At 47.6% G+C, this 144179-nt stretch overlaps 1 protein-coding gene and 1 long non-coding RNA gene across 5 annotated transcripts; both read right to left on the bottom strand.

The window, feature by feature from the left end:
• Nucleotides 1-82523: 82523 nt before the first annotated feature.
• On the bottom strand, nt 82524-94586 carry LOC309653460. The gene is made up of 3 exons (XR_014259194.1): nt 94078-94586; nt 87119-87267; nt 82524-84677 (listed from the first exon to the last, which is right to left on the bottom strand). It is a non-coding gene; the product is annotated as an uncharacterized lncRNA (long non-coding RNA).
• A 1569-nt stretch (nt 94587-96155) lies between these two features.
• On the bottom strand, nt 96156-141790 carry LOC309653439 (acetylserotonin O-methyltransferase-like). 4 transcript variants are annotated; one of them, XM_082448132.1, is made up of 7 exons: nt 141714-141790; nt 137151-137373; nt 132267-132441; nt 129611-129740; nt 123881-123999; nt 121806-121946; nt 96156-96659 (listed from the first exon to the last, which is right to left on the bottom strand). In XM_082448132.1, the coding sequence occupies exons 2-7, from the start codon at nt 137160-137162 to the stop codon at nt 96283-96285; spliced, it is 954 nt and encodes a 317-aa protein (XP_082304258.1). In that variant the 5' UTR covers nt 137163-137373; nt 141714-141790; the 3' UTR covers nt 96156-96282. The 4 variants fall into 4 exon arrangements, with proteins under 4 accessions (XP_082304258.1, XP_082304259.1, XP_082304260.1 ...); XM_082448133.1 differs by lacking the exons at nt 96156-96659; nt 141714-141790 and adding exons at nt 110565-112086; nt 112905-113027 and having other exon boundaries at nt 137151-137495; XM_082448134.1 differs by lacking the exons at nt 96156-96659; nt 141714-141790 and adding an exon at nt 110565-112086 and having other exon boundaries at nt 137151-137495.
• Between the last annotated feature and the right edge of the window lie 2389 nt (nt 141791-144179).

The raw sequence follows: 144179 nt of genomic DNA, 5'->3' as shown, positions 1-144179 counted from the left end.
AAAGAGAACAGATATTCCAAGCGTCAGTTGTTCATGGCGGGGTACCTGGTAAGGTGGAGCGTTAAAATATTTTAGCGAAAGAAGATGCCTTAAAATGTTTCCATCTTGCAAATATCTGACAGGTTGCTATAACTGAAGAAACACTGACGGAAATGACAAAATACGTTTCATTTATCAGATCGCCAAAGGTCTAACCATTTGGTGGTGTGCGGGTCTGGGGGCGATGTGGGAAAAGGGGCCATTTTAGTAGCTCTTTACGACAGTGGTCACTGGTGCCACGGGCACCGCAAAGGCGAGGCGGCAGCCACTAGCAAAACAACTCATGCATATTTGAGAAGATGCCACAGAGACACTCATTTTAAAGCCGAGATGAAATGCCCATGCTTATTGGTATGAGAGGAGGAAAGATGATACCAATTAACAATAAGATTGGCACCATATGAGATCAGCAAAAAGCCGTGACACCATCTGTTGGTCAGGACGTGGATGAATTCGAGCTGCATATACTTCCGGCGGGGGTGTAAACTTGGACCAAATCCTGAGAATCCCATGTGCAAAACTGACATTCACACACCCTGGAAACGAGTTTCAGGTCTGCACCCCAGAAACAGTCTTGCACACACATTCCAAGACACAACTATCCACGTCCACATGACTTGCGCTGGAAAAACCCAGAACCAAGCCAAAACTCTGGCATCCACTGCCCATATCACGTCCAGGGATAACTTCAGTGTATTTCACATGAAACACATACACCCGGACAATTTCTGCAAAGACAACCCAAAACCTGTGAACAAATGTCTTTCACGGGTGGGGTAGTGGGCTCACAGGTGTGTCCCGGGACCAAATTTTAATTTTCATGTTAGTAGCCTTGGGCTCTGAGTTGTTTTTTTTTTACTCCAATGTATTAATGATTTATAAATAGTTTTAAAAGAGTAAACAGAAATTTAATTTAGAAGCCTCTTAATTATTCCTGACCAAGACGTTCTGTAAATGTTAACACACCAAACAAGAAAGCCAAAGAGACGCAATGCAGTTCATTTTTGTAAGCTAATCAACTGACCTTTAAAACCAGTTGAAACAACTCTCGCATAGATTTAAATTTGCTCGACACACAAACCTACACGCACACGCACACACACTTTTCCTGAATGCAAACGATCTCAATAGCCTATCCCCAAACTAATGGACTAACGCCTGAGGAACGGACCGTTGCATGACCACACGTGAAACCTCTCACACACCCTGCAGTTCCCGGTTGCTGATGTCTGGTATGTCGCCCGTCCTAATGCACTCCACTGATCCCGTCTTCAGCTGCTTCACTTTCTCCAAGGAGGGGACCCGCCAACACACTTGTCATAGATTCCTCAGGAGAACAGACACGATAGAAAATCTGTCTCGTGTCCTGCGCTGTCAGATTTTGGCCAAACCCACAGGCAGTAGGAGCGATTGCTGCATCTCTGCTACAGGTGATGACGGTCCCGCCTTGGACCACAGAGACTGCGGCGGATGGGGTCTCCCGACGGTCCCGTGGATCTGCCGCGTGTCCCTCAGCACACAGAGCTGGCATCGCTGGGAGCCTGAGTGGGGCTGCTTTGGGCCCCAGTGCCACCCGTGGGTCAAGGGCGCTGCTCCTTACGCTTTCTGTGTGCTGCTCTCTCTCTCTTTTTGCTCTTTCAGTGCGTTTCTTTCTCCTCTTTGATGTTCTTAACTCACCGACAGCTCTTAGCTGGGCAGCTCTACAGCAGAAGCGGCAAAGGGACGGTCAGCTCACGCGTGACCCAAACCAACCCCCCTCGTCTTCCTGGGCTAACGTGCAGGAAGGGAGGCCGCTGTCCCAGCCAATGACACATACAGCAACGTGATGGGTGCCCTTCTAGACCCTGGCAGTGTCCACACGTGCCCCTACCTACACTTTTCCCATTTTGCCTGCTTTTCCCCACCCCTGGCAGCTTTGCTGTCATGACACTGGAATCTATGTGTTGCAGCTATTCGACTCTGATTGACACACATTCCTACCCCTTACGGAAAACACATTTGTCAATGAAATACTAAAACACTCCTAAAGGGATTCCGGGATTTAGGAAGACAACGCCACACACCCCTAGGGCATCCAGCCGGGGTCGAACTAGGAACAGGACATGGGGGCTCATTAAGGCGCTGACACAGGCTCGAAGCCCGCCTGCCCTCTGGCTCCTGAAGGCCCGTCTTCCCCTGATGCCGAGGCCACCTCCCGGGGTGCAGACGCCAGCCCACCAGCTTACGGGGTGCGTTTCTCTGCGGTTCCCAGCTGCCCCCGTGCTTGTGCCCCATGGGGGCTGCATTTATCCTTCTCCCCTGCATTTGCCATCTGGCCTCTGGAGAGGAAATGATAGCGTCTGAACAAGGAGGGCGGATCACCCAGGATGCTATCCGCCAGGTGAGTTCTCAAAGACTTCCGTGAAAAATACAGCCATCGGACAAACTGCTGTTTATATAAAATAAACAAGGTCCTACTGTAGCGCACAGGGAACTATACGCAATATCCTGTGATAAACCATCATGGAAAAGAATACGAAAAAGATTAGAGGGGCTTCCCTGGTGGCGCAGTGGTTGAGAATCTGCCTGCCAATGCAGGGGACACGGGTTCAAGCCCTGGTCTGGGAAGATCCCACATGCCGCGGAGCAACTGGGCCCGTGAGCCACAACTACTGAGCCTGCGCGTCTGGAGCCTGTGCTCCGCAACAAGAGAGGCCGCGATAGTGAGAGGCCCGCGCACCGCGATGAAGAGTGGCCCCCGCTCGCTGCAACTAGAGAAAGCCCTCACACAGAAACGAAGACCCAACACAGCCAAAAAATAAAAAAATATAAAAATAAATAAATTTAAATAGCATATATTGACATTTAAAAAAAAGATTAGATATATATATGTATAACTGAATCCCATTGCTGTACACCTGAAACACATTTGTAAGTCAACTATACTTCAACTAAAAAAAACAAAAGTACAGCCGTCGGAACAACGTGTTCTCTCTCCATCTCCAAATATTTAATTTGGTGCTTTCTCTTCTGTTCGGTCGCTTTCTCAAGAGAACCAAATGTTGAAAACGAATGGGCCAAGAGACACGGACCAGAAGGTCTTCATTCCATGTTAACTTTTCCCAGGGCTGTTTCCATCACTGAGCAAAACGTACTTGGACACAATGCATTCGGAGTTTAGTCATATCCCATTATTTTGTTTGAAAATGCATCAGTGCCCATGTGGGAAGTAAACAGAGCTGCCTTTCCCTAGTTTGTCACTGTTTAAAATAATTTTGGATAATTTAAATGACTTTATTTCAGCAACATCAACAGCTCTAGCACCAGGTGCAGTGTTGGAAAAAAATCAAACAAATGGAATAGAAATGTCATTTCTATTATTTTATGCCCACATATCGAAAGACGATTAGTCTCCAGTCTCTACCTGCCTCAAAAACTGATTCTTCATCAGTAACATGACAGGTTCGGAAGAAACTCACTAGATGCTCAATGTTTGTGGAAAAACCACATAATATGTATATACTGTTGGTGGGAATGGAAAGTGGTGCAGCCACTGTGGAGAACAGTATGGAGGTGCCTCAGAAAATTAACAAACTACAAAATAGAGTTGCCATATGGTCCAGCAATCCCACTCCTGGGCATATATCTGGGAGAAAATTCTAATTAGAAAAGATACATGCACCCCAATGTTCACAGCAGCACTATTTACAATAGCCAGGCCATGGAAGCAACCTAAATATCCATCGACAGATGAATAGATAAAGAAGATGTGGTACATATACACAATGGAATATTACTCAGCCATAAAAAAGAATGAAATAATGCCATTTGCAGCAACATGGATGGACCTAGAGATGATCATACTAAGTGCAGTAAGTCAGACAGACAGACAAATATCATATCACTTATATGTGGAATCTAAAAAAATACAAGAAACTAGTGAATATAACAAAGCAGAAGCAGGCTCACAGATACAGAGAACTAGTGGTCCCCAGTGGGGAGAGGGAGTGGGGAGGGGCAAGATGGGGGCAGTTAAGAGATACAAACTATTACATATAAAATAAGCTACTAGGATATACTGTACAGCACAGGGAGTACAGCTAATATTTTGTAATAACTATAAATGGACTATCACATTTAACAATTGTGAATCACTATATTATATAATACTGTATGCCAACTATACTTCAATAAAAAAATTTTTTAAAAGATGAAAAATGACATAATGTGAAATCTACCTCTTACCACACACATATATTACATGATGTACAAATATATATAAAACACAACTTGTATATATAGTTATTTATATATAATTACATGCACATATAGTTTGCACACACATTACGTGTGCACAATTTTCAATATAGCATTTCCTACTAGATCAAGAAGCTGGATGGGGACTTCCCTGGTGGCGCAGCGGTTAAGAATCCGCCTGCCAATGCAGGGCACACGGGTTCGAGCCCTGGTCCGGAAAGATCCCACATGCTGCGGAGTAACTAAGCCCGTGTGCCACAACTACTGAGCCTGCGCTCGAGAGCCCGTGAGCCACAGCTACTGAGCCTGCGTGCCACAACTACTGAAACCCGCGCGCCTAGAGCCCGTGCTCCGCAACAAGAGAATGCACCACAATGAGAAGCCCGCGCACCGCAACGATGAGTAGCCCCTGCTCGCCGCAACGAGAAAGCCCGCACACAGCAACGAAGACCTAACGCAGCCAAACATAAATAAATAGAATTTATAAAAAAAAAAAAAAGCTGGATGGAAACAGGGAAAGGGAGCTTTATGACATATTACATTTTTCCCAAGGTGAATATATTCAGAAATGACTACCATACATAAAAGAATACTAAGGAGGATTAAAAGCATAAACAATCCACCGACGATTAGTTCTGAATCACGAGATGCAAGGATTTCACAAAAAACGATGACCGCAATAAAGGATGAAACGAGGTGAGTTTGGCTTTGCCTGTCCGGGAACATGGACTAATCTGATCTTCCTCTGTGATGTTCCTCTTTCCCCATAATCCATGCATAACCCATGAATGACCAAATCAGGGGAAGACAGAAGCATACACCCATGAAAAGCAAATCAAGTCAGATGAACAGAATGGCCTGTAATAGAAACGCCCAATTAGTAGGAAAAACTAAGGTATCAGGAGTCATTTCATTGGGATTTTGGTAATGCCTTCGATGCCGGCTATAAAATTGAGGTGCATAATAAATTCAGGTTCACTGGTGAAAGCACATGAGGACCAGTGCACGCCCAAAGGAAAAGTGGACATAGTAACAGTGAGAAGAGGGGTCTACATACATACGCAGGGGTATGGTTGTATCTGGTTGTGTTAAATTGTCCCTTTATGTGCTATAGGCTGAATTCTGTCCCCTCCAAATTCACGTGTTGAAGTCCTAGCCCCCAGGACCTCAGAATGTGACAGTATTTGGAGATGAGGTCTTCAAAGAGGGGATGAAGGTACAATGAGGTCACCAGGGTGGGTCCTGATCCCAAAGGACAGGTGTCCTTATAAGAAGAGGAGATCAAGACACAGACACACACAGAGAGAAGACCACGTGAGGACACAGGGAGGAGAGGGCCGTCTACACGCCCAGGAGAGAGGCCTCGGGAGGGACCAGCCCTGCTGACCCTCAGATCTCAGACTCCAGCCTCCAGGACTGGGAGAGATAGATGCCTGATGTTTATAGGCGCCCCCAGTCTGGGCTATTTTATGGGAGCCCGAGCAAACACATGCATCACGATCTTACAAACGCTTTTAAAAAGTATAGCAATCGGCACACCTGCAGGTCCCATATAGCAATTTGTGGAACACACCAGCAAACTTCATTTTAGGGTCAATACAAAACAAAGTGCGATTTAAGTGTGAAAAACTGAGTTATGGGATAAAGTTTTAAAGCACCGTTAAGACATGATAGAACACATTTGGACAAGTACATGCCCTGCAAGCAATCGCACGCTAAGGTCACATTTTTGTGCTCTGTATTTGAATCGCAAAGCATTCGTATCTTTGGGCCCCAAAATGTCCATACGAATACTCACAGCTTGCAGCACGGCTAAGCGAACACCACATGGCAAACTCGGTGGGAAAGGACGAGGCAAAACCAGCTGGGACCTATAACCAAGAGGTGAGAATAAGCACAGTGGCATCCAGAACCGGCTGTATACAATCGCCACACTGCCATCCAGAACCGGCTGTATACAACACCCATGATGCCGCTTCCTGAAACTGTGGGAATTGCAGTTGAGACGGGCTGGGACCTGGGACCCGTTGCGGCAGGGCTTGCACCTGGACACACCTCTCCTCCAGCAGCAAAATACAAAGAAACTAAGGGACTAAAAATAACCGCACACAGCTGTGGGAAATTATAAATAATAAGATACGAAAAGACCAAAACCCAACTGCCATTTCTGAGGTGGTGTCAGCAAAAGCAGGGTCCTGCGCGTGATTCCCGCGCACGGCACCACCAAGGGGTGGGCAGACCCCCTAAGCCATCCCTCCACCCCAACCCACCCAATCACCCCCACCCTCAGCCCGTTAAGGAACCAGCTTGCCCTCAGGGAACGAGCAAGGCACCTGTAACTTGTTTTCACTCCCCCCCCCCCCCGCAGGACAAGCCCCAGTACAGCCTCGCCTGAATTCCTCATCTGGCTTCTAATCAATTTCTATTGATTAGCGAGACCAAGGACCCAGGCGGGGAACACAGTGACCTGCTTGCCTGAGGGCACAGCCGAAGGTCAGGACCGCTGCCAGCTACCTCTGCAGCCGAGTTCCCATAAAATAAAGAATCACCATCTTGCGTGAAAACTCTCGGAAGATGCTCATTTGGTTTGTGTACTATATGTGAATAACAGATGATGCGTAAACAGCCGTTTACTCCTATGCGGAAACCACCTATGCCTGGAGAATTGGCATTATATTTACTCGCAAGAAACAAACTTTCGCACACAATTTCAGATGACTCACGAGACTTGGGAGTCCCTGTCATAAGCCCATGATGGCAGAATGAAATCATCTTGTATTTTTTTAAACCTATTTCTTTTCTCTTTTTTTTTTTTTGGCCGTGGCTTGCAGGATCTTAGTTCCCCGACCAGGGATCAAACCCGTGCCCCCTGCAGTGGAAGCGTGGAGCCCTAACCACTGGACCGCCGGGGAAGTCCCCCCTTAAACCTATTTCTTGAACAAGGGGCTCTCCAGGTGGAGAGTGGAGAACTGACTTTTGGCCAAGAGAAACCCACAACCCTTTGGGGACATTTTATACCCAGGGAAGAATAAAGAGTATCCTTATCGTGGGCATGAAGAACTCTGAGGAAAGCTTCCTATCGACCTGTCAGCATCCTTGCTAACTCTGAGCGATGCTCCGGGCCCAGAAACGAAGTGGCCTTGTGTCCACAGAGGGAGCCCAACCCTGAAGAAGGTTCGTTACGCGGGGTCTACAAGCCCTGCCTGGTGGGTTTTGATGAGTTTTTTCCTTCCTAGTTCCTTCTGGTCAGTTATATTTCTTATCAAACAAAACATAAATGTGTTCCAACAAACTCTTTTGCATCATATTTTAGCTCACCTAGCCTATTACCACATTAACTGTGTAACTTATTCCCGTCTTGATTTTAAAATCTCGCTAAATAAAACTATCGCTTTTGTTGTCGTACCAGGCAAAAAAGGAGTGATGTTTTGGTTAATAATTGGGCAAGTAGGGAGAGGATTCAGCTGGCCGCTCTGGGGAGCATTATAACGTTGATTAACGCTGTTTCTGTAGCGGGGAAATGTTGAACTCATGAGGCGCTTTTAAGCCAAATGCCACTTCGCCTCTGCTGACAAAGAGTACTGAACACAGGACTGGCATTTACCCGAACGGAAATGGGGGGCAGCTAACCCACACCTCGATGTTTCCACCCATGTAACACAAAAACAGAAGTCGGGGAAATCGGAGACGCAGCCATGGCAGGAGGAAGACCCTGATCTGAGGCGGGGGATACACCTGCAAGAGGAAACGAATCAAGGATGAAAGGGACGGACTCCAGGGTACAGATAAAACAATAAATAAAAGATGGGGGGTGGTGGGAGCTGAGGGAAAGGAACAAAGGCCAGTCTCTACGAAGAAGAAACGGGAAAAAAATTAAACTCTACTAATAAAAAAAAAAAAAAAAAAAAAGTCTCCTTTTTCTTCATGGGATAAAAGATACCTTCCCTCTGGAAGCATTGGGTGGGGAAGCAGCTGGTGTTTCCCTAGCATGAGGACATGAATATACAACTTATGGATGTTGTGACAGACCAGGGATGGACCCCCCCCCCATGTCCCCTGCCTCTTGTTTCTAAGGAAAGCTTTAGCCTCCTAGGCCTTCCCGGATCTCCGGAGAGCAAATTTAATCAGAGAAGTGAGAAAATATAGAAACAAAGGAACACAGTCAAGCAAGACAAAAATACTAATAGTTTAGCCACTAAACAAAGTCAAGGACTTTCAGTTCCTCCCTAAGGGCTACAGGTCATATTCTGAGCCACGTCCTTTGCGTTGCTTTGCAGAGACTGAAAGCCCCACCAGGTGGGAGCAGTTACCTGCGTGCCGCCCACCAGCACGGAGACCCCAGGTGGTTGGAATCAGAAGGTTGACGATGTGGACTTCTGGTCCCCGCCAACCAAGCTGAAGACCGTCCACGAGCTGATCTCGCACCCGAAACCCTCTCCCTCGCCCTGCTTTAAATACCTTTCCCTGAATGCCTTCGGGGAGTTCGGGTCTCTTGGGCACGAGCTGCCCTTCTCTACACTTGGCCGCACGTGGGGCGTCTTGCAGACAAACGCTGCTCTTTCCTTCACCACAGCCCGGGGTCAGGAGTCGGGCTTTGCTGAGCACGGGACTCAAGTCTGGTTTGGTAACCATTATCTGCAAGCGCTGCCCTCAACGCGGCTGGCGAACAGGCCTGGGTAGGTGGGCATCCTCTGAATTTCCCCGTGTACCCCAGTGGGGCACAGACCCTGCCCTCACGGGGCTTACACGGGAGAAGTCACGTGGACATAAAAACATGAAACGCGGTACAGTCTTCTCCGTGTGAAATGCACCTGCAGAGAAGGTCTGGGGTGACTAGATATGGTCTCGGGGAAACTGAGTAATGGAGAATCGTCTATTATTTGCTGGGTAACACAGCCGGTGGGCTGAGGGTCTGATGGGGAATTTGAAGCATGGAAGAGAAGGGCAGTGCCTTGCTTCAAAGCCAGATTTTCACCAGATAATCAACCAGAATGGTGTTTCGACAGGGGGAGGGGCAGCAAGGGCAGATGGGACCAATAGTTTGGGAAATGTTTAACACACGCAGCCAAAGGCCCCGTATAAGATTATGAAACAGGCACCAGGAAAGTGTTAATTCTAGCTACTCTGCTGGGAATATACACTCACTGTCTTGGGAAAGTTTCAGGGTTTAATCAGTTGCCTCTTGATTTGGCCTTGAATTAGGTTTTTAAAACCTACAGGGTTTTCTAATTGAACTGTAGTTGCTGTATAGTCTATTAGTTTCAGGTGTACTCGATTCAGTATTTTTATAGATTTCCAAAAACAGCACAAATTGCAAAGTGAGCTAAAAAATCACAATTTCCACTCAAACTGATACATCGAAAGACATACATTCCAGTAATTAGAAAAATGCATCTACATTTCCAGATGGTATTTAGCCTGGATTCCCCACCTTGCTTTGACAGTGGTCCAACTTATTAAGAATTCAGCCCATTTCTCTCCCACGGCCGTCAGACCAAGTCCACGAGTGACCACAGCCTGGGCCGGATGGAAAAGATGGGGCACAAAACAAAGGTGGGCAGGGTGGGCGCAGGGGTCTTTCGGGGTGTCATATTGCATCCAGCTCCCCCATATGCAGGTCTGGCAACAACCCGTGGAGACTGCTGTTGGAGTCTTAATTGGTCTTTCTTTCCCCCCCGGGTGACCCTGTTTGCACCGGGGAGAGTGTAAGCCTCCTCTCCCTCCGTGCGGCTGAACGGGACTGCACGTGCCTCTGCAGGAAGCACGTGGGAACCCAGCCCAGGCCGCACACCTAACGGCACCCGCACTCTCACCTCTGCAGCCCATCCACGGCACAGGATCCTGCCCAACAGCACCATGACGCACGGCGCCTGCGGCTCCTCATCCCTCCTGCACACGCGTCTCAGCCCTCTCTCCCGGCCGCTGGGGCTTGGGGGGGCACACTGACCGAGACGCAGTATCTTTAGGTGACTCAGCGTGCGACAAGCGCCCCCAAGACTTGTCACGGGCAAAGGCTCACCGCCCGACGTGCACAGAAGCCAGTGCTACGGCACCAGCTTTCCCAGAAGACGAAGAGCTTCACTGCCAGGTCAACCAGCAAGAGGCCGAGCTCGCAAACCCACGATTCGGCGTCTGGAGTGAACTTTAAGGGGTTAGGGAGTTCCAAGCCTGGAAGCTGATTGGCTCGTCTCGAATCAGGCCATATAAGCTACTCCTGCAGCTGGAAGCCAGACTTTCCTTATTGAAGGCGTTCTCGCTGCGTAAAGGGCTCCAGTGGCAACATTTCTAGTCCTTAAGTTCTGTAGACTGAAGATTCTTGGTTCCGGGGTCACCCTAGAAACATGGGCTCCCGTCTTGAGCATGTGCAGTGCTGTCTCTGTAAAATAACTCGAAGATTGATGAATCAACGACCTATTAAATGAGGCGAAACCAGGTTCAGCTGGTGCTGTTTCAGCTTGATTAATCAACAACCTATTTAAGGAGGCAAAACCAGTTTAAGTTGGTCCATGATTTCCGTGCTGTTGCAAACTGATTCCTGAAACCACGTCTGATGTGCCACGGGACATGCAAATAAAGTCATCTTACTTTTTGCAACATTGTGCTTGAATATCGGGCATAGTGCACGTGCAAAGAAAACGGTTCTTGAATTCTTTCCTTCTTCCAGAAATGAGACCAAGGCTCTTGTTAACCCAGAGAGATGATGACGAAATTGCAAACAATCTCAGTGTTTTCCCTGAGTGCCTCTCTGTGGGGCCAGCGATAGAATCATTGGAGGAACTTCTTAAAAATACTGTCGACCTGATATCTACCCAGGCCATTCTCAGAGGACGGGGCCCAGGAATGTGTGTTTTTATGGGGTGTCTGCACTGAACTGGGTGCACAGCCAGGTTGAGGATGCACTTGCTGATTAGGGAGGGCAGAAGATCTGGGTATAAAAGCCCACTCCCTTATTCCTCATCTTAGGGGCCCCAGAGTTCCCACGTTTGATAAAGGGGGATATTAATAGGGCCTTTCTCTCAACATCTGCAGAGAATTAAGTGAGAACACAGATCTGAAAGCCCCTGATACACTGCATCCTGCTAACAAACCACAGCCTGCTCTGTAGATGGAAGGTCATCGGAGGATGATGGAGGGTAAGCATTTCGGACCAGTGAGTCTAAATAGCCCACATCACACATCATACACGGTGTGCCTGGGAGAGCAATGCAGTGGATTCCCCCGGAGAACACAGAGAAACGGCGACCACTCACTGGATGTCGTTCATTTAACATCACTGCCCTGAACACCGACGCGGCCAGGCCATGCAGTTTGATGAACCACCTGAGTGCATACACCTGTATTAGTTTCCCCGGGGCCGCCATCACACCGGACCAAACACCAGGCAGCTGAAACCAACAAAAAAGTATCCTCTCTCAGTTCTGGAGATCAGATGTCTCAGATCAAGGTGCGGGCAGGGCTGGTTCCTTCCGGAGGCTCCAGGGGAGAATCTGTTGTAGGTTTCTCTCCAGATTCTGGGGGCTGCCAGCCATCTTTGCTGGTCCTTGGCTTGTAGACACATCTCACCAATCTCTGCTCCATCGTCACACGGCTTCTCCTCTCAGTGTCTCTCTCTGTGTCTTCTCTTCTTATAATGACACCGGTTATACTGGATTAAAGACCCACCCTCAGAAGCAACCTCATTGTCCATCAACAGAGGAATGGATGAAGAAGATGTGGTACATTTATAAAATAGAACACTACTCAGCCCTTAAAAAAGAATGAAATAATGCCATTTGCAGCCACGTGGATGGACCTTGAGGGTATTATGCTAAGTGAAATAAGTCAGAGAGAGAAAGACAAATGCTGTATGATCTCACTTATATGTGGAATCTAAAAAATACAACAAAGTAGTGAATACTGTATAACAAAACAGAAGCAGGCTCACAGATACAGAGAACAAACTAGTGGTTACCAGTGGGGAGGGGAGGGGCAAGATAAGGGTAGGTGATTAAGAGGTACAGACTACTATGTAGAAATAAGCTACAGGGACATATTGCCCCAAATGGCACTATTTCATTCTTTTTCATGGCTGAGTCGTATTCTATTGTATATATGTACCACATCTTCTTTATCCATTCCTCTGCTGATGGACACTTAGGTTGCTTCCATGTCTTGGCTATTGTAAATAGTGCTGCAATGAACTTTGGGGTGCATGAATCTTTTCTTTTGTCTGAATATATGCCCAGGAGTGGGATTGCTGGATCATACGGTAGCTCTATTTTTAGTTTTTTAAGGAACCTCCATACTGTTCTCCATAGTGGCTGCACCAACTTACATTCCCACCAACAGTGTAGGAGGGTTCCCTTTTCTCCACACGCTCTCCAGCATTTGTTATTTGTGTTCTTTTTAATGATGGCCTTCTGACCGGTGTGAGGTGATACCTCATTGTGGTTTTGATTTGCATTTCCCTGATGATTAGCAACGCTGAACATCTTTTCGTGTACCTGTTGGCTGGCTTGGAAAAACAATTTTAAAGCTTTTTCCTAGGGCCGGTTTAGCAATAAGCCAGGATACTCTGCTCCACGTGGCATCTTCCAACCAAGAAGCCAAAAATGGTGTTCCACGAAAAGAGCAGCTAGTTCAGCTCACAACTTAGTATCTGCACAAGCACTTTTCTTCACAATAACTATCATGTTTTGTTAATGTAGCAGAAGTGCTTTATTTAAAAAAATTATTTAATTCTAGAGCTTTTTAAAAATTAATTATTTAATCCATTGGCTTTTAAAAATTGTTTTAATTTTTAAATTTAGTTTATTTTTTTCTATCCTTTCTGGTTTTCTTTATTGAGATATAATTCACATATGGTAAAATTCACCCTTCTAAGCGTACAATTCAGTAGTTTTGGGTGTATTTATGAGGTTGGCTTTAGCGTATTCACAGAGTTGAGCAACCACCACCAGAGTAAGTTTTTTTTTTTAACGTTTTTCCATCGCCACAAAAAGAAACATCTCACCCCTTAGCTGTCACTCTCCAACCCCGTACCCCAGCCCCCGGCATCCACGAATCTCCCTTCTGTCTCTGTGGATTTGCCTGTTCTGTATATTTTCTGTAAATGGAATCACACACTGTGTGTCCTTCTGTGCCTGCTTCTCTCACTGAGCATCCTGTGTTCAAGGTCCATCCACGTGGTGGCCTGTGTCAGAGCTTCACTCCTTTTCATGGCTGCATAATATTCCACTGTGTGGATGGACCCCACGCTGTTTCTCCAGCCATCCATCCATCCATCCATCCAACCATCCACAGATACCTGGGTTGTTTCTACTTTTTGGCTGTTGTGATTAGTGCTGCTATGCACATCCATGTACAAACTTTTTCATGGAGATATACATTATATATATATGTCTTTGTTTCTCCTGGGTATATTCACCAATATATACACCCAGGAGTGGAGTGGCTAGGTTATACAGAAGTTCTACTTTTAACATGTTGTGGAGCTGCCAGACTGTTTTCCAAAGTGTCTGTGCCCTTTTCCATCCCCACCAGCCATGTAGGAGAGTTCTGATTTCCATCCACATCCTTGTCAACACTTGTTATTACCTGACTTTGATTTTGGCCATCTGACTGGGTGTGAAGTGATATTTCACTGTCATTTTGGTTTGTATTTCTCTAATGACTAATGTCATTGAGCATTTTTCTTAAGTGCTTATTGGCCTTTGTGTATCTTCTTTGGAGCAATATCTCTTCTGATCTTCTGCCCATTTTAAAACGGGTTATTTAATTTTGTATTATTGAGTTATAAGAGTCCTTTATGTATTCTAGATACATGTCCTTTATCAAATATATGATTTCCAAAATATTACTTTATTTTTAAGCAATTTTACCAAATTGAACGGGGAGCTTTTTAATTTAAAATATAAAAACAAAAAGTTTTTACTTTGTTTTGTTTCGTTTTACCTTCTAGGAAGGTAAGAAGATAAATAAAACTATTTTGAAGGGACTTGTTCTGAATAGAAAGCAGTGGGAAATTAAGATAATTCATCACAAGATCTTAAAGCTCCTGCGGCTGTTTCTTCCATTCACAAATTTTCGTGGGTTTGTATTTTTCTGTGCCCGCTCCCTGTAATCTGATTTTTACTGCAGTAAACAGGAAGTGATGTATATTGCAACGCTGGCCATCTTTGCTAAGACATTATGGATAGACTTAATAAACCTATTACTCTTCCTTTTAAGTGGTTTCCTGAGGCATTAAATCTGCTCTCCAAGCCTTTTAAAAGTCCTAATGAATCTGCCAAACGCTCTGATGACTTTATGCCGTACTCATAAAGTTTATTAATTGCATTCCCGGGCAATACATAAAGTAACGGGAAGACTCCTGCACTGGATCCATATTTTGCAGTCATAATATATGAAGGTGCTCGGTCGGCTACGAGAACCACAGTGTCCTGTACTTGGCAGAAAACACTCTGGTCAAACTGAACCCATACCCGACAAGGCCAAGCACCATCATCTTCAGATCGTTTGCCTGGGGCCGGGACCGTGCCTGGCACGATGATTCCTCTGTTAAAAACTGAGGGGCAGGGGCTTCCCAGGTGGCGCAGTCGTTGAGAGTCTGCCTGCCAATGCAGGGGACATGGGCTCGAGCCCTGGTCTGGGAAGATCCCACATGCCGCGGAGCCGCTGGGCCCTTGAGCCACAACTACTGAGCCTGCGCGTCTGGAGCCTGTGCTCCGCAACAAGAGAGGCCGAGATAGTGAGAGGCCCGCGCACCGCGATGAAGAGTGGCCCCCACTTGCCGCAACTGGAGAAAGCCCTCGCACAGAAACGAAGACCCAACACAGCCATAAATAAATAAATAAATAAATAAATAAATTTTTTTTAAAAATTGAGGGGCAGTCGTTTTCCTCCTGCGTTTTGCATCTGACCTTTCCAGTCTCATTGTTATGTCTTCCAATGATGGGATGGATTTTCAGATATCCTTGGGTCATCAAGTTTCGTTCCACAAACATTTCCTGTGCCCTCATCCACTAAGACGTTTCTAAGGAACATGCAACTTGCCTTCCTCATTGGGAGATCCATCAAGCAGCCAACCTTTAGTCTTGAGCAGTATCCAATGACCTCATGACCAGTGGAAACTAATCAGGACACAGAGGGATGAGTGAGCGACATGCCAGTAACAGGCGTGAGCTACTGGACAACAGATTATATCAAGGACTTTTTACCTTTTTTTTTTTAATTAAAGTATAGTTGATTTACAATATTGTATTAGTTGCAGGCGTACAGCAAAGTGATTCTGTTACATATATATTATATATTCAGCTATACATATATATATATCCTTTTCCAGATTCTCTTCCCTTATAGGTTATTATCGAGGACCTTTGAAACCCCTAGTATCCCCCTTGTAGATTCTGTCTCTATTTTGCCTGGCAATGACAGCTGCTGTGTTTCCAGGATCTGCCCACAGTGATGCTGTAAAGATCCGCGTTGCTCTTGGCAGAATGCAGAGAAGTCTGGGCGTTTTACCAGTAATTTGTTCCCTCTTGGAAGGAAACCACTTTTAGTCGGTTAAGAACGCGACTGATCTTTTGGAATCTTGTCTAAAGTAGGCCCCGTCCCTCCTCTGCAAAGGTCCCTCCCCCACTTCTGAGACCACCGCCCTCTGGAAAGGCAGGATGTGAACTGCCAACCCTCAAAGGGCTTCCATTCCTTATTAAGATGAGGGCTGTCGCATTGGGGAGATGCCACGTTGCTGTGGATTTTCAAGGCAGTTTATTCTTCTGAATTACTGCACCCATAGCCTCTTTTCACCAGTGGTACTGCGACATCAAACTGAATTTTTGGAGTAATATCTGAAGTTGTCTTTCTTTTTTTTTTTTTTTGACTGGCATTTAAGACCCCACATAGAAAAGTCTCTCCTCGCCGTCAAGATTCAGCTTGTGTTTAGAAGCATTCTTAGTTTGGGGCTGACATGTCCACACTGCTACATATAACACAGAGAACCAACAAGGACCTACTGTAGAGCACAGGGAACTCTGCTCAGTATTCTGTCATAATCGATATGGGAAAAGAATCTGAAACAGAGTAGATACGTGTATATGGATAACTGAATCAGTTTGCTGTACACCTGCAGCTAATGCAACATTGTTAATCACCTATACTCCAGTTTAAAATAATAATTTTTTAACAAGAAGCATTCTTAACAGTTAACGGAAAACCTAACAGAGCAGTTAGGTCCCAATTTAGTTCCTATTTACGAGGTAAAAAGAAAGGAGAAAATAAAGGAAATGGGGCCAGGAACAGAGCTTGGGATGGATGTCCGACGGCTGCCCGTCTTAATCCTAATTTTAAAGTCGGATATTAGGGCCCCTTTCCCACACTTAGCTGCTGACTCTCGGTCTGTAGATCTATGATTTCAAGACATAGAATCACAGAAGGGCGAATTCTTGTAGATCATCTCAGGCAGGACTCGCTGTGGAGGGGAAGAGCCTGACGCTCTTAGAGAGAGACCGGGACTTGGTCCAGGTGAGGGAGGGTGGGTGCCACTCTCCCGACCCCATACACATAGACACAGTGTTTTTCTGGTACCCCACCTTGCTTTTCTGACAGCCCCCCCTGCTTCACAGTCATCCATGGCATTTTCTTCCTGGCCGTGCCATGCGGCAAGCGGGATCCTAGTTCCCCGACCAGGGATCGAACCGGAGCCCCCTGCAGTGGAAGCGCGGAGACCTAACCACTGGACCTCCAGGGAAGTCGGTCCATGGCATTTTTATCTCTTCCCTTTCAATCTGTCTGCCTTTTGTTCATCCCTCTAATCACTGAACATTGGCTAGGATCTCCCGTACGATGTGGGGAAACTGTAGCGGTGAGAGTGGGCATCTTTTTCCCCAGGATGAAGCAACCCCCTTCTAATCCTAGGTGGCAGAGGGTCACGGATGGATCTTGAATTTTGTAAAGGCCTTTTCTGCATTTATCAAGATGAGCAAATGGGTTTTTCTTCTCTCGCCTGTTCAGATGGAGAAGTACATTGATTGATGTTCAAATAATGAAGGAACTGGAAATGCCCACTATAAACCCCACTTGGTCAGGATCTGTCATCCTTCTAAAATACTTCTAGATTTGGATTTGCTCATATTTTGTTAAGGATTTTTGTAGCTATGTCCACAAAGCATATCCATCTGTAGTTCACTGTCGTTGTAAGGTCTTGGTGGGGTTTTTTTGTATCCAAGTAATCCTGGCATCTAAATGAACCGTAAAGTGTTTCATACCCTTCCATGTATGTTTTGTAGAATTGATACTGTTTCTCCCTTAAATGTCTGAGAGAATTCACCATTAAAGCCATCCACGCCTTCAGTTTTCTTGTTTGGATGTTTTTAACAAAGAATTCAATTTGTTTAATAAATAAAGAATAAAAAAATAAATATAGAGCAATTCAAGTCATCTATTTCTTCTTGGGTGAGTTTTGGTAATATGTGAAGAACTGCTCCATTTCATGGAAACTGTTGAATATATGAGTCAAGTTTTTTTGTTATTTCCTTATTATCATTTTAATGTCTCTCAGGTCTGTAATGATGTCCTTTCTTTTATTCCCGATGTTTTTATTGTATTATTTCTGTCTCTCTGTCTCTCTATGTGCATCTCTCTGTGTCTCTCTCTCTCTTTTATCTATCAATTATCTATCTATATTATATATAGAGAGACTATATCTATATCTGTATCTATATCCGTATCTTGTTTTCCTTGGTCAGCCTGGGTAAAAGTTTCTCAATTGTACTGATGTTTGCAAAGAACTAGCTTTTGCCTTTATTTATTTTCTCTGTTGTCTTTCCTTTTTTTTTTTTTTAATGGAGGAAGGGCAGGTTTTTGGTTTTTTGTTTTGTTTTTATAAATTTATTTATTTTTGGCTGCGTTGGGTCTTCATTGCTGCACGTGGGCTTCCTCTAGTTGCGGCGAGTGGGGGCTACTCTTTGTTGCGGTGCGTGGGCTTCTCATAGCAGTGGCTTCTCTTGTTGCGGAGCACAGGCTCTAGGCGCACGGGCTTCAGCAGTTGTGGCATGCGGGCTCAGTAGTTGTGGCTCACGGGCTCTAGAGCACAGGCTCAGTAGTTGTGGCACATGGGCTTAGTTGCTCTGTGGCATGTGGGATCTTCCCGGACCAGGGCTCAAACCTGTGTCCCCTGCATTGGCAGGTGGATTCTTAACCACTGTGCCACCAGGGAAGTCCCCCTCTGTTGTCCTTCCCTGTTCGATTTCAATGACTTCTTCTCTCACCTCATTATTTCCTTCTTTCTGATTGTTTTGGGTTTCATTTGATCACCTCTTTCTAATTTCTTAAGGGAGAACCTTAGATGAATGATTTGAGAAGTTTCTTTTTTCTTCTACTATAAACATTTAATGCCCCAAATTTCAAAGTACTGCTTTAGCTGCATTCCAGAAATGTTTATTATTTTTTTCCTTGAGTTCAAAACATTTTCTAGTTTTCCTTGAGAATTTATCTTTGAGCCATGGTTATTTAGCAGTGTATTATTTAATTCCCAAACATTTGGTCATTTTCTAGCTGTCTTTCAGTGACCTATTTCAAGGTCAACTCCATTTTGGTTAGACAACATGTCCTGTGAGATTTAAATTCTATAACATTATTTAAGGTATGGCTTCTGGTCCAGCAGAGGGTCTGTATTCCATGTGACCCTGAAAAAACATGTCCTCTGCCGTTATTCTGTGAAGTGCTCTGTAAATGTCAACTGGGTCCTCTATATTCTCTCCAATTTCCTGTTTACTTATTCTATTGACTACTGAGAAAGGAGTGTGGAAGTCTCCAGTGATTACTGCAAATTTGTTTGCTTTTCCTTTTTGTTCTATCACTGCTTGCTTTGCATACTTTGGATCCCTACTTTCAGGTGCAGACACAAATAGCATTTTTACGACTCTTGGCAAATTGTTCAGCATTGTGTAATTTTCCTCTATCATGGGTATGCCTCCTTTTTCCAAAGATTCCTCTGTCTGATTCTTAATCTACCCACTCCAGCTTTCTTTTGATTACTGCTTGCATGGTTTATCTTTTTCCATCCTGATACATTATATCTGTTTGTATCTTTCTATTTAAAGTGGGTTTGGGGGACCTTCCCTGCTGGTGCAGTGGTTAAGAATCTCTGTGCCAATGCAGGACACGGGTTCAAGCCCTGGTCTGGGAAGATCCCACATGCCGCAGAGCAACTAAGCCCGTACGCCACAACTACTGAGCCTGTGCTCTAGAGCCTGCGAGCCACAACTACTGAGCCTGCAAGCCACAACTACTGAAGCCTGTGCACCTAGAGCCCGTGCTCCACAACAAGAGAAGCCACCGCAATGAGAAGCCTGCGCACCGCAACAAAGAGTAGCCCCCGCTCGCCGCAACTAGAGAAAGCCCACGCGCAGCAACAAAGACCCAACACAGCCAAAAGTAAATAAATAAAAATAAATTTCAAAGAAAAATAATAAAGTGGGTTCGGGACTTCCCTGGTGGTCCAGTGGTTAAGACTCCACACTTCCACTTCAGGGGACGTGGGTTTGATCCCTGGTCGGGAAACCAAGATCCCACATGCCGCACAGTGTGGCCAAAAATAAAATAAAAATTAAAAATAAAGTGGGTTCCTTTTAGGTGATGGGTCACTGGGTCTTGATTTTTACCCAATGACAATCTTTGTCCTTTCCTTGGTATGTTGACAACATTCACTTCGAATAGCAGCGTGAAGTGGCTTCAAGAAGAGAAGAGGAAAAATACTGGGGCCCCTATATTTTTCACTCCATGAAAAACCCCCCTTTTCTGGCTTTTGTACCCAGAGTTGGGGATCTACTTGGTGTTTGGGGTGCCCTTGACACTGTCACCTTGGTCGTGTAATTTCACAACCGGAGCCGGCCTTGGGGCTGAGCCAGAAGAGGAAAAACAGATTAAAAAACAGAATCTTCGCATCTGTTCTGACTCAGACTCCCTTCTCACAGCTGTCTGTTCAGCTGGGTGGGCTTATCTCTTGGAGTTTTTGCTGCCCATGCCTGCTGCCCACTTTCCACCTATTCACAGGTGAAACCCAGAATAGAAAGGAGACTAGAAATTCCAAGAAATTCAACCCCACATTATTGACCGTTGTATTAGCTTGCTAGGGTGGCCATAACAAATGCCCACAAACTGTGCAGCTTAACTGATGGAAATTGATTCTCTCTCCGTTCTGGAGACCAGAAGTCTGACATCAAGGTGTCTACAGGGGTGTTTCCTTCTGGAGGCTCCAGGGGGGATCTGAGCCTAGCCCCTCTCCCAGTTTGCCGTGTTTGCTGGGGATCCTTGGTGTCCCTCGGCCGGTGGATGCACCACTCCAACCTCTGTCATCCCAGGACTCTCTCCTCGTCTGTCTCCGTGTCCAGATTTTCCCTTTCTTAAAAAGCTTAAGCACCAACCCTACTTCAGTAGGACCTCGTCTTAACTAATAACATCTACAAAGACCCTATTTCCAAATAAGGTTAGATTCCAGCTGTACACGGATATTAAGGAGAAACACTCTTCAACCCGGTGGTGTCATTCCTTAAGTCCTGACTTTCCACCCAATCCAGGGTCCTCAAGGTCACTGCATTCTGTGTCTTCTCCGATGTTTCCTGGTGTAATCCGTCGAAGAAACAGGCTACTGTGGGCTCTCTTCACTGAGGCCAGTGCTAGGAGTCTCTTCATTCTGCTTTAAAATGGTTTTGAGATTTTATAATAACTTTAAATGGAGTATAATCTATACAAATATTGAATCACTATGTTGTACAACCTGAAAATGATATAATATTGTAAATCACATATGACCCAGCAATCCCACTCCTGGGCATATATCCAGACAAAACTCTAATTCAAAAAGATGTATGCACCCCTATGTTCATTGCAGCACTATTCACAATAGCCAAGACATGGAAGCAACCTAAGTGTCCATCAAGAGAGGAATGGATAAAGAAGATGTGGGGCTTCCCTGGTGGCGCGGTGGTTGAGAATCTGCCTGCCAATGCAGGAGACGTGGGTTCGAGCCCTGGTCTGGGAAGATCCCACATGCCGCGGAGCAACTGGGCCCGTGAGCCACAATTACTGAGCCTGCGCGTCTGGAGCCTGTGCTCGGCAACGAGAGGCCGCGATAGTGAGAGGCCCGCGCGCCGCGATGAAGAGTAGCCCCTGCTTGCCACAACTAGAGAAAGCCCTCGCACAGAAACGAAGACCCAACACAGCCATACATACATACATACATAAATAAAAAGAATGTAAGCAGACAAGAATATCATTAAAAAAAAAACAAAAAATTAAAAAAAAAAAAAGATGTGGTACATATATACAATGGAATGTTACTCAGCCATAAAAAAGAACAAAATAATGCCATTTGCAGCAACATGGATGGACCTAGAGATTATCATACTACATGAAATAAGTCAGAGAAAGACAAATATCATATGATATCACTTATATGTGGAACCTATTAAAAAATGATACAAATATTTACAAAACAGAAGCAGACTCATAGACATAGAAAACAAACTTATGGTTACCAAAGGGGAAAGCGGGGGAGGAATAAATTAGGAGTTCGGGATTAACATATACACACTGGTATGTATAAAACAGATAATCAACAAGGACCTACTGTATAGCACAGGGAACTATATTCAATATCTTGTAATAACCTATAAGGGAAAAGAATCTGAAAAAAATATATATGTATAACTGAACCACTTTGCTGTACACCTGAAACTAACACAATATTGTAAATCAACTATACCTCAGTAAAAAGTCATTTTGATTTTTCTGGTTGTTAGGCTTCTATTGCCTCAAAAACAACATTTTTATCAGGAGAAAGATAACAGAAGATGTACCATATTTGTACGTTGAATTATAGCAATAAAAGCATAGCAGTGGCATCTCTGCAAGCCAACATAAACGATCCACCAACTCTGCAGACATTCTCAGTGACTTGACCACTATGTGCTGATGAAGAGGCCCTGGCATTCAACAGATGCATCTTTCCACACCCCCACCTCCCCTCCAGCCGGGACAGGTGACCCCAGCAGGTAGAACGTACACAGGGCCGTCTGGATGAGGTTGAATTAACCCTCAGGGCACAGCCTGGGCGTTCTTGTCCTGAACTTTCCGCAGGCAGCACACACACAGTCACCGGGCCACGAAGGGACCTCAGGGCACGGCCCCAGGTGACCACATACAGTGGCATGTATCTCAGTGTAAACCCGGGTGGCAGAGGTCAGAAAGACACAGGAGCCATTTCAGCTTGCCCCCTGCTGCTCCCCGACCCTGGTCAACGGGGCACCCATGGCTGCCTCAACCTGCTGTGGTCCCGCCCCTCCCCCCCATGTTCAAGCCTATCTCCAGCCTTCCACAAAGATGAGTCACAGCTCCCTCCTGGCCGGGCCCTGACTCGTCCAAGGCTCACTGTCCCCAAAGGGTCCAGGGCTCAGCAGTGGGCCACAGGCACGGCAGCACCCCTAAGCCCAGGAGGGAGAGCGAGACACCCAGGGCCACAGGGAGCATGCGGGCAGCCTGCACGAATCACCCTTCCATTTGGTACCACAGCGGTAAAGGCAGGTGAGCGTGTTGTACGAGCATCACTGCCAGAGCCAGAGGCTATGATTCCTCCTAATGGGGCAGCCTTGTACCTGAGTCTACTAAGCCCACCCCCCATCCTGCACTCACAGGTGCACACACCCTGCACCCAGCTCTCACACACTCACACACACACACTCACGTTATCACACTGCCCACCCCCCAACTCCATAATTACAGCTTTCCTTCCTGTCACCCCAGGCTCGGAACAACTGGATTCTCTGCTCCTGGAGAGGCTTCTCATTAACGATACTACCCATTAGTTATGCTAATACACATTATTGATACAATAAGATTTATTTTACTTCTTCTCAATATTACTTTTTTAATAAATTTATTTATTTATTTGGCTGCATCTGGTTTTTCCTTTTTTTTAATGGAGGAAGGGCAGGTTTTTGTTTGTTTGTTTTGTTTTTATACATTTATTTATTATTTATTTATTTTTGGCTGCAACGGGTCTTCGTTGCTGCACGTGGGCTTTCTCTAGTTGCAGCAAGCGGGGGCTACTCTTCATTGCGGTGCGTGAGCTTCTCACTGCTGTGGCTTCTCTTGCTGCAGAGCATGGGCTCTAGGCGCGCGGGCTTCAGTAGTTGTGGCACGCGGGCTCAGTCGTTGTGGCACACGGACTTAGTTGCTCCATGGCATGTGGGATCTTCCCGAACCAGGACTCAAACCCCTGTTCCATGTATTGGCAGGTGGATTCCTAACCACTGCACCACCAGAGAAGTTCCATCGATGAATATTATTTTTAACAGAAATAAATCATTTATGTTTACTATGTGAATAATAAATAATATGTAATATGATAATATAAAATTATATGTAAAAGTTAAATAATAGATATTATTATCATTCTGGTAGCAGTGTTATTATTTTCTAAATTTTTATTGTAACTGTCACGGTAGCAGTATATTATTATTATCATCATCGTCATGGTTGCACTATTGTTATTGTCATTATTATCATGGTAGCAGTATTATTACTCCTCCTCCTCTCATGGTGGCAGTATTACTATTATAATATCATGGTAGCACGATTTCCATTATAATATCATGGTGGCGGCATAATTATCACAATATGGTGGCCATATTATTATTATTACTATCATGGCAGCTGGGTTAATATTATAATGGTGTTAGGATTACGATTATAACATCATGATGGCTGTATTACTATTATACTATTGTGGTGGTCATATTTTTATTATTACTATCATGGTAGCTGTATTACTATTATACTATCATGGGGGCCATATTATTACTACCACTATCATGGTAGCAGTATTACTATTATAATATCATGGTGGCCATATCATTATTATTACCATCACGGTAGCTGTGTTAATATTATAATATCATGGTGTCAGGATTACGATTATAACATCATGATGGCTGTATAACTATTATACTATTGTGATGACCATATTACTATTATTACTAGCATGGTAGCTGTATTACTATTATACTATCATGGTGGCCATATTATTACTACTACTATCATGGTAGCAGTATTACTATTATAATATCATGGTGGCCATATCATTACTATTACCATCATGGTAGCTGTGTTAATATTATAATATCATGGTGTCAGGATTACGATTGTAACATCATGATGGCTGTATAACTATTATACTATTGTGATGACCATATTACTATTATTACTAGCATGGTAGCTGTATTACTATTACATATTGTGGTGGCCGTATCATTATCATCACCATCATGGTAGCTGTGTTACCATTATGTATCATGGTGCGTGTATCATTATTATTACCATCACGGTAGCTGTATTACCACTGCATATCGTGATGGCCGTATCATTATCACCATCATGGTAGCTGTATTACCATTATGTATCGTGGTGGCCGTACCACTATTATTACCATCACGGTAGCTGTATTACTCTCCTCCCATGGTAGCAGGATCACTCCCCCTCCTCCCCCTCTCATGGCAGTGGTATTGTCAGCCTCACGGTAGCAGAATGACCATGACTCTCACCGCAGCACCAGCTAATGTTGGCCGAGCTCTTGCCACACAGCCTAGACACCGCTGTACATGTTGTATCTGTGATAACTCACTTCACGCTCAGAATCCCAGAGAGGCATTTCTTATCCTCATCCTCCTTTACATATTGAGACGCTGGGGCACAGAGAGGTTAAGGAACTTCCCCAAGGTCCCCCAGCGAGGAGGCGGTGCAGCCGGATCACACCCTGGCATGTTCTTTTCAGAGCTGGCACTAACCCCCCCCCACCCCGCAGCTTGGATTAACCCAAATAGAGAATCCCGTCCCCAAAACAATCTGGCACCTGCTTTCTTTTCCATCCATCTCCCTATCTTTCTTTTCTTCCACCTGTCCACACAGCCTCGCCTCCCACTTACTCCTTAATTTATTCCTTTTCTGAAGGGGTAGGTAGATCTTCATCTTCCCAGAACTTCACTCCCTGGAGTCACACCTGTGAATGTAAGTTACTTACCTCTGCAAAGGAGCCTTTGCAGATGTAATGAAGGTCACTACTCTGCTGGCCTCAGGGAGATTGTCCTGGATGACCCAGGTCACCCCCACGCGATCACGTGAGCTCTTGGGATCAGAGCTTTCTACCTACTGAGGGCAGAAGAGGAATTCAATGGTTCAAAGCATGAGAAGGTCTTGACTGCTGTTGCTGGCTTTGAGGATGGAAGGGGCCACGCGGAAAACGTGGGAAGGAACTGAATTCTTCCAACAACCAGTGAACTTAGAGGAGGGTCCTGAAACCCTCATGAAATTACAGTCCCAACCTGTGACTTGATTTCAGCCCCATGAGGCTCTGACCAGAGAACACACATCCTTCCAGACTTCCGATCTACGGAAACTACGAGATAATGAATGGGTTTTTTTAAAGCCGATAAACTTGTAGTTGTTTGTTACACAGCACAGCAAACTGATACAGCCTCTCTGTCCACTAAGCCTGCTCTCGCTTTGCCTCAGACGAACTTAGGCTGCCTTTCCTTCCCTCCTCTGATGTGAATCTCAGCAGAATCGGGGACCACCTTCTTCTGAGATGCTCCCTGTCCTAATTTCCCATCTGTCTCTTCCACAACTCCTTATTCATCCTTCTGGAAGACCCAGTTTCCTCTCTCTGACTTTTAATTTTCTTCATTATTTTTTTAAGATTTATTAATTAATTATTTATTTTCTGCTGCATGGGGTCTTAGTTACGGCACGCGGGATCTTTCACTGCAGCACGCAGGCTTCTCTCTAGTTGTGGCGTGCGGGTTTTCTCTTCTCTAGTTGTGGTGCGTGGGTACCAGAGCGGGTGGGCTCTGTAGTTTGCGGCACACAGCCTCTAGTTGAGGTACACGAGCTCAATAGTTGTGGTGCGGGGGCTTAGTTGCCCCGCGACATGTGGGATCTTAGTTCCTCGACCAGGGATCGAACCCACGTCCCCTGCATTGCAAGGCGGATTCTTTACCATTGGACCACCAGGGAAGTCCCAATTTTCTTCATTACTTCAGAATGAAGTTCTTACATTTTCCATTCTCCAGCCCTACATCCTCCTCCCTGTCTCTTTACTAGACAATCCCGTCTTTTCTCACTAACCACTCTCCAATGGGCATCTCTACTCAGATGTCTCTCATCTCTACCTCCATATAAACCCAGCATCTTCTCAACAGCTCAGGAAGATGGGTTGGGTCTCCTCAGTGGGTCTCTAAACAACCCCCTGATCCCTTCCTGAACCTGACCTGTCCTGTAATACCTCTTTCAGAAAGTCCCACTGGGTAAACCAGAACCTAGGAGGCAAGACTTCTAGATGCCATCACATTGAGAGGAAAAAGAAGACGATCTTGCTTTCTGGTCTTCTCTTAGGAGGGAGAACACATATCCCAGAAGCCAAACCCATGGGAGAAATCTTCTCCCATAGGATTGCACAGTTGGGTTGCATGCCCCTTCTTCAAACAATCCCTATCAAGGGACCAGTCCTGGAGGGCAGGTGGAAGCGGTTGTCCTGGGGTATGGGCTCGGGGGAGGGGAGCAGAGGAAGGCTGAACAAATCAGACATCTCTGAAGAAGGAGTTGGGGCGGGGATTGGGGGGGGATTCCAAAGGCAACCAGCAACCTTCTGCCCAGACATACAGCTTCATCCGCTACAGAGGGATACTGCTGAAATTAAGTTTCTTTTCTCTAGCAGATGTATCACCAAAACAGAGATTTCTGCATTTACAAAATGAATGTTTCCAAATGCATAACTAATTGGACCTTTTTAAGGCATTTAAGGTTTAACTCTGATTTCCACAAGTCTTTCTTCAGACCTTAATTATAAATGTACGCAGCAGGATTTATTTTCAAAACGTCTCATTTTTTTTCTTCATCCAAATATCCAGAAAGTCAAAAACAAACAGAGCTGTGTGCACAGCTTGGATGGTGTCAGCCTCTAAATCAAGTCACTTGTTTGGTTTTAATTAGTGGAAGTCTGGCTTTAGCAGGAAAAACATCGTTTTGGAAAACAACTTCGTTCTGGAGTTGGAAAATTGTCATCCGTTAAGGAGACATAAACGCCTCAAATTTCCCGCATGGAAAAGCATGTTGTGGTAAATTTAGTCTATTTTTATTTCAGCTGATAAAAATGCTATTTATCAAATAGGCATTTGGAAAGTGTGCGAATCATAGCGACAGTTTCAGGAACGGCAAAAATATTTTGAATTATTATTTGTGATATCTAGTCAGTATATAAAAGAACAGATTGCCATATTTCTGGGTTCTTTGTGCAATAAATTTGATTATATTTGTAGAGATATGTACATATATGAAGAGAAAGCCAGTAAATGCACAGATGTGAAGGATGAATTCTAACTTCACAGTAGTAATGACCCCTAAAGAGAGGAGGGGCAAGGGAGGATTGGGGGCTTTAAATATCTTACACACACACACATTCCTAGCTCATCCATCCAACTATTACTGGCAACAGAACATTAAAATTTAACCATCCACTAGGCACCAAAATAGATTTGAAACTTCAAGGGGAGATACACATTGTCCTATGCTTGATTACAAAGAAAAGTATAGGAACTACTTCCCTAACTCTTGATCCCATCTCCCTTTGACAATATGAAAGGATCTAGACAATTTGCTGGAGATTTTCTTAAAATAGAGGTAGTGCTGAGAAACTTTTCCCACCCTAGAAGATGCTTGTTTTCTGTATCAGTCAGCTCTGACTTAAGCTGTGCTGCATAACAAACAGTCCTAGATCACAAAGCCCTACCACAATAAAGAGTTCCTTTTCAGACCTATGAGTCTGTGAGTCAGTGACTGTTGGGTTGATCTAGACTGGGCTCCCCCACACACACACCATGCTGAGCAGAACCCAATGTATCGACTTAGATTCATGTCTGCTCTACATGGTTTCATTATTTTGGAACTAGTGGTTATCCTGGGCATATTTCTGTAATGTTGGAATGTAGGTGGGCAACATCGTACAGAGGGCAACTCGAACCACTTGGGTTTGCAGCATTTTCTGCTGACATCCCATAAGATAAAGCAAAATGGATGAGCCAGGCCAAAGGCAGGAAGGAAGAAAGAACTTGTGGGCAACTCATGCCATCAACCACACCTTCTAACCTGAAGCCTGGTAAGAGGGGACTTACTTCCCACTTCCCTCTTCGGATCCAAACTCCATCCTTTCCTTCCCAACTCTGCACCCTGAGACGCCGATGGACATGGTGTGCATTGCCCAGGGTGTCTGGTCCTCTGGATCCCAGGTGAGCTCAGACAGTGGGAGGCGCTGGCAGGAGATGGGAGGGAGGGACACAAGAGTCTAGGATCGTTTTCCTTGGAAACTTCCCTGTTTGGTTGCTGCCCGTTTTGCTGTGATCTCCATCAGCTCCATCTGTTGCAGGGCAGCCTCTCTGCCACAGCTCTTGAGCTGAACTCCAGCAGCATCTTGACCTTACTCTCTCTTGACCCACAGGCTCAGGGTGGTAACGGTTTCTCTTCTATGTTGATAGGGTCTGGGAGCCTCTGCATCCTTTAGGACTTTCCTTAACCCTTCCCATTCATCTCTGCAGACTCTTAAAAACCCTAAGTGGACGCACTTTCCATTTTCTGCTAGAACCCTGATTGAGACAATGCACATGCCCTCCACTTGGAAGACATTGTAGACTTGCACCTGGCAACAAGATGTTGACGGTGAGAAGCCAGCCAAGGATCAAACTCGGTGGTGGAGCCAGGACAGAAAACAGGGCACATTTGCGGAGTTTCTGAAAATCAGTCCATTCTATTTAACTTTTAGACCCTTACACCCTCCTACCCTATTCTGGAGGGACTGCTGTCCAGACTTCTTTTTCTGGGAATTTCTTTCACCGTCATCTTTGGAATCCCTGTGTGTGTCCCTCAGAGCTGACTGTAGGCAACAGCAAAGCTTTCCCTAGCAGGTTTCCCGGGGAAGCTGTCCCCACCCCCTGCACCAGACTTGGTGCCAGGCCAGTGCAGTCCAGGGGGCGGGGGAAGTTGCAGTCAAGGACTCGGTCCCGCAAGCTGGCCACACTTTTATGTGTCTCTGCATTTCCAGCCCAGGCACCTCTTCCAGATGGCTCTCTACTGGGGGCCCTTAGACCACGCATGTCCTGGCATCTCTGTCCAGACCACCTTCTCGGGGGAAAGAGGGGAGACCCTGAACACAGTTTTCTCCCCTCTGACTCAATACTCAGCACTCTTCCATCTGGCCCAAGGTGTAATATTATAACTATTATAGATAATAAAATATACAGCAGAATATAAGCATAACTATATGGAAAGTGGGAAAATCCTATGTGACCAAATTGCACTGTTACATATTGTTATATAATACAATATATACCGTACGTTATTTACATAATATAATTTATTATGTATAATATTACATATATTATTAGAACAATATTATAGCTATTGTATACAATTTAATAATATAGCATAGACTATACTGTATCTATATTGCAAGGTGGGAAAAATCCTATGTTTCATACAAATTGCACTATGATGTTTGCAAGCACATATCATATCATACATTATATATATAACATGTGGCATGTATAATGCTATATATGCCACATGTTTTAGATAATATATAATACAACACATGCACATCTATAAGCAAGGTAAGAAAATAGCTCTACTGTCTACACCGTATATAATATGTATTATACAATGTATACCATATGATATAAAGTATTCTGATATATGTATATTACAGAACAGCAGACTGCAGAATGCTCTTGCTGGAATGACCTTCAGAAATCACCGTGCTGTTCAGACACACAAAAGAGTGAAGTGATGCCATTTGCAGCAACATGGATGGACCTGGAGATGATCATACTAAGTGAAGTCAGTCAGACAGAGAAAGACAAATACCGTACGATGTCACTTATATGTGGAATCTAAAATACGACACAAATGAACTTATTTCCAAAACAGAAACAGACTCACAGACACAGAAAACAGACTTATGGTTAACAAACGGGAAAAGGGGGGAGGAATAAATTAGGAGTTTGGGATTAACATATACACATGACTATATATAAAATATATAAACAAGGACCTACTGTATAGCACAGGGAAGTCTATTCAGTATTTGATAATAACCTATAAGGGAAAAAAATCTGAAAAAAATATACATAACTGAATCACTTTGCTGTACACCTGAAACTATCACAACATTGCAAATCAAATATACTTTAATTTTAGAAAAGGGAAAAAGAAGAAATCACCTTCTTGCCCTCCTTGCCCCGTCTCCTTGCTGAGTCTCTGTCGGTGGGGGTCCCCTGAGACAGACTCATCTTGGGGCCTCACTGTCGAAGCCAGGGTGACCAGGGCTCGGGCAACAAAGCCTCGTATTCCTGTGGGCTCCTGGGGGTAGCCCCCAAGCTACCAGGAGAGACTGTGAGGTGAGGGATGCCCACCTAGCTCAGGGGTTCCTCTTTGCACTTCGCCACCCCCTGGGGAGAATTTAGGATTCCTCTGCCCAGCTCCCACCTCAGATCAAATAAATCTGAGTGTCTGGGGCTGAGCCCTGGCATCAGTCATTTTTAAAGCTCCCAGGGGTCTGGGTGTTGAGATTCAGCCAGAGTTGAGAGTCACTGCCCCGGAGTGACAGGCCAGGGCCACACTCGGCCAGTTCACAGCAGTGGTTAAGCACACATTCCAAAGAAAGCAGAACCAAAGAACGCCAGCCCAGGGACATTCTTGCCTCTTCCATGCAAAGAAACCCAAGACTCAGAACCCGAAATGGGTAAATGCAAAGCGGAAGAAGCTTTGTCTGTAAAACTGGGTAGTTGCAGAAGACAGGGCAAAAGGTATTTATATACCTAAGCCCTAGGCAATCTGTGGAACGTGAGTGGCCAGCTCCTGGAGGGACACTGGAAACGCTGAGATCAAAGCAAGGGCCGGAATTCCTGGGAAGGACCTGGATCCACTGTGGGAAGAGCAATCACTCGTCCACGTAGTGTGAACCTGGACCATTTCTTCCGAGATTTGCTCAGAAGGTCAAGAAATGGTGACTCTCTCATGAGACTCACCCCCGGCGTCAGGCGGTACCCAGCCCCAGGCGCCGCCCACCTCCCTTCCCTAACCAGCCAAGGGCAGCAGCATTGGAATTTCCAGATGCAGCCAGCCGGTCCAGGTGAACAAACGTGTGTCTGACGGATGTGAAGGCAGCTCAGCATCTAACTATCATCAGGTCCCCCAGCGCCAGGGCCAGTGCCTTGCGTCCTCTTACGGATAGGTTTATCCAGGCTTGAAATACGTCATAGGCAGAGAGGATGATGCCAGAGCAGCCTCAGGGCCTGCTGAGTCAGGGAGTGGAGACTTCTTTGCAACTTTTTATTTTATGTTGGAACATAGCGGATGTACAATGTTGTGTTAGTTTCAGGTGTACAGCAAAGCGATTCGGTTATACAGATATCCGTATCTCTTTGTTTTCAAGTTCTTTTCCCCTTTAGGTTGTTGTATAATATCGAGCAGAGTTCCCTGTGCTCTACAGTAGGTCCTTGTTGGTTATCCATTTTAAATATAGCGGTGTGTGCATGTCACTCCCAGTTTTATTAGGGAGTGGAGACTTTATAAAAAGCTCAAAGCACATGGCCGGGGTGTGTGATGTTCCAAGAAAGAATGGAACCCGAATGGGAGGAGAGAGAGCATGCCCCATGGTAAGGGCTCCCTGGACAGAGGTGGAGTAGGGCCGCGACAGAGCTCCACACACGGGGTGGCTTAAACCACACTTATTGTCTCTAGTCCTGGAGGCTGGAGTCTGAGACCCAGGTGTGGGCAGGGCTGGTTCCTCCCGAGGCCTCTCTCCTGGGCGTGTAGACGGCCCTCTCCTCCCTGTGTCCTCACGGGGTCGTCCCTCTATGTCTGTGTTCTGATCTCCTCCTCTTATAAGGACACCACTCCTACGGGATCAGGGCCCACCCTAGTGACCTCATTTTACCTTCATCCCCTCTTTAATGACCCCATCTCCAAATACAGTCATATCCAGAGGTCCTCGGGGTCAGGGCGTCAACATATACGTTTGGGGGACACACAATTCAGTCCATAACAGGAGGTAACCAGAGAATCAGTTTATACAAACAGCATCCCACGGCTGCGAAAACCAAGCCACGTCAATGGCCCCGAGCAGTTCTCCCTGCTGAGTCGTCACAATTCCCACCCCCTCATCTCCCTCCCCAGGACGGGGCACAGGTCCATTCCTCAACCAAGCAGTAGCAGCAAATGGAGTCACCATTATCACAGGACAAAACGAAGTCCAGCCCTTCCCAGGGGCTGGGGAGGCGGCCAGCCTCCCCACTAGAACTACCAGGGTTCCAGGGGCAAAGAAAAAGACACGCAGGTTATTGGCTGGACCCTACCTGTGCCAGCCCCAGAGTAATTTTTACTAAAAGGAGATGAAATGAGGGCCCTTCCCATCTATCCCAGAGAATGCAAGGAAAAAAAAAAAAAGAGCCATCCCCCTCGTAGAGATTTTAGAGGCTGACAGTCATTTCAAGTTTCTAAATCTAAATTTCAGAGCAGAACTACATTGCAGAAAAGTCAGCCTGTCACCGATGGTCCTTCCTGCTCTATGCTAATCTTTCTTCAGTCCCCAGGGACCCCTTTACAGACCCCACAGCGGCCTCTCAAACTGTCCCCACCTTCACCCCAGCACCCCCCGAGACCTCTCCACTGTCCCTTCTTGGAGAACAGGTGTTCGTCCAAACAAAACACACATTTCAATCGAGCACTTAGTAGGTGGCGTGTCTTTTCCAGAAAGGCACACTGTCTGCATCCACGTGGCTTCTGTTCCGGCTGAAGGGTTAACAAGGGATCATACTCGCCACAACCATAATAATACATTTATTTATTATTTTTTATTGATGCATAGTTGATTTACACTCTATGACTTTCAGGCGTACAACATAGTGATTCAATCTTTTTACAGATTATACGCTGTTTAAAGTTATTACCCCTGTGCTGTGCAATTTATCTTTGTAGCTTATTTATTTTATACCTAGTAGTTTGTACCTTACTCCCCTCCCCCTATCTTGCCCCTCCCCCTTCCCTCTCCCCACTGCGAACCACTAGTTTGTTCTCTGTATCTGTGAGTCTGCTTCTGTTTTGTTATATTCACTAGTCTGTTTTATTTTTTAGATTCCTTTTTTTAAATTAGTTTTTATTGGAGTATGGTTGCTTTACAATATTGTGTTAGTTTCTGCTGTACAGCAAAGTGAATCAGTTATACACATATATCTATATCCCCTCTTTTTTGGATTTCCTTCCCACTTAGGTCACCACAGAGCACTGAGTAGAGTTCCCTGTGCTATGCAGTAGGTTCTCATTAGTTATCTATTTTATACATAGTAGTGTATAGATGTCAATCCCAATCGCCCAATTCATCCCACCCCCCTTCCCCCCTTGGTATCCATACGTTTGTTCTCTGCGTATGTGTCTCTATTTCTGCCCTGCAAAGAAGTTCATCTGTATCATTTTTTTAGATTCCACATATAAGTGATATCACATGGTATTTGTCTTTCTCTGACTTACTTCACTTAGTATGATCATCTCTAGGTCCACCCATGTTGCTGCAAATGGCTTTATTTCCTTCTTTTTATGGCTGAGTAATATTCCATTGTATACATGTACCACATCTTCTTTATCCTTTCCTCTCCTGATGGACACTTAGGTGGCTTCCATGTCTTGGCTACTGTAAATAGTGCTGCTATGAACGTTGGGGGTGCGTGTATCTTTTCAGATTAGGGTTTTCACTTTCTCTGAATAGATGCCCACGAGTGGAACTGCTGGATCATGTGGCAGTTCTACTGCAAATCGTAGTGATAAATAGTTAGCACTGAATGAGATCTACCAAGTATCTCACAAGGATTTACTCATTTCATCCTCTTGACAACGCTACACGGTAGGTGTGGTGAACACTCCCACCTTCTAGGGGGAAACCGAGGCACAGAGAGGTTAAGTGACTTCCCCAAGGGCACTCAGCTCGGAGTGGCCCAACTTCCCCGGCACCTGAGGTTCACAATTCTGGAAGCATGACTGATTGCCCTTCCTAGAGTTCTTCCTGCATCCCCAGAGTTGAGAGGACGGACTGAAGACTGTCCGATCTCCTCATCCTAAAACTATCCAAACTACCCGTCAGCACAGAGGGAAAAAGAAACGTGCCTCCAGGAAAACGAAAGGGCGTGTGTCCCAGCTGTGCCCTGATCCCCACAGTCCTCCTGGGAAGGGCGGCCGCGTCTCATTCATTTGTCTGCACCTCCCACTGCAGGTGACTGACCTGCAGGTGGGCACCTGAGCCGAACGACGACAATCCACATCTCACGGTGGCCCCCGGCGTCTCCCCCTGTGGCACGCAGAGCAGGACGGATTCTCTCCCTTGCAAATGCTCGACTGTCTCAGTCTGCGTGAGCTGCTGTAACAAAATACCATGAACTGGGGGCTTATCAACAGCGCGCATGTATTTCCCACAGCTCTGGAGGCTGGAGATCCCGGCGAGGGCTGACTGAGTGTCCGGTGAGCCTGCTTCCTGGCTCCTAGAAGGATGTCTTCTCGCTGTGTCCTCACCTGGCAGAAGGGGCGAGGGAGCTCTCTGGGGTATAAGGTATGTATAAGGACACTAATCCCATCATGGGGGCTCCACCCTCATGACCTCATCACCTCCCAAAGACCCCACCTCCTAACACCCTCGCCTTGTGGAGTTAGGGCTTCAACATCTGAATTTGTGGGGATATACACATGCAGTCCACAGCAAGATCTCTTGAGAGAATCAGAGCATTCAGTGAGGCCAGATGCTCAAAGATCATGAGGTAGAGAAACGCACTTGAGGGAATGATGGCCACATACAAGACCCCCCTGCTACAGCCCTCCAGACCACGCTGCCCCTGAAGCCCGTCACCCACTTCTGCTTCCGCCCTGCACACGTGAACACAACCCGTAAACCCCACAAATCTAGGTGCCTCAGGGACCCTCTGCTTCTTCTTTGCAAACGTGCCTGATTAAAAATACGTGGAATGACCAGGTGCCCCTCGCAAGATGTCCCAAAATAGCACAGATCTGAGGCTGCCACCACCCCGCCCCCCGCCCTGGGGTGAGGCTATTTGGAGAGTTTTGTTTTTCCTAACCGGTGCATTTAATAAGGACACATTATCAAACCAACTCAACAAGGAGCAATTTCATTGCAGGGGTGGATAATGGAGGTTTGTTGTTATTTTAAGGGCTCTGCATAAGACCCTAAGAGTCTCAGTTTTCAAACATATTTTCAGTGGCTTATTAAAGGGTCAACATCAAAGTATCTGTGAAGGAGGCAGAAGAATAGATGCTGATGATGAAGGGGGGGAGGGGGAGAGGAAGGGAGGGGAAGGAAAGAGAGAGAAAGACATGCATGTGTGTGTGTTTGTGTGTCTGTGTGGGTGTGTATCTCTAAGTTACTATCTGGGAGGACAGAAGATGCAAAATCTGAGAACTTAACAAATGTTTACAGAAAGTCATTTAAATTTCACTAATATGAGTTATATATCTATATATATAGATATATATTTATAAAACTGAATCACTTTGCTGTACACCTGAAATTAACACAACATTGTAAATCAACCATACTCCAATATAAAATAAAAAGTAAAAAAAAAATAAATAAAGAATATCAATGGCATCAAAAATAAATAAATTTCACTAATACGGAAGCTAAGAAGACAACAGTATTTAGATTGTATTTTGTGCCACGGAGGGTGTTATAAGGCTGTTGACTTGACTTGCCCCCAGGTTTGGTCTAACATGTACTATTTCAATCCAGCTAGAGAAATCTTTCTGGATCACCAAAACCTAATCATGCATTTTAACAGCAATGCTTTTCACCATAAACATTCTTTTTTTTTTTTTTTTTAAAGGTTTTCTACTATTTTCTTTTCTTTTTTTTTTTTTTTTGGCCACGATGCATGGCTTGAGGAATCTTAGTTCCCCAACCAGGGAGTGAACCCGGCCCCTCGGCAATGAAAACGCAGAGTCCTAACCACTGGACCACCAGGGAATTCCCACAAACCTTCCTTTTTAAAAAAAATTCTCTGTATATTTATTGTTGAGTAACTTATCTTTACAGAATACAGAACAATTAAAGCTGACCAAGTACAACAAACAAGCCTGACGATTATACACAGAGCTTTAACGCCAACCATATAATGCAGCCAGCTGTCAACATTCCAAAAACAAAGCATCCGAACTTCCAAGAGTTCTCAAATATCTAACGCCTTTTGCTTACTGTAAATTCAGATGATTCAAGGTTACCATCACTAATGATGCTCTAGAAAAGCAGGATAACTACAGCAATGATTGCCCCTATTATAAATAGTTCCGGATGGCAGACACACATCTCACTTTCACACGTTTCATGGGTGTAAAGATGTTGGGAGAAGGCAGAGCCATTTTCCCTTCATCCCGACAACAGGGAGGATGGTCCAGCCCCACCCATTCCTGGTTGGATGGAGTCGTAGCACGAGTTTTGAAGAGCAAGTTGTGAGTGGACTTCACATGTTTCCCGTTTGAGCTAACCATTCAATGCTAAAGCAAGACCCTCCCGGACACTCTTTTTTCTTTCCTCTCATTCAGACTCACAGCTGCTTCGCCAGCCTGAGTGTTGGACGGTCCCGATGACGTGGAGCAGAGCCCCCAGCTGACACCCCATCAATGGACGTGCAGTGTGAACAGGAAGTAACCCCCCATTTGGGACTTCCCTGGCGGTCCAGTGGTTAGGACTCCGTGCTTCCACCACAGGGGGTACGGGTTCGATCCCGGGTCGGGGAACCAAGATCCCACATGCCATGCAGTGCGGCCAACAAAACATAATAATAATAATAAGCCGTTGCTTTAAACCACGCCGACACTGGTGCTACTTCTTACTGCAGCAAGCGTCTTCCACCCTGACTGATACTGAGCACGTGAGTAGGAGCAGGAAGACCCCCTGCAGGGAGACTGCTACCTGAGCGCACGCAGCACAGAGACAAGAAACACTGTGACAAGTGTTCAGATCACGTGTAACACGTAGGTGAATGACCGGTTGACCAGCGGGTTTGGGGACGTTTGGCCGGAGCAGGTCGCAGAACAGATGTGGTATTATCCACCACGCCCCTGAGGAGGATTTCCTGAATCCCAACCCTTCATCCTTTGCCCGCACACAAGATTTCACCTCCTCCCCACAAACTTCATACATGGCCCACCTGGAACCCTCCTACACTCTCAGAATGGCCATCATCAAAAAGTCTACAAATATCAAATGCTGGAGAAGGTGCGGAGAAAAGGGAACCCTCTTGCACTGTTGGTGGGAATGTAAATTGGTGCAGCCACTATGGAGAACAGTATGGAGGTTCCTTAAAAAACTAAAAATAGAACTACCATATGACCCAGCAATCCCACGCTGGGACATATATCTGGAGAAAACCATAATTCGAAAAGACACATGCACCTCAATGTTCATCGCAGTACTATTTACAATAGCCAGGTCATGGAAACAACCTAAATGTCCATCAACAGAGGAAGGGATAAAGAAGATGTGGTACATATATACAATGGAATATTACTCAGCCATAAAAAAGAATGAAATAATGCCATTTGCAGCAACATGGATGGACCCAGAGGTTATCATACTAAGTGGAGTCAGAGAAAGACAAATAGCATATGATATCACATGTGGCATCTAAAAAAATGATACAAATGAAGTTATTTACAAAACAGAAACAGACTCACAGACACAGAAAACAAACTTAGGGCTACCAAAGGAGAAAGGGAGGGATAAATTAGGAGCTTGGGATTAACATATACACACGACTATATATCAAATAGATAAACAAGGACCTACCGTATAGCACAGGGAACTCTACTCAATATTCTGTAATAACCTATATGGGAAAAGAATCTGAAAAAGAGTGTGTGTGTGTGTGTGTGTGTGTGTGTGTGTGTGTGTGTGTGTGTGTGTGTGTGTATGGCTGAATCACTGTGCAGTACACCTGAAACTAACACAACATTGTAAGTCAGCTCTACTTCAGTATAAAATAAAATTAAAAAAAAACATGCCGCGTCTGTTTTCATCATTACACACCCCTCTCAGCTGACTGGAGTGAACCCGTTCCCCGCAAAGCCCATTTCTCCTCTCTCGGTTCCCCAAGAGCATCCAGCTACTGGTGTCACGCCCACATCCTTCTGCCCACCTCTCTCCGCTGCCCCTCGTCCCGGGGCTTTCCCTGACCACAGTGCCCGCCGGGTCCCCCCACTCCTGCCACCAGCACAGGGAACTGGGCGAGCATCCACTCACCTCGCTTCCAGAGACAAGCTCCGGAGGGGATGGTGTTAGAGCATCACATTTAACTTCTTGGTTTTCCAATTCAATCCATCGATTAAGAACCTGTGCATCATATATGGAATCTAAAAAAAAAGGTTCTGATGAACCTAGGGGCAGGGCAGGAATAAAGACGCAGACGTAGAGAATGGACTTGAGGACATGGGGAGGGGGCAGGGTAAGCTGGGACGAAGTGAGAGAGTGGCATGGACATATATACACTACCAAATGTAAAACAGCTAGCTAGTGGGAAGCAGCCGCATAGCACAGGGAGATCAGCTCGGTGCTTTGTGACCACCTAGAGGGGTGGGATAGGGAGGGTGGGAGGGAGACGCAAGAGGGAGGGGATATGGGGATATATGTGTATGTATAGCTGATTCACTTTGTTATACAGCAGAAACTAACACACCATTGTAAAGCAATTATACTCCAATAAAGATATTTTTAAAAAAAGAAAAGAACCTGTGCATATCCCAGCTTAGCCGCCTACCAGCTGTGTGACCTGGGATGGGTACCGTCACCTCTCTGTGCTTCGGTCCCTTCATCTCCAAGTGGGAATCACCACGGTGGCTTCCACAAGGCAAGGAAGAAAGAAGTAACAAAAGTGTTCGTAGCTAGGATGTGCCTTAGATTCATACCTGGAACTCATAACGGCTTAAGAAAGGTGGGTACCATTTTTAATGCCAACCCCAGCTGTTCCTTTTTGACTTTCCCCCCTTTCCATCCTCTTTATCACAGCATTTTTGAGAGAATAATTGATACTCATGGCATCACTTCGTTACACAGCATCGACCCCTTCCTGTCTATGCACAGCTTTAATCCCCTCCTCTTTGCCAAAAAAATCATCATTAAGAAAGTCACCTTCTAGTGTGGAGAAAAGGGAACCCTCCTACACTGTTGGTGGGAATGTAAGTTGGTGCAACCTCTATGAAGAACAGTACGGAGGTTCCTCAAAAATCTAAAATAGAGCTACCATATGATCCAGCAATCCCACTCCTGGGCATATATCCAGAGAAAACTCTAATTCAAAAAGATCCATGCACCCCAATATTCACAGCAGCAGTATTTACAATAGCCAAGACATGGAAGCAACCTAAATGTCCATCAATGGAGAAATGCATAAAGAAGATGTGGTACATATGTACAATGGAATACTACTCAGCCATAAAAAAGAATGAAATAATGTTATTTGCAGCAACATGGATGGACCTAGAGATGATCATACTAAGTGAAGTAAGTCAGACAGAGACAAATATCATATGATGTCACCACATGTGGCATCTTAAAAAAATGATACAAATAAAGTTATTTACAAAACAGAAACAGACTCACAGACACAGAGAACAGACTTGTGGTTGACAAGGGGAAGGGATGGAGGAGGGATGGATTGGGAGTTTGGGGTTAGCAGATACAAACTATTATATATAGGATGGATACACAACAAGGTCCTACTGTAGAGCCCAGGGAACTCTAGTCAATATCCTGTGATAAACCATCATGGAAACGAATATAAAAAAGAATGTCTGTATATGTATAACTGGGCCACTTTGCTGTACAGCAGAGATTGGCACAATACTGTAAATCAATTCTACTTCAATAAAAAAAAATGGGCAAAGAACTTGAATAGACATTTCTCCAAATAAAATACACAAATGGCCCATAAACACAGGAGAGGATGCTAAAAAAAAAAGCCACCTTCTCATTACGGAGCCGGGGTTGCGTCTTTAGTTCTGTCCATGTGTCACCACCCCCAGCATCTGACGATTCTGACCCCCACCCATCTGCTGAAGCTCGTTCCTCTTTTTACTTCCGCGAAGCTCTGCGTCCTGAACGGCCTTCTGATGTTCTCACCACTTCTGTTTCTCGTGTTCCTCACCCTTGCTTTACCCGCCCATTAATTTCAGTTTTCATCTGATGGAGTTTAGTTTTCATCTGATGGATTGCACGTTTCCGCGAACATGTGTTCCGTGATCTACGTGCTGCTCTTGGGAGACTCTCATTTGAGGCTCTTACGCAATCCTCCATTTACCAACTGCGTTTAAATCCAATCTTCCAAGGGAGGGAGACGCAAGACGGAAGAGATATGGGGATGTATGTATATGTATAGCTGATTCACTTTGTTATAAAGTGGAAACTAACACACCATTGTAAAGCAATTATACTCCAGTAAAGATGTTAAAAAAAAAAAATCCAATCTGCTCAGGGGCTGCCCGGCAGAGCTCTCCGTCTGGATGTTCTTAAACATCTTAAATCCAACCAATTTAAAGCCGAAACCTCCCCTGCACACTTCCCAACCCGTGATCTTTCCCGCGTTCTCTCTGTCACCACAAATGTTGTCAGGCATCCCATCTCCCAAGCTCTGAGCTTTCCGAGTGAGCACAATAAACTCTTCCCACATGTTTAGGAGAAGAGGAAATCCTCTGTCGCCGTGGCAACAAGTCACCACCAGAACCAGGTTTCGACGCTGCGCAATTCATCCGTGTACGTGCTTTGGCAGCTCCCCGACCAGGTGTGCCCTCGCATCGGAACACCAGCCCATCAAGAACACACTTAATGTAATATGCCCACCTCTGCGGGCCAACCCACGAGCCACAGTCTCACCAAACAACTGGCTTCTACAGATGCTGTCCACGCCGTCTTCACTCTGAGAATCCACACTGTTAACAGATCCCTGCTCTGCATCGGGAGCTGGTAGCCGAGAAGCCCAACTCCCAGCTCCTGTAGCAGGCGATGCACCTTTCCATCTCACACGGTGAGTGTGGGACCCATCCCGGTGGACACACACCTTCCACTCCTCTGGCAGCCACGGCTCACCAAGTCCGGTGTGTCTCCTGTTCCATCCATCCCTGAAGTAGCACCCGCCCCCCCTACCCCGGTTCATACCACTGTCTCCCTGCCTCACATCCTGCCCATCCGAGATGGACACAGCGGGAAGACTGGGGTGGGAGACACAAAAGTGATGGCCCCATATGATGTGCTTCCTTGAGACGTGCTAAAATCGGGAGGTCTCTGTGGCCCCAAACCGCAAGGTCTCCCTACGCTGCCCCTGAAATTAAGGTCCCCGAGCCAAATAATCCCAGAGACCAGGCACAGGGCCTGCTTGGTGCTGCCAGAGCTTGGAAGGGTCAGGCCTGCTTGGTGCTGCCAGAGCTTGGAAGGGTCACGCAAACAGGCCAATCACATCCTCCCAGGGGAACATTCATACTGTCGTGCATCCACCCCCAGGTCTCACTGTCCCAAACTGAGACTCTGCCCCTATTAAACACTCTCTCCCCATCCCCCTCCCCTAGCCCCTGGCCCCCACCACCTTACTCTTAGCCTCTATGAATTTGATAACTCCAGGGACCTCCTATAAATGGAATCACAGAGTATTTGTCTTTTTGTGACTTTCTTTTATCACTGAGCATCACGACCTCAAGGTCCATCCACGCTGTAGCCTGTGTCAGAATGTCCTTCCCTCTCATGGCTGCCATATTCCACTGAGTGGATGGGCCATATTCTGTTTATCCAGCCATCCATCCATCCATCCATCCACCCATGGACACTTGGGTTGCTGCTACGTCTTGGCTGTTGTGAATAGCTCTGCGGTGAACACGGGTGCGCAAGTATCTCTTGGAGACCCTGCTTCTAATTCTTTCCATCTCACTCTTTTGACCTGTTTTCATCAACATAGGACTATCCACTCAGGGCTGTTTAATAAAATCCAAAGTAACGGCAAACTCTCCTACATTTAATTTTCCTGCAATGCCACCGGCTAGGCAGACAGAGTATTTCAACCAAGCAAGTGACAGACAAGTGACATGGTGCTTCCCTGCCACCAAAGCTTGATGAGAAATGTAGTAATTGCACAGTTCATCCGAATATTAGGATCCCTGCCGGGCCCGGCCCTGCCTGTGTCTAGGTTTGCTAATTACTGAAATCCCTCCGGGTTCCCCTGATGGGTTTCCCCATAACTGAAAACATACAGGTGATCCTGACCACCAGTACCAGGTCCAGGAATTCACCCATTTTTCTCGGAAAGGCGGCCTTCATGTCTGTGTAGCCAAGAGGGGCTCCCCGGGCAGCCCCGTGCTGATGCCAGCCGCCATCCCGCTGCCACACCCGCGGCTGGCTGGAAATGGGAACCTGTCCGGAGGTGGCAGAGCCGGCCAGCAGGACACAGGGGCCGTGGCCAGCCCGGCTCACAAGCTCTTTTTGCCTGAGTGGTGGTGACGGAAGCCACATGGGTACAGTACTGAGCGTTATTCGTGGAGAAGCTTGGGTGCACTGATGTTCCTGGGGTCCTGGGGTCCTGGGGTCTGGGGTGCAGGTTCCTTTGCTGTAGAGCTGAATGTGAAAGGATGGATTTCAGAAGCCCGAGAGCAAGGGCGCAGGGTCTGAGGGCCGTCCCGCTGCAGCTGGCAAGGTTGTGCTGCCCCTAAAACGTTCCCCCGACTATTTAAAGGTGCTGAGCATGGGGCCTCATAGTCTGAGGCATCAGACTCGGAAAGGGGTGGGGGCTGAAATGCTTCCTGGCTCTCCGCCTGGACGTGCCCAGGAAAACACCCCCCATCAGTCTAACGCTTCTCCTCCCGCAGATGCCAGAGTCACTCACACTTTGCATGTCTGGTATGTTTTGTTCCAGACCAGGAATCTTAAATGAGTGGCCAGCACGGTCCACGGGTGAAGGCTGCCTGCATCACACAGTGGAGAGGAATCTGGAGTGACCCCTGGGCTGGGTGGGAAGGGAGTTCTGCAATGGATTAGTAACGTCTGCACAGGATGGGAAAAGGGGTGGGCAGCCTGTGTGCCGAATGCTGGTTTGGCTGGACGCTGGCACTCACATGTCCTCTATTAGACTGGCATTTTCTCTGCCCTATATCACCGAGTGGAGAAGAGTCTGGAGTGACTCTTGGGCTGGGCATGAAGTTCTGCAATGGATTAGTCACGTCTGCACAGGATGGAGAAAGGGGTGGGCAGCCTGTGTGCCGAATGCTGGTTTGGCTGGACGCTGGCACTCACGTGTCCTCTATTAGATTAGCATTTTCTCTGCTCTGTTTTATCTACCTAGTGGCAAACCACAGATATCAGTGCAATAGGAGAGCTTGGACTCAGGGCTCCTCCCATGAAAAGACCCCAAACTGCAAACTCAAGGGGATTTCTTGGCCAAAAGGTCCACCCTCCGGACGTGGTCCTCCCTTGCCACAAAGACACGGGTCTTGAACCTGGCAGAGCCTGGAGTGACAACCCCTCCAGCACGAGCACCAGGACCGGCCCCTAAGATCCTGCTGCCACGGTCTGGCTCCTCAGACAGGAACAATTCTGGCCTCAGGTAAACACACCCAAAGATGCACAGAGCCACCGGATAAAATAAGCCTTTGAATTCATCCAAGGCCCTACATCAGATCTGCTGGGGTGGGGCTGGGAGTTCCTAATGTAGGGCAGGAAACATGTGACATCCGTCCACGGGCCAACTTGTGCAAACCAACCAGGGTGTCCTGATCCTGCGGTTCCCAAACACTGTGCCAAGGCACCCCCAGCTACCACAGGGAACTCACAGAGGTGCTGGGCTTGTTTTAAATTTTCAAGGGAAACCCAGCAGAATCTGTCCAAGCATTATTATGCCATTTGGGGCCCAGATAATTGGTCGATAGAAATACTGGGTATTTCTCTTGGCCCCATGGAGCCGTGAAAAAAAGGCCAAGGCACCAAGGGTACCATGAACAGAGGAAGGGTGGGAATCTCCGTGTTAATCTGCACCTACGACGTCCTGGGTTAGACAATTGATGACCTTTGCATCAGGCTACCTCCAGAGCAGTGCTTTTCAAGTTGCTTCTGGGAGACACTGGCGCCCCCGAAAGGTGCCTTGGACTCACGGCGGGAAGGGGAGAAAAGAAGGCGCCACGCTTGTCTTCCGACACCGTCAGATCCATGCCACGCGAATGTGACGCCCCAGGGGGATCCATGGTCCTGAGAATCCACTGGCAGCCCCGTGAGGACAGATTCCTGTCCTTACAGATGGGAAAACCCACAAGAGGTGCTGGGGAAACACCACCTACTGATCCAATAGTTAGAGCAGACACGGATGCCAACCTGTGGTCCCCAATGCCAGGACACCCATCATAACGCAGCGCAGAAACTTCTGCAGAAGAAACAAAGAAATGCCCGTCCGGGAGCTGACCGCAAATTCTGGTCCCGCAGGTGGCTCCGGGGACAGTGTTAATCCGGGAACATCTTAATATTGAAGCTTCTCAACTGTAAGAGAATTAAGGCCCTGAAATGATTGGTTCCGATGAAAGAAACGTCACCTACACTAAGGGTTATTTTAATGGCCTGGCTCTGCCCTGGAGCTCTGCCCGATTCCTCAATTAAAAAGGGTTTTTGCATTTTTCCCTGAGCCACCCCCTCTGCTTTGTCCAGAAAATATTGCACGAATACTGCACCACGCCCCCTGGTTGGAGCAAAGTGTCTGGTCTTTGCTATCGACTGGCAGTTCTCAAATGGGGCGATTTTATTCCCCAAGGGACATATGACAATGTCTGGGGACACTTTTTGTTGTCACACTGCGGGGAGGGGGAGCTCCTGGCACCTGGTGGGTGGAGACCAGGGAAGCTGCTCCACAGCCCGCAGTGCCCAGCACGCCCCACGTCAGAGTGTCGTCCAGCCCCAGGGGTCAGTCGTGCTGAGGTGGAGAAAACCTCCTACATAAAATGTTAACCTGCGAAACGATGAACAGCAAGCTCCGGAGGAAAGCGCCCAGAGCCTGACCCTTCTCTGACCTAAACCCCAAAATTAGCTTTGAAATTCTTGTCTTTAGATTCTGAGCAGACCCTGGAACCATCCATCCCAGATCTCCACTCTCTAGGGTCAATAAAACATCTGCCAAGGTCCTGATATCAGGCACGACCCTGAAAAGTCAAAACTGTGGTCAAAGTGCAAGGGGGGGGGACTTCCCTGGCGGTCCAGTGGTTAAGACTCCACCCTTCCACTGCAGGAGGCGCGGGTTCCATCCCTGGTTGGGGAAGTTCTGCATGCCGTGAGGTACAGCCAAAAAAAAAAAAAAGTGCAAGTGGGTGACTGGAAATGACAGAGTCATAAACCCGCAGAAAAGACCACACAGAGAGTGTGGCCTGATGGACAAGAAAGTCTTCCTCGAGGTTCAGAAACAGAAAGTCCAATGGAAATATTTATCCTCCCCTGTGGCGGTTTGGATGAGGGAAGGTGATGGCCTCGGGAGATGATGCTTGGCTGGGGGCAGGGGACCACGGGGAAAGGTCCTACCCTGAAATTCACCCTCGCTGCCAGTCGGAGGAGGAGTAGGGACTTATATGAGTTTCCTGGAGCTGCCACAGCCGTAACCCCAAACCAGATGGCTTAGAGCAACAGGCATCCACCCTCCCCCATCCTGGGGACCAGACGCCTGAGGTCAAGATGTCCCAGGGCTGCCCTCCCTCCAGAGGCTCCAGGGGAGGGTCCTGCCTGCCTCTTCCAGCTTCTGGGGGCTCCAGGCGTCCCTGGACTTGTGGCCGCCTCCCTCCTGTCTCTGCTCCCCTAAAGCCGCCGACACTTGGAAATCAGACTTCTGGTCTGCAGAGCTGAGAGAGCATAATTCTCTGTTGTTTTAAGGTCCCCGGTTTGTGGACATTCGTTGTGTCAGGACATGAATACACTGGGAGAAGGTTTGTGATGCTGCCTGATTCTCACTGTTCTGAGCCTGGAAACAAAACGCATCCTCAGCTTGCCTTTTTCGGTCTCTTCCGGGCTCTGCGTCCCCGCGTGAGTTACTCCCGGGGTCTCTAGCAGCCGGGACGCCGTGCCTCACAGCCTGCCCTGCACCCTTGGTGACCACCCCCGAGGCCCACTGCCCGCCTGAGTGTGGGCTTGAAGACGCAGGGGAAAGAACCCAATGAAAGAAGTTCCAGCAAAGGCAGCGGTGTGTTGGCACCTCCCGCAAATAGGGGAGGACAGACAGTGAAGTGCCGTCGGCGTGACTGCCCGCAGGGTCTCTCCCCTTCCCCGTCGCTGCTTCTTCCTGTAAGTCGGCTTCATTCCCCGCAGTAACTGCACCCCGTCCATCAGGGGACACAGAGGCCCTCTACCCACCGCCAGGGAGAAAGGACTGCTGGTCCTTCTGTGTCCACTTCTCTGGACTCTAGTCCCCAGTTGTTTAATCAAACACGAGCCTAGATGTCACCGTTGGACGTACTGTGTAGACGTGATTGATATCTACAAGCAGCCGGCTTCATGTAAAGGACGGCACCCTTCATGGGGCGGCTGGCCCTCGTCCAATCAGTCGAAGGCATTCAGAGCAAAGACGGAGGTTCCCCAGAGGAAAAAGGAATTCTATCCCCAGACCACAGCCTCTACCTGAGTGTCCAGCCTGCCCAGCCGCCCTGCAGGTTTTCAGACCTGCCAGCCCCCATCACTAAGTTAGCCAATTCCTTGAGATAAATATCTTAATAAATCTCTTACTGCAGCCAGGAGGCGAATCAGTCGTGGAGATCTAATGCACAGTATAGTGAATGCAGACAGCAATGTATTAGAAACACCACACTTGCTAAGGGACCTGATCTTAATCATTCCCACCACAAAAAGGAAATGGTAATTATGGGACGTCGTAGAGGGACTGACTGTTGCTACAATGGTAATTATGTTACGATAAATAAATGAAACCAATCAACATGTATGCCTTAAATTTACACAATGTTATATGTTCATGTAGGTAAATTCAAAAATAAATAAATCTCTATATAGTGCTATATAAAATATATTAATGTATTGTGTATTACATATTATATATGTGTATATATATATGTATTACAGGTTGTAAATACAGATACTATCGTCGTTTGATATATAGTACATATCTGTATGCACTATGTATATAACCAGTGTATTTATATGTATGTACGTGTGTATGTACATATATAATGAGACCGGCGTTCTGTTTCGCTGGCAAAACACTGACTAATACAAACCTCACTCAGGAAAATTGCCAAAAATCTCCGGTCCAGCCTGAGTAATCAGCCCATTGTTTCTCCCAGAATTTCTCAGCCTCAGCAGAACTGACACTTGGGGCTGGAGGACTCTCTGATGTGAGGCGTCCTGTGCCCTGCGGGGTGCGGAGCAGCTCCCTGGTCTCCACCCACCAGGTGCCAGGGGCTCCCCTCCCCCATAGCTGTCACAGCCAGAATGTCTCCAGACATTGCTATTTGTCCCCTGGGGGCCAAGTCATCTCTTGTTATTTGTCCCCTGGGGGCAAAGTCATCTCTGGTTTGGAACCACTGCCACAGACAGACAGATAGAGAATTGATAGCCTGCCTGATAAATGGGCAGATGCATGATCGATAGATGAGAGATGAATGATGGCGAGATGATGGATAGACAGATATACAGATAGACAGATAGACGATAAAGTCTCTGACGCTAAGTCAGGGCTCTAAGGCTCGGCCCTACTGACATCTGAGGCTGGGTGACTCTGTGATGAGGGGCGTCCTGGGCCCTGTGGGGTGCGGAGCAGCTCCCCTGGTCTCCACCCGCCACGTGCCAGGAGCTCCCTCCCCCCGAGTTGTGACAAACAGGCCCCCAGACATCGCCAAGTGTCCCCTGGGGGGCAGAATCGCCCCAGATTGGGAACGAGCGGTTTAAGCTCATCTGTTTGTGCAGGGATTTCGTTGGTCCTGCTGGGAGAATCTCCTCCTCCTTTAGGGATAAGCTGGGATGGGATGCTGGAGGGAAATCTAAATACACACCTAACCCGTTGCTTCTGTGGCAAGCCCATCACCCAGTACGACCTAACTGATATTTATAACACTTGGCACCAACAAGCGCAGAATAATTTTCAAGTGCCCACAAAGCATTCACCAGAATCAACCGATTCTGAGCCACAAAGCAAAAGCCAACATATTTTAAAGAACTGAAATTCTGCAGTATATGTTCTCTGACCACAATGGAACTAAACTGGTAATCAGTAACAGAAAGTTACGTAAAATCTGCCAGTATTGGTAAGTTAAACAGCACATTTCAAAATAACCCACAGACCAAAGGGGAGTGGGAGGGGAAACTGGAAAATATTTTGAATTGGATAAAAATGCAAACACAGCACAAGAAAATTTGTGGGGTGCAGCTTAGACAGTGTTTAAAGGAGTGTTTGCAGTCCTCATTGCTTGTAGGAGGAAAGAAGAGGGGTTTTGAATCAATATTTTATGCTCTTACCTTAAGAAAGTGAAGAAAACCATAGTAAACACAAAGCAAGTATCAACAGAAGCAAGGAAACAGTAAAGAGTGTAAATCAGTGAAATTGAAAGCAGAAAATCAATAGAGATCATCAACTGAATCATACACTGGTTCTCTGAGCGGTCAGTAAAATTGACAAACCTCTAGCTAAGTAGATCCAGGAAATAAAAGAGAGAAAAATAACATACCAGGTATGAAGGATGGACATCCCTCAGACCTGATGGATTATATTAAAAGATTAATAAGAAAACATTATAAACAAATTCATGCTCACCAACTTCACTACTTAGATAAATATATCCAAATTCCTCAAAATACACGAATGGCCAAAGTTCGCTCAAGAAGAAATGAATAACTCTCATATATCTACTAAAGGGATTAGATTTATGGTTAAATGTTTCAGACAAAAAACTCTCCAAACACAGATGGCTTCACAGGCAAATTCTACCAAATATTTAAGGAGGTTAAAAAAAAAAAAAAAAATCTCTATTCGGTACAAACACTCCCAGAAAACAGAAGTACAGGAAATACTTCTCAATTCATTATGTTAAGAGTTTTGGCATATTTGCCGTTGACGAACTTTTGCCAAGAGTTTTAATTGCTCGTAATGTCTTAGTCTGTTTTTCAAAATTTTAATCAGAGTAATGCTGGCCTCATCAGATGTTTAAAAAGCAAAATCATCAGTATGAAGAGAATAATTTCCATGAGCAAGGGTAGAAGGAAGCAGGACTCTCTCCCAGAAATGGGATATTGGTTCAACATTTGAGATAAATCAAGGTAGTTCACCATGACAACAGAAGAAAAAATTAAAAGTCTATGATCTCAGTGATGCAAGAAAAGACATTTGGCAAATGTCAACATTCATTTCTGTTTAAAAAATAAAAAAAAAAAAAACTCTTCTCAAATTAGGAATAGAGAAAACGTCTGAAACCTATAAAGAGCATCTACCAGAACTGACAGCTATAATCCTTCATGGTGAAGGATTCCCTCATCCAAATGAACATCCTACAGTGAAACTAGGGAAGACAAAGAAAGAGAATGCAGACTGCAAGGAAGAAAGCAAACTTTATTTAAAAAAATGACTGTCTACATGGAAAACCTCAAAGTGCCTAGAAAAAGCCTACTGAAAGATGTAATGTGAGCTTGGCAAGAATGTGTCACAAAACAAGATCAATTTACAAAAGTCAATGGTATTTTTTATAGACTATCAGTGAACGATTAAAGTTTTTAAAAATACTATTTAGGGTAAAAAAGATGTGAGATATATACATGTATGTATCATATACGTCATATATATATATTTACACACACACACACACACACACACACACACACACACACACACACACAGAGTGGAATACTACTCAGCCATAAAAAAGAATGAAATAATGCCATTTGCAGCAACATGGATGGACCTAGAGATTATCATACTAAGTGAAGTCAGAGAAAGACAAATAATACCATATGACATCAGGTATATGTGGAATCTAAAATATGATACAAATGAACTGATTTACAAAACAGAAATAGAGTCACAGACAAAGAAAATAAACTTATGGTTACCAAAGGGGAAGCAGGGGAGAGATAAATTAGGAGTTTGTGATTGACAGATACACACTACTCTATATAAAATAAACAACCAGGGCCTACTGTAGAGCACAGGGAAGTAATCTATAAATTCAATTCAAACTCAATCAAAGTCCTAGCAGGTATTTTTGTAGAAATAGATACACTGACCTGACTGTAGAATTAATATGGAAACTCAAAGGATTCAGAATAGCCCAAACAATCATATAAAAGAAGAAGCAAGTTGGAGGAATTACACTTGCTGATGTGAAGACTGACGATAAAGCTACAGGAATCAAAACAGTGTGGGACTAACATCAGGGTGGACATGAATTAACAGAAGAGAAGAGACTGTCTGAAAACACACCATGCTTGTAGGGTAAATTGCAGGGCAAAGACGCCAAGGTAATTCAAAGGAGGAAGGATCATCTTTTTAACAAATGGTGCTAGAACCCTGGGACTATCCGTCTGCAGAAACAGGAACATGCATCTATACCTCACCTCAGCAGAAGATTAACTCAAAACGGCTTATAGACCTATGGGTAAATCCTAAATGTGTAAAACCTGTACAGGAAAAACAGGAAAAGATTTTTGTGACCCTGGGTTAAGCAAAGACTTATTAGGCAGGACACCAAAATACCAAAATACCAAAATACACGGTCCATAGAAGAAAAAACTGGTGATTATTTGGACTTCATCAAAATTAAAAATCTTCTACGCTTTGAGAAGCAGACTCACAGATACAGATACCAAACTAGTGGTTACTGGTCGGGGGAGGGGCAAGACGGGGGAGGGGATTAAGAGGTACAAACTACTATGTATAAAATAAAAAAGCTAAGAGATATATTGTATAACCCAGGGAATAGAGCCAATATTTTTACAATAACTATAAATGGAGTATAACCTTTAAAAATGGTGAATGATTATACTGCACATCTGTAACTTATAATTGTATAGCAAGTGTACTGCAATTAAAAAATGAAAAGAAGGGCTTCCCTGGTGGGGCAGTGGTTGAGAATCTGCCTGCCCATGCAGGGGACATGGGTTCAAGCCCTGGTCTGGGAAGATCCCACATGCCGCGGAGCAACTAGGCCCGTGAGCCACAACTACTGAGCCTGCGCGTCTGGAGCCTGTGCTCCGCAACAAGAGAGGCCGCGATAGTGAGAGGCCCACGCACCGCGATGAAGAGTGGCCCCCGCTCGCTGCAACTAGAGAAAGCCCTCGCACAGAAACGAAGACCCAACACAGCCAAAAATAAATAAATAAAATTTTTTTAAAAATGAAAAGAAAAAAATTAAAATCTTCTATGCTTTGAAAAACACAATTAAGAAAATGAAAAGACATGCCCTAGACTGAAAAATAAAAATTTAAACACACAGCTGATTTTATGCATATATGAATCCATCTTATAATCTATACAAAGAGAAATATATACATATATATACATCTTATCATCTATTCATCTGAATATAGGTTTACATAGGATAAGAGACAATATAAAAGTCTATAAATGATAACAGACTAGGATATACACCAACTCTCCCCAGTTCAGTGATAAAACAAAACATTGCTTTTAAAGATTTCCCCGTATACATCACCACTTCATCAAAGAAGAGACACACAAAGATGACAAATGAGCTCATGAAAAGATGCCTGAAGATGGAAGGGTAGGAAAAGTAACTTTCCCTCTACCCTTCTAGGTTCTTGGTTGAGACCCTCCTGCCCCATAATAAAAAAGACAGATCAACAGGAGAAAAGCGAATGTAATTACATACAGGAGCCCCGCTAAGCCATGACCCCGGCACTAGAGGAGGGAGCTTTTATATTTTTATATAGTTTTAAGAAACGATACATTTGTGAAGAATTAAGACAAAAAGGTTAGGAGTATATAATGATGCCAAAGTAACAAACTTTGTGCCCAAAGCACTCTCAGCCCTAAATTCCCTGCGTCTGGCGATGAAAATTGGTGGGACTGATCAACCACGAGGACAGGAGAGCATTTGGGGGTGATGGATGGATTCTGTAGGTTGGTCATGGTGCGTGTTATACCACTGTATACATGTGTGGTCGAAATGCACAGAACTAGGCATCTAAGAACTGGAGAATTTTACCATCTTTCAATAAACCCAATTTACGAAAAAGTAAAAGCTCAGAGATCTCACAGAACATTTTAGACAAGCAAACATTCTTTGGATTTTAACCCCTCCCTGGCTGAAGGGATAAGGTGCGTCCAAGACAAGCAACGCTCCTGAATTCTGAATTTCGAGCGATGGCTTCACAGTGGGATTCCAGTAGAAAGCAATTCCCTTATACAGACAGGGACCTCCAGACACGTTTAAAAATACAAGAACAGGTGATGGGATGGCTCCTGGCAAAACTATGATTTAAAAGATTAAAATGTATCTATCACTCTTGCAAACACCTTTGAAAGTATGAAGAAGGAAGGAACGAAGTGTCTATGTATCAATTATCAGCGGATGAAAAGATTTTGGAAACCAGGTTTGCATCATAATAGGAAAGAAATGCAGTTGCTCCAAGCAAGGACCTTCATCAATGAAAAATACCTTGAATTACGCTCCCATAGGAATAAAACAGATGTGTCAGAGCTTGAAAAGGTTTACAGGAAACAGTTACTTATGTTTTCACATCCAAGTAAACATGAAAACTGCACCATTTGGGGCACTGTTGTTGTGTGTGTGTGTGTGTGTGTGTGTCACCCCAAAGCAGCACTCCGCACTCCGCGTGTACAATACCCTCACGCTCCCCTCGCCCCAGAAGGAAGAAGCAAGGCTGACATCCAGGCTGGCTCAGGCTTGGCTGGGGACCAGAGGCTCGGAAAGGGAGCTGAGGATCTCAGGGGACCCCAGCCAGGTCCCCAGGATGCAGGATCCCTCATGGGAGGCACAACCCCAGGTGGTACGTGACTTGATACGAGTGCCCCCATCGTCCCGTTCCTTTAATTCCCACACTTGGGCAGCTGAGCTCTCTGGGAGGACCTCTGTGGGCACACAGAGACCTCTTATAATGGATGTGTGTTTGTACATCCGAGTCACGCACCACATGTAGAGAGCTGTGCTCTATGGAAATGACAGCTGTGTCAACACCGCTGCCTTAGGATCAGGTCCCAGCCTCCGCGTTGTGAAATACCAAACTTCTCCAAGTTCCTGACTGGCTTATTTATTTTATAACTGGACGGGGATCTCCTATACAGCTTTAGGAATGTGGTCAATAAGACTGTAATCATTTTGTACGGGAACCGCTGGTGACTAGACCCATCGTGGGGATCATTTCGTAACATAGGCAAATGTCCAGTCACTGTGTAGTATGTCTGAAGCTAACATAACATGATACGTCAACTCTATTCAAATTTTAAAAACTTCTTGATCACACTTGATTTGCTTTGGTACATTTTAACTGTCAAACATCCCACCCCATAATGTTGCAGACGCTGAAAGACCCTGAGGCTGGGGAATGCAAGGGTGAACGCCACGGGTGCAAAGCCCGCCGACCAAGGAACAGATGCCCACAGGTGTCTGGGTGGAAACCAATAACGTGGTAAGACCATTATATTGTATTTCTTCTGCAGGAACACAAGCTTTTCAAACCATCCTTCTTTCTCCATGCTGTGTCGGTTAACTTCTTCAGAAAAAGTTTACACACACTCTAACCGGAAGAGTTATAAGCGGAAAGTCAGACACTGAGAAGAAACCTTTTTTTTTCCCTCAAATGTCACGTTTAGACCTATGTCTTCTATAACTGAGGGAACACCGGTAAGGGGCAAATGGTGCCCCACTGGGACCCTCTCACTCTTTTTTCAAACTGTATTTTTTTGAGTAGAGTTGATTTATAATGTTGTGTTAATTTCTGCTGTATAGGAAAGTGATTCAATTATACATACATATATAAGTATAAACACGTATATACATATACATTCTTTTTCATATTCTTTTCCATTATGGTTTATCACAGGATATTGAATATGGTTCCCTGTGCTGTACAGTAGGACCTTGTTGTTGATCCATCCTATATATACTAGTTTGCATCTGCTAATCCCAAACTCCTAACCCTTCCCTCCTCCACCCCCTCCCCCTTTGGCAACCAAAAGTCTGTTCTCTTTGTCTGTGAGTCTGTTTCTGTTTTGTATAAGTTCATCTGTGTCATGTTTTAGATTCCACATATAAGTGACATATGGTATTTGTCTTTCTCTACCTGACTTACGTCACTTAGTACAATAACCTCCAGGTCCATCCATGTTGCTGCAAATGGCATTACTTCATTCCTTTTTTATGGCTGACTAGTATCCCATTGTGTATATGTACCACGTCTTCTTTATCCATTCCTCTGTCGCTGGACACTGAGGTTGCTTCCATGTCTTGGCTACTGTGAATAGTGCTGCTGTAAATACTGGGACGTGTGGAGCCCTCTTACTCTTTAGATGACGAGATTCGCCTCTCAAATTTGGGGGCTACAGTTAAGAAAAACCTTCTTGCCCCAAATGGGTTTCGACCATCATCTTCCAGAATCTGTTTCTGCAAATATATTGTGTGCACGTGTGTGTCTGGTTTAATGGACATCACTGGCAATTAACTCTCAAAGGTGGAAAGACCCCAAAATGGATATATTTGGAAACACTTAATGTACTTAAATGTGCTGTAAGAATTAACCATTCAAGTCCTTCCCCCATGAAAGAAATATTCCATTTTATATGCTGTCTGCCACTTGGTTCTAAATTCCCACGCATTTCTGACACGAGTAGCATAACCTCTTTTTATTCCTTGGGATAACAGGTTTATCTGAGTGCATCTCTCTCTCAGCTCTGTGCCTTTCAGCAAAAGCTTTCCGAACCTGAAAGGCGTACTTGTGTTTGAAAATAGCATTTTTTAAAGACTCGGTCATTAAAGGAAAGAGCCTTTCTACCTGACAACCCAGAGGTGTGTTGCGATCATCCTAATAGCCAATCTGGGGAAGAGTTTCTACGCCTGTGCCACCAGGTGATGTTAGCAGCTGGGTTCAGAGGCTTCTGTTATATCCACTGTAACCAGCTAATGCCCCAGACTGGGCAGTTTCGTGTCTATCCCCAAAGAAGCCGATGCCACGTCTGACTGTCTCCCTTATGTTTTCTTTGGAAACAAGCTGATTTTGAAATCCAACAATTAACCGTCACTTACAAAGGAAAACGAGGAAGGGGGTGTGTTTGCAAGGGTCCGTATACAAGTGTGTCCCTTGGCTAAGTAGATGGTGAAGTTACAGTAGGTTCAGAGGGGGAGGAGGCAAGTGGGGGTCCCACTCAACATCATTCTCAGGAACCCCCATTCCATGGGGACCTCTGCAGAGCTTCTCCACCCTGGCTATAGAAGAGACATCTCCCAGGAAGTTATTAACAGTACCAGGGGTACCATCCTCCGAGATCTGGATTGAACAGGTCCCACCAGGTGGTTCCCAAGTGAATCGTATGTGTCTACTTGATGGCCACGGGAGTCTCAGACAGCTGGTGAAACGTGATTCTGGGTGTGTCTGGGAGGGTGTTTCTGGATGAGATGAGCATTTGAATTGGTGGGCTGAACAAAGCAGATTGCTCTCCCCAGGGTGGGTGGGCCTCGTCTAATCAGGTGAAGGTCTGCCTAGAAGGGAAACACAGACCTTCCTCAAGTGAGAGAGAATGCCTCCTGCCTGACTGCTTAGCTGGGACATCAGTCTCCTCCCACCTGCGGACCTGAATGGGAACGCTGGCTCTTCCTGGGTCTCCAGCTTGCTGCCTCACCTGCAGATCTTGGGATTTTTCAGCCTCCAGGGCCCCATGAGCCAATTTCTTATAATAAATATCTATCAATCATCTATCTATCTATCTACCTACCTACCTATCCATCCACCCACCCACTCACCCGTCTAAATCTTATCAATCTAGGTATCTACCTATTTACCTGTCTACCTATTTATCTACCTGTTTGTCCATCTATCTATCCATCCACCCATCTAACTATCTTATCTATCAATCTAGGTATCTACCCATCTACCTATCCTATCTATCATCTATCTGTCCATCTATTATCTATCATCTATCATCCATCCAACTATCATTCTATCTATTATCTATCATCTATTCCTCTATCCATTCTTCTATTTATCTACCTATCCATCTATTATCCATCCATCCATCAACAGTCTCTCGATATGTCTTTTATCTATCCATCCATCCATTCATCCATCTATCATCTATCTACCTACCTACCAATCTTCTATCAGCTATCTACATATCTAATCTATGTATCTATCTATATCATCTATGTATCTAATCTATGTATCTACCACTTATCATTATTATCTGTCATCATGTATCCTCAATCTATCTAATCTAATTTATATATATCTATGCATCTACTTTCTCTGTGTATATACATACACACATACACACACTCACACTCACAAACGCACACACCATCCCTCAACAAATTCTCATGTTAATTTTAGAACACACATGAGAAGAAAATCCTTATTTGCTCTTGAAACCAGAAGTCCCTGTGCGACGGTGTTTCACAAACACAAACTTCAGATCCCCGATCACATCACACCAGCAGCATCTGCCCAGGCAGCGTGAACTCCGCAAGAGAGAGTCCCAGCCTCAGGCCAGGTCCTGGAGGTGCAATCCACCCAGAAAAGAGCATCGGCCGGGGGGCGGGCTCCACACTTGTGCCCACCAATACAATTAAGCAGCCAGGGCTGCCCAGGTCAGCAAGAAGCAGATCACTGCCTGGCCCTGGGGGGGGTCCCATCAGGACCACCCTTTGATTGGATTCATTCCCCTGGGGCGTCTGTGCACGGGCTTGGAATTAAAGTGTATTTAGCTACCAGAGTTCTGCAAACGCCAAATGCAGGGAAGCCCCAGCCCGAGCAGTCCCCTGCACTGGGGGGACGTTTCTGGTTCGTGCAGAAATACTCCAGTCCCCCGCCGGGCTGAGTGCACTTTGTAGCCCCTGGGTGCACTGAGGGCTCTGTGCTCCCCTCCCACGCTCAGCCGTGAGCCAACGGTCCTTCCCCCGCCCCGACACTGGGCTCAGCCTTATTCATCCCTGTGGGGCACCCAGAGTCCCAGCTGTGCTCAAGCAAACAGAACCCAAGCATCCGTCCAGACACTGAGTCCCCTTCAGGGGATCCCGGCCAGGACCGCGGATCTGCCCTCACACGTAGGTGAACGCAGGGGACGCCTCTCTGAGGAGATCTTGGGAGTCCCCCTAAACCCTCTGGACCAGGCAGTTCCCCCCCACACAATTTGACCACGACAGAGTGAATGTTTCAGGAAGGCACCGTGGTCTCACAGAATCAGGTTCTTAAATACACGTCCTCCTGGGAGAGGTCACCCCTGACGCTGTCATAAGGGCTTGAGACTTTTAACGAAAGCAGGTGTCATCATAGCAATTTCTCCTGCCGGGCGACCAGAAACCAGAACATTTGATGGACCATCCCGGTGAGGGATACGTGTGTCCTGTGTGGACTCCCGAGTGGGTCCCCCGAGGGCAGGCCATGGAGAACGTCACCGTGAATTCAACAGCTGATGAGGGTCCCAGATATATGGGAAGGAGAGGGGTGTGTGGAGTCACCTCCAGGGACTGCCCAGCCGTGCCCAGAATCTGACCAATGAGAAGAACCCTCATCCCCCCACATCCCAAAAGATGGGTTAGAAACTCATGAAACTGGTCCACGATGGCCTCGCCATGTCAGATCGCTAACCCCCTCACCCACTAGGATGGGTAATCCAAAAAATGGAAACTAGCAAGCTGACCAGGATCTGGAGAGATGGGGACTCTTGTACAACCACTGGTGCGAATGTAAAGGGTGGTGCCAATGTGGAAACAGTTTGGCACTTCGACTCGATTTTGAAACCCAGCAATTCTACTCCCAGATATAGACCCAAAAGAAAGGAAAATTAGGGTTCAAACAAAAATACATGCCTGAATGCTCACAGCAGCACTAGTTACAATTGCCAAAAGGTGGAAGCAGCCCAAGTGTCCATCAAGGGATGATGGATAAACAGAAGGTCCATCCACACAGTGGAATATCACTCAGCCATGAAAAGGAGTGAAGCTGTGACACAGGCTACAATGTGAACGGACCTTGAATACACGATGCTCAGTGAGAGAAGCCAGACACAGAAGGACACACAGTGTGTGATTCCATTGACAGGAAACATCCAGAATAGGCAAATCCAGAGAGACAGAAAGCGGGTTCATTGTGGCCAAGGGGAGGGGGGTGGAGGGAATTGCAAATGATTGTTAAATGGGCACATGGTTTCCATCTGCGGGGATGAAAATATTCTGGAACTCAACGATGGGGATGGTGGTACCACATTGAGAATATTCTCAATATCACTAATGGTAAATGCTATGTGATGTGTATTTTACCATAATTTAAAACTAAATTTAAAAATAAAACCCTAACCCCCAGGCTCAATGTCGCTAAGGTTAGGTAAGCAGGAGGGCAGGGTCATCATAACCAGTGCATTTCTATGTGTTGTTTTAAACACAATTTTAGCATCAAACACTGTGTATCCCATTTAATGATAATGCTTGAGGATTTCTAGCAGTTTCCGTGAAGTTTCCATTTAGAAAATCGTGGTCAATTCTTGGCCCTACACCTGTCCTTCTCTGCAGGTCAACCCAAAAGGAATCCAGGCACATGGCACCTCCTGATGGCGGGAGAGCCTAACTGCAGGCACATTTCCACGTTCAGATCGATAGCTCACCCAAGACTCTCCTACAATGAGGTCTCAAACGTTTGCAACAGGGGTGCAATAGGAAGGGGATTTTTAAGAGCAGGGCACTTCTTGGGCACCCTGAAAACAAAGCTTAAAAACAGGATTGCTGGGTGCACCCAGCAACAGACATACCTCGTTTTCTTGTGCTTCACAGATATTGCATTTTTTTTTTTTTTACAGATTGAAGGTTTGTGGCAACCCTGCATCCAGCAAGTCTATCGGCGCCATTTTTCCAACAGCCTTTGCTCACTTCGTGTCTGTGTCACGTTCTCGTAATTCTCTCAGTATTTCAAACTTTTTCATCACGATTATATTTGTTATGGTATCTGTTTATCAGTGATCTTTGATTTTACACCTATGACGTGCTGAAGGCGCAGAGAATGGTGAGCATTTTTTAGCAATAAAGTATTTTTAAGTTAAGGCACGTACGTATCTTTTTATAGAGATAATGCTATTGCATGCTTAATAGCACACAGTCTAGTGTAAACATAACTTTTACATGCAGTGGGAAAACAAAACATTCATGTGATACTGCGATATACTGCTGTGGTCTGGAACTGAACCTGCAATAATCGCAGAGGTGTGACTGCATGTGAAGCATCCAGACCGACCGTTATTATCGAAGAGCTAAGGTCTGCTTCTACTGCAAGTGAAATAAAATAATGATATCAAGTCAGACTGACTTTCCTCCACTCCAACTAATAACATGCCCTCATTACGCACACAGGCTATGGATCTAGGCTCTTAATCCTGGCCTATACTTTGGGGAAAACAATGAGATAAACTTACTCTTTTTTTTTGTTTTCCAACCAAATACCAGGAAAGAATGAAGATCTCAGGAATTTCAATGAGAATGAGCTGCCTCGCTCTGTTTTCATTCATATGAGGATAATGATGACGATGATTATGCTTCCAGAGCGAGAACAGAGTTCTTATCTCATGAAAACAGGTGTTCTCAGGATTTTCCGTTTTACTTTCTTTTTATAACACCACCCCCCTCACTTTTCTTCTTTCACTGTCAGTAAACAAAGCACAGAAAACAGCAGCACCTTTGTTAACAAAGTCTGTGCAATGAGATGGGACATTTCTGAAAATCCACCTTTCGTGTCCCCTATTGCAAAGAAGTAATCGTGACGCATTTCAACAAAACGCATAGTTCATTTTCATTCCTGCCTATGACGTGGCGTGCGTGAAGGAAAAGTTCATACATCTGAACTTCTCACGGAGGTATGTCTTAGGTCAAAGGCACTTGAACCCTTTTGGAAGCGTTGACTCAGGTAATGAGTCCTATGATGGCATAACTCGCATGGGTAAAGCGTGTTCAAGTTGACAAAGCACTGGTGTAAGCTTTGCCTCGTTGGAACTGTTCAACGGGAATCATCATCCAATACTTGTACAGGGGAGAAACCAAAACTCGGAGAGGTCCAAGGCTTCCCGCGCCCCACCCCGACCCAAGGTCCTACAGCTTGTTCAACCCAGATGCTGTTCAGGAAAATCATACAGCTTTACAGTTTTTTTGTTTTTTTTTTAATTTTTATTTTATATTGGAGTATAGTTGATTAACAATGTTGGGTTAGTTTCAGGTGTACGGCAAAGTGAATCAGTTATACATACACATGCATTCATCCTTTTTCAGGTTCTTTTCCCTTATGGGTTATTACAGAGTATTGGGTGTAGTTCCCTGTGCTCTACGGTAGGTCCTATTAGTCATCTATTTTATATATAGTAGTGTGTATGTTAATCCCAATCTCCTAATTTATCTCTCCCCCTTTCCCCTTTGGTAACCATAATTTTTTTTTCGAAATCTATGAGTCTGTTTCCATTTCGTATATAGATTCACTTGTATCATGTTTTTAGAGTCCACATATAAGGGATATATGGTATTTGTCTTTCTCTGTCTTACTTCCCTTAGTATGATCATCTCCAGGTCCATTCATGTTGCTGCAAATGGACAGCCCTGCAGTTGATAGAATTATTGGTGCTGACACATTTCCTGTGTTCAATGAACCCTTAGGGCAGCAGCGCCTCCTGAATTCAGCCCAGCTACGAGTCATCCGAGTGCCACGCCGCCACAGGGAGTGTGGCCCCGCCGTCCACTCAGAACTCGCCATCGATGCCAGCCCGGGGAACGACGCTGGTCAACATTCACAGAGAAAACTCCCTGCTCAAAGGTTCATTCTGCCTCTGGCGGGTGGCTGACTTCAGAGTGTTGACGCAGTGACCTTTCTGACTGTTTAGTTTTTTACTTAATGGTTGGACTCTCCAGAGGTGGCGTTTTGAATGCCGGGCCTCAGGATGGGATGCTTACGTGTCCATTACACTCAATGCGTCAGCACTTTGTGACACATAAACTCCACCACCTGGAAGAACTCCAGAGCCCAGTTCAAGTTCCCAGTGCCTCTTTTTTTCCTCCTGATAGAGCCGGAAATGGTGTCTCTGGGTGGTCACAGAGAACACTCTATCCAGGGACAGTTCCATCACTTGTGTCTGTATGGACTCACTAATTAAGGGAGAGCTTCAGTATAAATGTGAATCAATACTAGATGCCTACGGGGTCTTCCCCTGAACCTGCTTAGACCCGTGTGAGGTTTTGACTCTGCCATATTTGATGGATAGGATGGAAGGTCCCTAAGGGAAGGGGGACCCTAGTCTCCAGCATTTGTTCCATTCTGGCTGCACGTATAGGACGGCTCACTGCCAGCAGGGTTACGGCGTCAGTAGCCCAGGATTTCTTGGTCTCACAGAACAGTAGTGGAGGACCATGGCTCATGCTGTGTGGGCAAATGTCTCCAATCTGCGCAATGTGGGCACCTCTGGCCCCCCGCTTTCAATGGTGGATATACAGGCCCATGTGAACAAACCACCTTGCACGAGCGTCCTAGGGTGGGTGTAGCAAAGCTCTGCAAACTGGGTGGCTTAGAGCAACAGGACATTTATGTCCCACAGTCCTGGAGCACTCAAGTCTGTAACGTGTCATCAGGGTCCGGGGGAAGGTCCTTTCTTCTCTTCCAGCTTCTGGCGGCCCCAGGCAATCCCTGGATTTCCTTAACATGTAGATACATCTCTCCCCTCTCTACCTCCCTTGTGACATGGCCATCTTCTCCCTGTCTGTGTCCAGATTTCCCTCTTTTATATGGACAAGGGTCCTAACTGGATTAGGGGCCAACCCTACTCTAGTAGGACCTCCTCTTAACAAACGACATCTGCAATGACTCTATTTCCAAATTTGGAGATACTGGGGGTTAGGACTTCAACGTATCTTTTTGGTGGGACAATTCAACCCAGAACACACTGCACTGCATTCAACCCATGCATCGTCTTGTAGTGGGGGTCTGCCGCGGTCACTCCCTCTCTCACATCAGGAGATGCCGGCTTGAATGATGTCATTTTGAGCGTTCTCTCCAGAATGGAGAATATTCTGCAGAATTAGGCTTAGAAGAGCTTCTGAAAGAGGGGTATGCAGTAAAGAATTGACTTTGCCCCTCCAAGACGTTTACCTTCTCCCCACCTCTTGGAAGGTCACCTCTGAGCCCTTGGGATGTCCTGCTTGATAAGAGTGTCATTGTTTACATGGGGGCCTTGGGTCACTGCAGAGAGTCTATTCTACAACGTGATATACAGCGGGGGCCCTGGTTGATGTGGTCTCAGCTTGACCTCTGGAGGGGCTGGAGGCTAAGGTCAGCTATGTGGGTGGACAACCATTTCTACATAACCAACCCCCCAGTAAAAAGGCTGGACGCCAAGGCTTCGGTAAGCTTCCCTGGTTAACAATGCTCCATGAATGTCGGCACGATTAATCGCTCCAAGGCCACCAAGCAGAGATGTGGTTAGTTAGCAACGTGGAACCGTTTTATGGCTTTTGGAGACAGGACTAATTAGCACCCTTGTAGGGCTAATGTCAGCAGGGAGATGATACAGCACTGGGGATCAAAAACAAGCTCAGGGTCCCATGACACAAGCTCCATCTGGAAGCAAAAAGTGTTCCTCCACTTTGATGAGCCCATGTGTAGATGGGGACATGTCCTATTCACTTCTGTGCTTCAAGGTCATTTATTAAGGTTTTACACTGATTGTAAGATGGGGGGAAATTGTATTATATCATTTAGAAAATATCGACCTCATTCTGTGAAGGCAAAATAAATTGCTTCATCAAAGAGAGACAGAAGAACAAAAAAATGAAAGAACCCTTAGCGAATCCAGCAGCCCCATCATCTGTGTAAATACAACCTTTGTCAGGCATCTACCATTTCGTCTGCTTTATGATCTTTTATGTTCTAGCTGAAGCCCTCCATGGCACCCTTTGGAATTGTTTCCATAAATCACGCAGGCACCGCTGGGGGTTAGAAATTGCATCGTAAACTATGGCACTCTTCATTATGCTAATCAACGCCCCGACCTCATAGTTTGGAAGCACTTCTGGTGATTCTCAAGGATTTCAAGCTGACACATGCCTGCAGAAAGGCTGATCAAAATGTCCTTGGGACAAAAACCTTGACAGGAGCTTTTATAACCAGTGTTAAGAGCGTTGGGTGAAATATATTAATGTACGGTGAAGGATTAACTTCACTGAGTTTCCAGCACAGCAAACGTTTTCAACTAAGACGGCTTTTTAAATGGTTCCCTAAGTAATTAAAGACCTGGCATCAACGGTGTCATTATCAACAATTGTTTCTGAGTGAACAAGGAATCGTTATGGAAAGCGGATGTGCAGGTGTATTGCCAACCCTATTCACTGAATGGCAACCTCTTTTTTCTTTAAAATTTTTATTGAAATAGGGTTGGGATAGTTGATTTACAGTGTTGTGTTAGCTTCAGGTGTATAGCAAAGTGATTCATTTATGTGTATACATACATATTCTTTTTCACATTCTTTTGCATTATAGGTTATTATAAGATATTGAATATAGTTCCCTGTGCTATACAGTAGGTCCTTGATGTTTATCTATTTTACACATAGTAGTCTGTATCTGTTAATCCCTAACTCCTAATTCATCCCTCTCCCCTCCTTTTCCCTGTGGTAACCACACATGTGTTCTCTGCCTGTGACTCTGTTTCTGTTCTGTAGGTAAGTTCATTTGTATCATATTTTAGATTCCATGTATAAATGATATCATTTGATATGTGTCTTTTTCTGTCTGACTTACTTCACTTAGTATGATAATCTCTAGGTCCATCCAGGTTGCTGCAAATGGCATTATTTCATTCTTTTTTATGGCTGAGTAGTATTCCATTGTATATATGTACCACAACTTCTTTATCCATTCATCTGTTGATGGACACTTAGGTTGCTTCCATGTCCTGGCTATTGTAACTAGTGCTGCTATGAACACCGGGGTGCATGTTATCTTTTTGAATTATAGTTTTGTTCAGATACATGCCCAGGAGTGGGATCGCTGGGTCATATGGCAGCTCTATCTTTAGTTTTTTAAGGAACTTCCATACTCTTCTCCATAGTGGCTGCACCAACTTACATTCCCACCAACACTGTGGGAGGTTCACTGTCAACCTCTCTTGACAAGACCTCTTCTATCCAAAAGCATTCACAGCACCATGGAGCTAGCAACGACATGAAGATGTGATCTGCTACAGCTCTTGGCCTTGGCAACTCTGAACACATTCATTAAAGGAAGTTGCTTCAGTGCAGTATTCAGAAAGATCCAACTATTACTGAAACCCCATATGTAGCTGAATTAAGGTAAACATTCCTGTGCTATTTTGAGTTTTCTCCTGGGCTGTCCTCTGTGGAGAGAACATTCTCTACACAAGGTGCGTCAAGCCCTCTTGTTCCTTTAAAACAAGCCTTGAAGACTCATCCAAGTCTCTCCACTGAACCCTACAAGTGGCCACAAATGTCCCTCCTTCACATCATGGCTTTAACAGTTCACCTTTGACTGGCACTTGTATTAGTCTCCTAGGCTGGCTGTAACAAATTATCATAAGTGAGGGGGCTCAAAATAAGAGATTCAGCTTCTACCGGTTCTGGAGATCAGAAGTCTGAAGTCGAGGGGTTGTCAGGGTTTCTTCCTCTTGGAGACTCCAGGGGACACTATTCCAGCCTCTCTCCCAGCTCATGGTGTCTGCTGGAGACCCTCGGTCCTCCTTGGCTTGTAGAAGCATCATCTCCATCCTCACAGGGCTTCTCCTGTGTGTATCTCTGTGTCTCTTCTCTTCTTCCAAGGACGCCCATCATTGGATTAAAACCCACCCTACTCCATTATGGCTTCATCTTTTGTTTGTTTAGTATACGTCACCTCTTGAGTTTATTCTGGTATTTCCAATTCAAATATAGTACTGTGTGATATTACCGAACTTTTTCTAGATTACATCTTTCTGCTTTTCTACCCCAAGAATCTTGATTCCCATAAGCACACAGCATGGCCTAATTGGAATATCCCATAATTTCTCATTTGCTGTATTCAATACTACACACATAATATAGATATAATAGTGTTATGACCTCATCTTAACTTGGCAAATTACAGCTGCAAAGATCCTATTTCCAAACAAGGTCCCATTCACAGCTCACCAAGGGTTAGGACTTGAACATAACATTTTGGGAAACACGTCCTAGATTGGGGTCCCTCAAAAACAGAAATGGAAACTCACTCGGACGCCAGTACGTTTTTTGGGATGTGATTGCAGGAAGCAGAAATGAGGGAGTAGGGAGAGCCATACAGGGAAACACAAGCTCCAACAGCAGGTGTGCTAGGGGTGCTGGCTCCTTTTATGAGCAATGGGTGTTCCATCTTGCTGGGGACCCACTGGGGGACCACAGCCCTTCTGAAGGATGGAGAGGCTGCGGACCTTTCTCCACCAACTCCTGTTCTCCCACTGAGCTGATGGAATTAACTCCCCAGCGCTGACCTACCCCCTGTGCCTCCAAGAGAAGCCCATTTGAATGTATCTACCTTCACCCAGGACTCCCAGACACTAAAAACCATGAGGATTTGGGACCTAGCACCAGAGGTAGAGCAGGGGCCATGTATCAAGTCAACCCCCCGGGCTCAAGAAAGGCTGAGATTTAACATCCAAGATCCAGAATCCCACCACCTGGATGGGTGGTGGGCACAGCCCCCCAGGAAGGCGTAACTAGGAAGGTGTAAGAATCTGGTCTCAGGCATCCACTGGACTTACAGCCCAAGCCTGCCTTGTTCTGGCTGTGTGGCCTTCCAGTACCTTTGTTTTCTTATTCATGGAACAGGCATAAATATTCCTTGGAGGAACAGTGATTTCAAACTAGCTTCCTTTCCTCAGAGCTTAAAGAGATCCAGCCCTGGCTCTTCTGCGGACACAGAAGGTCATGTCATTGATGTCCTCCTCCAAGCTCTCTAATCTGACTCAAACTCACATTTACCCTACTAGGTTGGGGGGTCCTCCAGACCACCCTCAGGCTCTATGATTCACTAGAGGGACGCACTGGACCCAAAGGTTGTTATACTCGTGGTTACGGTTTGTTACAGTAACAGGAGGCACAGCAAAGTCAACAAAGAGAAAGTGTGCAGGGGGTGAGGTCCAGTGGGACCCAGACGCAAGCGCTGAGGGTCTTCTCCCCATGCAGTCCTGCAGAACATCCTTAATTCCCCCAGCAATGATGTGACAACACACATGGGAGGTTATGGCAACCACAGGAAGCTCCCCTGAGCCTGGGTGTCTCGTGTGCAGTTACTTCAGGGCGGCGGGTGGTCTTTCACTAGGCAAAGAGTTATTTGCGGGGGGGGCGGGGTCTGTCACTCAGTGAACAGTACATATGTGACTGACCTCAATTACAGACACTCAAGACCCCCAGAAGAGGACTTCCCTGGTGGCACGGGGGTTAAGAATCCACCTGCCAGTGCAGGGGACATGGGTTTGAACCCTAGTCCAGGAAGATCCCACATGCCACGGAGCAACTAAGCCTGTGTGCCACAACTACTGAGCCTGCGCTCTAGAGCCCGCGAGCCACAACTACTGAGACCACGCGCCTAGAGCCTGCAAGCCACAACTACTGAAGCCCATGCACCTAGAGCCCGTGCTCCACAACAAGAGAAGCCACTGCAATGAGAAGCCCATGTACCACAATGAGACGCCCACTCTTGCCTCTACTAGAGAAAGCCTGCGCGCAGCAATGAAGACCCAACGCAGCCAAAAATAAAGAAAATTAATTCAAAAAAATGAGTCATCATTTAAAAAAAAAGAAATGACAGACTTCTGATTTATACGTAGGGAAGCCACCTTCTTTGAACAACTTGAGATTTATTTACAGAAGAACCGAGAGTAAATTCAGTTTAAACAGAAAAAAGGGGACAAAAGAAAAGTGATAAAGATGAACCAACAAAATTGCTCTGGCATTGAGAATCAATTGTAACTAAATTGTTCCTGTCTTACCAAAAGGAGGAACTAACTCACTTCTATGAAAGATCATTTTTAAAGCATACGTCGTTTCAAATAAAGACAAATACTGTTTGATATCACTTATATGTGGAATCTAAAAAATTAACAAACTAGTGAATATAACAAAAAAGAAGCAGACTCACAGATACAGAGAACAAACTAGTGGTTACCAGTGGGGAGAGGGAAGCGGGGACGGGCAACATAGGGGGAGGGGATTTTTAAAAAAGGGTTATTATGGGATTATATGAAAGCACGTGTATGAAACTTTTGAAAAACTGTAAAGCACTACAGAATTTAAAGAATCTTTCACTCAATAAAAATTTTTTTAAATAAAATGCATATGAAAAATAAAGTAGTGACAACATGGTAAATTATACTTCAATTTTTAAAAAATGAAAAAAAACAGGAAAAAATAAAGTAGACGTCACTCATAGGCCCTTGGGTTGTTTGATGAGGTAGCTGGTAAATGAAGAATGGGTCATGTAATTACACTGGGAAAAGGATTCTGTCCCTCGCTGATTCCACACACATTACGGACATCTGTGTAAAGAAGGTGAGACGTATGTAACCGCCACACAGGGCATGTGGAGAGCACACACGTTAACGAGAGGTGCCAGGTCAAAGCCGTCGTGGAGGAACATTTCTGACATCTTACAGTTCCTGTAGAACAGAAGACGGATGGAGACCTTCCCAACAGTGACAACAATCCTAAGACAGTGGCCACACACGGTCAATAAGGAATGATGATACTTGAAGGAACATTTCTTTTTTTTTTTTTTTTTTAATTTATTTATTTTTGGCTGCATTGGGTCTTCATTGCTCTGCGCGCACTTTCTCTAGGTGCAGCGAGCGGGGGCTACTCTTTGTTGCGGTGCGCGGGCTTCTCATTGCAGTGGCTTCTCTTGTTGCGGAGCACGGGCTCTAGGTGCGTGGGCTTCAGTAGTTGTGGCACACAGGCTCTAGAACACAGGCTCCGTAGTTGTGGCACGTGGGCTCAGTAGTTGTGGCTCGCGGGCTCTAGAGCGCAGGCTCAGTAGTTGTGGTGCACGGGCTTTGTTGCTCCGCGGCATGTGGGATCTTCCCGGACCCGGGCTCGAACCCGTGTCCCCTGCATTGGCAGGCAGATTCTTAACCACTGCGCCACCAGGGAAGCCCCTGAAGGAACATTTCTAAACTCTCACGTCATAAACAAACGATCAGCGGGGCTAGAGGAATGACTGTCTATGGATCAAATGCGTTTTCCCACGAAGAGAAGATCACAGAGCACGCCACCAGAAATGGTAGGGACACAATGACGGTATCGAGCAGCTGTTTAATAAAAACAGTACCTTTCTGGATGCTTGGGAATAGTTGTCAGCTTTTCAAAAGTTGAAGTGTCTTATTTTATTCTAAAGAGGAAGTTCCCTTTCATCCCAAAATTTGTGTCTGTAATTTTCTGTTCTTTTGGTAAAAAGGCTCCCTGAATGATATCAACGTCTTGCCTCTTCCATGGAAGAACTTTGCCTGAGTGCCCGGTGCCTAGAAACACGGAAGGTTCGAACGTCCCCCACTTTTCTGTGCTCGGGAAATGGCTTTTTGCAAAGAACCCCTTTCCCCATAGGATTAAGACTCAAGAATAACCACCCCGCAGGCGGGGCCCCCAACACTACAAATTCCCATTCTGTGCCAAACTCTTTATGAGCAACACTCCATTTCTGGGGCTTGCAATCAAGAACCAGATCTTCTCCTGAATCAGCACCCTGTACATGGGATTCTGGCTTGCTTCCAATGATTTGCAAATAAATCCTTTCTTGCAAGATCCCTTTACACGATTGTGTTTGTGTGTGTGTGTGTGTGTCTTCCAGCCGTCGGCCAGAGTCTTAGCAATTGAACTAGGACTCAATGGATTCGTGCGTTTTTAATTTCACCGAAACTCCACCCCGAACGGAGAATACTTTTTCCTCATTCCCTCGAACCCGTGTGCATTATGACTCTTCTTCATGTGTTTGCCAAACTGTTCACAAACACAACAACCAAGTCTATCAGCACCACTTTTCCAACAGCATTTGCTCACCGTTTCTCATTCTTATTCTGTTGACCTCAGGCTGCAGAAGACAGGTGTAAGGGGAAAACATTTGTTTTTTAGCAATAGAAGAAAAAGGGTTATTTTTGAATGAAAAAATGCGACAGTGCTGTGTCTCTAGAAGATTCTTCCCAGATCTCAGACAGCGGGTGGCCGTGCATCCAGGCACTGTCCCTGGAGGCCACACCTCCCACGGCTGCCTCCCCATGACCCCGTAAGTAGGGACCAGAAGGCAGGTGCGTTCCTGGGAGAAGCAAGACCCCCTCGACCTTGGCTCTGGGGCCGCCTGGCAACCTCGGAAGCTTGTCCACAAACAACCCTGCCGAACTGACCTTCCTGCCCCAGCTCCAAGGCGAGAGCTCCTGAGCAATCATTTCCTCTTCCCGATGACTCTTCCCAGGTTCAGACCCACATGATGGCTCCCCAGGCAGCCCCCTGCAGGCCCCTCCCCGTTCTCCCAAATGTACCCCATCCACAGTTAACCCGTTGTGGCGTCTGCTTCTCGCAGGACCCGTGGGACATATGCATCTTCTAAGATTCCACTGTGGGGGCTGACCTGGTGGCGCAGTGGTTAAGAATCCGCCTGCCAGTGCAGGGGACACGGGTTCGAGCCCTGGTCCGGAAAGATCCCACATGCCGCGAAGCAACTAAGCCCATGTGCCACAACTACTGAGCCTGCGCTCTAGAGCCTGCGAGCCACAACTACTGAGCCCGTGTGCCACAACCACTGAGCCTGTGTGCCACACCTACTGAGCTTGCGTGCCACAACTACTGAAGCCCGCTCGCCTACAGCCCGTTTTCTGCAACAAGAGAAGCCACCGCAGTGAGAAGCCCGCGCACCGCAACGAAGAGTAGCCCCAGCTCGCTGCAACTAGAGAAAGCCCGCGTGCAGCAATGAAGACCCAATGCAGCCAAAAATAAATAAATAAAATAAATAAATTTAAAAACCAAAGATTCCACTGTGCCGACTGCTCTAGTAAGCGTGAAATCGCACTGGCGGCAGGCGGCGCCCTGAGCCATCCCTCCCTGCGCTGGTGCTGGCCGCGTCACCTGTCGCCCCCCACACCCAGCCTGCTGCCAGCCCCTCGCGCAGCAGGAATGGGCTGAGCCAGGCGTCACGGTCTGGGGAGTGGAGACCAGCTCAGCACCGGCGGCCTCTGCCCGGTCCTGACTTGCCTTGTGGGGCTCAGTTCCTACCCACCCTTCATACCCTTCGGCTGGACCGCATCCTCCGTGGGGAAGCCCCCAGCCCTTTCAGATGACTTGATGGAATTCTACCAGTTTCAAAATGCACAAAATCGTGTCGAAAGGGATCTCAATCAAATGCCGATCCTTTACGTGGGTGTTTATCTGAGCTTCTCTTAGAACAGGTGACGTCTGGGACCAGGAGGGGGTCTCAGGTTCCTGTATGTGTGACTTCGGGCAAGGGGACCTCTGCTTCCCCCTCAAGTGTGTCGTATGGGTAGTGGGGCTGGGTTGGGGGGGGGCACCGGGGAACAGGATGGGAGTGTTTCCGACCAATCATCTTCTCTTTCCCCAGCATCCTTCTCCACATGGTCCCCCCACCTAGACAGGAAGGTACGCCCACCCCACAACCTGGCAACCCACCTCTGGGTGGACGCCCCACAGAAACCCCAACCCAAGCACAGCCAAGGGCACGGACCAGAGCCCCGCGAGCTGCCTCAGTCACCCGTTCAGCAGGTGGGAGAATTCCTAAACGCCCCTCAGCAGCGGAGTGGATAAATCAGTCAGCAATCCCCGTCACCAACGGTGACAACGAACCAGCTACGGTGACACACAGAGACTTGGAGGAATCTCAAAAAAGCAACGCTGACCAGGAGAAGCCAGCTTCCACCACCCCAAGAAGAAAAAAAATTACGATGTATTTATATAAAGCACAAAAATGGCCAAAACCATCAGTGGGTAGCAGTGAGAGCAGGGCGGCGGCAGGGACCTTCCACCAGCGTGAGTAGGACCACAGACGGAGTCGGTCAGCTCTGGTCTCCGTCTGGGAGCTGCTGCGTTTGTGGGTCCCTTCTCTCTGTGGACGGAAGACAGAAAATAATATCCCATCTTGGTGGCTCTGGCACCACTTAAACGAGTGCTCCCTTATATTTACGAGAACAATTTGCACAGCAGAACTTTAAAAAAGGGGGTATGTTAGTCTAAGTCCTCCCAAATGCAGACACCGAGATGGAATACTATTTCCCCTATTTCCGGCTAATTTCCACCAATAACTGTATGTGCTCCCAGGACCCGAGGACGTTCTCTGCATGTGTTGCATGCTGATACCAAGTCATGAAAGAGCTCTCCAGGCAGCTCCCACCAATGGGTTATCACTGGTTTGCGAAATGAAGGAAGGACAGCTCCTGCATCCAAGGAGAAGATGACCCTAGTGGGCAATGAAATAAATGAAGCCAGAGACCAGCGTGATCCTTTACGCGAGGGGGCTTGGCCCCGTCCCGCCTTCTACATCCACGGCCGCAGTGAAAGCTCGTCTGACGTCTACGTGGCCCCGAGAAGAAAGCCCCCCCGCGCCGCGTCTCCTCCAGCGCCCGCGGTGGCCGTGACTGTGTACTTGGCGGTGGGTCCACTCAGGGGGGGACCAGAGTGGCTGGGCTGGCAGGACGCAGAGCAGAGGCGGACGAAGCATCGAGGCTCATTCTGCAGCCACCACCCAACAACGGCCACCCAACCTGAGACCCCTCCTGGTTCCCTGATGTCACCTGTTCTAACAGAAGCTCAGGTAAATGGCCACGTAAAGCATCGGCATTTGACTGAGATCCCTTTTGACACGATTTGTGAATTTTAAAACTCGTAAACAACCCAGCTGATGCCAACAATAGCATTTATCACCAGGGCAGACACACACACCCCCCACACACACACACACCACGCACATCTGTTGTGGCAGTTAGTAAATTCTATACTCTTATGTAGGATATTTTGACTCAAGGTTGGGGGTTGCCCCCTCCCCAAAATACTGCAGGAAAAGTCACTCTTCGATATAGATGCAGTGACTCAATTTATACCTCTCACATATTTCTACCAGTTCCTTTTGCCCAAAGACGTCATTAAAAGTAAAGTGGGGGCTTCCCTGGTGGCGCAGTGGTTGAGAGTCTGCCTGCTAATGCAGGGGACGCGGGTTTGAGCCCTGGTCTGGGAAGATCCCACATGCCGCGGAGCAACTGGGCCCGTGAGCCACAACTACTGAGCCTGCGCGTCTGGAGCCTGTGCTCCGCAACAAGGGAGGCCGCGACGGTGAGAGGCCCGCGCACTGCGATGAAGAGTGGCCCCCGCTCGCCGCGGCTGGAGGGAGCCCTCGCACAGAAACGAAGACCCAACACAGCCATAAATAAATAAATAAAAAATAAATAAATAATTAAAAAAAAAAAAACCTAAATTGAAGGCGCCCATGTGCTATGACCTTAAGATTTGGCGATGCCCAAATTCTTCCTTGGCAGCGTGGAACTGCCACCAGTCTGAAAGCCGGGTCCCCCAGCCCTGACACAGGGTGGGGGGCGGCCTGTCGGCTGGCATCACGGGGTGACCCTTGGACCGGGGCCGGGCTCACCATGACCTCCGGGAACAGAGAAGCGTGTCTGCACACCAGGAAGAGATGCCATCTGACAGATGCCACAACTGCCCCCGACAAACACGCTGAACCTCCAAATCTGACATTTCCAGGAGGGAAACAGAACCGGTCGAGCTGGCCGCACCCCCCAGAGCAGCTCTGAAGGTCTTAGCTGCCTGACTGGCAGACGGTGACTCAAGGTTTCCAACAACACAATCTATTTGCAGGGCTGCAAAGACACGAGTAAAAAGCTGAGCCCTACAATCAGTATTAAAGCTGCCCCTCAGCCACGTGCGTGTTTAACTGCCCCTGAAGATGCGGAATCAAGATAATCCTTCAGCCCAGTCCCTGAATTCCAGGGGAAACCGTCATGCTTCCTTTACATGCCCGAAGCCTCAGGGACCACAGGCTCTCAGCCAAAAAGCCTGACGCTGGAACCTCAGCTCTGCTGTGCACTTTTCCAAGGTCACACAGCTAGTGATGAAACTCCAAGCCTCAGTCTGCACACCTGCAACCCTGGAGGGTCACAGCGTACCCACGATGGAGGGGTGGTAAAATTAGACAAGGCAATGCACCAAAATGAAACTCCTGCGATGGCCCTTTAGGCAGTGCAAGAGCTTGGTCAGCTACCGCTGTCATTCTTTTAGTTATTAACGAGAAAAGCTCGGCCACCAGCTCCCCAAGCCAGTCTGAACTGCAAAATCCAGGGGCAACTGGCATCCAAGTTCTGTCCACAAAGAGAATCAGCATCTCAGAATGATACTGGATACAACGGGGGGGTAAACAAAAATTGGGACCATCCTTGCCTCTCCCTCCTCTGTATTCCATGGCCTCCCTTCTCTTTAGCTCTTAGAACGTCAGGGCCCAGCCACCGAGATTGCTTGCCATGGCACCCACGGAGGCCTGACTCCTGGTGGCCGCCCCTGGGAACTTCGTCCCTTTGATCACCTTTTCTGCTCAACCTTCCATCAGAAAGTACCGGTGTCTGGGGCTGCCAATACAAACAGCCACCATGAAAGCATCCTGGAATGAGCTGCTTAACCTAATCCCCTCCAAAGCAGATGCTTTTCTTGCCCATGTGGCAAGACCCTGGGTCTCTCGGTGGGATGTTTTCCACCTGGAATTCTTGGAGGGGCCCTCAAGTCCCAGTGGTTTTCGGCTCCGATCTCTCTTGTCACATTCAACTTCAAAGTGGTCACGTGTGCGGCACCCCCAGAACACTCTGAACATCACCCCACCAGGGGGGTGGCTTTGCTCTGTCCACTCTGCTTCTAGACCACTCGAAGCGGAATGGTTGGGAAACGCAAGTAAAATTGAGCTGTTGCCACCTTATGTAAATATCTTTGATACAAACGGCAATGGATTAGGTTAACCACCGCACGCAGAAATGCAAGTAGAAAGAGCAATGGAACCCAAAGTCCATTTTCTTTGTATTCCTGCACAAAGGGGCCCTTTCATCCTGTAAATACACAGCTGAGCAAAACAGCCCAGGGGAAAGTGAACCACTGATGGAGGTATGGGTCACGATAGGCTAGGTGATGCTGCGGTAACAAACAGCCCCGGAATCTCAGGGGCTCACATACACTCAGGCTACCTGCCCATCAGTGGGGCTCCCGGTCTTCTGAGGACCAGGACCCAGGGTGATGGAGCAGCTCAGACCTGCAACATTGCCAGTCTCAGAGGGGAGAGAGAAAGAGAACAAGAGACACAGGGAACCAGGAGCCGGCTCACTGAACTTCAGAAACAACACACTTCATTTCTACCCAAGTTCAGGTGGTGCCTGAGGTCAACTCAGTGGTGATCTTCCGCCACCAGGGCAGCTATATTTGTAAGTGATCACAGAATCTACTGTAAGAAGAAAACAAAAGAGTAATACTCTAGTACTCACTGTATCCGCCGACAGAAAGTAAAAGATGGGAGCTCCTAGGACGAATCCAGGAACACAAGCAAGGTGGCATCAGAAATTAATGGGCTCTGCACCCCAATGTTCACTGCAGCACTATTTACAATAGCCAAGACATGGAAACAACATAAATGTCCATCGACAGATGAATGGATAAAAAGGATGTGGTACATATATACAATGGAATATTACTCAGCCATAAAAAGAATGAAATAATGCCATTTGCAGCAACATGGATGGACCTAGAAATTGTCATACTAAGTGAAGTCAGTCAGACACAGAAAGACAAATATCATATGACACCACTTATATATGAAGTCTAAAATACGGCACAGGGACTTCCCTGGTGGTGCAGTGGTTGAGAATCCACCTGCCAATGCAGGGGACACGGGTTTTGAGCCCTGGTCCGGGAGGACCCCACATGCTGCGGAGCAACTGACCCCGTGCGCCACAACTACTGAGCCTGCGCTCTAGAGCCCCCGAGCCACAACTACTGAGCCCACGCACCACAACTACTGAAGCCCGTGTGCCTAGAACCCATGCGCCACAACAAGAGAAGCCACTGCAACGAGAAGCCCACGCACCACAACAAACAGTAGCCCCCGCTCGCTGCAACTAGTGAAAGCCCACAGGCAGCAATGAAGACCGAATGCAGCCAAAAAATAAATTTATAAAAAAAATAAATAAAATATGACACAAATGAACTTAGCTACACAACAGAAACAGACTCACAGACATAGAGAACAGACCTGTGGCTGCCAAGGGGGAGGAGAGAGGAGGGGTGGATTGGGAGTTTGGGATTAGCAGATGTAAACTATTATATATAGGATGGATAGACAACAAGGTCCTACTGTTTAGCACAGGGAACTATATTCAATATCCTGAGATAAACCATAATGGAAAAGAATATAAAAGGGAATGTGTGTATATATATACATATATATATATATATATATATATATATATATATATATATATATATATATATATATAACTGAGTCACTCTGCTGTACAGCAGAAATTAACACAACATTGTAAATCAACTATACTTCAATAATAAAAAAGAAAAAGAAAGAAATTAACGGGCTCTTGATCAAGAATTTTCAAGGGTAGCTTTGTACCAGGAGAGGGCTATGAAAGTTCAATCACTGGCTTCTATGGGGTTTGGGGGCAATAAAAATATTCCACTCCACATAGGACATAACATCCAAGGTCATCAATGTGTTTCCAAAGAATTCCCCACCACAGTTCCATGATAAAGAAACAATAGTCACATAGGGAGAGTGGGAGGGAGGGAGACGCAAGAGGGAAGAGATATGGGAACATATGTATAGCTGATTCACTTTGTTATAAAGCAGAAACTGACACACCATTGTAAAGCAATTATACTCTAATAAAGATGTTCAAAAAAATTTTTTTAATTAAAAAAATTTTTAAAAAAAGATCAATAGTCGCTAAACCCAACAGAGATCGATAGTATATATGAGGAAACATCCCTCCTCAAAATCCCAAGTTGTTAACAATTTTAATGCCCCATATTTTAATTCTTTTCTAATAAAACGTCAGGAGGAACATGAATGTTTAATTAAACCAGCCTCATAAAAACGCCTCGAACTTTTTATATCCTTAGTCAAGAAATTCGTAGCTTAAAGACACGTGCTTGAAATTGATGACATTCACTTAAGGGAGAGTGGGTTCCCTGCCAATGAGCACCTTTAAATAGAAATATAAAATAATTGAGGTCCCGAATGCCAACCACACCCTCAAAATCTCCAACTGAGCTTTGGTACAGGGCTTTGAAGGAGTATATGCCTTCCCTGGGGGCCACCATAACAAAGTACCCCAGAGTGGGTGGGCTTAAATAACAGACATTTATGTCTCCCAGTCCTGGAGGCTGGAAATTCAAAATCAAGGTATCTGCAGGGCTGGTCCCTCCTGAGGCCTCTCTCCCGGGCGTGTAGACAGCCGTCTCCTCCCTGTGTCCTCACAGGGTCGATCGTGTGTGTGTGTGTGTGTGTGTGTGTGTGTGTGTGTGTGTGTGTGTGTGTGTGTGTGTGTGTGTGTGTGTGTCCTAATCTCTTCTTATAAGGACACCAGTCCTATGGGATCAGGTCCCACCCTAATTTTAACTCAATCACCTCTTTAAAGACCCCACCTGCAAATACAGCCACATTCTGAGGTCCTGGAGGTTAGGACTTCAATATATGGATTTGGGCGGGGAACACAGTTCAGCCCCAGGAGCCCCACAATGAGAGCATGTCACTTCAGAAAACCTACAAAACACGCAGAGCTGTTTCTGCCCCCTCCCCGCTGCCCTACAGTTCGTTGTCCTTAGTGACTCTCCCGCACTGGCCCCCATTTTCTTCTGGCCTCCGGCCCCTTTAGAAGGCGTCAAGGGAGACCCTGAGTGTGAGTTCCGAAGACAAAACTGTCTGGGATGTTTGCATTGTCAGAGGTGGTTCCTGTACCCTCTTGAAAGGGAAAGACAAGTCCCCAGCATTTTTGTAAAGATCACACCGGGATTTACACAGAACGCCAAGCAGAGTTCCAGACGCCCGGGAGGCATGCACGAAAGGCAGCGACAACCAGGGACTCCTAAAGGTTAACACTTTATGAACAAATATTGACTTTCTCCCCAAGCCAGTGCCCTGCGTCAGCTCAGCGCATGCGATTCTCCCAAACACTAAATCAACACAGCCCTTGGTCAGCCTCGGATGAAACATCGGCACCTGCTCTGAGCACACAGAGGAGATGGCAGCAGCTGGTAAGCAGGATGTGGTCCTGAGAAGGCAGAGCTGGGCAGCGGTCAGCAGGGACCTGTGTTGTCCATCCCGCTGCAAGGGCAGCTCTGAGCCACTCGCGAAGGAAAGGACAGGAAGATGAACTCCGGGGAGGGATGGGGAGGTGCTGGCCAGAGGGTTTGAGAGAACTGACTCTTGTCTTTCCAGACAAAGGTGGTGCCCCCCAAAATATGCCCACATCCTAACCCCCAAACATGTGAATGGAACCTCATTTGGAAACAGGGTCTTTGCAGATGTGATGCAGTGAAGGGTCTGAGATGAGGTCCTCCTGGATGAAGTGGCCCTACATCCAATGACAGGGTCCTTCTAAGAGACAGAAGAGGAGAGACACAGACACAGAGGTGAAGCCCTGGGAAGACAGAGGCAGAGACGGGAGGGATGGGGCCCCAAGCCCAGGGACGCCTGGAGCCCCCAGAAGCTGGAAGAGGCGGGAAGGACCCTCCCCTGGAGCCTGGGGAGGGAGCGCAGCCCCGGGACACCCTGACCTCAGACGTCTGGTCTCCAGGACTGGGGAGGACGGATGCCTGTGGTTTGAAGCCTCCTGGTTTGGGTTATTTGCTCTGGCCACCCCAGGACACTCCTGCACGCTCCGTGTTGGTGGACTTTGTCTTGTCCTGTTCTTTCTCTCGTTATTGGGAAATCACTGTGACTATCATCGACAGAAGTGCTTTTGAGGGCGTGCAGGATCTCCCAGCGGAAGAGTAAAACAAGACATTTTAACAGTCATTTTGGCAAACCCGTTCTCGAATTTCATCCTTTTGCACACTTATGGACGTTCTCTGCAGGTTCCTATGGCTTCCGTAGCTCTGTGTTAGTTTCCTGCGGCCGCTGTAACAAACTACCACAAACTCAGCGGCTTAGAACACACGTGTGTCTTATACTTAGTGGAAGTGAGGAGTCTGATGTGGGTCTCATGGGGCTAAAATCCAGGTGTGGGCAGGGCTGGACCTTCTGGAGGCCCCAGGGGAGATCAGGTCCTCGCTTGTTCCAGCTTCTAGAGGCGCCTGCATCCTTGGCTGGTGGACACATCACTCTGACCTCTGCTTCCATTGTCACATCTGCTTCTCTGATGCTGACCCTCCTGGGTCCCTCTTATAAGGACCCTCGTGATGACATTCGGGGCCACCCCGATAATCAAGCGTCATCTCCCATCTCAGGCTGCTTCTTCCCCCACATATGCGAAGTCCTTTTTTCTTTACAAGGTAACCTATTCTCATCATCTGGGGATTCGGATGTGGACATCCTCCTGGTGGGGCGCGTCATTCTGCCCAGTGTAACGTCTGTACATTTCTTTGCAACTGAATCATTCCAGGTCCTCATCGTAACAATAACAAGCTAGTGGGCCACTTAGTCTATAAGGGACGGTTTTCTTAAAGCATCACCCTTTCTGCAATGGAACTGATATACCGTGTTTAGGAGGGAGAAGACAGAGTAAATATGAAATCATTTTTATTCATCTGTATTTGCATTTAATACTGTGACATTTTATATACTGTCTTTATTTGTCTATATTTGCATTTAATACTGTGACATCTTACTGCCTTTGTATTTGCATTTAATATTGTGACATTTTATATATTTTCTTTGTATTTGCATTTAATGTTGTGACATTTTACATACTGTCTTTATCTATATTTGCACTTAATATTGTGACATCTTACATACTGTCTTTGTCTGTATTTGCATGTAATATCAAGACATTTTATATATTTTCTTTGTATTTGCATTGAATGTTGTGACATTTTATATATTGTCTTTATTTGTCTATATTTGCATTTAATATTGTAACATTTTATATATTTTCTTCGTATTTTCATTTAATATTGTGATATTTTACATATTTTCTTTGTCTATATCTTCATTTAATACTGTGACATTTTATATACTCGACTCACCCATTACCAGCACATTTCATTTATTCTTATATCAAAAACACTACAAATTTGCAAATAAATGCTAAATAATTCAAAACAATATGTCTCTTTTTTAATTCTTAAAGAAATGAGATATTTTCTTCCTTTTTGAGCTTTCTGGCTATATCCTGAACAAGTTCCCCGGCAAAAAAAAATACTTAAATTTCTTCTTTGAAATAAACCCACTCATGCCTGTTCCTAGAAATCCGAAGAAAGAACTGCTAGTGTGTGAAGAACTTCCATCTGAAAGAGAATGCACATGATGGCGGCTTCCTCTCTTTCTCTGGGACAGACTTTGGCTGTTTAGGGGGCTTCAAGCGGGGTCCCCATGAATCCAGGAGGGGCGAGGCTTCTGTCTGTCCCGCCGGCTCTGTCCCAGGGCATCCCCGTGGGCTGCCGCCCCTGCCTGGGTGTCTCAGGAAAAAGCATCCATCAGGCAAGTTCGTGGAATGTTTCCCGGGAGGAAGGGGGAGTCCTGAGCTGGCAAAGCAGAGGATGGGACCCAGAGCCAGACAGGCCTCGTCTTGGGAAAAGGGTCTTTCCTTACTCCTCATGCCTTTGCCTAAGGATCTGGTGATGGCGGAGAAGAATAGAGAACCAATGACAGGGAGGAGGGGGAACTGCCTGTGCCCCTGTCAGCTCTGTGACATTGAGATGACCTTGAATAAGGGAAGATGCACATCCCCATGGCCCTCTGCACCTCCTGTTATTCTAGGCTCCAGAACATCAAGACTGGAATAATAACCATAAAGCATCCTCAGCGAGTAGATCTGCATTTTAACTGCAACGACGGAGGCCAACCTGAGAAATTATGGGAAAGCACGCGCCCGGCAACAAGGTGGCTTTGAGTGGAGTGAGCTGATAAATGAACACATGTCAACAGTTATTGTTGCCTTTGTCTCAACGATGGAAACATTTGATTCATAAGCAAAGGCTCTGTCATTGCATCCATCTCTGCCTCTCTGCAGGGAAGCGTTTGTGATATGGTGAACAGAACCGGAAACAGTAACTATTTTTGCTTTTGTTGCGTCTTTGCTCGTCTGGAAGGTACACTCGGTAGAAACACCCAGGGAGTCCTTTGAGCACCTTTCATAGAATAAAACAGTCCACCTGGAAACTTAGGGACCAACTGAAGAGATTTGGAGGACGCTTAATTACACAGCAGGATAACCCATCAAGGGCCTCATTATCTGTGGTCAGAAGAGGAAAGCACGTGGGTCGTTGGTATAAAATAATGACAGCTGTCTCTCAGAGTATGTACGTGTCACCTCCACACAAGCGTTCCTCTCCCCTTCAAAGGGCGTATCAAACACATGCTCCTCGGGACCTGGGCTGGCCGACACCTCACCCTTTTCCTGATGCCTTGGGGTGAAAGAAATGTTCTGTAAAACAAGAATCACCTTCTTTTTTCATACTCTTTTCCGTGATGGTTTATCGCAGGACATTGAATATAGTTCCCTGTGCTCTACAGCAGGACCTTGTTGTTCATCCATCCTATATATATAATAGTTTGCATCCGCTAATCGCAAACTCCCACTCCATCCCTCCCCCCCCCTCCCCCTCGGCAACCACAAGTCTGTTGTCTCTGTCTGTGAGTCTGTTTCTGCTTCACAGATAAGTCCATTTACGCCATATTTTAGAATCCACACGTAAGTGATATCATATGGCATTTGTTTTTCTCTGTCTGCCTTACTTCACTTCGTATGATCATCTCTAGTCGCAAAGAACCAGCTTCTGATTGAGGCAGCGCATGACTGCAAGTTCACACACGGAGGACCCCATTCCATCCACACACTAGAGGCAGCAGAAAGAACAGGCAAAACGAGCTAATTTGGGGGCTGGGATTCCTAGATTTCTTGCATGCTTCTTCAACAGCACAGGGGGGAGGGGGGCTCCCCCACCCCAAAACGTTCCCCCAAAGCAGACCCTCCGACAAGGAGTAGGGGACAAGGAATTTATTTGAGAGGTGGTCCAAAGAAGCGTGTTTTTTTTGGGGGGGGGCGCTTCTCTATTTATACATCATGTTACTCTCAATACCTCTGGCCACCACGTCGACCAATTCTCAACCGAATTTCAAGACACCAGCTGGGTGTCCTACCACGCAACTCAGTCCAGATACTATCGTAGGGGGAGTGTCTGATGCCACGGGTTGAGGACTCGGCCCCACAAAACTGCCCCCACTTCAGACGCCCATCCAAAAGTCCCAGCACGCCACCTGTGCTCCTCACCGACCAGGTGTGCGTCGGAGGTTCCCACGATCTCATTTCCAGGTTCCGTAATCTGCTAGAGGGGCTCACAGAACTCAGAAAAACAGTGCACTTGTTGGAGTACAGGTCTGTTACAGAACGACGCAACTCGGGAGCAGCCCCACGGAAGCTGTGCGTGGAAACCTGTTCACCGACCCGGAAGCTCGCTGACACCCCCAGTTCAGGGATTTTTACGGAGGCTTCGAACTATCGACTGAAAAAAATGCACAACCTAAAGATCGAGAATTATGTTTTATTCGGTGACCTTCCTGAGGACTTAGGCCTGAGAGGTAGCCTCTCACAGCTCTGAGGGACGGTTCCAAAGAGGTCAGGCAGAAGCCCGGTTATATAGGAGTTTTGCTGGAAGAAAAAAACACGTTGTTGAACATCAAAAGATTACTGCTAATTACAAAACAAAGACGTCTCAAGTGAATGAATTTAGCAGCTTTTCTATGTATGGGAAGATACAAGAGTCTGGGCTCATCCAAATCATTCCTTTGATGTGCACCTTAGCCACCTAGGGCCAGGATCCTGTTTTTCTCCAACCTGAGTGCCCCCAGGGTGCACCGCTGGGGGCAGCTGCAGTGGCCAGGGCTTGTCGGCCTCAACGTCCTCTGTTTACTGATACGGCAGGTGTGAATGGAAAATGTCACGTGCCATATCAACAAACAAAGGATGCTGCAGCCATCAAGCCCTCCGCCACTGCCTTGGCCCTGGAAGGTGAGCCCTGCGGAGACTCAGGATGGGAACACACAGGATGCCCAGACTCTTGCATCTTTCCATACAAAGAAAAGCGTTAAATTCATTACCTTGAGATGCCTGATTTCTTTAATTAACAGTAATCTTTTGACGTTCAGACTACCCAGGGTTTTTTTGTTGCAGAAACTCTTATATATCCAGACTCCTCCTGGACTTCTTTGGAGCCGTCCCTCCAAGCTATCTGAGAAGCTGTCTCCTGGGCTTAAGTCCTCAGTTTTCTCCACCAAATAAAACATAATTCTCAACTTTTAGGTTGTGCTTTTTTTTTTTTTTCCAGTCGACACAGGTGACCTTTTTTGTCCACAGTACAGTAGGCATGACTGATTAAATTATTGTCCCCGGGGGGGGGGGGGGGGGGGATTAAACTCAACCCCCAGCCCCTCCCTTCTCCCCAGATGACGGTCAGGGGGCTGGCCTGAAATTTCCAACTCTCTAGTCAGGGTTGGTCTCCATGGCAACAAGCTCCATCCTGAGGCCAACCAGGAGCCACCGGTTAGCCTACAAAAGACCTTATGGCTTCGGAGATTCCAAGGGTTTTCGGTGTCGTGTGCCAGAAGACAGGGGCAGAGACTAAATGCATGTATTTTTTATTATGTCACTGGAGTGGGGAGGGGCTTGCCCTTCTGGGGCTCACCAGTCCCTCTGGGGGTGGCTCCTGGAGCACACCCAGAATTTTCGCCCTGCAGGAGGACAAAGCAGGGTCCTTCCGTCTCACCCTCCTGTTCCTCCTGGGTGTTCACGCGATGCTATTATGTCCCAGACTCTTGCTTCACCACGCATGAGTTTAAACGGGTCAGAGGGACACAGGAACCCACAGCCCCAGTGGAAACTGTCTGCAGACGGCGTCTCAGGATACGGGCAGGGCACTACATCCTCCTGACAGAGTCCCAGCGCTCTGGAAGAAACCTCACTCTTACAAATGACAGCCAAGAAAAAAAGTCAGCAAAATTAAAGAGAGCCATCATCGAAAAAGAGATCAGATTTGTGGTCGCCAGAGGTGGAGGAATTGGATGATTGTTAAGACATATGAGACGTTCAGTTGTAAGCCCTAGGGATGTAAGGTACAACATGATAAATGTAATTAACACTGCTCTGTGTTATGGATGCAAGTTGTTAAGAAAGTATATCCTAAGAGTTCTCATCACAAGGAAAACAATTCCTATTGCTTTCATTCTGTGTCTATACGGGATGATGGATGTTTACTAAACTTACTGTGGTCATCATTTCATGATGTAGGTAACTCAAATCATTATGCCGTGCACCTTCAACTTATCCAGTGCTGTGTGTCCATTAGAGCTCAATAAAACTGGAAGGAAAATAACTGTTAATTAAATCTTTATTTAAGAAAAGCAATCCTATGTTTGCTTACGTGATTCTTCTTTATGTATTCTTATGGGAAAATGACCAGCTTCTAAGTTTCCATCCAATCATCAATGCAGAACAGCAAAAAAGGAAAGAGTTTCTCGCTGTTATTCTATTTTAGTATCTATCTTTGGCCAAACTACCATAAATACAAACTACAAAGTGCAAAAAAAAATAGAGTGCCATCGAAGTCAGGACACCAGTGACAGCGTGTTTGCTGGAGAAAGATAAAATCTCATGCTAAGAGCAACGATGAACTTTGGATAAAATAGAGAAATGTGTGTTGAAGGCACTGAGCTGGAACCAGCAAAAGCAGAAGCTGCTGGAGGAAGGGCCCTTGGGGGAGAGGAATCACAAGGGTGAGACTGATATCCATCTACACTGCTGTCTGAGGGCAGCCCCCTGCCGTGGTCCACAGCTTCTGGGGGTCGGAGGTCAGGAAGCAAGGGACGGCCTTGCTGAGCGGCTTAGTGTGGGTGGAAACTGAGGAAGTAAAAGAAAAGAAAGGAACCGTGGAACACCAACATTTGCAGAACAAATTTCTGCTCACATCGTGGCCGACTCCCCCGTCACACGTTGTAGCGGGTGGGGACACAGCTGCAAAGACCCCGGGGCGTGCAGTCTGCGGCGGGGCGTGCGGTCTGAAGCGGGGCGTGTGGCCTGAAGCGGGGCGTGCGGTCTGAAGCGGGACGTGCAGCCTGAAGCAGGAGCTGGAGTCTGAAGTCAGCGGCCGGCATTTCTGCACCTGCTCCCTGACGGGCAATAGAGTCTGCAGTTCTCACCCTGCCCGTCAGACGGGCTTGACGGACATCAGAGACCTTCCACGGAGCCCCCGGAATGACCAGGCCTGAGGAGTAAGGGCCACGACCCAGGTCGAGAGAATACGCCCCAGGACAAAGGGCAAAACGAAGATCAATCCACCCACAGAAACCCACAACCAGGTGTCTTCAAGCTCAAGGAGATGCTGCATCCGCTTCTTGAAACAAAACTAAGTACTCTTCAGAAGAAGATGACATAATAAAAGTCCCCAATACACTGTCCACAGTTTCACTTATATGTATAACCTCTATTATCCACCTACCTACCTAACATCTATGTATCTACCTATCACTTTTCTCTCGTCCATCCATCTGTCCATCTACCTATCCATCTATCTACCTATATGTACATCAATATCTATCTATATCTATGTATCTACCTACTTACCTACCTATCATCTCTGCCCCCTGCCCTCCCCCTGAAGAGGCTTAGCTAAAATGCTTAAAAAACAAAACAGTAACAATAACATGTACGTTTCTCAGTGGAACCACAGAACAGAGACCCAGGCACTCAAGAAGCAGATCCCATATCAAGCACACAGCACTTAAATCATCTGGGTTCTTTACAAAGTATACTCCCTACACTTTGAGATCAGATGCAAAATTGCAGAGACACATGCATATGCAATTCCATGAAATCCAGAACATCAGACTCTGGGTCCTAAGAGTGGAGACTGGAGAAGGTGACTGAAGTGGATACATCAGAAAGGGGGGAGGGGGAGGGGAAGGAAGGCAAGGGAAATACGATGACGAGGAATGCACTGAAAAGGGAGAACATTTCATGAACTGGCCCCCGCCTGTGCCGCCCCCCAAAAAGGCATTAGGAAGCAGTGCATAGAAAAAGATGCGCTTATATGGGCTTCCCTCGTGGCGCAGCGGTTGAGAATCTGCCTGCCAATGCAGGGGACACGGGTTCGAGCCCTGGTCTGGGAAGATCCCACATGCCGCGGAGCAACTAAGCCCGTGAGCCACAACTACTGAGCCTGCGCCTCTGGAGCCTGTGCTCTGCAACAAGAGAGGCCCGCGCACCGCGATGAAGAGTGGCCCCCGCTTGCCACAACTAGAGAAAGCCCTCGCACAGAAACGAAGACCCAACACAGCCAAAAAAATTAATTACTTAATTAATTAATTTAAAAAAAAAAAAGCACTAAGTCAGGAGTGGTGCATAATCTAACACAGTCCTCGATCTTAAAGATGCCGTCTTAAAAAAAAAAAAAATTAAAAAAAAAAAAAAAAAAAAGATGCGCTTATTTTAGTTTTGAAGGCTCCACCATTTATTCAACCAAGAAAGAGAAAGCTGACCATATAATCCAGCAATCCCACTCCTGGGCATATACCCGAACAAAACTTTAATTCAAAAAGATACATGCACCCCAATGTTCACAGCAGCACTATTCACGACAGCCAAAACATGGAAGCACCTAACGTCTATCGACAGAGGAATGGATAAAGAAGATGTGGTACATATATACAATGGAATACTACTCAGCCATAAAAAAGAATGATGAAATAACACTATTTGCAGCAACATGGATGGACCTAGGGATTATCATACTAAGTGAAGTAAGCCAGACAAAGACAAATACCCTATGATACCACTTATATGTGGAATCTAAAAAAAGACACAAGTGAACTTATTTACAAAACAGAAATAGACTCACAGGCATAAAAAGCAAACTTATGGTTACCTAAGGGGAAGCGGGGGAGGGATAAATTAGGAATTTGGAATTAACAGATACACACTACTGTATATAAAATAGATAAACAACAAGGACCTACTGTATAACAGAATGATATTCAATATCTTGTAATAACCTATAATGGAAAACAATCTGAAAAAGAATATATAAATGATATATATAAATAATATACATATTATATATACAACACATGTATAAAATCACTTTTGCTGTACACCTGAAACTGACACAACATTGTAAATCAACTATACTTCAATAAAAAAGTTTAAAAATTTTTTTTAATAATTAAATGCAATTTTAAAATAAAGAACAAAGGTCCTTAATTCACTTGGCCCCTCACACCAGAAGTGAGAGGAACAGAGGGAGAGTTTCTATCTCCCTCTCTGGGAGGCTTCCAAAAACACACCTTGGTCCACACCAAGAAAGGAATGGAATACTTCATTAAATAGAAATGTGAAGTGAAGAGATACGATGTAGACACATTTCCATCGGCACCTGCAACATCTGAAAATCTCACCTCTACCCCACACGTCATAATCTATAAGGGAAAAGAATCTGGAAAAAATACATATATATGTATGTAAATATAACTGAATTACTTCGCTGTACACCTGAAAGTAACACAATATTGTAAATCAACTACACTTCAATTAAAAAAAATTTTAAAAAACAATGGCAAAGGGGGCAGATCAAGTCATTAGAAGACTTTGTTTCTGCGCGTTGCATCCGAGTGACTGACGGAGGGTCCCCTTCCTGTCCAGGGCTCCACAGACCCCCGCGCTCTCATCTTTCTCCGTGCTGGTATTATTATAGTTGCCCTAAAGGGTAACATCGACACTTGAATTTATTTTGTGGCCAGATGTTCTGCTGGGCACATAACTCACGAATGCCCCAGAGTGAGGGTATCTGCATCCCGTTTGTACAGGTAAACAGTGAAAAAAGCTCGCTGCTAAGCAGGGTCAGGATTAGGGTGAGGAGAGCAAGGCACTGCCCTCAGGCAGAAAATTGAAGATGACACCAAAAAAAAAAACAACAACAACAACCAGAAAGCAAGATAAATAATGTCTAGTGCAAGATTTTTAAAAATCAAAGTGAATACAAACATCACATAAAATATCAGCATTTTGGATCCAGGCAGGAGCCCCTCACCCCCGGGACTCTGGTCCTGAGTGGGAGAACCAGGGTGTCCAAGCTTCTTTACCGCAGGCAACAGGCTGAATCACCCATGGGTCTAAGGTTACAAACTGGTATTTGAGGACTACAAACGGGTAGTATCAGCTCTTTCCCAAGTCCTCAAAGCCCCCCAGCAGAGGTCAAGTGGCAGCCTGGTGAGAACATCACATCAACGGAATCACACGATGGAATGAGGACCAATGAACCAGTGAACCAGGGATGGCAGCGCCTGGTCGACCAGAGGGATGCACCAGATGGCCCCTCTGGGAAACTCCTGCCACGCCCAAGGGGCACAGTGACCACCCACAGGGTGGGGGCACAGGGCACGGCGACAACCCACAGCAGCCGTCTGCTGGCCTCCACCCTCGTGACAGTGTCTGGAACCCAGGACAGACAGGGACACATCGGATACTCCCCCACAGGGCAGTGCACCCTGGGGCCCCACCCTGGAAGCCCACTGTCCTCCACCCCATGTGGCTCCAGGGAAAGGGCTCCTGGAGCCCTGGCATCCACTACCTCGCCTCCTTGGCGGTCCCACCAGCCTCCAAGGACCCTACGATGAAATGCTGTCCCAATCAATCCATATTTTTTTTAATTAATTAATTAATTTATTTATTTTTGGCTGTGTTGGGTCTTCGTTGCTGTGCGAGGGCTTTCTCTAGTTGTGGCAAGCGGGGGCCACTCTTCATCGCGGTGGGCGGGCCTCTCACTATCGCGGTCTCTCTTGTTGCGGAGCACAGGCTCCAGACGCGCAGGCTCAGTAGTTGTGGCTCATGGGCCTAGTTGCTCCGCGGCATGTGGGATCTTCCCAGACCAGGGCTCGAACCCGTGTCCCCTGCATTGGCAGGCAGACTTTCAACCACTGCGCCACCAGGGAAGCCCCCCAATCAAGCCATATTAAACCGAAAAAAGAACCCATCTCCTTGTGGTATATATATATATATATATATACATACACACACACACACACACACACACACACACACACACACACACACACTGGAATACTATTCAGCCATGAAAAAGAATAAAATAATGCCATTTGCAGCAACATGGATGCAGCTAGAGATTATCATACTAAGTGAAGTAAGTCAGAGAAGAACCAATACTGTATGATATCACTCATATGTGGAATCTAAAATACAAGTCAAATGAACTTAGCTACCAAAAAAAAAAAAGACTCACAAATATAGAGAACAGACATGTGGTTGCCAAGGCGGGGCGGGGGGGACGGATGGATTGGGAGTTTGGGGTTAGTAGATGCAAACTATTATATATAGGATGGATAAGCAACAAGGAGAAAGGCAAATATCATATGATATCACTTATCTGTGAAATCTAAAATATGACACAAATGAACCTATTTACAAAACAGGAAGAGACTCACAGACATAGAACACAAACTTATGGTTACCAAAGGGGAAGGGGGGGAGGGATAAATTAGGAGTTTGGGATTAAGAGATACAAACTACTATATGTAAAATAGATTAACAAAAAGGACCTACTGTATAGCACAGGGAACAACACCCAATATTTTGTAATAACCTATAATGGAAAAGACGCTAAAAAAGAATATATATATATATATATACACACACAGATATATATATGTACATATGTATAACTGAATCACTTTGCTGTATACCTGAAATGAACAAAACACTGTAAAACAACTATACTTCAATTTTTAAAAAATCCTCTCTAGTCAAAAATAAGTGAACCCCCTCAGAACTAAACCTTCTTTCACTGAATTCTGCCGAGCAATAGAGTTCTGATGTTCTGACCTAGAGATACTTCTTTCGGTGAACTGGTTATACAGCGACCAGCTTCTAGCTGCTAGTTGACCTTGACGATCATTCAAGAACAGTCCACCATCTACCCACAAGGAGCCAAAAGCCAGAGAATAATATAACCATCCAACGAGTCATTCTCACAAAGAATCACTATCACAACTCTCTGACGGTTCGCCGTGAATCCCCCAGAAACAATCCATCACAGCGATGGACGAATAAATCACTTCATTCCAGCTTTCAGATCATGGATATTTTTATAAAGACATGCAGGTTGTAGGTTTCCATAAAACGTTCACGGGTTTTCGTTCAATGCCTGGTGAGACTCACGTTTAATCAATGCGCACTTGTACCAAAAAATGGAATCGTGCATTTAGCAGAGAAGAAACAGAATAAGTGTGTGGTTCATGTTTTAATTCAGGATCCCAAGGCTCTGCTCAGGCCCAGGTCTATTCACCAACAAAATAAAATTCCTCTCCGAGACAGGCGCGGTCTCCAGTTTATGACACTCTGCCGGCTAATCCTCGGGCATGAGAATAAAGTCCTTGGGGACGAGAGAGGGGCCACAGTGCAATAAAAACCATGCACAGCATGGGGCCCTGGCGGCTTTAGGGCCTCATAAACCCTCCTGCCCCCAACCGCCCCCCACCCCGAGACTGAGCCCTGCGTCCCCAGCAACACCGTGCACGGTGCTGGTTTATGGGCGCGCGGTCCTACGGCATCTGTTTACGGGCCTCCTGGTCTCCCAGGAGGTGAGACCGTTTTGCTCTCGGCATCCTACCGAGGACGGTAGGAGGCTGAATCCCAGAGAATGCTGAATCTCAGCCACCTCAGCCACGTGTGTCCTCACTCCCTGAACTTCGATGACCCCGCACGGTAGGAAACAGGGCTGACAGAGCCGACGAAAGGCATACTCGCCCCGCTAAATCAAGCTTTATGGTCACAGAGAGACAACCGGCCCGGGGAACACAGCCACATGGGGTGCGGGGGGATAAGAGCCTGCAGTGAGAGGCCTCGGGGGGAGCTCACAGGGACACGCGAGACACACACACAGACACACGGATGCAGGAATAAATACAGACACACAGATACATACGCAAAGACACACACAGATGCAGGACAAAAGAAGATGCACCCAGTCGCAGGAATAAATATAGATGCACACGGGCGTACACACACAGACACACAGACGCAGGAATAAATACAGATGCACACGGGCATACACACACACACAGACGCAGCAATAAATACAGATGCACACGGGCGTACACACACACACACACACAGACGCAGGAATAAATACAGATGCACACGGGCGTACACACACACACACACACACAGACGCAGGAATAAATATAGATGCACACGGGCGTACACACACAGACACACACACGCAGCAATAAATATAGATGCACACGGGCGTACACACACACACACACACACGCAGCAATAAACAGGCACACACAGACACACAACTGCAGAGACACACACACACACACAGACGCAGCAATAAATATAGATGCACACGGGCGTACACACACAGACACACACACGCAGCAATAAACAGGCACACACAGACACACAACTGCAGAGACACACACACACACAGACGCAGGAATAAATATAGATGCACACGGGCGTACACACACAGACACACACACGCAGCAATAAATATAGATGCACACGGGCGTACACACACACACACACACGCAGCAATAAACAGGCACACACAGACACACAACTGCAGAGACACACACACACACAGACGCAGGAATAAATATAGATGCACACGGGCGTACACACACAGACACACACACGCAGCAATAAATATAGATGCACACGGGCGTACACACACACAGACACAGACGCAGCAATAAACAGGCACACACAGACACACAACTGCAGAGACACACACAGATGCGGGACAAAGATGCACATACATGTAAACTTATACAGACACAGCTACACACACACACACACACAGACACATACGCAGACACACATAAACCTGGATACACACATGCACACACGCACAGTCTCAGGGACCACACAGGCTTTCACGACAAAGTAGGAGGACCCGATGCCTCGAAGAGGAGGAGGATTTGCTCAGAAGCCTGGACTCTCCCTGCCGTCTGGGGTGACGCGCAGGTGACAAAGCCCCTCAGCATCCCCCCGACTCCCCCCACAGCGACTTTGTCACATGGGAAGAAAACGTATCCCTGAGTTTCCTGGTGTTCCAGGAGCCACGACTGCACCGTGCACACAGTAGGTCCTCCGCCGTGTCCGCTGGAAGCAAAGCCTGCGAGCTAGCCAGGAAATATGACCCGGCTCCTCTGAGGCTGAGCAAACTCCAGGCAACGCCGAAGTAAGGAAGTAAAAACCAGACCGGCCGCGAATCCCAACACGCCCTCACGGCTCCCCTACTATAGGGGAAACGGAGACCCTCCCCAAAGAGGCGTAGGAAAAAAGACGTAAGATGCCAAATGAGGTGCGTGAAGAACGGCACCAGGTCCTGAGTTTCTCCTGGACGCCCAAGAATCTCCAGGACCAGAGTCCCAGGACACCCCCCACCCACCACTTTTTCTCGATTCCTCCAATGCGCAAGGCGTTGGCTTCACCAGGAACACGCCCAGAGCCTTCTGCGAACAACGTGCCTCTTTCTTCCAGGGTCCAAGTGCCCCCAACCCTGAACTAGCAGCCCTTTGCATGTCACGGCCACGGTGGTTAAGGGGACCCGCGTCCCGGCGAGGGTGCAGGGGCTGCTTCTCAAAGGCAGACACTTCCAGAGGAGGGGAGTTTGTTCAATCCACCCCCGATGGATTTTACCCAAAACACATCCAATCGCAGCGTTTGGTGCGAGGGGCTGGCCATTTAAAACGGGAGAGGGTCTCACCTGCACCGCAGAAAATGCGTAAATACTCTCTACTCCCTTATAGGGAGAACCAAGGCTTTAGGGATGAAAGTTTCCACGTGTTTTAACTCACTCCGAGCATGGAAATCGTGGAAATTCACCCAAATAAAAGGTGTATCACATGTTGCTTGCTGGAGGGCGTTCTTGGTGGAATTGTGTCCCACCACCAAAGTGTTAAGTTGACTTCCTAGCCTGGTACCTCAAAATGGGGCCTTATTAGGAAACGGGATCTCTGCAGATGGGATGCAGTGAAGGGTCTGACATGAGGTCCTCCTGGAGGAGGGTGGCCCTACATCCAATGGCAGGGTCCTTCTAAGACACAGAAGAGGAGAGACACAGACACAGAGGAGAAGCCCCATGAAGACAGAGGCAGAGACGGGAGGGATGCGGCCACAAGCTCAGGGACGCCTGGAGCCCCCAGAAGCTGGAAGAGGTGGGAAGGACCCTCCCCTGGAGCCTCTGGAGGGCGCGTGGCCCTGGGACACCTGGACCTCAGATGTCTGGTCCCCAGGATGGGGGAGGATGAATTCCTGTGGTTTTAACCCACCTGATTTGTGGTCATTTATTACAACGACCCCAGGAAACCAATTTACGGTGCAAAGAAAGCAAAGCACCCACGTTACTGTACTTATGTGAGAATCAACAAATGCAAAATTAAATTTCAGAGACACACTTGTCTTGACCAACAGGAGCATGGGTCACACCACGCATTTACAGATGCTATGACGGTCTGCCTTGCAAAACTCAACGGGTCCGCTCTTACGTGGTAGGGCAAAACGTTTAGCCCCAAAATATTTTAATCGCTTTTCTACGTCAAACGTAAGTAATAAGAAAACATTCTGAAGGTCTTGAAGCAACGGAACACAGAGTATAAACCCCGAGACGTACGCCGTGGGAGATCGTCTCCACCGGCCTGAAAGCACGTTCATTATATCAGGAACCACCCTTCACCTGCGGCCCCTCCTCGGTCAGCAGGACAGGTGAAGGAATTTGTGCTTTTTTCTAACAGCCTTGGAAAACCACGGAGGCTTTAAGCACGTACAGACATGATCTCACTGTTGCTTCAGACAATTCTCTGACCACAGAGAGAAGGCTGGCTTACGGGGAAAAGGCCAAGAGCAGAGCGGTCAGCGCCAGGAGAAGGTGTTTGCTCCAAAGGAGTAGAAAAAATAATAATATTAATTATTATTAAAGGAAAACCGTGTCTCTACTCACAGCACTTCCGACACCCAACGTGTGGGCTTTCCGCACCCAGCAAGCCTCCGGTTCTCCTGGGACACAGCTGGGTGGCCTCCACTTCACCTCTGACAGGGGCCCGCGTGCGCGCAGACCTCCCGGGTAAAGGCTCGGCCCCCCAGGGCGGCTCCCACGTCACCACCAAGCGCAGGGACTGGGGCCCCAGGCCGCCCACGCTTGCGTCCCACAAGGCTACACACGGAGGGTCCCCGCGCGGCCTCCTCAGAGAACTCAGGCACCACGTGGCTGACTCACCCGTTTATCGGAAAGCGACGGACAGCCAGAGAGGGCGGTGGACGGCGGGGCCCGGGAGGGCCCCAGCGCCGGAGCTTCTGTCTCCGTGGAGTCTGGGGCGCGTCACTCTCCCAACGTGCGGACCGGTTCCCCGACCCGGAAGCTCTCGGAACCCCGCTACGCAGGGTTTGCACGGGGCTGCCGCCAGGCACGACGGTCCGAAGCCTCGCGCCTCGGGCGCCGCTCGAGCCCCGCCCCCTGTGCGCTGCGTGGCGCCTGGGGGCGGGGCTGAACGGCCCACCCTCTCGTCACGTGGCTGGTTCCTCGGGGCAACCGGCCCGCGCCTCCCAGGGCTACGCCTCCGCGCAGACTCAGGCGCGGCGGGGCTCGTTCCGAGGGTCGCAGGATGCTCCTCGCGCCTGCGTCACTCGGGAAGCTCCTAGGGTTTCGGGAGCTCTGCGCCAGGAACCGGGAGATCGCCCTGCATTAGGATGCGCCCTAAATCCAATGATAAGCGTCCTTATACGTAGAATATTATACTGTATAGTATGAATTATATATAATTTTATATATGATTATAATTTTAATTATACGTAAATTACAACATATGAGACACACATATGCAATATAATTATAGATTGTACACATTATATACATTTATAAACGATATGATACATATTATATATAAACAGGTAAAGTGTTACCTGTATGTCATAATCATATGGAATTATACTTACATAGCTATAATTATAGGTGATTAAAGATGATTATTATAATATATAATAGGTATATGATTATATGGCTATAAATAATATGGTATATTATATTTATATTTTAATATATATTAATTAATATTCATGCTACATATTTAATTTACATATTTAATTTTATTCCTTATATAGTATAAAATATATTAAATGTATATTATACATTATACATAAAATGTATACTCTACATTATATGTATATATTATAATTATATTAATAAAATAATATATATTATTTCCATGTATATAATTATGTTACAATATATAGTAAATTTATATGTAATTTATATATATAAATTATAATATAATTAATATAATATAAATATATCATAATATATAATATTGCCGTACAATATATACAGTATAATACGTATAATCATATACAGTACAATATATAAGGTAATAATATATATCATTGTATACAGTATAATATATATTATAGAGTGCAACCTATAGCAGTATAAGAATACAATGAATATTCTATTTTATATATTTATATGTATATAATTTATAGACAAATCATACATTACATTTATGTTTTCATGGATCTTATACAATTTGTAGTTAACATATCATGCACAATGGAGAAGCAAAAGTGTTATTTGAGACCCCGATGCATAAGTTTCTTTCACAGACTCTATGGGGTTTCAGCAAGACGTGGGATAGGATTCAAAAACTAGGGAAGAAAGGTGGCGTCTCCCCAGGCACTTTCTGGTCCCTCACGCGATGCCTGGGACGTGAGCCCGGCGGTGGTGAAGGTTCCGCGGTTGGCGCCCACGTTGCAGGGAGTGTGGACTCCGGGAGCCGCAGCCCCTGGGGTCCGTGCAGCTGCTCCTCCGAGTAAGGACGGCCCCTCTCTCCTCCCCCAGGCAGCCCCTGACCTGTGACCCCTCACATCTCCCAATCCCCCAGACCCCTGCCCATCCCCTGACCCCCGTCTCCCCTCCTTCCTCCTACCGACCCCACTCCTCCCAGGGCCCCACCTGCCCTTCCCTCCTCATCCTGGAACCAGCTCTGCCCAGGACAGCAACCCCACCACTCACCCCGCTCCTGCCGGACGGGCCCTGCGTCCCAATTCCCACCCCATCCACACACACCCCTGTCTTCTTTCCCAGGTCCTTTCCCCAGCTGTATCCGTAGGGCTCTACAGAGCAACAGAACCAATGGGATGTGTGGATGGAAAGAAGATAGGTAGATAACAGAAGGATAGATGATAGATAGATAAATGATAGATAGATAGATTGATAGATAGATGATAGAGATGATAGATGGACGATAGATAGAGAGGATAGATAGATAGATAGAGAGGATAGATAGATACATACATATAGATGTAGATACATATAGATAGATAGCCGTGAGATATTCTCCCTCCACTTTTGTTCTATTCAGACCTTCAACTGATTAGACGAGGCCCACCCACCCTGGGGAAGACCACCTGCTTCACTCAGTCCACTGATTCACATGCCCATCTCATCCAGAGACACCCTCCCAGACACACCCAGAATCACATTTGACCAGCTGTCTGGGCCCCTGTGATCTATAAAGTTAAGTTGACGCATAGAATTAACCATCACAGCTGGTGAGCGGCAGCAATACCCGTGTGGAGGGGGAGAAACAGAGTGGCCCCTCCAGGTCTGTCTGCAGAGCCAGCCAGGAGAGGCTCGTGGCTCTGGGGCTCTTCTTGGGAACATCAGCCTGCAAGGCGAGGTCAGGGCGCTCACACCCTCCTGTCTCGACAGGATCTGCGAGCCCCCCATGCAGACATCGTCCCAAGCTGGCAGGAAGCTGAGGAAGCCTCTGTCGTTCCTCTCTCCGTGTGGCCTGTTCCAAACGCCTGTCGGTAATAAATCCCCATCAAATGGGAACATATTGTATATGTATAACTGATTCACTTTGTTATAAAGCAGAAGCTAACACACCATTGTAAGGCAATTATACTTCAATAAAGATGTTTAAAAAAAAAAAATCCCCATCAAAAGGAAAGAAGCCATTGCATCTGGGCACTTTGATGCAAACCCATTTTCCTCGCAGGGACTCATCCCGACTATATCAACGTGCAGAATTCAAAAGAAATCATTCTCCTTTCCCTCGGAGAGATGCGGTCTAGGGAAACAAAGACCTACAGGGTCAGCTCCTGGGGTCCCTTCCTATTTACTTCACTCCTCAGAAATCCTTAGAATCCTTAGAATTCCTATAAACAAGGGGTCGCGTTTGCAGGTGAATTGGGACCATCTTGACTGGCTGGTATTCATACGGTAATGGAGGATTTTCTTCCCGCTAAATAAAGCACATCTGATGCAAACCATCCCTGTTCCTTCCGCTTCGTTTGTCCTCAGATGTTTCTGGAATCTAACCCGGGTTTGTAGGCAAGATTGAGGTGAAGAGGATAGTTACCCCTGGTCAACCCCAACCGGATAATCCAGGAAGATGTCATCTTGAGATCCTTCAATTCATCCCATGTGCAGAGACCCTGTTTCCAAACACGGTCACATTCACAGGTTCTGGAGATAAGGATGTGAGCACATTTGGGGGGACCCCCAGGCCATGCTAGTATTGCCATATTGTAACCACATAATCAATCAATCAATGAATTTGGGTTGTCCACAGCAACCCAAACGGCCAGCACACAAGATGGACAACCCTTCCTCCAAAGACCCAGACTGGAAATTAATCTCAGAAACACAGCTGCCCCTGAATTTATACCTTCCTGGAAGTGACAAGCTCGTGACTGCACGAAACCTCCGTATAAGCAGGTACGGCGAGACACTCATTTTCTGCTTATTTTTATAAATTCCCAGACCTAGGTCGGAGGTAATAGATTTCCTTTTCCTCAGCATCTCCGTATATAAATAACCTTGCTTATTCAGGGGTAAAAATAGCAGCCTGGATGCGATCGTTCAAACAGAAACAGCGAAGGAGAAGAAAATGAAATATGCAGACTCCAAAGGTTAAAAATTGTGGGGAGAAAACCTGAAAGAGCACATACGCAGTCACAAAAGAAACAGTGTGACAAGAAGTGTCTGCTCTGGAAATAAGCATGCGGGAGAACAGGAAGCACTCAGGTGCGCTGGGGGCTCATGAACCAACACAGGTAGAAGCAGGGGGTCTCCTCCTCCCCATCATTGCCTCCCTCACCTGGGGAAGGTCGTCTGGACCATCCAGGCTCCTCTGTAAACCAGGGATTGGATACGGGTTTGGACGCTGCATCAAGGTTCCCAAGACCCCCCGGGATTGACAACTGTCTGGAAGGACTCAGGCTTATTACAAGGTGGAACTCACGGTCATGGTTTAGTCCCATGAACGGATACACAGCAAAATCAGCAAAGGGAAAGCTGTGTGGGGTGGATCCTGGGGGGAACGAGGTGCAAGCTTCCAGGGTCCTGTCCCTGTGGAGTCGCACGGGATGCACTGAAGTCCTCAAGCAACGAGTCGTGACCACGCGTGTGAGATGCTGTCGCCAGGGAATTTTAACTGAATATAGTAGCGCTCAAACACTGTGACTGTGCCCCCAGGGGACACTTGGCAATGTCTGCGGACATTTTTGGTTTTCACCACCGGGGAGGGGGAGCTCCTGGCACCTGGTGGGTGGAGACCAGGGAAGCTGCTCCACACCCCACAGGGCCCAGGACGCCTCTCATCAGAGAGTCACCCAGCCCCAGATGTCAGTAGTGCTGAGGCTGAGAAATCCTGACCTAACATGAGAGACTCTATCTATCTATCTATCTATCTATCTATCTATCTATCTATCTATCTATCTATCTATCTATCTACCTATCTACCTACCTATCTACCTATCTGTCTATCATCTCATGTATCTATCTATCCATCCATCCATCCATCCATTTATCTGTCTATGGCTGTGGTTCTAAACCAGGGATGACTTTGCCCCCAGGGGACATATGACAATGTCCAGAGACGTCTTTGGTGTCACACTGGGGGGAGGGGAGCTCCTGGCACCTGGCGGGTGGAGACCAGGGAAGCTGCTCCACACCCCGCAGGGCCCAGGACGCCCCACATCAGAGAGTCATCCAGCCCCAGACGTCAGCCGTTAAAACTGCTCTAAGGAAGTCCTGCCACCATGAATTTTCAAAACATTCTTTGCTCTCAGTCTTTCCCAGACTTGGTACCAACGACATCTGGCACCTGAAAGGCTGCACATGCCCGGCTTGTCAGGAAAAGACTTTTAACGGGAAAACGCAGAGGTGGGTGGGAATGTGAAATTGGAAGAGGATGGCTGAGTTCAGGAGGAAGACGGTTTACAACTCGGACACGGAGAGGCCAGGAGAAAAGCGAGGAACAGAACGGAAAGCTCAGGGGAGCAGGTGCGCCGGGAAGCAGGCAGCATGGGTTTGTGTATTAATCCAAAGCAGGAAGCGAGGCTGCAGGGCGCCTCCCGGAGCAGCTGAGATGTTGGTCTGCGACGCCTCACGGGGAAGCCAGGGCTCACCTGGTCCAGCCTCACCTACTCAGGAAGCCTCGTTAAAGTTGCTGAAAATGAACATGGGGGGCGTGAGCCACGGGCAACAGAAGCCAGAGCCGAGGAGGCAGGAAACACAGGCTGTGGGGAATCCAAGGTTGTCAACGGAGCCCCCCAAGGGGATCAAAAAGAGCCTCCCCCCCTCCTGCTCAGTTAGACACACACGACCTTCTCCTCCCCTTTCATCTGTCCCTTCATGGTCAGCAAATGTCATGGCCTTTGAAAAGCACAGGACCTGCCCTCCGTGGACCCCGTGTGGCCGTCCCCCAGGGAATGACCCACAAAGGGCCAAGCAAGAAGATGCCCTGAGTATCGCTCCCCGAATTCCCTCCTCCACCCTGCCCGCCCCCCCAGCCCCAGGCAGCCACTGACCTGCTTCCCGTCACTATGGCATTGATTGCATCGTTTAGAACTTTCCAAGCATGGGATTTCCAGACACTTACATTTTCCTAGAAATGGAACGACACCATGTGTTCTCTGGGGTTCTGGCTGCTTTTAATCTGCATCATTATTTGGAGATTCCTTCACCTTGCTGCTTCTTACACTTTCGTGCCAGGGTATTTTTTTTTTTTTTTTTTGCTTTTGGTTTCTTTTTTTTTGAACGGTCCATTTCAATAAATCAAAGAGGTAGATTCCTAGAATGCATCCCCCCCCCATCAATTCCACACAGTTAATCCCACACATTTTTAACTGTAAAAAATAAAATACTGTACTAAAAGAGATTGGAAGCTACGTTTATACTTTTATAAAGGAAGGCTTTTCTAAACATAATGGACAGAGGTAGGACACGGTGAACAGAGATTGGATGATTTGCTTTGCCATCAAATTAGAAATGGCAAATCAAAAAAACTTAAGTGGGAGGGATAAATTGGGAGATTAGTATTGACATATACACATGACTATATATAACACAGATAACTAATGAGAACCTACTGTATAGCACAGGGAACTCTACTCAATGCTCTGTAATGACCTATATGGGAAAAGAACCTTAAAAAAGAGTGAATACATGTATATGTATAACTGATTCACTTTGCTGTACACCTGAAACTAACACAGCACTGTAAATCAACTATACTGCAATAAAAATTTTTTTAAAATAAGTTAGGGACTTCCTTCGTGGCGCAGTGGTTAAGAATCCGCCTGCCAATGCAGGGGACACGGGTTTGAGCCCTGGTCCCGGAAGATCCCACATGCCGCGGAGCAACTAAGCCTGTGCGCCACAACTACTGAGCCTGTGCTCTAGAGCCCGGGAGCCACAACTACTGAAGTCTGTGCGCCTAGAGCCCGTGCTCTGCAACAAGAGAAGGCACCACAATGAGAAGCCCGTGCACCGCAACGAAGAGTAGCCCCCGCTTGCCGCAACTAGAGAAAGCCCGCGCGCAGCAACGAAGACCCAACGTAGCCATAAATAAATAAATAAAATTTTTTTAAAAAGGTTAAAAAAAAACTTAAGTGGCAAATTACAAACTGATGGGAAACGGGCAAAGCAGGCAAACGGGCTTTTTGTACAAAAAGTCATCACGCTTTGCACGCAGGCCAGGACTCATATTTTTCCAGCTGAAACCCACCCTCCTTCAAGTATTTATCAATAGGTAAAGTGCCTCAGAAACACACAGTAATTAGCCCTGCGTGGAGGGTAACGGACGCTTTTCTGATCCTTTCTTCCTTTCTCTACATCCTGATGTCTTCCACAGGGACTGTCTTCACTTTTGCTGTTTGAAGTCACTTGTGTTATTTCCGTGAGAGCCTCGTTTCTTGTCAACGGAGACTCTGCTCTCCGGCGGCCCCGGGACCTGGCTGTCACGTCCAGCCAGTCTCCTCCGGGCACGATTTGGACGGTTTCCGGAGTACCGAGCGCTCTGTGTGGAGCACCTGCTCGGGAGGTGGGCAGCCGGATGGGGGTGGGGTGTCTCTGCACGTGAAAACGCACCTGGGGAAAGGTGACTGCTAGCAGCGGCCGGCGGTCCAAGGCTGTGGTTTCCGCTTTCTTTTTCTTTTTTAATTAATTAATTTATTTATTAATTTATTTATTTTTGGCTGCGTTGGGTCTTCACTGCTGCGCGCGGGCTTTCTCTAGTTGTAGCGAGTGGGGGCTTCTCTTGTTGCGGAGCACGGGCTCTAGGTGCGCGGGCTTCAGTAGTTGTGGCACACGGACTCAGTAGTTGTGGCTCGCGGGCTCTAGAGCGCAGGCTCAGTAATTGTGGCGCACGGGCTTAGCTGCTCCGCGGCATGTGGGATCTTCCTGGACCAGGGTTCGAACTCGTGCCCCCTGCGTTGGCAGGCGGACTCTCAACCACTGTGCCACCAGGGAAGTCCCTGTGGTTTCCTCTTGGTGCAGCCTGGTCCCCGGTACACGACAGGGAAAAGTCCAGCAAGGCTGCATGTAGCCCGGGGCCTAAATGATGCCGATAAAGAGGAGGGGGCGGGGGCATGGGGGTCGGGCGGGCAGCCCTACTCAGCTGGCATGGGGAGAGGACCCCCGCTCGGGAAGCAGCACTTAACCCAAAAGCCAGCGTCGGCACGAACAAGCCACACGGGGGTGTGTTCTGGGCGGAAGGGATCCAAATCCTATTATTTTTACAAATCCTCCCGGTTTCCCAAAGTTCTTAGAATAAGCAGTGTCACGTTTATCGTCATACAAATGACCTGTCACCTTTTACTACAAAAAGCATAAAAAGCGATAAAAGCCGAAAGGGAGTTGATTCTTTTCACAGGACAAATTAAGCAGAAGAGGCCAACGCATCCGACGGAAGCCAAGGCAAGGTCGAGGAACTGGGAATTCATCTGAGGAAAAAAATACCTGGGGCCGATAATCCCGTAAAAAGTTAACTCTGCTAGTTATGGCAGAAACGCAAATGAGACTTCACGTGTCATAAAGACTAATGCGGACTCTTCGGTGCAATGGTCCCTCCGACTTGACTGGCACAGTCTTTCTGGGTGGAAGTTTGTCCGCATACATGAGTCTTGGGTCCTCAGAGCTGAGTCGGAAATCAGTATTTTAGAGTTATTCCTCAAGCCCATATGGATCAAACCAGTGTCACTGTCGGTGGCTTTCTGGGACCGGCACACTCTGTAGGATTTATCATCTGCCTGTGGGATGAACAGTCTAAGCCCTGAATCACCCCCAGGGACCACACCCGAGGGTTCCACATCCCCTCCTGGGGCCCAGCCTGGGGTCTGGCTTGGAACCCGTTTACTGAATGAATCAATCAATCCATCAATGATTCAATGAGTGAGGACATCCATAGGTTATTTACAGTGAAAAGAGTCAGAAATGACCTAAATGTCCTACCAAAAGAGAAGCAATTCAATGTACTTACACAGCCATCAAAAATCACATGGTTAAGGAAAGTTTCAGAATGTGGAGGAAAGACCCTAATAAAATAGTAAACAGACATGATCAGTCTATTTTTAAATGTTTGGTGCCTAGCAAAGAAATACACCAATTATAACTAGTGGTCATCACCAAGAAGTGCAATTTTTAAGCATACTATCTTTTTCCTAACTCTTATTGATAATCCCCAATTTTTGTTTTAAATTATAAAGAAAAAAACCATGCAATTTCAAAGCAGTTTTGTAGTTTCTTGCATTAAGTAACTGAAATTTATCTGACGCCTACGTTATACAAGAACTGGCAACTAGAAGGAAGAGAAAATAATGAACTTAAGAATCACTGAAATACTCAGTTCAAGAAACATTCGCTGAACACCTGACTTGGATGCTGAGACTGCAAAAGCAAACAGGAGAGGGTCCCCACTTTCAAAGATAAACTAACTGAACTTCTGTTCCATTTTCCCCCATTGACCCCATATCTAAAGTACAAGAAATGAAAGTCTGGTGAATGGTAGTGTTACTGCAGAATTTTGTTGAAAGGGGAAGTTAAAAGGGAAAGTTGAAAGGGGAAGTTTTGGGGTTTCAACACTGATTTTGAAGCGATGGCATGACATCCCCAAAGGGCTGTAGTGTGGGCAGTTCTAGAGAAGGAACTAAAGTTCTGCAGAGATAGCACGCTGATGGGGATCAGGACATGCTACCCCAAGATATAGTACCTTGGTATACTGAATATTTTAAGCTGAAGGAACTTGAGAAAGAGCACATGCAAGAAGGACTTTCTGACCTTCCCCTGAAGCATGTCACAAAACCCTCACGTGCAAGGGGCCCTCCCTATATTCAGAGGAAAGGAGCATCCTTATTTTTGAAGACAGGGGACACAGAGAGGAATCTGAACAAACAGGACTTGCTAAGTTTCCCCCAGTTTACTACCCATACCCTTTTCCCATGACGCTCCATTCTTCATCAAACCTAATATTAAAAAGCTCGGGTTTAACCATTACTCCAGGTCTTTATTTCCTTATGAAGCCTCCCATGTAACATAAAACTTACATGAAATAAATTTATATACTTTTCTCTCAAAAAAAAAAAAAAAAAAGAACTGGCCTTGACATCTCCGCATGTCCTGTCCCTGGGGGCCCCAGGTGGGCCAGGCAGCGGGCAGCCTGGGTGGGCGTGCCCTGCACCCCGCTCCCACATGTCTGGCTCCGTTGCTATGTCAGCTGTCCCGTCTGAGGCTCTTTTTCCTCTTCTCCCCACTTATAAATTCTCTTCCCCCCCCTAATCCATAACTTCAGCCACGCCAGACAACTTCCCCGCCGGAGACGTTTCCTCCCGTCTACACCAAGGCCATGTGCTGCCAAGGCTCTCCCTCCTCGCCCATTCCACCTAGAAGCAGCGGGGGACTCAGCTTCCCCCCAGGTAATGAGCCAGGAGGACCTGATTGTCTGAGATTGGCAGTGGGGGGAGGGTGGACCTTGTGTCCGCACCTCATTTATTGTCTCTCCAGGGGAGCACTGATGTTTATTTCCTTCCTGGAAAGCCACGCTTTCAACAAAACATTTCTACTAGTGCCTTCCCATCCAAAGGGCCAAAATATTCCCCAGGGTTACACAGTACCGCTTCACAAGCCGTCCCTCTGGTGCTGGACCAACTCCATGGAAACCAGAAGCTGAATCCCTCTGTCCACAGCCTTTTATCTCCTTTCCATACACACTTGACATTAGATTTGGGGGCCGTAGACTTTAAATAAAAGCTGGAGTTGTCTGTCTTAGCCGCAGGACCCCGTTATCCCCGCTCCAGAATTTTCATTATCCCCTTCCACCTAAGCTCAAATGGGGACGCAGAGCCCAGGCTGGCTTGATTTGGAAAAACAAAGAACTGTGACATGTCCCTTAAAACAGTCCACACATCATCCCTCTTCCACATAGCAATCGGGTGACTTCTGGTCATCCCATGACCCTCAGACCCCAGCCCCACCACCAGCACCCCCAGGCTCAAAGCTCAGTGCTGAAGCTCACTTCCAGCAAGTCAGTGACGGTCTGTGCCTCGGTTTCCCCATCTGTAAGGTGAGGATAAGGATGCCTGCCTTGGGGGGAGGTTGATAATGAAAATAATGAACGAAATATGGAAAGCATGCAGGATGGTGCCCTGCACAGACTAAGTGCCATATTGCTGTTAGCACTTTAAAAAATATTATTAATCATTATTAGAATAATTCTATAATCCCAAGGGGGAAAATTGCTTCCTGAGATTACACATCTCATTATGTGTTTAGCCAGACATAGAGAACAGACTTGTGGTTGCCAAGGCGGGTGTGGTGGGGAGGGAAGGATTGGGAATTTGGGGTTAGCAGATGCAAACAATTATATATAGGATGGATCAACAACAAGGTCCTACTGTATAGCACAGGGCACTCTACTCAATATCCCGTGATAAACCATCATGGAAAAGAATATAAAGAAATATATCAGGTGTTTTGAACCCTGTGTTATTAAAAACCAAAGAAAAAATCAAGAAAGCAAGAAGAGAGAAATAAACAGAATAGGGAGAGGGGGAAGGAAGGAAGAAGAAAAAGAAAGAAAGAGAGAAAGTTGAGTGAGGATTGGCAAACTCCATTGAAGAATGTAGGGGAAATTCATACTCAATTTAGGAAGATTTATACTCAAACATTTTTTGTTTAATTCAGACTTTAATTCAGTCGTGTGGAATACCTCTTTCCATGGCCACCTGGAATAAATGAGGTGTCTCTGTAGTTGGGGAAAAAAAATGCACAGAGATGCCAAGTATTTGAATAAATTGTAACGTTGTAAAAAAAAAATTGTGTTTAGAACACATAGGTTGCCTATACTTATAGACAGACCACAGAATAAGCTTTCAGATTATACAGAGACAGCAATGTGGTCAGGGATTAAAGACACAGATATAGTCCTATCATCCCGGACACACACAGGTGTAGACACACACGCAGGGGCATAAATACAGACCCGGAGATATCTACGGACAGGTGCCATCCTTGGATTATATATCATAGAACCAGGTATAAACAGATGCTGTATAATTACAGAAGTAACACATGTAGTCACACACTGGTCCGGTCTCCACGTAAAACAGCAGGACAATTACTAGAAGTCATAAGGCAGACACGAGTAGATGGGAAGCCACTTCCGACCCAGAATCCCCGGCAGAGCGATCGCCCCGAGCGCCACCACCAGGCATCTTTCTTGGGGAACTGCACCAGCTTGACATTCAATTCCCCGCCACCCCCCCACCCCCCCATTCCCCCCCACCCCACCCCCCAGCGCAAAGGCGCCGAGATGCTTGGGGAGAGGTACCTGGCCAGCCCAGGGCACCCGTGTGTTTCCCACTGTGCCGTCTCCCCGGCGATGCCCAGGTGCTTTAAGTGGCACGGTCATCATCGTTGGAAAAGCCCCTCGGGTCTCTTCCCATGGGGGAGGTGGGGAGGAGGGTTCCCCCCCCCCCCGCAGGCCAACCTCCTTCTGTGGATGACGAGGACCACCTTCCGGCCCCCGCCGCCCACGCTAAGTGTTGTGATGCGTCCCCGAGGCGGATTCCACCGGGCCACGGTGTCCGGATGCCCTCACATGACACAGCCAGTGATGGAAAATCTAACCATCGCAAGCCCAGGGAGAGGGCTGCAGGGTAGAAGCAGCAGCGAGGCCAAGGCACAGGTGACAGATTTCCATCACATTCGCTGAAACGAGCCAGGGAGCCGACCCCATGTCCCTCCCTCTACGGACGCTCCCGTGCTGTGCTTTGTGGCCCAGTTCTCGACGCCACCGAACGAATTCTCCGGAAATTGTCACGCCCGGAAATCTCAGGTAAGCAGCTCAGTGGAGAGGAAAGGAAAGACAGGGGCGGGGACACAGGGAAGCCTCCTCCTGGCTAACCGGGGTTGTGCTGTCTCAGCACAGACGTGTTAAAGGGGCCGGGGAGCTGTCAGCACGGCAGGCCTCACCAGGGGAACATCTGTTTGCAGACACTCATCGAAGCCTTCCCTCCGTGATGACTTGCTAGGGACCACGGGTCGACCGAGCAGGTGGACGGCATGATGGGGCAGGAGCGCCCCCTGCTGTCCGTCGGGACACCTGCTCGCTCCTACCCGGGACGCGGCTTCCGGGACAGGACACCTGTGTCCCCCAGCCCCCCGCCACCCCTACCTGCGCAGGTTCCTCTCACCTAGTCGGGTGGGGTCACCTGCTTTCAGGTCTCGCAGAGGCTCAGCTCCTCAGGGCAGCTCAGCGACCCCCGCTACCTTGTCTGTGGCCCCTCCCCCACTGCTAGGACCCCCTCCTCACTCTAGGTGCCCTCCCCTGGGGGCCCTGAGCCAGCCTCCCTGGGGGACAGGGGTTCACAGGCACTTGTCTCCCCCTGTGCTCTGGCTGCAGAGGGGAGACTGGGCGTGCTCTGCCCCACGAGTGCGTTCCCTACCCCCATCTGCAGGTACGCCCACCTGGAGCCCACCTCACACCTGCTAAGGAGGGGAAACTCCAGGGGCCAGACGGGGTCACCCACACCCATGCCACCCTTCCACGCTCCTGCTGCTTCTCCCAGGGCAGGTAGCAGGAATCCCAGCTTCCGCTCCCGGTGGGGGGGTGTGGGGGGGCACGTGGAACTGTCTGTCCCCTGTTCTAGGTCCTCTGTCTGCACAGGTTACCCGCCTGTCCTCCAAAGCCAGCAGCTTCCTTCTCCGGCCTGGGTCATCGCGTCTGCACTGAGGGGAATGTGCCTACAGTCCTTTATAGGGAATTTGTTTTCACGATGGAAAAAAGACACAACATCAAAGTGACCATTGTTAAGTGTACAGCTCAGTGGTCTTGAGTATATTCACGTTGTACAACCATCCCCGGCGTCATCTCCAGAACTCTTTCATCTGCCCAGACCGAAACTGTCCCCATTAAACACCCACTCCCCAGCCCCAGGCACCCACCCTCCTGCTCTGTCTCTATGGATTTGACTCCCCTAGGGACCTCATATAAGTGGAAGCCTACAGGATTTGTCCTTCTGTGACTGCCTTGTGTCACTGAGCCTCACGTCCTCAAGGTCCATCCACGTTGTGGCCTGCGTCAGAACTTCCCTCCTTTTTTAGGACTGAGTAATATTCCACTGTGTGGATGGACCCCATTCTGTGTGTCCATCACCCATGCATGAACATTTACGTTTATGGACATTTACAGTCCATATTTTGGCCGTTGTGAATAACGCTGCAGTGAACGTGGGTGTGCAAATACCTCTCCGAGTTTCTGCTCTCAATTCTTTTGGGTAAATACTCAAAGGCTGCATCCTATGGTAGTTCGGTGTTTAACTCTTTGAGAAACCTCCATTCTGTTCTCTGAGGCAGCAACACCATTTTACATTCTCACCAGCATTGCACAAGTGTTCACGTTTCTCTACATCCTCACCAACGCTTGTTATTTTCTGGGGTCTTTTCTGATAGTAGCCATCCTGAGAGATGTGAACCTGTTTATGATTAATTTTAGAATCTATTTTCCCAACTGAAGTCTCCTATACTAATTAGGTTTTGATTTGCTGGTAGCTTAAGGACTTGGGTGGCGGGTCAGGTTATCTGGAGGATGGTTTTACTATTAATGACAAATTTTTAAAGCAATTTCTACTTTTCCAAAGCTAACCATTCTGTAGCCATGTCCATCTATAAGCATCATGAAGATCACTTATTATTCTAAAAAGTAAAATAATGTTCATAGCTGCACTATTTACAATAGCCAGGACATGGAAGCCACCTAAATGCCCATCGACAGAAGAAGAGATAAAGAAGATGTGGTACATATATACAACGGGATATGACTCAGCCATAAACAAGAATGAAATCATGCCATTTGCAGCAACGTGGATGGACCTAGAGATGATCATACTAAGTGAAGTCAGTCAGACAAAGAAAAATATCATATGATGTCACTTATCTGTGGAATCTAAAATATGGCACAGGGACTTCCCTGGCGGTCCAGCGGTTAAGACTCCGCACTCCCAGTGCCGGCAGCCGGGGGTTCGATCCCTGGTCGGGGAACTAGATCCTGCATGCCGCAACTAAAGATCCCGTGTGCCGCAACTAAGACCCGGCACAGCCAAATAAATACATAAATAAATAAATATATACTTTAAAAAACCCTACTATATAGATTTACATTTGTTAAGGAATCACATTAGAAAATTTAAAATAAACGGTGCCAAGGTATTGTCTAGCTGAGGATGGCCCTTTGCAATTCTGATAACGTCCGAATAATATCCGTTTGTACAGCCTGGCACTGAAGAAGCTACTTGCTTCCTTCCTACATGGGTCAGCGTCTTGGAGATCATAGACGAGACAGTCCTACAGCGTGGGCTCGGCCAAGGGGAATCCCCAAGGGAGGGGGGGTGCACCCCCCCCCACAGGTCTCGAAGACCAAGGGGAAGAGCTGCTCAGTTTGGGGAGAAGAACCCAGGAAAACCCTGCTAGGCAGCAGCCCCTTCTCACGCACTGGCCGACGCCCCCTCCCCGAAATCAGGCAGTTACAGAGCCAGGTAGGTGTCAATCACATGGGCACAGGGCAGCCCAGAGATGAACCCCAGTGGATCTGGCGGACCCCGTAAGCCATCTCCGGCGCAGTTTCATCACCAGCGTCTCCACGGGCCAGGGGTTGGGGGTGACAGTCCCACCCTGGTGCATCGTTCCAAACAGGACAGTCTCTGCTCCTTCGCAAGCGTCTCCCTGCATGCATTTGCACAAGCCCGGCAAGTCCATTTTTGCACACTCGGCCCCAGGGGTCCCATGAGATCCTAGGCGTGAAAGCTTTGTAAAAGAGGAGCGTTTTGGGTGTGCCTACTGCCGTCTCCCTTCAATACCGTATTTCCCTTCAATGTTTTTCCCATAGACACGGTCGTTCTGCAGGAGTGAAAAAAGCCAGAAAGGCCAATTTTTGTTTTAATTAAAAAAAAATATTTATTTATTTATGTGGCCGCGCTGGGTCTTAGTTTGCGGCAGGCGGGATCGTCACCGCGGCGTGTGGGATCCAGTTCCCTGACCAGGGATCGAACCTGAGCCCCCTGCATTGGGAGCCCGGAGTCTAAACCGCTGGACCGCCAGGGAAGTCCCTTTTTTAAATTTTTAAAATGACTTTTTATTGGAGTATAGTTACTTTCCAGTGCTGTGTTAGTTTCTGCTGTAAGGAACCGTTAACTTACATGGATGGATGCGTTCGGCCCCTGCACACAAAGGGGTCCTACTTTGTGCAGACTTGGGGCCCCAAGTCTGGAGGATGCAGGAGGCATTGCAATGACCCAGGCAGTGGCAAACACGTCCTTTGGGAAATGTCCATCAGTTCAGCATACATCGTCGTCCCCCGTGGAAGCTAATACGTCAGAGAAACAAAAGAGAAGGGGTATTCGTTTTCTGTGACAACCTTGTACAAGAACTGTGTTGTTGTTGTTGTTTTTTTAATCCAAAGGGTTCATGCCGTGCTGTGTGTTTCAGCAGCTTTTCTTCTAGACAAGCTGACCGGGGCCTTCCATATCACCGCTGACCACGCAAATTCTTCACTGGGGCAGAAAACCTCCAGAAAGAGGTGGTGTTTCCGGCAATGGCTCGAGGGCCCTGCTGCGAGAGATGCAGCCGGCCCTACTGTACGTTTATATCCACCTGGCCCAGGGTGTCTCTCCGCGGGACAGGGTGCTGGCGGGGGGCAGTGTGCCCTCCCTTAGAACCTGGAGAATGATGCCTTTTATTCTTACTTTGTAATCGCCCTTCACGGGGGAAAATGATGAAAAGGTACTTGTTTTCGTGAAACCTAACATTTTCGGGGGCAAAGGCATAAAGTGGGGGCGTCTTCTCCGTTTAGGGCCACCCCAGCCTCCTCTGGTCCGTGGAGCCAACGTCCATTAAACCGCCCAACAGTGCCATCTGCTGGCAGACAGGCATCCCGGTCCTGCCCCAAGTGGTCCAGCGTCGCCGTGGCAACAGGAGGATGTCTGCCTCCAAGGCTCCAGGCTGTCCTGAGAGGTATTTGGGAAGAAGCCAGAGCAGGTGATTCCTGGCACCCTGGAGGGTCCTCCCTGCTGAGTCCACCCGGCCCCTCCCCAGGCCACGGAGCTGGACCAACGCTGGGGAGCACAGTCTGGGACCAGCAGCTGGCTTTCCATCATCTTCTGAAGAAGGTCCTGTTTCTCTTCCTACCCCCACGAAGACAGCGTGACCCTCCCAGAGCCCTCGGCTCAGGAGGACTTTTAAGAAATCAACGCACCCCTAAGAACCAGTCCTGTCGTCACGGCCACGAGGATCGGGGAAGCTGCAGTGTGACCACATCCTGACCCAGTCTCTCGAGCCCGGCACTGTGGGCGTCAGGGGCTGCTGGGCCACTCTCAGATGTGGGGTACCCTGTGTGCTGTGGCGTGTTGTGCAGCAACCCTGGTACCCAGTCACCAGCGGCCAGCAGCATCCTTCAGTCCAGCGAGACAGCCCAAGATGACTCCAGACACTGCCAGGTGTGTCCCCAACCGGGGGCGGGGGGCAAGATCACCCCAGCTGAGAGGCATTGGTTGGACATATTCAAAGAATCACAGGGCATTTAAGACAAACTTTAGAGATTACCCAGTCCCATCTGTTAAATTTGAAGGGTGAGGGTGCAGATAAGGTAGGTGACGTGCCCAAGGTCAGCTTCCTGCTGGGTAGAAATTCCAGACCTGCAAAGCCATGCTCCTCCTGCTTCCGAGGGCTGCCCCTGGCTTCAGCATCATCGATGGCTTCCCTTGCAGAGTTCTGGCCATCCAGAGAAATATGCAAACCGGCAGGTGCTGCGTTTGGATCTCAGAGACAAGGCGGGTGAGGGGCAGGGTGACCGTGGATGCTGTGGGCAGCGGCCCCGGTGCCAGGTCCCTCCCGGGCGTGGCTTCACCCAGGAGACATGGCGGCTTTATTTATTTATTTTTGTAATTTTTTTTTTTTAAAAAAAGAGCATAAATCATCTCTCCTAAAAGAGCTGGGGAGAAATATGCGTGAGGGGGTCAGATTACAAGCTGGACTTCTCTGCATGTACCTTTCATCAGCATTTGGTTTTTGAATCATGCAAATGTGTTAGTCATCCAAGAATTAACACATAAAAAGCAAAGGCAAGCCCTAAACACTGGAAGCAAACCAAAGGCCATGAGAAGGCTGTGATTCGATTGGCAACATCACCTCCGGGCGACAACCATAGTTTCTGTGACCGTGGAGGCACCAATTCGTGGATATTCTAAACAGAAGAACTGCAGACAAGACACAGCACCGCCTGGCAGTTCCCTTGTTTGTAGTAACCTCGGTTTTGCTCCTTTGGAATGACGTCATGCACACAGCAGGACAAGGCAAGCAAGTAGTATTGATGATCTTAGGAACAGGGTTCCAGGTGTAGGACGCCACACGCGGACAAAGTTATACAAACTGAGTAACTGCCCGGTAATGCCCCTATGGATGGAAATGTGAATAATTCAGCGTGTTCAATCCATTTCCTAGCTGTCTCCATGGAAGGGGTCTAGAAACACTGCCCTCCCAGCAATGGCAACCCTGCCTCTGAAAATGATTCCCCACTAACAGAACCACAGTTTCTGGGGAAAATGGACGATCTGGGAGAGGGAGAAGCAATTCAAAAGCCTGAGACGTGGTGATGTCCCGAAAGCAAGGAAACCTTCAGCACTCGGCTGGGACTGTCACCTTATCACACTCAGAAGCTGTGCCCACGTCCTCATGGACCCTCAGGATGGTGACCTCACAGGATACTGTCCCCCTCGTACACAGAGGCTGTGCCCACGTCCTCATGGACCCTCAGGATGGTGACCTCACAGGATACTGTCCCCATCACACACAGCGGCTGTGCCCACGTCCGCACGGACCCTCAGGATGGTGACTTCACAGGATACTGTCCCCTCGCACACAGGGGCTGTGCCCACGTGCTCATGGACCCTCAGGATGGTGACCTCACAGGATACTGTCCCCCTCGCACACAGCGGCTGTGCCCACGTCCTCATGGACCCTCAGGATGGTGACCTCACAGGATACTGTCCCCCTCGCACACAGCGGCTATCTCCATCTTTCATTGGGATACGCTGCAGAATGGTTATCAATGCCATTTTTTGGTCGGTTTTAATTACTGATGCGGAAGGAGAGCCATTGGGTTGGATGACGCCCCTTACCTGTGACATGAACTCAGTCCCCAGCATCCCAAGGAGAGTCTGCCAACCCTGCCCCGAGTTGCCAACACAGCGACACGCAGCCCTACCTCCTACCTGTCTTGCAGGCCTGGTAGGTACTCCCCAGCAGGTGTGAGCACTTCTCACCAGTCCAGTCATGCAGGACCCTGGCCAGGATGCACAGATCCGGCTCCGGAAGGCGGTCTTTAAAGAAATCTCCTGTAACCCAAGGCGAGCGCCCTGGGGTCAGCCTGCATCTCAATCCCGTTGGACCACACCAACACCCAGCGGGGACAGGCCACCTGTATGGACCGAGGTTTCCCCAGATCTTCCCAGCTGCAGCCCCTGAACAAAAAGAAATCTCAGTGAAGACAGGACCATTCTGAACGATGTTTGGGGGCCCCTTTCCCTCCATCAGATCTGGACAATGGTTTTATTTTTATTTTTTTCCCGAAAGTTCCGTGTAAACAGACAGCATCCTTTAAGCCATGGATTTCAGGAGGTCCCAGGCAATGCATCAGAAGCTCCATTCCGATGAGTCAAACTGGACAAACAAGGTCCATATGTGTTTCCCTGACTGAATAAAAATGCCGAAGAGAGACTCTTACCTGTAGGTGGTGGCCAGCACTTAACTCTCCTACCATTTTTCCTGCAAGAAGTATCAATGTGGGAAGAGAGCTTGGATAGCCCTGAGCCATACAGGGTTACCTCAGCTGACCTGTGTGGTCCAGACTCTGCAGATTCACGGGAATTGGGGAGGATGTCTTGGATGACACAGAGGCTATCCCCTGGCTCTCTTCCTTGTGCTGAGTATCCCAGGAAATATGGACCCCAGAATATTCCCCCATGAGATAGGGCACCGAGAAGGAGGTTCCTCCAAATGGATTTTCTTCCACTCAATGAAGAAAGACAGGGGTTTTTCTTAGAAAACTACGGCCCAAGGGCCAAATTCGGTCAGGCGTCCGTTTGCCTACAGCCTGGAGAGAATGCAGACCCAGGAATGAAGGTCGACATGCCTGCACCTTCTACCAGCTGCCCTTGGGGACCAATCGCAGACACCCAACCTCAACGGGGTAACAGCACATAATAAAGTAGTATTTCACTTAATTCCCCCAACCTCCAAAGTCTGCTTCTTCACCCATTTTCCAAATGAGGCACCAAAGTAACACTGATCATGTATCTCCAAGAAGTAAGAGGAAGACTCCCCAGGGGTGGGATTAGGGTTAAGATCAGGGTGAGGCACTGCCTGTGCGCACAAAATTTAAGGGGCCCCAAAACTGGGTCATTGAGATTCAATATATTTTAATACAATGGTTTTAGAAATCAACATTAAGGACTTCCCTGGTGGCGCAGTGGTTAAGGATCCGCCTGCCGAAAAGTTTTATGGACCTCTGACCGCCACAGCAACAGTCAGCTCTACCCACCACCAGAGCCTCCCATCAAGCCTCTTAGACAGCCTCAACCACCAGAGGGCAGACAGCAGAAGCAAGAAAAACTACAATCCTGCAGCCTGTGGAACAAAAACCACATTCACAGAAAGATAGACAAGATGAAAAGGCAGAGGGCTATATACCAGATGAAGGAACAAGAGAAAACCCCAGGAAAACAACTAAATGAAGTGGAGATAGGCAACCTTCCAGAGAAAGATTTCAGAATAATGATAGTGAAGATGATCCAGGACCTCGGAAAAAGAATGGAGGCAAAGATCGAGAAGATGCAAGAAATGTTTAACAAAGACCTAGAAGAATTAAAGAACAAACAAACAGAGATGACCAATACAATAACTGAAATGAAAACTACACTAGAAGGAATCAAGAGCAGAATAACTGAGGCAGAAGAACGGATAAGTGACCTGGAAGACAGAATGGTGGAATTCACTGCTGCAGAACAGATAAAGAAAAAAGAATGAAGAGAAATGAAGACAACCTAAGAGACCTCTGGGACAACATTAAACGCAACAACATTCGCATTATAGGGGTCCCAGAAGGAGAAGAGAGAGAGAAAGGACCAGAGAAAATATTTGAAGAGATTATAGTCGAAAACTTGCCTAACATGGGAAAGGAAATAGCCACCTAAGTCCAGGAAGCGCAGAGAGTCCCATACAGGATAAACCCAAGGAGAAACACGCCAAGACACATAGTAATCAAAGTGGCAAAAATTAAAGACAAAGAAAAATTATTGAAAGCAGCAAGGGAAAAACGACAAATAACATACAAGGGAACTCCCATAAGGTTAACAGCTGATTTCTCAGCAGAAACTCTACAAGCCAGAAGGGAGTGGCATGATATACTTAAAGTGATGAAAGGGAAGAACCTACAACCAAGATTACTCTACCCGGCAAGGATCTCATTTAGATTTGATAGAGAAATCAAAAGCTTTACAGACAAGCAAAAGTTAAGAGAATTCAGCACCACCAAATCAGCTCTACAACAAATGCTAAAGGAACTTCTCTAAGTGGGAAACACAAGAGAAGAAAAGGACCTACAAAAACAAACCCAAAACAATTAAGAAAATGGTCATAGGAACATACATATCGATAATTACCTTAAACGTGAATGGATTAAATGCTCCAACCAAAAGACACAGGCTTGCTGAATGGATACAAAAACAAGACCCATTTATATGCTGTCTACAAGAGACCCACTTTAGACCTAGGGACACATACAGACTGAAAGTGAGGGGATGGAAAAAGATATTCCATGCAAATGGAAATCAAAAGAAAGCTGGAGTAGCTATACTCATATCAGATAAAATAGACTTTAAAATAAAGAACGTTACAAGAGACAAGGAAGGACACTACATAATGATCAAGGGATCAATCCAAGAAGAAGATATAACAATTATAAATATATATGCACCCAACATAGGAGCACCTCAATACATAAGGCAACTGCCAACAGCTATAAAAGAGGAAATTGACAGTAACACAATCATAGTGGGGGACTTTAACACCTCACTTACACCAATGGACAGATCATCCAAACTGAAAATAAATAAGGAAACAGAACCTTTAAATGACACAATAGACCAGATAGATTTAATTGATATTTATAGGACATTCCATCCAAAAACAGCAGATTACACGTTCTTCTCAAGTGCGCATGGAACATTCTCCAGGATAGATCACATCTTGGGTCACAAATCAAGCCTCAGTAAATTTAAGAAAATTGAAATCATATCAAGCATCTTTTCTGACCACAACACTATGAGATTAGAAGTGAATTACAGGGAAAAAAAACGTAAAAAACACAAACACATGGAGGCTAAACAATACATTACTAAATAACCAAGAGATCACTGAAGAAATCAAAGAGGAAATCAAAAAATACCTAGAGACAAATGACAATGAAAACACGACGACCCAAAACCTACGGGATGCAGCAAAAGCAGTTCTAAGAGGGAAGTTTATAGCTATACAAGCCTACCTCAAGAAACAAGAAAAATCTCAAGTAAACAATCTAACCTTACACCGAAAGAAACTAGAGAAAGAAGAACAAACAAAACACAAAGTTAGCAGAAGGAAAGAAATCATAAAGATCAGAGCAGAAATAAATGAAATAGAAACAAAGAAAACAATAGCAAAGATCAATAGAACTAAAAGCTGGTTCTTTGAGAAGATAAACAAAATTGATAAGCCATTAGCCAGACTCATCAAGAAAAAGAGGGAGAGGACTAAAATCAATAAAATCAGAAATGAAAAAGGAGAAGTTACAACAGACAGCGCAGAAATACAAAGCATCCTAAGAGACTACTACAAGCAACTCTATGCCAATAAAATGGACAACCTGGAAGAAATGGACAAATTCTTAGAAAGGTACAACCTTCCAAGACTGAACCAGGAAGAAATAGAAAATATGAACAGACCAATCACAAGTAATGAAATTGAAACTGTGATTAAAAATCTCCCAACAAACAAATGTCCAGGACCAGATGGCTTCACAGGTGAATTCTATCAAACATTTAGAGAAGAGCTAACACTTACCCTTCTCAAACTCTTCCAAAAAATTGCAGAGGAAGGAACACTCCCAAACTCATTCTATGAGGCCACCATCACCCTGATACCAAAACCAGACAAAGACACTACAGAAAAAGAAAATTACAGACCAATATCACTGATGAATATAGATGCAAAAATCCTCAACAAAATACTAGCAAACAGAATCCAACAACACATTAAAAGGATCATACACCACGATCAAGTGGGATTTATCCCAGGGATGCAAGGATTCTTCAATATAGGCAAATCAATCAATGTGATACACCATATTAACAAATTGAAGAATAAAAACCATATGATCATCTCAATAGATGCAGAAAAAGCTTTTGACAAAATTCAACACCCATTTATGATAAAAACTCTCCAGAAAGTGGGCATAGAGGGAAGCTACCTCAACATAATAAAGGCCGTATATGACAAACCCACAGCAAACATCATTCTCAACGGTGAAAAACTGAAAGCATTTCCTCTAAGATCAGGAACGAGACAAGGACTCACCACTATTATTCAACATAGTTCTGGAAGTCCTAGCCACGGAAATCAGAGAAGAAAAAGAAATAAAAGGAATACAGGGCTTCCCTGGTGGCGCAGTGGTTGAGAGTCTGCCTGCCAGTGCAGGGGACACGGGTTCGAGCCCTGGTCTGGGAGGATCCCACATGCTGCGGAGCAACTGGGCCTGTGAGCCACAACTACTGAGCCTGAGCGTCTGGAGCCTCTGCTCCACAACAAGAGAGGCCGCGATAGTGACAGGCCCGCGCACCGCGATGAAGAGTGGCCCCCACTCGCCGCAACTGGAGAAAGCCCTCACACAGAAACGAAGACCCAACACAGCCAAAAATAAACATAATAAATAAATAATAAATAAAAAGTAAAAAAAAAAAAGGAATACAAATTGGAAAAGAAGAAGTAAAACTGTCACTGTTTGCAGATGACATGATACTATACATAGAGAATCCTAAAACTGCCACCAGAAAACTGCTAGAGCTAATTAATGAATTTGGTAAAGTTGCAGGATACAAAGTTAATGCACAGAAATCTCTTGCATTCCTATACACTAATGATGAAAAATCTGAAAGAGAAATTAAGGAAACACTCCCATTTACCACTACAACAAAAAGAATAAAATACCTAGGAGTAAACCTACCTAGGGAGACAAAAGACCTGTATGCAGAATACTATAAGACACAGATGAAAGAAATTAAAGATGATACCAACAGATGGAGAGATATACCATGTTATTGGAATGGAAAGCTCAATACTGTGAAAATGACTATACTACCCAAAGCAATCTATAGATTCAATGCAATCCCTATCAAATTACCAATGGCATTTTTTACGGAACTAGAACAAATCATCTTAAAATTTGTATGGAGACACAAAAGACCCCGAATAGCCAAAGCAATCTTGAGGGAAAAAAACGGAGCTGGAGGAATCAGACTCCCTGACTTCAGACTATACTACAAAGCTACAGTCATCAAGACAATATGGTACTGGCACAAAAACAGAAACATAGATCAATGGAACAAGATAGAAAGCCCAGAGATAAACCCACACGCATATGGTCAACTAATCTATGACAAAGGAGGCAAGAATATACAATGGAGAAAAGACAGTCTCTTCAATGAGTGGTGCTGGGGAAACTGGACAGCTACATGTAAAAGAATGAAATTAGAATACTCCCTAACACCATACACAAAAATAAACTCAAAATGGATTAGAGACCTAAATGTAAGACTGGACACTATAAAACTCTTAGAGGAAAACATAGGAAGAACACTCTTTGACATAAATCACAGCAAGATCTTTTTTGATCCACCTCCTAGAGTAATGGAAATGAAAACAAAAATAAACAAATGGGACCTAATGAAACTTCGAAGCTTTTGCACAGCAAAGGAAACCATAAACAAGACGAAAAGACAACCCTCAGAATGGGAGAAAATATTTGAAAATGAATCAACGGACAAAGGATTAATCTCCAAAATATATAAACAGCTCATTCAGCTCAAAATTAAAGAAACAAACACCCCAATCCAAAAATGGGCAGAAGACCTAAATAGACATTTCTCCAAAGAAGACATACAGACAGCCACGAAGCACATGAAAAGATGCTCAACATCACTAATTATTAGAGAAATGCAAATCAAAACTACAATGAGGTATCACCTCACACCAGTTAGAATGGGCATCATCAGAAAATATACAAAAAACAAATGCTGGAGAGGGTGTGGAGAAAAGGGAACCCTCCTGCACTGTTGGTGGGAATGTAAATTGATACAGCCACTATGGAGAACAATATGGAGGTTCCTTAAAAAACTAAAAATAGAATTACCATATGACCCAGCAATCCCACTACTCGGCATATACCCAGAGAAAACCGTAATTCAAAAAGACACATGCACCCGAATGTTCATTGCAGCACTATATACAATAGCCAGGTCATGGAAGGAACCTAAATGCCCATCGACAGACGAATGGATAAAGAAGTTGTGGTACATATATACAATGGAATATTACTCAGCCATAAAAAGGAACGAAATTGAGTCATTTGTTGAGACATGGATGGGTCTAGAGACTGTCATACAGAGTGAAGTAAGTCAGAAGGAGAAAAACAAATATCGTATATTAACACATGTATGTGGAACCTAGAAAAATGGTACAGATGAACCGGGTTGCAGGGCAGAAGTTGAGACACAGATGTAGAGAACAAACATATGGAGACCAAGGGGGGAAAACAGCGGTGGGGTGGGGATGGTGGTGTGCTGAAATGGGCGATTGGGATTGACATGTATAAAGTGATGTGTATAAAATTGATGGCTGATTAAAAAAAAAAAACTGGAAAAAAAAAAAAAGAATCCTCCTGCCAATGCAGGGGACACGGGTTCGAGCCCTGAGCCGGGAAGATCCCACATGCCACAGAGCAACGAAGCCCATGCGCCACAACTACTGAGCCTGCGCTCTAGGGTCTGTGAGCCACAACTACTGAAGCCCGCGCGCCTAGAGCCCGTGATCCACAACAAGAGAAGCCACTGCAGTGAGAAGCCTGCGGACTGCGACGAAGAGTAGCCCCCGCTCGCCGCAACTAAAGAAAGCCCGCTCACCGCAACTAAAGAAAGCCCGCGCGCAGCAATGAAGACCCAACACAGCCAAAAATAAATAAAAATTAAAAAGAATTTTTAAAAAATCAGCATTAAGCACCCCACACCCCCCAACAAATTCCTGATGGTCAAAATTTCAGAATTTTAAATATTTATTTTTATTTATTTATTCATTTAGGCTGCACCAGGTCTTAGTTGCAGCACGCAGGATCTTTAGTTGCGGCATGCGGACTTCTTAGTTGCAGCGTGCACGCGGGGTCTAGTTCCCCGACCAGGGATCGAACCTGGGCCCCCTGCATTGGGACTGTGGAGTCTTACCCACTGGACCACCAGGGATGTCCCCAAATTTCAGAATTTTAAATAAAGATGGTATCCAGCCCTTCAAGGACACGATTCAGCACGTTCTTGTCACCTTGAAATCAGCCTATGAGATCCAGAGTTGTTCAAAAGGAGATGATCCTTTGTCTGGATCAGTCAACATTTCGGGAGTGTCTACCCCACATCTGGCCCCAGATGCAATGCTGATGGCCTGTCCCATGAGATGCCATGAACTTGGCGGTGATTTTTTGTTTTTAAAGATCTTTTGATGTAGACCATCTTTAAAGTGTTTATTGAATTTGTTACAATATTGCTTCTGTTTTATGTTTTGGTTTTTTGGCCGTGAGGCATATGGGATCTTAGCTCCTTGACCAGGGATCGAACCTGCACCCTCTGCATTGGAAGATGAAGTCTTAACCACTGGACCGCCAGGGAAGTCCTGTGGAGGTGATTTAAAAAATAATAATAATAGCGAGGGACTTCCCTGGCGGTCCAGTGGTTAAGACTGCACACTTCCACTGCAGTGGGCACAGGTTCAATCCCTGGTCGGGGAGCTAAGATCCCACAAGCCGTATGGTGTAGCCAAAAATAATAATAATAATCATAGTGAATTTACAGCAGATCTAAGAGTGGACGGAAATAATATCCCCAGCTGGTGTTTTTCTTCTGAGCGAGCAGAAAAAAAGAACCACGAAAGGCCAGTTTCCTCCATAAATGGAGGTACAGGGTGTCTGCTGGTTAGATCGCAGTTCCTGGGACAGCCCATCTCTGGGAGCCGCACCCCACGTTTCCAAAGCAAGAGGACGTCCCTTCCAGCTCTTGGCAAAGCTGCTGTAGTCTCTGAGCCTTGGAAAGCCTGAGAAGCTTCTCAAGCTTCTGAGTCAGGAACTAACCCCTGATCCTAACTTCAACCCAGGTCATTTACTGTCATTCATAAATGACCTGGATTTAGATGCCTGTGTGGGTGCCCTGGAGTGGCCGTAAGAAATGGCCACAGACCAGGAAATCCATCCTCTCCCATCCTGGAGACCAGACATGTGAGGTCAAGGTGTCCCAGGGCCGCGCTCCCTCCAGAGGCTCCAGGGGAGGGTCCTTCCCGCCTCTTCCAGCTTCTGGGGGCTCCAGGCGTCCCTGGGCTTGTGGCCGCATCCCTCCCGTCTCTGCCTCTGTCTTCTCGGGGCTTCTCCTCTGTGTCTGTGTCTCTCCTCTTCTGTGTCTTAGAAGGACCCTGTCATTGGATGTAGGGCCACCCTCCTCCAGGAGGAGCTCATCTCATATCCTTCACTTCGTCACATCTGCAAGGACCCTATTTCCTAATAAGGTCCCATTCACAAATTCTAGGTGGACATGAATTTGGACGGGACACTGTTGAACCCAGTACAATACTCAAGAAAGAATTAATTGCAAGAAAACAACATACCCTCCCAGAGTTTTCCATGTGTCATGACTCACAGTTCTAGGCTGAGGGGGAGTATATTTGGAGTGTGGAGGAACCCACTCTGACAGTCCACCGCCGCCTTCTCCCACGCCCCCCCCCCCGGGACGCATCCGTTTCCCTGTGGACACAGACAGCACTTGGAAACCCACCTTCACAGAAGCCGATCCGTTCATCCTCCGGGAATGAGAAGTGCCTCTCTGCCATCTGGACCACGTCTGGGATGTCAAACACGGTGACCTGAGACCCCGGGTACAGAGACATGCACGCCTTGGCCAGAGCCCCGGAACCACCTGCAAGCGGACACAGGACGTGACAGCGTGGGGACCTGGGTGGTACCCACACTCTGGTCTCCATAGTTACAGGCTCACCTACAAGCCCTGGAATCTAGGGGGTCTTCCTGGTTGGGCCGACCCGCACGCCAGCCTTCCACACAGACTCTGACCTGACTGTGTCCTCTCATGCCGGGGCATCTGTCCACCCGAAGACAGACAACAGCCAAGCAGAGGAAGCCCTGGGCAAATGCTGGAGTGAGATATGCCCATGGGTCCCTGTGGGGGACATTTCCAGGGGACGCCCCAGTGAGAAACAAGGGGGACCCTCCCAGACGCCAGCGGCATGCACGTCCCAGGTCCTGGAGACCCTCCTGTCTTGTGTTTTCATGCCCAGCTGCCCCCAAGGCAGAGCAATTGCAAGTCTGCTCTTGCTTAGAGGAACGTGCTACCAGCCAACATGGCAAAGACACCCCTTGTGCACCAGAGATGATTTTCTGAAGCCTCACATCCCTATCCGAAGGGGGACCCGTGCTTTCTGTCCCTCCTCTGTGGGAAGGCAGCGCTGGGTCGGGGAGGGAGCCGCAGGGTTTCCCGAAACCAGACCAAGGGGCGGCGCTCACCGCTGCTGTTTCGACCTCAACGGAGCCCCACCTCCTTATCCCGTAAGACAGGGAGGAGGACCACCCACCCAGTCCTGCGTCTGTTCTAAGAGCCGCCCAGGGTCCAACGCCCAGACACGGCCGGCCATCCTTCTCATCTCCATCAGCATCACAACGGAGGAGTGACATCCCAAGGGAGGAGTGACATCTGTCCCCCAGGACCCCGGTAAACTCTCCTGATCCCTGCAGGCTCACACGGTATTTTCCTCCACCAGGAAGGCAGCATGAGAAGATTCTGCTCTCGGAGTTTCAGCAGACCACCCTCCAACCCCGCCCAGAGGGTTCTGACTGTTGCCCACACGGAGACCCACGTCTGTGTCCCACGCCCTCGTCCTTGGAGCCGTTGCTAGTTGGCTACAGTAAGGAGCTGCGGCCTCGACAGCCTCCGGGAAGTGAAAGGAAGCTGTTCCCCGCTGCCCTAACTGGGATTTCCATCTTCCTCCTTCACTGGGTCACCGGGAACTGCTAAAACCAGGGGTGTCCTTGTGCACTGTGGGTGGAGATGTAAACTGCTGCAGCCACTACGGAGAACAGTATGGAGGTTCCTCAGAAAACTACACAACAGAGCTGCCGTATGAACTGGCAATTCCACTCTTGGGCGTATATCCGGAGAAGACCATAATCTGAAAAGATCCCAAGATGCACCCCCAATGTTCACTGCAGCAATGTTTCCCTGCAGGACATGGAAGCAACCTAAATGTCCACTGACAGAGGAATGGATGAAGAAGATGTGGTGCATATATACAGTGGAACTCTACTCAGCCATAAAGAAGAATGAAATCACGCCATCTGCAGCAACACAGATGGACCTAGAGATGATCATACTAAGTGAAGTAAGCCAGCCGGAGACAAATACCATACGATATCACTTCTACGTGGAATCTAAAATCTGACACAAATGAACTTATGTATGAAACAGAAACAGACAGGCATAGAGAACAGACTTGTGGTTGCCAAGGGGGAAAGGGGGGCAGCGAGGGATAAATGAGGAGTTTGGGATTCACAGATACGCACACTACGCTATACAAAACAGACAAACAACGAGGACCTACTGTAGAGCACAGGGACCTATATTCAGTATCTTGTAACAACCTATAAGGGAAAAGAATCTGAAAAAGAATATATATATATATATATATATATGTGTATGTATAAAACGGAATCGCTCTGCTGTACACCTGGAACTAACACAACAGTGTACATCAACTAGACTTCAATTTTAAAACACCAAGGATTCATACGCTCCCCACACCGAGTTCCAAACCCAGCTCCAGGTACGGGGCAGACACTCACCTCCGAGGTCACAGACGCGCGGGAAGGGTGACGGGTCCAAGGCAGCCACTACCCTCGGCCCTCCGAGCCTCCACTCGTCCTGCAGGCCCCGCACGGCTTGCGGCCTCTCGCCCTGGGACCTGGCGTGGGAAGGCGCGCCCGTGAGAACCGTGCAGAATCCGGGGCGGGCATCGTGAGCGCCGACACGGGGAGCCCTGTGCCGAGTCCCGCGGGTACAACGGCAGGCTCTGCGTCTGTGCATCGGAACCCGAGCTGCTGGAGGTGGGTGAGACCCGGGGTGTCGGGGGCCCCGGGTCAGCGCCCCACACAGAGACAGGCACGTGGCTCCCGGGGCCCCCGAGCACGGCCGGAAGGAAGGGATCCTCCTCTAGGCGCCCCGGCGGGAGGCCGCCTCTGTTGCAGCCAAAAAAGAGAAATGAGACGCTCCTTTTCTGGTAAACAAGGAAAATCAGGAAACAATGAACAGGCTAGGAAAACAGCCTCCTCAGGCCTGAAAGTATTAAGCAGTCTTGGTTATTCTTCCGCTGTTGCCGCTAGCAGACACTTGCAGCTAGATGTGTCCTGCACGAAGCTAATTACACTCTGACTCCCTATGAACTACACCCGCACCTGGCGTTCCTCTCCCCCTACCCTCCCTCGCGACATTCTTCAGTTCAGAAAGGAGGTCACGGCGGATAACCTCAGGAACACCAGGCCTGGCCGCTGGCTGAGCCACCTGACGCCAGCTTTGGCCGTGAATTTGCAGAAGAAAAGAAAGGCAAGACCGGCCTTATCGCCTACCCCAGACCACGAGCCCCAGCGGTAAAACCCTCTCCCCGTTGCCCAGGTGGGGGCACAGTCCTTGAGGCACTAGCCTGCTGTGTTCCCTCTCTGCCTGGCAAAGGGTACAGCGATTCTCTCTTTTCCTCCAAAACTCTGTCTCCGTATTTCCATCTGGCATCGGTGCCCAGAGAGCCAAGATTTCTGGCATCATTTCCATCGTAAGAGCAGGTCAGAGTCAGGGAAATCCAGGGCGTGTCCCCCGCCCCACAGGGCGGAGGGCAAGGCGGCCTGGGCCCCTTTGCAAGTCCAGGAGGGAGTCCACACACGCGGGGGCCAGGCCTCCAAAGGGGGGGGATTCGCGGAGGTGGGGAAGAGACTGTGGGGCGGGGCGGGGGGTCTTGGGAGGGGGCGGAGAAGGATTCAAGGATGTTGGGTAGGTGAGGAGGGCCTGGGGGTCCCTCTCTCCTCTGGCCTCTCTGCGGAGTCTGCTCTGTGGGTTTGGTCTCCGTGTAGGAAGTGCGGGGAGGGGAGTGAAGGGGGGAGAAAGGTAGGAAGGGAGGGGGGGAGGGGAGGACAGGCGCCAGCTCGTAGAGGACCCTCAGCTACGCCCCCATCCTTTGTGCTTTTCCTGCTGCACCTGTGAGCAGCGCCAAGCACTGCAAATAGTCACGAAGTCAACACCATCTCACAACGTTTACACCAGAGCTTCATGCAAAACCCCAGGCCTGCGTCTTTGTACAGAAAGCCACAAAAAAATAAAAGAAAAAAGTATTCCCTGCATCACTCCAGCCAAATCAAAACAAGGCCTTGTTTTTCTGCTTTAAAATGAAGATTAAAATATTGGCATCGACACAGGGAATTGATCCACACAAACATCAGAACTGCCAAATCTGGGGTTTTTTTAAATTTTAAATTAAATATCAACTTCCTTCTGTTTTGCTCTATTTGGACACACTTCCTCAGCCCTGTATTTCTTTTAAAAATAAGCGTGACTCTACAGTGAGGTATCACCTCACACCGGTCAGAATGGCCATCATTAAAAAGTCTGCAAACAATAAGTGCTGGAGAGGGTGTGGAGAGAAGGGAGCCCTCCTGCGCTGTTGGTGGGAATGTAAGTTGGTGCAGCTACTACGGAGAACAGTATGGAGTTTCCTCAGAAAACTAAAAATAGAATTACCATATGACCCAGCAATCCCACTACTGGGTGTATATCCAGATGAAACCCTAATTCCAAAAAGATACATGCACCCCAGTGTTCATAGCAGCTCTATTTACAATAGCCAAGACATGGAAGCAACCTAAATGTCCATCGACAGATGAATGGATAAAGAAGATGTGGTACATATATACAATGGAGTATTACTCAGCCATAAAAAAGAATGAAATAATGCCATTTGCAGAAACATGGATGGACCTAGAGATGATCAGGTAAGTGAAGTAAGTCAGAGAAAGACAAATACCATATGATATCACTCATATGTGGAATCTAAAATATGACACAAATGAACCTTATCTATGAAACAGAAACAGACTCACAGACACAGAGAACAGACTAGTGGTTGCCAAGGGGGAGGAGGTGGGGGAGGGAAGGGTTGGAAGGTCAGGATTAGCAGATGCAGCCTCGTATATACAGGATGGATACACAACAAGGTCCTACTGTAGAGCATAGGGAACTCTATGCAATATCCTGGGATAAACCATCATGGAAAAGAATATTAAAGGTTGTATATATGTGTATAACTGAGTCGCTTGCTGTACAGCAGACAGTAACACAACACTGTCAATCAACTACACTTCAATAAAATTTTAAAATATAATAAGCATAACCCTATCAGAGCAGGTGCTTGGGACTTCCCTGGCGGTCCAGTGGTTAAGACTCCTGCACTTCTAATGCAGGGGGCTCGGGTTCAACCCCTGGTTGGGGAGCTAAGATCCCGCATGCCGTTCAGCAAGGCCAAAAAAAAAGCAGGTGCTTGGCGTGACCTGTAGATGGCAGTGAAGAGCTCCTCGGAGGGAACCCCAAAGGCCTTCAGATACTGGTTCTTCCCGTCTCTGAAAACGGGGCGGGCATCACTCAGGTTCTGAGACTTTACTGCCATTAGTTACCACACACTGGCGCTCACAGACCCTGTCCTTACATCGCAGACAGAACAAACAGGAAACAAGTAACCCAAGACACTCACGAATTCCTTTCTAGTTTGCAATAAATAACTGCACATTCAGAGCTGCAGGTTACCCGTCTAGCAGGCCTCTCTGATGTGAGGAAAGAAGAAACAAAGGACAGTCTAAAGAGAGTGTAAAGATGACGTGAAATGAGGCGACACCTCGGTCCAGGAGGACGCAGCCCCTGGCACCTGGGGATGGGACCCTCCTTGCAGATGGAGGGCCAGCGGGTCTACCCACAGCTTTCTCCGGTTCCCCTGAGGCCAGGGGTGGGGCCGGGGGATTTCTGGGTCCTCCTGGGCCCCACTGCCCGGCTCCCTGATGTACAGGTGTGCTGTCTCCCTGCGGTGTGTCCCCCTTCCATCCTGGATCTAGTCTGGCTGCAATCAGCCCCCTGCACCTTCCACGGATATGAGGTGACCCAGCCTTCGGTCAGGTGAGGCATCTCCTTCCCACCTGACCTTCGGGAGATGCTGATGAAAAATACACAGCAGCAGAAATCCGTGCCTACGCGTGGGACCCAGACACACCAGCACGAGGCAGAAGGAAGAAGACTGTTCCTCTCCGCTGCTCCAAAACCAGGCTCCTTTTGCACATGGGACAAAGCACTGAAGTCCCTCGGACCGACTCCAGAGGGTCCAGCCAGAGCTGCGGAGACGTGGAGGCGCTGCTGGTTACCTGCACCCTCGGGCAGTGTCCACTGGGCTGTGTCCAGCTCGTGCTGTGCTTGCTTTGCTGCTCACGGCTTCTTTCTTTAACTGAACGGGCCCGAAGGTCAAAAACTCAGGGGACGTCCCCTTAAAATCGAGACACCCTGCTTCTTGTAAAACACAAAGCTCGGAAGCTGGGGCAGCTGTCACCCCACGGCCGCGTGGGAACAACTGGTGTGAGCTGATGGGGGGCTGGCCCTTTAGACGGGCGTCCATGCTCTGTGGTGCCACTGCCCCTACTGGGCCCTCTTGTCTGGCTGTGACACGAGACCCCTGACGCTTCGGTCTCCCTCAGAGACTTACTGAGAGTCCCCTTGGCTCCAAGGTGTGGGCCCGACCCTGATGCACTTTACACACCAGCCCTGGGCCACCTGCAGCCGCTCAGAACAGCATCGACACTACGTGCGCGGTGAGTCTCACGTGGGTGTGACTTTGGAAGAGAAATGTGAAGTCAAACAACGATGATAAGCGTGAATCTGATGACCTGTATCTTTTCCAAAACCAGTGGCAGAACTGGGTCCCCGGGTTCTCACAGCTAAGCTACCGGAGGCTCAAGATGGGGTTTAAGTTAAAGTAATTAAGAAAGAAAATGTAGAGCCACGGTTCTCAACAATGTCAATGTCTTCAGTTGGTTGTCACAACTGGGGGGAGAGGGAGCTCCTGGCACGTGGCGGGTGGAGACCAGGGAAGCTGCCCCACACCCCACAGGGCCCGGGACGCCCCTCATCACAGAGTCACGCAGCCCCAATGTCAGTAGTGCTGAGAAACCCTGACCTAGCATCAGAGATTCTCTCTGTAAGTCACCTATTATAATTCTATTATCTATCATTTATTATCTATCTATCTATTCAGCCAGGGTTCTCCAACCCCTGGGCCGCGGACCGGTACCGGTCCACAGCCTGTTAGGAACCGGGCCGCACAGCAGGAGGTGACCAGTGGGCAAACGAGCGAAGCTTCATCTGTCTCCCCATTGCTCCCCGCGGCTCGCATTACCGTCTGAACTATCCCGCCATCGCTTGCATTACTGCTCGAATTATCCTGCCACCCCCCTCGCCCCATCCGTGGAAAAACTGTCATCCATGAAACCGGTCCCTGGTGTCAGAAAGGTTGGGGACTGCTGTATTCATCTATCTCTCTATCATCTATCTAGACCCACCTATCAATATTCATCATCTTCTATCAATATTTATCAATAATGTCTATCCATCATCATCTCTCAAACTATCTGTATTACCTATCAATCATCTGTCAATATCTATCATCTATTGATCACTATCAGTACTTATCTATCAGCATTTATCTAACAATATTTATCTATCAACAACATCTACCTATAGATTCACGTATCTATAGATCCATCTATCTACCTATCTATCCACACCTATCAATAGCTATCATTTTATCAATATCTATCAATATCTATCAATCACCTATCAAACTATCAATATTATCTATCGATCATCTATCATCTATAATGTATCACTACTTATCTATCAGTATTTATCTAATAATATTGATCTATCAATATCTGTCACTTATCTATAGCTCTATCCACCTGTCTCTACCATAGTGATTCCCAATTACAACTGATTTTGCCCCCAGGAGACACTTGTCAATGTCTGGGGACATTGTTGGTTGTCGCACTGGGGGGAGGGGAGCTCCTGGCACCTGGCGGGTGGAGACCAGGGAAGATGCCCCGCACCCCGCAGGGCCCAGCACGCCCCGCATCAGAGAGTCCTCCAGCCCCAGATGCCAGCGGGGGGAGGCTGAGAAGCCCAGTGCGGAGCACGGCGATCACACAGAGAGCAGCACACAGGGTTTTCCACCCGCATGTTCCAGATTATCCTCCTGCTTTGCCCTGGGGCAGCCCTACTTCCCCTGGAGACTCCCGAAGCAAAAGGATTCTCATCACGACATCATTAGATTAATCCCGTCGGTCGACACCAGGTGACTTCACACATCTGCTCCAGATTCCCAAAGCTAATGCTGTCGCGTTTGGTTCTACAAGAAACCCGGCACTTCGATTCCTCGGATGCCCTGCAACCAGCCCCCAGGCAGCCCTGGGACTCAGGAGCGCCACCGACACCGCACCCACCTGACAGCCGCGGCCAGGTGGCCCCAGCACAGGTAGGTGGTCCTGGCCGTGTACAGCAGCATGTCCCGCTGGGACTTGGGGCTGGCTCTGGCCAGGTAGGTGCTGGCGAGCTCTGTGCTTTCATACACAGCTGAAAACACACAGAACAGAGGGAAAAAAAAACCAAAACGCGTTAGATACCGAGGCATCGCCGACATGCCGACACCAGCATTGGCAACATCCTGCGCGAAGCGCGATTCCTGCCTGGGACCATGGAAATCCCAACAGCTGGGCCCTCGTCCTGAAGGACCGGCTGACCTGTGGGCAGCAGACGCACCTGCTGGGTTCAGCTTTGGCAAATCCCACGGGGCGATCCGGTGGAGCGGGTGGAAACAGCCAACGAGCCCGAGGGAAATGTATATTACGGTCTGCGGACCTTTAAATAACAACTGGTTTTAAAATGGACATATGGGGGCAACAGCCCGACTCGTGCAGAGGAAACAAAGATCAGGGGAGAAAGGGGCGCTTTTGGGGTGAGCTCAGCTGTGCAGCAGGGACCCGAGCCTGGTGGGGCCGTCATCTTCCCCACAAGGTGCAGGAGGCCCACAGCCCCTGGGGCAGACGGCACCGTGCTCCCCGGCTGGACCCTAAGCCACTCCATCCCTCCAGCCCCCGACAAGGGGCGACGGCCCTGGGCATCTCGGGGCCACATGTCCGAAAGGCTCGTCCGGTGCCTGAGCCCGTCCCGGGGGCCCAGCTGCGGTGCTTGGGGTCCAGCGTGGTCCTGTTCTTGTTCATGGCGTCCCTCCTAGGACAGGAGCGGCTTGTCCTGCTCATGAGGAGGAAGGATCTAGCCTTTCATTGCTTCTGCACAATGTGTACCTGCCCAATGTTTGCGGGTCTCCACGGGGACCCCAGAGGCAGAGCCGGAGTGGACGCTGCCGTCACGGGGCTTCCTAGCCTGCGCGCTTGCCCAGATGCTCACCTGCCTGGGCCACGTGTCAGCGGGGACCACAGGCTCCTCCCACACCCAGATGCTTCCCACAGAACGTCCAGCATCCTCCACGGGTGTGTCCTGGCCGGGTTTCAGCATGGGCTGGGCATTCAGGGGCAGTGCTGCAGTGGGGGCCGGGAGGGGGACCTGCAAAGCTTGTTCACGTGGTGTGGCTGGCACCTGCTTGATTTCCAAGCCGGGCTATCTGAGCGCTGTCAACCCCTCAGATGATGTCTTCCTGTTCAAGTTAACTCGCCCCCGCTGTTTGCACCCCAGAAATCCAACAGGTACACAAGTCCTTGCTGCAAGAAAAAAGCCCACCACCCACCCCTCCCACCTCCGGGCCACCCACTCTTGTTCTATCAAGCGATAGTCCCTACACTTTGCAATTTCACGGATTGACAAAACTCTAAAGAACCATCTGGATGACCGACATAGGGTTGACAATTTTGAATTTTGCAAAGGAAGGACATTAAAAACAAAAAAAAACCTACCTACCATCACCACCTTCCATAAGAGAAAAGCAGCTTCAACACCAAAATAATATACTCTCATCATAAACGGCAACCCCTGAATTGAATCAATTCAGCTTGATGGAAAATTACTCCCTAGAGATTTTTTTTTCACATTTGGATCTTGTTCCTTGGATACTTCATTGGGGTTCCAGTGCATACACCAGCCTGAGGAAACCTCTAGATCGGGAGTTGGTAAATGACATCCCACATTTGCTCTCTGGTTTTGGCCCTCTGCCTGTTTTTGTCAATAAAGTTTTATTGGAACCCTGGCCCACCACCTGTGTTGTCAATAAAGTTTTATTGGAACCCTGGCCCACCACCTGTTTTATCAATAAAGTTTTATTGGAACCCTGGCCCACCACCTGTTTTGTCAATAAAGTTTTATTGGAACCCTGGCCCACCACCTGTGTTGTCAATAAAGTTTTATTGGAACCCTGGCCCACCACCTGTGTTGTCAATAAAGTTTTATTGGAACCCTGGCCCACCACCTGTGTTGTCAATAAAGTTTTATTGGAACCCTGGCCCACCACCTGTGTTGTCAATAAAGTTTTATTGGAACCCTGGCCCACCACCTGTGTTGTCAATAAAGTTTTATTGGAACCCTGGCCCACCACCTGTGTTGTCAATAAAGTTTTATTGGAACCCCATTCCACCACCTGTTTTGTTAATAAAGTTTTATTGGAACTCTGGCCCAGCACCTGTTTTGTCAATAAAGTTTTACTGGAACCCTGGCCCACCACCTGTGTTGTCAATAAAGTTTTATTGGAACCCCATTCCACCACCTGTTTTGTTAATAAAGTTTTATTGGAACCCTGGCCCATCACCTGTTTTGTCAATAAAGTTTTATTGGAACCCTGGCCCACCACCTGTTTTATCAATAAAGTTTTATTAGAACCCCGTTCCACCACCTGTTTTGTTAATAAAGTTTTATTGGAACCCTGGCCTACCACCTGTGTTGTCAATGAAGTTTTATTGGCACTCAGCCCCGCCCATTTGTTTGTCTCCAGCTGCTTGGGTGCGCCAAAGGCAGAGATGGGTGGCAGCTGCAGAGACCACACGGCCAGCCCACAAGGCTGAGAGTACTTACTCTCTGGCCCTTTACAGAAAAAAAAAATGTGCTGAGGGTGCACCTTTAAAATGCCTCCTTCAAAATAGCCAGGATGCTTACCTTTTTCTCTCCTCACTTCCACTTGAAGCAGCTTCAGGGACACACAGGCATCCAGCAGTAGCTCTGTCCCTCGGGAGCTGACGCCCAGACGTGCAGCCACTGCAGCCGAGCCCAGGGCCTCCGGGGCCTCGGCCAGAAGGTCAAAGACTCCCAGCTCACAGGCGGCGAAGAGAACCTCGGGGCAACGGCAGAAACCAGACTCAGCTTTAATTCTCTTAAGAACCACGCTCAGACGCACACACCGTGGGAAGGGAGCGTGCATCTGGAAGTGCTCAGGAAAACAGGGCAGTTCCTCAAAAAATTCAGCATTGGATGACCATAGGATCTAGCAATTCCACTGCTGGGTGTAGACCCAAAAGAACCAAAAGTAGGGAGCCGAACAGATAGCGTGGACACCCGTGTGTTCACGTGAAGCATTCTTCATAATGGCCAAAAGGTGGATGCCACCCAGGTGTCCACTGATGGATGGATGGATAAACAAAATACAGTGTAAAAACAATGGAATATGACTCAGTCTTAGAAAAGACGGGAATTCTGATCCAGGTACAATGTGGATGAACCTTGAGGACATGACGCTGAGTGAGAGAAGCCAGACACAGGAGGACACGTATCGGGGTTCCCTAGAAGAGTCAAATTCACAGAAAGTAGATGGTGGGTCCAGGGGCTCGGGGAGGGGGAGTCAGTGTTTAATGGGGACAAAGTTTGGGAAGATGAGAAAGTTCTGGACATGATGGTGGGGATGGTTGCCCAACAATATAAATGGACTTGATGCCAATGAACTGTGCCCTTAAAAATGGTTGAAATGGTAAATTTTATAGTATGTCTATTTTACCACAACAAAAACATTTTTTAAATGATGCTTCCACCTTGCACCCAAGAAGAGACTGCTCCTGCTGTTTGAGGGGTTGAGCCCTAATCCTGCCCCATGGAGAGGATGGATTGGTCCCCAGGGAGGGTGGGCGCCAGGACCCGGTGGGGGCTGCCCCCCTAGAGGCAGGGGCCAAGGGGGTCACTCATGGGCTGGCCAGCCGGGCAGGAGCAAAGGTGTGGGAGCCTGGGAGGTCCAGGCGTCTGCAGCAGCTGCCCCCGCCCTGTCCGTCCACAGAAGCTCTTCACGGAACCCGCCCGGAACAGCATCAGGCTGCAGAAAGAACAGCAGGAGCCTGTCCTGGGAAATGCACGCCCCCCGTGAGGGACTCCGAGGTCCCCAAAGGGGACGCCCGAGGGATAGCGAGGGGCACATGCAACCACGGGAAACCACCCGTGAGTTTTCAGAATCCTATAATCCTCTCTCTGTCCCTCGCTAGTCACAGTGATCACCTGGGAGCAGAAATTCGGGGGATGGGGGACAGAAAGGGCCTTCTGCCTTTTCATTCTGGACCCTTCCTTCTGCATTGTTTTCATTTTCCAAACAAGGAAATATACGCATTCCTTTTTTTTTCCTTAAGGTGTCAGCGGTGTTCCCTACCTGCTGGTGTCAAGAGTCTTAAGATGGTTTCTCTTTTCCTCTCTCCATCTAAAGAAGTGAATAGGGTGCCTCCAAATAATACATAAAGGGTAAAAAAAATGAATAAACCATCAATGCATTTTTTTTCCCTTGCACACATGGTTTGGGATAATACTGGCCATGAGAGGTGTATCCATAAACGCCCCACGAGGAGAGACAATTTTTTTTCTTTTTTTCTTTTCCAGAATTGTACCCTAGATTTCGGGTATAATTTTTATTTTTATTTTTTTGAAGTAGAATGGATTTACAATGTCGTGTTAGTTTCAGGTGTACAGCAAAGTGATTCAGTTACATATAAAAGAATACAGGTATACATTCTTTTTCAGATTCTTTTCCCATATAGATTACAAAATATTGAGTATAGTTCCCTGCGCTATACAGTAGGTCCTTATTGTTTATCTATTCTTTTTCATTTTTAAAAATTAAAAAAAAATTTTACTGGAGTAGAGTTGGTTTACAGTGTTGTCTTAGTTTCAGGTGTGCAGTGGAGAGATGGTTTCTTGAGACAATGTGTTTCCCACACTTACTATGAGGCTTGTTTTAACAGCATAAAAATAAGACCTGTGTCTATGTTAACCAGGGAAGTTGCTGCTTCCCGACCCACGATTACACTGGAAAGCCCTCCAAATGCGTGTGGGAGAGGGGAGTGTAATACTACTGTGTTAATTCCTAATTCTGTTATTAAGGTTCTAGTAACTGTTATGCTATTAAGGCAGCGGCACTACCGATGTTTGGGGCTGGAGGACCCTCTGATGCGGGGCGTCCTGGGCACTGCGGGGTGTGGACCAGCTTCCCTGGTCTCCACCCACCAGATGTCAGGAGCTCCCCCTCCCCCACCCCAGCTGTGACAAGCAAACATGTCCCCAGACATTGACAAGTGTGCCCCCGGGGGCACAGTCCCCATTTGAGAACCATTATATTAAAATAAAGTTCCATCAACGGCTCACTCTACGAAGATTATATTTTATATTAACTCTCCTTAAGATTGTATCCATTCCTATTCCCTTAAGGTTGCAGTAACTCTTATTTTATTAAGATTGTATCTACTCTTCTTAAGGTACTATTGGCTGTTATCCTATTAAGGGCACATGAAGTCTTACTGCATTAAGGCTGCACTAAGTTGTATCCTATTAAGATGGTATTAGCTCTTGTAGTGAGGTTGTATTAACTCCTGGTATAGTAAATGGCAATCACTCCTGTTCTATTGAGATGTTATTAACTCTCATTCCATGAAGGTTGTATTCAGAGTTTTTCTATTAAGGTTTTATTAAGTCTCGTTCTACTAAGGATGTGTTAAGGTGTATTCTCTAAAGATGGTACTAGTTCTTCTTCTGTTAAAGTTGTGTTGATTCTCACTCTGTGAGGTTTGCATTACCTCTTACCCTGTTATGATTGTATGAGCTCCCGTATTAAGGTTGTAGCCACTCTTTGTGTATGAAGATTTTATGAACTCTTATTCTATGTGGTTGTAGTACGTTTTATTCTCTTAACGTTGGATGAACCTCTTATCGTATTGAGATTCTATTGACTCTTGTCCTATTAACGGTTGTACTGTTTTATCTGATTAAGACGGTGTTAGCTTTTATGTAGTGAGGTTGTATTAACTCTTATTATAGTAAAGCTGTAATCACGCTTCTATTGAGAGGTTATTGACTTATTCTTTTAAGGCTGGATTCAGCTTTATTCTACAGAGATTTTATTAACTCTCTCGTTCTGTTCAGGTTGTATTAAGTTTTATTCTAGTACAATTGCATCTGCGCTGGTTCTGTTACGGGTGACAGCACATGGCACGAAACTGCGTGCACCAAAGCGACTTTCCTCCCAAGATTTACAAGCCACCGAACGCCCTGTGAGCACGCAGCTGGCACCGAGTAAAGAGCGGGCAGCCCCAGCCGGCTGGGGACGGGATGGGAGCACAGCCAGGTCGCGTGTTCAAGCCAGGGGAAGGCAGCAAGTTACTCTGTTTTCTGTAAGGTCCTCTTCCCTCTATCTCAGTGGCGCTAAGATAGGCGTCATGGCCCTCGGGGGTCCCCGGGTGGCATTCGGGGGATCGGGGCTTGGATGGGGAAGACGCTTCGCTCCCCTTTTCGGTCCACCCTTCCTGAATCTTAGCACTCGCCTCGAGGACAAAGTCCGCCCAGACCACACACGTGTGACCACGTGGCCAGGAGGAGCCACACTGTCCTCGGGTGCACGACAGCGGCCGCACAGACCGTGGGACCCTGCCGGCGGGCAGTGCCCTCCCCGATGCCGGGGGTCTGCATGGACCACCAGCTGCAGACAGCACCCCGTCCTTCTGCCGCAGACCCGCACACCCCTCCCCTCCTGCCAGCGTGGCCAAGCTCGGGGCATCTCCAGGCCCCGAGGACAGTCAGCTGCCACGTGGTGAGGCTGGAGGCTCACTCGAGACAGCCTGGAGGGATCGTGCTCTCCCGGAGACAGGCCCAGCCTCGCCCTCAAGCAAGCGGAGACTGGCTTTTGCCCCTACCCACCGCCCAGCGGCTCTGCACACGGCGACCTTCACCACCTGGACCCCAAAGCGAGGACGGACTGGGTTCCCAGTGCATCCGGCCAAAGGCCGGCACCCGCCGCTCACAACCTCATTCAACACACCCGCCACCCCTGTCTCTCTACAGCGTAAAGTCCAACTCTAACTTCCCTCCACTTCTCACTGAAGCAAAAATTCAAGTAGCACAAGAATCACCTTTAACCATTTTAGACTAAACAGCTCAGGGGCATTTAGCACATTCACAATGTTGTGTAACCACCACCTCTGTCTGGTTCCAGAACCTTCTCATTCCCCCCAAAGGAGACCCCGTCCCCATGAGCTGTTACTCTCCAGCCCCTGGCACCACAAACCCACTCTCTGTCTGTCTGATTTGCCTGTCCTGGACGTCTCCTATAAACAGAGTCACACACCCTGTGACCTTCTGTGTCTGGCACTTTCACTGCACGTAACATTCATTCAGCTACGAGAAGGGATGAAACACTCACGTCCACTACATCGTGGGTGAACCTTTCAAAGCCACCTCGATTTTAAACGCATCGCCTTGTGTTTAGGGTGTAGCAGACGAGCACCTGTATTCCTCGACCACACAGTGCTTGAAATAGTTGCTACCTGTATTCCAATCACCACCATCTCCTTTGTAATCTTATCGAGCTCAGGTTAAGCTTTCATGAACACCATTCTGAGACGCGGTCCATGGGGGTCAACAGATCCCCAGAAGGGCCCCAGGCCCCGAGGGCCAAGCTTCTGCACATAGTCTTGTCCAGAGTTCCAGTACATTCTCACCCCCCCCCCCAGAGGAGACCAAACAATCCAGGTGGCGGCCTCAGGCTGTCTGCCCGCCCACCCGCTAGCTCTCAGAGTTTCCTACCTGGGAGACCATGAAGGCACTGGAATATTCCTTCAGGAGACGGTAGCCCTCCTCCCCAGGTGGAACCCATCTTCCTTCCAGGGCAGCCTGGCTTGGAGGACCCAATCGTCCTGGCTTCGGGAATCACGGGTCTGTGAGCAAGCTGAGGGGACGGCCAGGGGCTCAGTGCTGATGCCATAAGCTCTTTGCTGGAGGCCCGGGAGTGAGCCCAAGATGGATTATTCTAGAAAATTCCATCAGCTTGATTAAGGGGATGACAAAGCTTATGGGGACCCCCGGGGTTTCTGCTCACTCCTTCTGTCCCTGATGAGCACACAGCCCTAAAATCACCCGCACCCCCAGCCCCTGCCCGCCCTTGCACCATCAGCTGTGGAACTGGTCCCAAACCCATATGCCCACTAATCCCTGGAGCTGATGACTCATTGGATGGATTGAACAGGCTCTGGGCCCTTCATATGGGGAGAGAGGGGGTGTATGAATTTTCTGGTGCAGCTGTAACAAATGACCACAAACTGGGGGGCTGTAAACCACAAACATTCATCCTCACCTAGTCCTGGAGACCAGACGTCTGAGGTCAAGGTGTCCCAGGGCCAAGGTCCCTCCAGAGGCTCCAGGGGAGGGTCCTTCCCGCCTCTTCCAGCTTCTGGGGGCTCCAGGCGTCCCTGGGCTTGTGGCCTCCTCCCTCCCGTCTCTGCCTCTGTCTTCCCGGGGCTTCTCCTCTGTGTCTGTGTCTCTCCTCTTCTGTGTCTTAGAAGGACCCTGTCTTTGGATGTAGGGCTACCCTCATCCAGATGACCTCATCTCACACCCTTCACTTCATCATATCTGCAAACACCCCTTTTCCAAATAAGGTCCCGTTCCTGGGTTCTGGGGATTAGGACAAGGACATATGTTTTGGGGGGGGGCCATCATTTAATCCGCTACACCACGGTGATCAGTTATTGCCACTGGAGGCGTTTCAATCACCAATGAACCATGGTGAGCCATGCTAATCCCAGAGGAAGCCCAGAACCCGCCCTGAACCGGGTCCTGCCACGGCCCAGCCCCGCTGGGGAGCTGCTCCCCCCCCTTTTCCAGCCATTTCTGACGCTCAGGTTTAAACCCTCAGAGCCCAGATGGGGGCTGCAGCTTCCCCCCGCACCTGCCCCTGCCGTGGTGGCCCTCCTGCCTTTTTGAACCCTGGATCCCGGCAAGCAGGACCTCAGTGCCAGCTGACCATGCCACGGTGGACACAGCCTGGAGGCGAGAGCGATGGGGGACCCCTGGGAGAGACCCACAGGAGGGCAGAGGGACTGGCCATCGAGACCATTTGCTTGATTAAAACGCAAGCAGCCCTTTCTCAGCCAAATCCCCCTTGGCTGCAGGGTCAATGCGGGATCTTCACTTAAGGGGATTAGTCTAGTAATGAGATTGAGCGATGAGAAGAACCAGGACACACGCAGAGACTGAACCTATGAAATTCAAGGTCGGGGCTTGGATTTACTCTTCCAGGGGCAGAAAGTGTTCCCGACCAGGGGTCTTGGCCTCCTTAAGCAATAGAAATTGACCAGAGGCCAGACAAGAAATTCAGGCAAAGCTTTACTGGGGCCCCTGCTGCAGCAGCGGGGGAGCGAGAACAGGTAACAGGTGCCCTGGCCCCGCTCCCCGAGGAGGGGGGAGCTGGTTCCTTCTATGGGGTGAGGGTAGGGGTGTGTCCAGGGGTCGGGCTGGAGGGGAGGCGGCTTAGGTGGGCTGCCCACCCCTTAGGTGGTGTCGTGTGCAGGGGGCATGCGCAGTGCCTTGCTTTTGCTCCTGGCTCTTCAGAGGTCACAGCTGGGTTTTTGGTCTCTTTGTATCTTTTGTCCAGAATTTGCCCCAACTGCGCATGCACGCAGTTATTTTTAGTCCCTTATAGTTTCTTTGTATTTTGCTGCTCCAGGAGAGGTGTGTCCAGGTGCAAGCCCTGCAGCAAAGGGTCCCGGGTCCCGGCCCGTCTCAGAAGGACTTGGAGGCCACGAGAGCCCCAAGGGGCCTGGCCGTGCCGAGCTGCCTATCGGAGCAGCATCTGTGCCGCGCGCAGCCGGGCCCTGAACGGCCCCCGTTTCTACCAGAAGAAGGAAGACGGCATCCTGACAGAAGGCTACTCTCATCGGCCAGAAAAGAAGTTATGTTGACAAGTGCTCTTTAAAAATGAGCCTAGGGGCTTCCCTGGCAGTGCAGTGGTTAAGAAGACTCCGCGCCTCCACGGCAGGGGGCGTGGGTTCGATCCCCGGTTGGGGAACTAAGATGCCACGTGCCGCGCAGCGAGGCCGAAGAAAATAAAAGCAAAAAGCACACAGATATCCGCTGGAGAGAGTGCGGCTTTGGTTCCAGACCACCCCGGTAAAACAAATATTGTGGGTCATAGTAATAACATCAAAAACCATAGACACCGTAACAAATAATTTAAAGGTTTGAAATGCTGCGAGAACGACCAAAATGTGACACAGAGACACAAAGTGAGCAAATGATGTTGGAAAAATGGCGCTGATAGACTTGCTCGACGCAGGGGGGCCCCAAACCTTCCATTTCTAAAAAGTCCACCATCTGTAAAGTGCAGTAAAGCAAACCACGACGAAACAAGGTCTGCCCATCCGTGGAAACTTAGGAAGAACCAGAGCACGAAAGTAGCCTCAGGTGATCGCACGCACAGGCTGCAGGAAAATGCACGGCCTGCTCTGGGCCGCGTGGCCGCCCTGCCTCTGTCTCCGGGGGTCCCTGCACGTCAGTGTTGAGGACACACACGAGCAGGGCAGAGGCGGATATGCCCACCGCTCCTCTGCTTCCAGCACGGGAGCTTGCAAACAGCCTCTTCTGCTTTCACTGCAAACAACCATACGCGTTTTAAGAACATCTCTAAATCATACGATCCAGTAAAACACTGACTGGCCAAGATCCATGTGCCCCTATGTTCACAGCAGCACTATTCACAGTAGCCAAGACACGGAAGCCACCTAAGTGTCCATCGGCAGAGGAATGGATAAAGAAGATGTGGCACATATATACAATGGAATATTACTCAGCTATAAAAAAGAATGAAATCATGCTATTTGCAGCAACATGGATGGACCTAGAGATGATCATACTGAGTGAAGCAAGCCAGCCCGAGAAAGAGAAATGTCATATAATGTCACTTATACGTGGAATCTAAAATATGACACAAACACCTACGAAACAGAAACAAACTCACAGACATAGAGAATAGACTTGTGATCGCCAAGGGGGAGGGGGTGGGGGAGGGATGGATCGGGAGTTTGGGGTTAGTAGATGCAAACTATGACATTTAGGATGGATCAACAACAAGGTCCTACTGTAGAGCACAGGGGACTATATTCAATATCCCGGGATAAACTATCATGGAAAAGAACATGAAAAAGAATACACATACACGTATAACTGAAACACTTTGCTGTGCAGCAGAAATTAACACATTGTAAATCAACTCTACCTCCATAAAATAAATGTTTTTTTTTAAATCTCTAACTTAAACGTAGGCACAAATGTATAATGTCTCTGAAGAATGCTTTCACGCCTGCCCAGAGAACATCACAGGGAGTTTAATTGATGGAGAGAAATCCCCTTTCCTGGAGAGAAAAATCTATATTGTGATTCCCAACACGGCTGCTGCGGTAGAAACGTGGGATCTCCCCAAAGTTAACACGTGAATCGCGGGCACTTTTGTAAAAAGGTCTAAGGAAGCTTAGGGGGTGAATCCACGGACTTGGAGCCTCTGATGATTTCAGCATCGAGACACCTCGTTCTCGAGACGGTTACCCTCACATCTGGCCACAGGCTCTGACCTCAGGAACCACAGTAGGATTTAAGGAAACAGAGAAGGAGCAGGACCCTTTACCTGCCCAAATCCTCCATCTTGATTGCATGTGGGAGCCGCCTGGGGGAGGGGCCGTTCCTGGGCGGGCTTGGACCCCCGAATCAGGAAATCAGGCTTTCGGCTTTTTAAACACTCCCAGGGCTGACGTGCAAGGAAGATGGAAAATCAGAGATTCAACATGATCTAGTCATTAGGTGAGAAATGGTTGAATCAATTCCAAAATGTACTTTCAAAAAACCCAAACACTTAACATCTCTGAAATTGGGATGTTGCACTGGGTTGAAAACTGTCCCCCTAAAATTCCCGGAACCTCAGAAAAGACCTTATTTGGAAAAGCAGTCTTTGCGTGTGTGATGCAGTGAAGGGTCTGAGATGTGGTCCTCCTGGAGGAGGGTGGCCCTACATCCAATGACAGGGTCCTTCTAAGAGACAGAAGAGGAGAGACACAGACACAGAGGAGAAGCCCCGTGAAGACAGAGGCAGAGACGGGAGTGAGGCGGCCACAAGCCCAGGGACGCCTGGAGCCCCCAGAAGCTGGGAGAGACAGGAAGGACCCTCCCCTGGAGACTCTGGAGGGACCTCGGCCCTGGGACACCTTGACCCTCACATGCCTGGCCTCCAGGCATGGGGAAGGATGACTGTTTGTTATTTTAAGCCCCCAGCTTGTGGCCATCTGTCACAGACGCCCCAGGAAACCCATACAGATTTCTCACCAGTAGCGGCGAGTCACGGCTCAGGGGCGGACGGCAGGGTTCCTGTTTCAGAGGTGCACGCCTAACTCTGCGCCTTGCAGCGGGTGGGGTCCGAGGCTGAGATACTCAGCTGGTGTAAGGACGATGCACGAGCAGGAGAGACGCCCCGGGCCGTGAGCCGCGTGGGCCTAAGCCTGGAGAGGCTGAAGCATGGCGGGTGGGCGGGGTCTCACCATCCTCTGCTCCGCCCCGCGGCCCAGGAGGGCGGGGCTGGCCGACGTCTGGGGAGCTGTACACCCTCCAGCCCCGGAACCAAACCAGCCTTCTAAACCTTTTCAAAGATCGAGGCGCCCAGGGACTTGTAGCCGAGTAGGACCCTCTGGGGCCTTCCCGGGACAGACCCCTCCCCCATGCCCTCTGCCGTAGCTCCTCCCTAAAGTACTTAGATAACAGTATCTGAGGCAGGTTCCCGGAGTTGTTTTGCAGATGATAAAACCACCACCAGGTGGAAGAAATGAACTACCTGATGATCATGAGCACGCAGCCCCCAGACCTACTGGCACCTAAGGACTGATGACGTTAACCCCTGTGACCCCGTCCTGGTACCTCACCGTCAGTCAATCAGAGAATCGTGCAGGACCTGATCCCACATCCTGGGACACGCCTACCGCACTTTGCCTTTAAAAATGCTTTGTCGAAACCCTTCGGGGAGTTTGGGTTTTTTGAGCACCAGCCCTGTTCTCCTTGCTGGGCCCTGCAATAAAGCTGCACTTTCCTTCACCACAGGGGTGAAGGAGATTGGCTTTACTGCACACAGGTGAGCGGACCCGAGTTTGGTTCCGTTACAGAGTTAGACCAAGAACCCGGGAAAGGAGAAATCAAAGAAAAAGCCAAAACACCATATTCTTCGGTTTTTATTCGTGTAAAGTGCACATAACATAAAACTGACCATTTTAACCACTTAAACAGCTCAGAAGCATTTAAGACTTTCACAGTGTTGTGCAAACATCACCTCTGTCAAACATTCCCATCCCCCCAAGGAGACCCCGTCCCCATGAAAAGTCATTCCCCCTCCTCCTCCCCCAGCCCCTGACAACCATGAATCTCCTTTCTTGTCTCTATGGATTGGCCTGTTCTGGACGTTTCCTATCAACGGAATCACACACTGTGTCCTTCTGGGTCTGCTTCTCTCACTGAGCATCGTGAGTTCAAGGTCCACCCACGTGGTAGCCTGTGTCAGGGCTTCACTCCTCTTCACGGCTGAGTCATTTTACACCCCATTCTGCGTATCCATCCATCCATCCATCCATGGACACCTGGGTTGTTTCCACATTTATCGCCGTTGTAAATACTGCTGTTATGAATATCCCTGTACAAGCTTTTCTTAGATGACTGTTTTCAGTTCCTCTGGGTGTACACTTAGCAGTGGGATGACGGGGTCCCACGGTACGTCTCTGTTTAAGTTTTTAGGAAACTGCTAAACTGCTTCCCACAGCAGCTGCCCTATTTACATTCCCACCAACAGTGCACAGGGACCCAATTTCTCCACATCCTCGTCAGTGTTTATTTCCCTTTTATTATTACTATCAGTGATGATAATTAGTAGTAGCAATAGTATTGCCGTTCTAGTGGGTTCTGGTTTTTTTTAATTGAGCAAATTGTTTTCTTTTTAGTTTGGAGCCTGGGGCCGCAGGACGATTTAACTTGCTGCCCTAAAGCAAGAGGGAACGTGATTGGAGAAGGGTGAGTTCAGACGTACTTGGAGACCACCTGGTATTCGTTACTTGCAGCTCCTGTAATACCTCCGACTGGGGCTTATAAACAACACACATTTATTCCTCACGGTCCCGGAGGCTGGACGTCCGAGATCCCGGCGAGGGCAGATTTAGCATCTGGTGAGGACTATCTTCCTGGTTCCTAGAGGGACGTCTTCTCTCTCTGTCCTCACGCGGAGGAAGGGGCGAGGGAGCTCTCTGGGGTCTCTTTTCTAAGGACACTAATCCCATCCACCGGGGCTCCACCCTCATGACCTCGTCACCTCCCAGAGGCCCCACCTCCTGACACCATCGCCTTGGGGGTAAGGGCCCCCCCCAACACGTCTGAATGTGGGGGGACGCAAACGTTACGTCTACAGCGCCTGGGTGCGAGCGTTCTGGTGGGGCGGTGAGGGTGGTGGGAGTGTGAGGGCAGTGCCTGAGTTGCAGGGCAGGAGAGAAGACCCTCCTGCAGGGGTTTTACGGACGAGAGCAGAGATGGGGGGACTCAGGCTGAAGCGGGTGTGGGGAGACACGTACACAGCTTGGGGGTGGAGACATCAGCCTGTCCGCGGGCTGACTGGAGGGGCCTGATGTGAGAGGGGGGTGCGTATGGCACCAGGCAAGGCCTGCCCGGAGGAGGGGGCTGGGCCTCAGGCACGCCATGTGCACGTGGGCAGCGGGGCAGGTGGGAGGGGCGGGAAGGGACGCTCCGCGAAGTGCACCCCCTCCT

Source organism: Balaenoptera physalus, assembly GCF_965194825.1.
Source record: "Balaenoptera physalus genome assembly, chromosome: Y".
In the NCBI taxonomy this organism is placed as follows: Eukaryota; Metazoa; Chordata; class Mammalia; order Artiodactyla; family Balaenopteridae; genus Balaenoptera; species Balaenoptera physalus.
This window is presented reverse-complemented; position numbering and strand designations above follow the sequence as displayed.

What these genes read in the sequence shown, in the direction of transcription:
- LOC309653439 (XM_082448132.1), bottom strand. An exon ending in CACCTGGCCGCGGCTGTCAG is followed by an intron (nt 124,000 to 129,610) that starts GTGGGTGCGGTG and finishes TTCCCACGCCAG; the next exon opens with GTCCCAGGGCGAGAGGCCGC. An exon ending in GCGCGTCTGTGACCTCGGAG is followed by an intron (nt 121,947 to 123,880) that starts GTGAGTGTCTGC and finishes GTCCGCTTGCAG; the next exon opens with GTGGTTCCGGGGCTCTGGCC.